At 35.6% G+C, this 126,777-nt stretch overlaps 1 protein-coding gene and 1 pseudogene across 4 annotated transcripts; one reads left to right on the top strand and one right to left on the bottom strand.

The window, feature by feature from the left end:
* Nucleotides 1–5,933: 5,933 nt before the first annotated feature.
* Nucleotides 5,934–124,786, top strand: CDK8 (cyclin dependent kinase 8). Of its 4 annotated transcripts, none has more exons than XM_045797072.2 (13): nucleotides 5,937–6,766; nucleotides 65,092–65,167; nucleotides 76,175–76,285; nucleotides 80,677–80,817; nucleotides 104,832–104,889; nucleotides 107,109–107,240; nucleotides 113,991–114,134; nucleotides 116,542–116,611; nucleotides 117,399–117,471; nucleotides 119,814–119,911; nucleotides 120,616–120,694; nucleotides 120,817–120,972; nucleotides 123,504–124,786. In XM_045797072.2, the coding sequence occupies exons 1-13, from the start codon at nucleotides 6,639–6,641 to the stop codon at nucleotides 123,627–123,629; spliced, it is 1,392 nt and encodes a 463-aa protein (XP_045653028.1). In that variant the 5' UTR covers nucleotides 5,937–6,638; the 3' UTR covers nucleotides 123,630–124,786. The 4 variants fall into 4 exon arrangements, with proteins under 4 accessions (XP_087721356.1, XP_045653028.1, XP_045653027.1 ...); XM_045797071.2 differs by having other exon boundaries at nucleotides 5,938–6,766; nucleotides 120,814–120,972; XM_087865229.1 differs by lacking the exon at nucleotides 5,937–6,766 and adding an exon at nucleotides 62,016–63,448 and having other exon boundaries at nucleotides 120,814–120,972.
* Nucleotides 24,165–24,595, bottom strand: LOC123791785 (large ribosomal subunit protein eL31 pseudogene; annotated as a pseudogene).
* Nucleotides 124,787–126,777: the final 1,991 nt, after the last annotated feature.

Raw genomic sequence — 126,777 nt, 5'->3', positions numbered from 1 at the left:
GTGGATCTAAATTATTAATTGTCCAAATATGGGTTTTACTTTCTGTGATCAGATGTGCATACTATAAAGTATTGTAGGGAGAGAAGTGGGGAGAAGAAGGGGATATTCTGACAGTCACTTAGAAATTAAGTTTCTACTAGAGATGTACTGTAGGGTGACTAACATAATATAATAAAAAAAAGAAATTAAGTTTCTTTTTTTAAAGATTTTATTTATTTATTTGAGAGAGAGTGAGCAAGAGAGACAGCATGAGTGGGGTGGAGGGGCAGGGGGACCGACTCCCCACTGAACAGGGAGGCTGATGCAGGGCTCGATCCCAGGACCCTGGGATCATGACCTGAGCCAAAGGCAGACACTTAACTGAGTCACCCAGATGTCTCAGAAATGAAGTTTCCAATCTAAAAACTGATTGCATTTGAAAATTTGTAAATTGTTTATTAGAACTCAGAACTCATTTCATTAAAAAAAAAAAAAGAGTATACCCAGTGGTTTAGTTTCTAACTAGCCCACAAAGCTTAACTGGTAAATAGGTTAAAATTAAATTTTTTAAAATCTGATTTGATTCCCTTATTGTCTTTGCCCTGTAAGTTTATTCATCTCTTTTCTTCAGTTCCTTCTTTTACATCTGCAACCTTGGGCCAATTACTTAATCTCTACATGACTCTATGTCCCAAACTGTAAAATGAGGATAACCGTAGGACCTACTTAATTCTGTGGATTAAGTGACTTCATGCCTTGCACATAGAAAATATTCAATAAATAATAGCTGCTATTTCTATTATCATATAATTGTCTGTCTATGGTGAGCTATCCCTCCTCCCCGCAGAAAGGCAAAAACTTAGACAAGGATTCAAGTAAAAATACTTTATTTAGGAAGTGTTCCCTGGAAAAACCAGTAAGAGAATAGGGGAGTGGAACTGGGAACGAAAGGAGCTTAAGTAAGGGATGCTATGTCGACTTTGATCTAAATTCATAGAAGACACCGGAGATAATGTAGATCACCCCAGCATTGTCCCAGTCAGAGACTATGAGAGCGAGAGTATTTATACTTGTACCTAGAGTTATTAAGTTAAGGTGGGGGTGGCTTAATTCCCAGGTACTTCAGCTTTGCATGTGAAAAGTAAAGTGAGTTCCAGTAGCCTAGGGGTAGCCCCATGATGTAGTGCCAAGTCAGTGCTCTGAAAGGATAGGGTCATCTGCTTGACTTGGCATCTGCTACAACAACAACAACAACATCATCATCATCATCATCATCATCGTCATCATCATCAATACCTCCCATCAGACACACAATGGTATATAGCATTAAAGGCATTGTGTCACATTATGGGGATAAAAAACAGTCCCTGTCCCTCTACACATTAGAATTCTTCCGAAGACACAGGATAAATACACAAAGGTATAAGAAGTATGTGCTAAATGCCAAATAAGTGTAAACAAGGTACTGGCTATGAGGATATTGGCTTTGGGTGACAAGGAAAGATGCTAGTAGTACCTGAGTTGGATCTCAAAGGTGGGTGGGGTGCAGACAAGTGAAAAAAAAAGTGGGGGGTGTTGATGAGGAAAGGAGTGGAATGATGAATGTTTTAGGGAGAATCAATAAACCTGTTCTAATGTGGTGGTTTTCAACACTGAATGACCATTAGAATCACCAGGGAGCTTTAAAAGTCCCAATGCCCAGCTGTAGCCCAGATCAATTACGTCAGAATTGCCGGGATGATTCCCCAGGTATTTCCAATGGACACCTAAGGCTGAGGACCACTGTTCTAAATTGGCTAGGAAACAGCTTATGAGAAACTGGCTAGGAGCTACATTAGAGATACAGAAGAGCTCAGATTGTGGAAATTTTGGCTATGCGGGGCTAATTATTTTAATCTCACTCTAACATTTCTATTGCAAGCTGCCTTAAAGCATTTTCCTAAGTCAGGCAAAAGTAAATACAGAGCCTGGAACATTAGATGAAGGAGTTTGAACTTCATGCTGTCAGCAATGAAAGGTCACACAGGGTCCCTGCAGATTTTTGAGCACAAGAATGATGTAAATAAAACAACATTTTAAAATTTAAACAGGATGTAGAGTTTTAGAGCAAGAAGGACAATATCTGATGGAATTTGACCTTAGCTGGTAGGGGGAAGCGCTACTAAAGGAGAAAAAGTTCCAGAGGTTCTGAGCGTGAAGTTGCATGGAAACAAATAGCCTCGGGTATCAAGTATCAGGTGGTTGGAGAGGTGACCTAACCATGTTTATGTGTGAGAAAGGGAGCTATGTGGCGCACAGGAGAGCCATGTTTGTACAGGAAACAGCCAGAAAAAACTTGGCTTTTCTGGCGAGTGGGCCTGAGTAACAGTCCAGCTAGCTAGGGAGTGAAGCATATTGGAATAAGAAGTCAGAATAATATCATAAGCCTTGAAAAACTGAACACAAAACTCATCTGTGTTCCTATAGATTACTTGCTACCCTGTTGTGTAGCAAAATATATTCTGAACTTAAAAGCAGAAAGTACTATGCTTATTCCAAGAAAAAAGGCATCCAATAGAAGAAAAAAGGGCAAGGTTGTAATATTGTTGATCAATTTAAAGAGGTAAATTTTTCTTAAGACTTATAGAACACAAGAGCAGAATTCATCGTCCACTAATATGAGACATTTTCAGTTTGGGATGCCTGTATCAGTGTCTGTAATGGGAATCTATTAGCTAAGAAAAGAAGAAATCATTTTTAACCTGTTATTTATATTATTTCTTCAGCTGTCTGTTTTACTTAGTATGTGTTTGATGGGATCTTGCTACCATATATAGATATTAAAGAAGCCAGGAATGAGGGTAATTATTTTTAATTATCCTACAAAAAATGAAGTTAAAAAATTTCAAGCTACCGTTATGCTATAAAAGGGATCCTGTTCTCATTTTCCTCCTACCCCAGCTTAAATGTCATGGTCTGTCATTTTAACTACTCTATTGCCAATAATTCTGACCTCTGTCGCCTCATCTTCTTTTCATTAAACCCAGCTGGCAAGGCTCTAACCCTGGATGAATCTAACATCTGTCTTTGCCAGGCCTCCACCTGGGCTGCTGAGTGCTGGTGATGAAAATCTCACAACAGGGCAGATGGATATTGATAGAAAAGCATGGCTGCACCTGCAAATGGACCTGCGACACTGGCTAGAAGTCCCATGATGATATCCTGCCAGCTACCTCTTTCATTCTGCCCAAAGCGTGTTTTAAACCTGTAGTCTTTTCAGACATGAAAAGAGCTCACTGCTTTCTCCTTCCACTCCTGCCTCTTCACTCACAGAGGCCAACTTTTCTTGTACCTTCTAAAGAAAACCAAAGCCATTTGAAAAGGAACTGGTTCAACCTTCACCAGATCCACAGATTCATATGTATTCATGAAAGAAAGGAAAAACATAGGCACAGTATTTTACACTTCCTATTACCTGGAAGTGGAGTATACTTGCCCCTCTTTGAATCTGGGCTGGTCTTGTATCTTGCTTTGACCTAAACTTGTTTCTCTCAAAGTCGTTCCCATCTCAGTAAGTGGCACCACCTTCCTTTTCTTCCCATCCAACTGAGCAGCAAGTCCCATACCTACTTGTCCGTCTGTCTGTCAATCTCCCTTTCAATTTTGTCTCCTGCCATCCATTGTTAACATTGCAGCCAGGATATTCTTTTTAAAGTATAGATCACATCTGGAGGCTCCCTTGCTTACAATCTTCCAATGACTTCCTATTGCCCTAAGAATAAAATCCAGGCCCCTTACTATGGTCCAAAAGGCCCTATATAATCTGGTCCCTGCCTACCTCTTTGTATTCATCTCACACAACCTCCCCCTTTACTCATGACACTCCTATCACACAAGACTCCTTTGCCAGCTTAAAGCCTTTGCACTTGCTGTACACCACCCTCCTACGTGGATTACCCTGATCTCTCACCTTAGCAGGCTTTTCTCCTCGTCATTCAGGTCTCACTTAAGCATCTCCTCTGGGCTCATTTTCCATCACATTGCTTTGTTTCATAGCCTTCATGGTACTTAGAGCTTTCTCTCTTCTATGAGCTCCCTACCCTATCTTCCTCATCCCTCTGAATGAAGGAGCTCTCATATTCTAATATGACCCTGGCCCCGTGGGCACACTTCATGGGTCCAGTAATGGGTCCCTGACCTAGCTGGATCAGAGCCCTTCCTGTGAGTTTTAGAACTGGAGTTGAGAAACAGAGTCAACTCTTGAATGATGGGTGTCTGATGCCAAATTCAGCAACTGCTAGTGGTCATCTTTCCAGTCATGTGAAAATGAGTCTATAAGAACAAATGACATTCACATGATGAAGGGGAGAAAGAGAGTTATTTTTGAAAGTGTTTTTTGGTTCTGGTTGTTTCCAAGTTTTAAATTATATTCTAGATGCATATAGAGTTAATTGAGAAATTTTGCATTAGTATTTTCTTGAAAAAATTTAAAAGGCTAGAGTGTTGAATGACCTAACTCGTTCTTTCTTGTGTATAATACTACTCAAATGGAGATGTTTAATATGTGCTTTTTGATGATGAAGATGACGAACATTCCACCTGCACAATGGAAGGTTAGATACTTTCTGCTTAAAGCACACTCTAGTATTGAGCAAGAAAACAAAAGTTATAGAGATGAGAAGTGATCAACACTGAGAAGACCCACTTGGACTTTTACATCAATACATCATGTGATATATAGCACCAAATTCTTTCGCATGCTGCAAAAATACACATTCAGAGGCAAGACAGAGGTAAGATGTTAAATGTTTTAAAATGACTGTTCCCCTCCCCCCCTTAAGGTCCATTTCAACTTTTATAGAAATCAATCCAATTCAACACATTCTAATCAAATATAATTATGCAAACTATGTTCTGGGCACTTTAAGAGCTACAGAGATGAGTAAGTCAGAGACTCAGTCATTAAGGTGTTCATTAAAGGACATTTTTTAAAGTACATAAAAGAAATGACTAAAATACAAAGCAGCTGTGATGTTTCTACATGAGTTACAAATAAAGTATAAGGGTGCCAGGGCTGGAGTAGGAGCTCCTGGTTAAAAAAAAAAAAAAAAAAAAAGAGGGGGGTCATAGTCAGTTGTAAGAACCAGGAGAAGTTCAGGGGTCTGCTTACCTCAAACCACCATGTTCTCCCAACCTGGAGTTCAGATCCCAAACTTTTACCCTAGCTTCGGAGAGGGAAGCAGGTCTTTCTCTGCCCTAGTCCAAGGCTGACTTCCTTTCCTGTCCCAGGATTACTGATAGTAAGAATACTGTTAATTAGCTTGACTAATTAAGTCAAGCTGTATACAGACATAGACACACATCACATTGTACATCTTAAAACTATAAATTTTTAAGAGGGCGGAGGGGAGAGGGAGAGAGAATCTTAAACAGGCTCCACACCCAGTGCACAGCCCAACCTGGGGCTCGATCTCATGACCCTGAGATCATGACCTGAGCTGAAATCCAGAGTCTTACTTTCACTCATGTTTGTAATATGTGTCAATATGTTGGTGTCATTATGCAGCCCTTATCAGATAGTGAACGACAAGAATACACGAAGTATAGTCTGTGAAGTGTTTACAAATACATAGACCTTTTTCGGTAATGATAATGTCCTTTAACATCTGGAGTTCGGAAGTGGCACAAAATGTGATTCTAATGCAAACTAGCCTCCCTCGCGCGTAAATATCTCTGGTTAAGTTTATGGCCTAAATCACACTCTAGCGATAGTGCAGAATAAAAAAATTTTTTTCCTCCAAGCTATTGAAACTAATCTCACCTTGGACTACTGATCCCAGCATGCAACGCTCCCGTATTACCACTATGTAGGGTGGAGTCATAGAAGGGGCGGCAACGACGGTGGCCTGTGCATTCTGGGCATTGTAGTCTGGGCGCCTGGCCGCTGTCGGGACAATCCACGTGGTGCGTCTGGCGGCCGCTTTGGGCAGTGGCTACCCTGCTTCCTTCACCGGGTCTTCGAGGTGCGGGCCCCGGCGAGGCGGGACTCGCGCCGCGGAGCAGGCTGCAGGGAGGCCCGGAGGCAACCCGGAGCCTTCGCGACGTTTTTGCGACAGCCGTGGCCGTGTTCCGCGAGTCCCCTCCCTCCCTCCTCTCTCTGAGGAGGTACCGGCTGTTGTGCGGCGCTGCCTTTCTGTTTGAGTGTATGGGAGAGAGAGTGAGTGAGTGAGTGTGAGTGTGTGTGTGTGTGAGAGAGGGTGAGGCGTGAGTGAGAGTGTAAGAGGAGGAGAGCCCGCCGCGGCCACCCCGCCGCTCCCCGCAGCGGGAGCAGAACGCGCGGCAGGAGAGAGTAGGAGAGCCGGCTCACCGGGAGCCCGCGGGGACAAGGGCAGAGACGCCGCTCCCCACCCCCAGCCCTCGTCCCTCTGCTCTCCTTCGCCCGGGGGAACCTCCCCGTCCGCCCACCCTCCCGGCCGGCCTCTGCCCCGCCGTCCCCCTGGATGTCCCCGGCGCTCTCGCGGGGCCTCCTCCTCCTCTTGCCGCATCAGTCGGGCTGGTGCTGCGGCCGCCGGGTGTAGAGCGGGCGGGTTCCCGGGGGCTGCGGCTGCCGGTGCTTCCCCGGTCCCCACCCCTATCCCCCGGCCCCCCGACCCAGCTCCCCGGCCCCGGAGGCTGTGACAATGGACTATGACTTTAAAGTGAAGCTGAGCAGCGAGCGGGAGCGGGTCGAGGACCTGTTTGAATACGAGGGCTGCAAAGTTGGCCGAGGCACTTATGGTCACGTCTACAAAGCCAAGAGGAAAGATGGGTGAGTGTTTGTGTCTGTGCCGGTGTCCGCGCTGGGCGGCACTCCCGCAGGCCGAGGCAGGTAGCCCGGAGGGAGAGTGGGACGCCGGAGTGCGGGTCTCCTACTTCCTCGACACCAGCATCTGGCCCTGCCAGCCAGGTTTGGGGAGGAAGTGGTGTACGAGGGATCCAAACCCTCATGAAATCCTGCGTGTTACTGCCTCTGTGTTCTACTTTGGTGGCTAATAGGGAAAAGGAGCTTCTACTCCATGGGCTGTATACTTTTCAAGGGTTTCGGTTATAGATTTTTAAAAAATTGTAGTAAAACGTCAGTTTAAAGGATTTTCGGGGGGGGGGGCTTGATTTATTATGGTAAGCTTCTGGGGGATTTCCTCACGCCTCTGGAGTGACATCCATCAGTCTGGAAGGGAAGCTGTGATCCTTTCCCCCACCAGTTTGTGGTTGATTTATTACCAAATTTGGATTTTATTTGGGGAAAGAAAACAGCAAGTAAATGTGATGCTGAAGAATTCTTCATAGTGATAATCTGTAACATAAATGTAGCAGTTGCTATTTAGATATCATTAACCTGTGAGTTTTACATAGAACAATGGGGGTTTGGTGCAGGGTAGGTGGTGGGGAAAAAGGCAAGGGACAAATAGGGACTATCTTGTTCAGGCCTGTTCCCCCAAAATTTAGCAGTTGGCAATGAACTGTAAATAGTCTCTTTGCTTTGAATATTTTCCCCTAGAAATAACTTAATTAAGTCTATGACTGGTAATGCTCCCAATTTAGTTTCTTAAACAGGCAAGTGAAGTGTTCGTTTTTCCTTTGTCAGTAGATGAATGTCTGTAATATTGACAAAAGAGAAGGCAATTCTTAGTTGAGGGGGAAATCTATTTTATTAACTCCTTGTTTTCCTCTTGGAAAAACATATGTTGTCTCTGTTGCCTTTGAGAGTATAGAAAATTGCTGGAAAGGTAATGTCAGATCTTATTATATAATCTTTAGATTTCAGTGTAAACAAAGTAGGTTTAGTTGAATATCACTGTTAATTTGTTAGCTGCTGTTCGAGGTTTAAAATAATTGCTTTTTTTTTTTTTTCCAAATTAGGTAGGAGGGTATGTTCAGAACTATATTAGCACTAAAAAAATGAAACTGTTCATAAAGCTGAAGTAAGTTGGGGGGAGCCATATTTATAAATACTTTAGTATTCTGGATATTGGAAAAAGAAGTGTATATTTATTCAACATTTTTCTTAGATTTAGTGAGATATCCTTTTAAAATAACTTAAAAGGGACTCTTAGAGGAAGGTAGTGATTCTAATAAATTTGGTATGTGCATTTCAGTGCTTATATGCAGCAGTTAGGCAGTACAGATATCTGCAAAAGGTGCGGATTTGAAAACTTGATACTCTGTGTGCTGCATGTATTTAAAAGTACTTCTTAGTGGAATGGTTAATCTGGTGACATTTGAGAAATCAGCGTCTGGAGATACCTCCTGTTGACTCTGTTGTTTATATTTTTCATTGAAGAATTCTAACATTTTAAAAATTATCCTTCTCGTATAATATTTTTCAAAAGCCTTAAACCATCTCCCTTTCCCCCAATATTATGTAATTTGGGGCATATTCAGAAAATCCCCAATCCCATGAGATTAGACACAGTAGTACATTTGACTAGTCTCTTATCTGCTTTATAAAATTCCAGTTACTTTAAATTATTTTTAATCTCTCTGAGAGAAGCCAGTTCTATTTTCATAAATTAACAATTTAAGCTAATAAAACACATACATTTATTAACTTTGATTTTTTATTTTATTTAAAAACTATGATATTGTTTATTGGCAAAATAACCACATTTTATATCTCATGGTTAGGTTTTAATTAGACCAAGAATAATTTTAGAAGAATTATACAATTTAAAAATGGCTAAATGTATAGTATGTGAATATTTCTTAGTCATTGGTGATAGCTAAAAAGTAGCATTGTATTTTGGAAAAAAAATAACTTTATTTATAATTCTTTGGGCTTGTTTTCCAGCAACCTTTAATGATTTTGTTTATAGGATGAACTTTAAAAAAATAAAAAGGGATCAAATGTCAAGAGAGTTTTAAAATTACTTAAGACAGTTTTTGTTTTCCAGAGGGAATATTTTGGTTTGGCTTCTTATAACCTCACTCTGGTAAAATACAGCATTGTATTTATGAGGTTCTTTTGATCTTATGTCAGTGAAATGTAATTTAATGCATTTTAGTCCTGATAAAATAAAATTTGTGGCTGTTTAATCTTTTGTAAAAAGATGATGATGAAATAATTTGTTTCTAGTATTGATTTACTTTCAAATTAAATTATACATTCTGTAACTGAAATTGCAGAGTACTCTAGGAACCCAGACAGTAACACCTTCAAAGAGAATCCTGAGATTTACAATAAAATAGGTTTTGTTTAGACATATTTGACTATTAAAATGAACATATGTAAATGTTGTATCCTTTCATTTGTCCAGCAAGCATCACAGAACATGAATACATAGTAAAAGAATTTAGACCAGAAGAGTTAGCTTCTTAAATTATTAAGTTTTAGGAAATAAAGCAGCTCAAAAGGTCATTTCTTTGACTTAAAGAATTATTAATACTGTCCTGCTAGTATCCTACACTTATGATAAACTCTGCATTTTAAGGAATGGGGGAAAGGAGGAAATACTTTATTCTAAGCATGATTATATATATGGAAAAAGGACCTTTTATAATTGTGTTAATTTCAGATTCTAATAGAGTTAAAACATAAATGCACAATAAATCTTGGAAATAATTTGCTCTCACTGTCACCATAAATGAGATAGAGATTATCCTTTGTGTCTGAACACCAAAAGGGTACTCAGTAGGAAGCAAGGAGATTCATTTTCTTTCTGAGTCAGTTGCATTTCCTCTTTGCAGAATTTAGGCAGCCAAACTCATTTTGTTTGAAAGAATGGAAAAGTGTAAGAAGACAGAAAACAATTTGTATTTTTAAATTCTAAACTCTCATTATAGGGACTGGACATTTCTAGAATTTTAAAAACCAATTTGAGACAAGAGTTTGATCTCTAAGAAAGAAAAGCAAAAGGAATTCTCTTGTACAGTGTTCATAGTTTGCTGCACTCTATGTTCAGAAGGACAAATAATATATAACTGGGATTATGTGTGTGTTTGTGTGAGAGAGAGTGAGGAATATAAAGAAAACTTTTGTTGGGGCACTTTTGTAGGCAACCTAGAGATTAGTAGGCAGTAATATTGATAATAGCTAAATTATTGAGTAAAAACTAGGTCCTTGGCAAAGCCCTTTACATTCATCATCTATTTAATCCTCACAAGTACCATATCAGGTCAGTTCTGTTTTTCAGTTTTACAGGTGAGAAAACTGTAAGAAAGGTTAAACTGTTAGAAAGGTTAAATTTGTCCATGGTTATACAACTAATTAAATGTCAGAGCTGCAATTAGGGGATTAGAAAGAGGTCTCTTACTCCAGAGCCCATGCTCTTAACCATTATACTTCATATGATTAATATATTAAGATAAATATAAACCTAGACATGGAGATTTGGTGTTTTAGTGGGTCATTCAGAAAACATGAATACCTTGTCATGGGACTAGGCTTTTCAATTAACTGGTATACTTTTTTAATACATTTCTGAACAGCCCTGGTTTTTTCAAGTGCAACAAGTGTGTATGTAGATACGTGGGTGTATCTATACATACACACATACATGTGTATGTCTACAAATATACACACACATATACATACATGTGTGGAGGGGGAGCCAAACTCTAATAAGGCTTGTTAGGATAAGAAAGTTCTTCATCTAGTGGGAAAAAACTCTTAAGTTGGGGAGACTAGAAAACTGAGTTTGAGTTCAGACTCTGTCTCTGACTATCAGTATGACCTTGGGTAAGTCACTTGCCTTTTGTAGACCTTGGTTTCTTTATTTGTAAGATTAGAGGGTTTGAAGTTGATAATTTTTAAGGTCTTTTCTAGTATTATGATTTCAGAAAATAAAAATTATGAATATAAAATGTAATACTTTTGCAAGATGAGGTAAACAACCACTAAGATGTTTTACTTTAGACAGTGATACACTTTTATGTTTCTGAGTGTCATGCTTTAATGTGGGTTCTCACCAACTGCCTAAAAGGTTAGCTTCCAAAGACTTACATTTACTTTACCTGTCTTATACTGCTATAACATTCCATCATCTTTATCTCTTCAAATGTTGGGATTTACCGGCTAGCGTCTGCTCCCACTCCTGTGAACCATTCATTTGGTGTCTAGCACAAGGGACTCTTCTGATTCAGTCTGCATAGGAGCTTTAATTCAGTTTTAATTCCTTAATTATGATCAGAACTTGGTGGAACCCTTCATTTCCCCTGAAGGAATAGTTTTTCTTCTGAATGTTGCTGAACTCTGTATCTGTGTTCAGTTTGATTTAAATATTTCTTTAGATGTCAGAAATGCAAATACAAAATGTATACCCGTTGCTGGAGATTTTGCATGCCCAATAAGGAGTATTCCTTATAACTTTTTAAGAGACAAGCAGAATATTTACTATGCACTTTGTATCTCCTTACTGTTGAATTTATCTACCTTAGATACCCAGTGCATTCAGATCCACTGGTTAGGCCACTTTGAGGTTTCATGCTTAAATTCCATTTTCTTAGTAGCAGGACTGGCAAATTAAATTCATTCATTTGGGATTTGTTCATTTGATTTTTACTTTTGCTGTTTCTTTCAGCATTTGAAGAAATCCAGTCATTCATTCATTAAACAATATTTATTGGACCCCTTTTTGTGCCAAGCACTGTCCAAGGTATTGGGAATACAAAGAAGAGTAAAGTATTCCATTATTTGAGGAGGTATCTACTGGGGAAACCAATGTAAATAAACTGTAGCAATTTAATAAGCACTATAGTAATTAATATTGGAACAAAGAGATGGAAAGTTCAAACTGTTTAGGGTTTTTAAGGAAAGCCTCTCCAAGATGGAAACATTTCGCCTGACTCTTAAAAGATGGGGAAGATCTCATCTGAAAGGGTGTTTTAAGAGGACTGGGATAAAGAGGGGTGCTTTTTTATTGTGCTCTTACAGACCCCAGCAAATTTTGTGCGTTTGAATTTTTTCTTCTCACGTGTTACCTCCCCATACCTTTTGCCTTTGAGCTCCTGCTGTATGTGTTGTATTATGTACATGCGCTACAGATGGTCCATTATATCCACTGGACATGATGAGGTTTTTGTTACTTCATAGCCAATTTCCATCACAAGAATGTTGCTGAATCAGAGTATGGGCAGCCTCTGAAATTCAGCTGTCTGACTTAAGAATTTATCTCTCATATGTACAGCTGCCATGGCAGAACTCCATTTTGATTACAGCTCTGGATAGCAGATGATTCTACCTTGGTCTCACCTCCATGAGGAGTAGGGAGCCAGAATTTTCTATGGTGCAGGATGGTGGTGGCAACAAATTGGAGGGAGAATTTCTCTTGTTGGAATCTGATGTGTGAAGAGATGGGAGGCAGAGGTGGGGAGATGGCTTCCAGCATCCTGGATTTCAGCTAGGAAAATAGAAATAATGACAGATTATGATAAATTACTTAGGCCATTTGCAAACTTACCTACTTTCCAAAAATTACTTCTCTTAGCAAATGTGTTCAGAATTATGATTTATAAACGTTTGAAATGTGACCCACATGTAAGTTGGGAACTGTATGTACTAAATCAGTGTTGATAAATAGATATTATCGCTATGGCTGGTGTCATCTCTCTTGTAGTGCCTTTTGTTGTTGAATCCAATCCTCATTGTCTCTTTATTCTTTTTTAATTCTTTTTCTGTTCTTAGCTGCTGCTAGAGAATGAAAATCCTACTGTCCTTTCTTCCTTCAGAACAATTTGTAAATCCTTTCCTTCACACCAGCTTAGGTAGGCCTTGGTCATCTCTTTGTTTCTTAGAAACTACTAAGATATTTTTTGTCTTTAGATATCTCTTGTTACTTCAAGGCAGTTCTTGATGTTGTCACTAAAAAGTGACCTTCAGCTGTTATTTTGATCTTAATACTTGAAGTCCCGTTAGTGTCATGATTCTCAAGATTCTTTAGTATGGTTATCAAAGTCACAAAACTAGTCCCTACTATAGTAAGCTGCCTTACTGATGGAGTTATATCATGTCCTTCAGATGTGTTATGGCAGAAAAAATGCCGAGAACCCCTTTTTAAAATTGAGATATATTACATACCATAACATTCACCCTTTTAAAGTGTGCAGTCCACTGCTTTTTGTATGTTCCCAAGGCTGTGCACTCATTACTCCTTTCTAATTCCAGAACATTTTTATTACTCCAAAAAGAAACCCCATTCAGTTAGCCATCATTGCACATACTCGTCTTCCCAGCTCCTGGCAACCACTAATGTACTTCCTTCCTCTATGGATTTGGCTATTCCGGACATTTCATATAAATGGAATTATATGGTGTGTGGCCTTTTTTGTTTCTTACTTAGCATAATGTCTTTAAGGTTCATCTATGTCGTGCGTGTATCAGTATTTCATTCCCTTTTATGGTTTAATAATATTGCATTGTATGGATATACCACATTTTATTTATTCATTCATCAGTTGGTGGACATTTGTGTTATTTCTGCTTTTTGTTTATTATGAATAATGCTGCTATAATATTCATGTTTGAGTTGTGTGGATATTTGTTTTCAGTTCTCTTGGGCATATACTCAGGTATGGTTAACTCTATGTTTAGCTTTTTGAGAAACCACCAAACTTTTTCAAAGCAGCTGAGAACACTTTTGAGTAGCTTTACCTTTTCTTTGGTTTGGGACCAAGATCTTGTCCTTTGTGAGACCTGACTAGCCTGTCTTATTCCCACGACATTGTTCACACTCATCCATTGCAATGATTCTGAAATACATATTAATACAGTTGTTCCTCCATCAAATCAGACTACCATTCTGACCTTTGTCTCAGGCAGCACCTTGTACTGGAAAGTTCTCCCCCTCCCCCAACTGAAGTAGGTTCTAACATTTAGGTTCAGAAATCCTAACTACTTTATCTTAACATACAACTCCAGTAATTCCCTCTTCACTCATCACTCCACACAACGTATTTAGTCCTTCATAGATGTTTTATATAACTACTTCAGTGTATATGTGGTTAATGTTTATATGTCCTTTGGGTCTTTCTGGTGAATGTTTATGGGTTAGATATTATAGATTTCCTCTAGGCAGTAATTGTGTTCCCCTCAGTTCCTGGCACATTGCCAAATGTTGACAGGTATTTAATATTTTTTTATTTTCAGTGTACATGAAATTCATATTTGAAAGTCTTCCTTTTAAATTTGCTGAAATTAAAAACTTGAGCATATTGTAGAGACTAAAAAAGCGACATCTTTTGGAAATACCCAGAGAAGCAAAGTTTGATACCAGGAACAGAATTGAAAACCAAACGCCAAAGGCAGGGCAAACTTTGTTAATCAGCTGAATCAAATATAAGTCCCAGGTATTTGAAAAATTGAACTGCTACAAAGAATAAAGGTATTTTCTGAAATATACCTTGTAAATAAATCAGTTTAAGTGGGAATCAAACCTATATTTCTAAATTTAAGGAAAATATAATTTGTCTTGGAACCAGAGTTCACATTTTTGTTTAAACTTCATGGTTATTTGATATTTGAAGTTTACTTTTGTTATGTGAATACAAAATTATTTAGGCTACTACTACTCCAGGTAACTCAGTTACTCCTCTCCCTTTACAGCTCTTTAAAATCTATAGCTTTATTGTAGCTCATGAATTGTAACAAATAATCATCCTAAGGAGAGGAATTCTATACATCATGATGCAAAGCCCAGTCTATGTGTTTCTAGACACCTCGATTTAGAGGTTGTCCAGAGAACTAAAGGGATTAAAAAAAACTAAAACTTGTCCACCAGTGGTGTTATGTTTTATATTAAACAAGTCATATTTCAGGGGAAAGCAGAGTTAAGTATTGAAAAATGATTTTTATAAGGCTCTTTTAAGGAGAGCCAACTGTGAAAATTTAAGTTCATGTAGAATAAATTTGGAGTTTTTTTCACTTTATGAAAGAATTCCTTTAAGTACATGAGCTCTACTAGTGTATCACGTGACTCAGTTTGCAAAAAATTCAGTTCACACACAATTTCCAAAAAAATGTCAAGCGTATAGTAAAGCATACTTGTAATTTGTTTTGTAATGCTGACTTAACATTGAAGATTCTTTTAAATGTAAAATCAAATCATTTAAATATTTGACATTTCATTATAGTTTCTTTTTAGCTGTAGTTGTTTGTTTTGTTTTTGGTAAAATTTTTTTTCATGTTTTTAATTTATTTCATGGCTGTTTGCTGAGTATTTGTAATATGCCAGGTTCTGTGCCAGATATGGGTGATTCAGCAGTCAGTAGGTCTAAGTCCTTAGGGAACTTACAGACTTTTAAGGGATACAGGCAAGTAAAAAGGTAATTAGAGCATAGTGGGATAGGGCTGTGGTAGGGAAAATATATAGGTTGCCATAGGGGTACCTGATTTGCTCTTGGGGGTTCAAGGATGATATTTCAGTTGTGACTTGCAAGAAAATTAGAAGTCACACAAGTGAATGGACAGTACATAAGAGTGAGTGAGGGTTGGGGAGTTACTGTGCTGGCTGCTGGTTCCGGAAATTCTTTATAAAGGAAGGGGTTCTATCTGGTTGAAAGAGAGTATGGTAGAGGTTGTATGGTGTGTAGTAAACAAATTTTAACTCGAATTATTTATTTGAAGTGATTTCAGGAACTTTTATATCCTGTTGTATGAGAGAAGGCTAAAGCTCTCTCCAGGACCCTTTGGAGCCACCACTGAGTAGCATTTATAGAGATAGGAAGGAAAGATAGTATGGTGAGGGAATTGAAAGAATTTCAGTGCCAGAGCTTAGAGAGTAGTAACACGTGAGGTGAGAAGTATAAAAAAAATTAAGTTGGAGAAGTAAGTGGGGTCTTGGAAATCATGTCATGGATTTCGTACTTTATTCTGAAGACAATGGGGACCATTTGTAGGATTTTAAGCAGATAGTAACAAGTTCAGATTAATCATTGAAAAGGATTGCTTGGCAACACATTCAGAAGAAGTACAGGGAACTGGGTTTAGGAGAATGTAATAGTAATCTAGGTGAGAGATGCTGGAGGCTTGAATTAGGAAATGCCCAAGGGAATGAGGAACAATTGATCAAACTTGTTAATTTCTTCAGTGTGAGAGAGGAAGAAGTAAGAAGAACCGAGGAGAAGGCCTAGGTTTCTGACGTGAGCAGCAGGATATTACCATTCACACAGATAGCCAAAACAGGAAGAGGAGCAGGTTTGAGTTTTGATGTATTGAATTTTGTGTACCTGTTAAACATCTAAGAAGAAATATCCATTAGGCAGATACATGAGTCTAGTCTCAAGAGAGAGATCTGCATAGAGATAAACTTGGGAGTTACCAGGTACTTGAATCTTTGAGAGATCTTGAAAATGTCTAGGGAAAGTGTAGAGTGAGAAGAGGTCCGAGGATAGAATGTAGAGAAAAAGATGTCCATCCAGGAGGCCAGTAAGTTGAGTCCTGAGAAGGAGGAGAAAACTCAGGATCAACCCCATTGTGCAACAGGATTTGTGCAGTGTATAGCTTATTGGCTGTACACAGCAACTTGGAGAAAAACCGGGACCTTGTAGGTAAGATCATAATCAGAGAGTGTTTTCAGAAGGAGTGGTAGGCGTTCCATATGCCACACAAAGGGCAAGGGAGATAATGAAGTGTTTGGGTTAAGTAATGTGTTCTAAACAAAAGAAAAATTCAGTGAAAGATTTTTGGGCCCTAGAGCTGAAATTATAACTCACTTTGTAGGTTTTATCCAAAACGTTTTGTGGTACTTTTATGGGTAGCCTTACCATTCAGGGCCAAGCAATGAAAAACTTTACTGCCATCTTTCGTTCCACATTGGCTGTATTATTGAAGCCAAACCTGTAGATACTAGCTTGCTATTTCTTTGTTTGTTTGTTCATTCCATGCTATTCAAGATTGTTCTTTTTTTTTTCTTTTTATTTATTTATTTATTTTTTAATATTTTATTTATTTATTCGACAGAGATAGAGACAGCCAGCGAGAGAGGGAACACAAGCAGGGGGAGTGGGAGAGAAAGAAGCAGGCTCATAGCAGAAGAGCCTGATGTGGGGCTCGATCCCATAACGCCAGGATCACGCCCTGAGCCGAAGGCAGACACTTAACCGCTGTGCAACCCAGCCGCCCCTGTTCTTTTTTTTTTTTAATAAAATAGTTTTTTTTCCTCTGATTTTAAAAGTGATACAGGTTCATTATAGAAAATTCATAGTCCAGAAATGTATACAGAAACTAAAAGCTGTAACTCTACTATTAGGAGATGAATTCTATTTTCTTTATCATCTTCACAGATAACACTATGAATGTTAAGTAGAGATTAATGAAATCTAGTGTGATCTTACCTTTTTTTTCATTCAAGAATATTATTCATCTTTTCCTGTCAGTAAATATAGCTCTAAATCAGTTTTAATTATTGTTGGCATTAGGTATGTATGCATGTAAATATGTACCTAGTGAGCCAGTTCTGTAGTGATGGAAAAACTTGAAGTAGTCTCCAAATTTTAGCTATTACAGTTATCACAGGACCTCCTAGAAAATATGTCTACAGTTCTCCAACTGTAGCAAGTCCTTGAAGTGGAATTTTAGGGTCAAAGGTTATATACTTAAACTACTATCTTTTTATTATAAAATAAGATTGGGATATGAAATTCATATATCCTCATAATAAAAAAATTCAGACAGTACCTAAGTAAGGATAACTGGGAAAATCTAGGTCTCCCTCTTTAGAATAATCATTGTCAGCAGCTCCTTGTATATATGCATATAGAAGCATATATCTGTATGGGTAAACTTTAAAATTTATTGTAATATTTTATTCATTTTGAGCAGACAATACATGCAAAGAAAAAATGTAAATATACTGAGGAAATGTAAACTGAAGTGTTCTCACCCCATCTTCTCCAGCCACTCAGGTCCTCTTCCCAGAGCTGTCCACTGATAGCTTTCTTGTGTATGCTTTCCAGTTTGTGGGAACAAACATCTTTTGACTTTTGTTTGTGTTATTATTTTTCATGTGCAACTCTTATTTTTATGAAGTCATATTTATCATTCATTTCTTTAATGGCTACTGGGTTATGTGTCAGAATTAATTAGAAAGGTCTGTATGTCATTATCTTTAACACAAATTGTATGATCATGTATATATAATTCTGTGCCTTGTTTTTTTCAGTTCATATATATTGGTGATCTGTACCTGCATAAACAATGCAATTCATTTCATCAGCTCCTCATCCTGTTTTATGGATGTAGTGTAATATACTGGTCCAGTTGAAGGGCATTTAGGTTCCTTCACTTTTTTGTGCTCCTTAAAAGCACTGCAGTAAATGTCCTTTACATCTATCTTTGCACACAGCATTGTCTCAGAGGGGAGCAGAACTTCCCAGGTCCCCCAAATTCCCCACAGAGATATTTGCTGATACCACTGGCGAAGAGTAAAGTTTTCATGCAGCAGGAGAAACTCCCTTAGTCTATCTACAGGGACATTTACCCCTCTTGGTTTTCAGTGGTCCTAGAAACTGGTCGTTATGCCCAAGCACAAGTTAACAACTTTGGTACATTACTGCAGGACTGGCGAAGTGCAGGTCAGTTTCTCAGGATTAAGTCCTAATAGGCCTGGGTCAAGGCTCTTCTGTGGGCTAATGTTATATCCTCTAAAAAGGTTGCACAATTACACTCACATCAAAACTCTAAAAGCAAAACTCATCTGAAAGGAAGAAGTGGGAATAGATACAGTAATGATATGTTTGAATCATGGGGGTTAAATACATTGTAAAGTTGGAATTGTTTAGATTATTCTTTTGGAACTTTTGCTTTGAATTTTCTTTCCCCACATAGTCTTATGTATTTTAGATTACTTGTTGGGATAGAAAAATTTAAGAGCCATGTGGATGTTTAAAGTTAGTCATTATTATGTTTACATCTTATTTTATGTTCATTTCATCAGATTTCTCTATTCCCACTTAATACTGCCGGTACTCTTTGTTCCTGTTACAAATAACTAATGCTCTAGATGTGTTCTACCTCCAACCGCTTAACACTGACTCTTACTTTCACTTACATCATCCCTTCTGTTTCCTGTTGCTTGGCTTTGGTCATACTTTCATTCTTTGCCCAGCACTGACCTTCACCCAATCTTTTCCCTTTCTCTCCTTTTTTGGCTTGCTTTTTATGTTTTTTTTTAAATTTAGTTTAATTTTACTTAAATTCAGTTAATTAACATATAGTGTATTATTAGTTTCAGAGGTAGAGTTCAGTGATTCATCAGTTGCATGTAACACCCAGTGCTCATTACATCACATGCCCTCCTTAATACCCATCATGTTACCCTATCCTCCCACCTCCCTCCCCTCCAGCAACCCTCAGTTTGTTTCCTATGGTTAAGAGTCTCTGTGGTTTGTCTCCCTCTCTGATTACATCTTGTTTTATTTTCCCACCCCTTTCTCTGTCCTCCTCTGTTTTTGTTTCTTAAATTCCACATGAGTGAAATCATAACATTGTCTTTCTCTGATTGACTTATTTCACTTATCAAAATACCCTCCAGTTCCATCCACATCAATGTAAATGGTAAGTATTCATCATTTCTGTTGGCTGCGTAATATTCCAGTGTGTGTGTACATCTTTTTTATCCATTCATCTGTCAGTTGACATCTGGACTCTTTCCATAGTTTGGCTATTGTGGACATTGCTGCTATAAACAATGGGGTGCAGGTGCCCCTTCAGATTACTACGTATCTTTTGGGTAAATACCTAGTAGTGCAGTTGCTGGGTTGAAGGGTAGCTCTATTTTTAATTTTTTGAGGAACCTCCATACTGTTTTCCAGAGTGGCTGTACCAACTTGCATTCCCACCAGCAGTGTAAGACGGTTCCCCTTTCTCCATATCCCCACCAACATTTGTTGTTTCCTGTCTTGTTAATTTAACCATTCTGAGTGGTGTGAGGTGGTATCTTGTTGTTTTGATTTGTATTTCCCTGATGATGAGTGGTGTTGAGCATTTTTTTATGTGTCTTTGGCCATTTGTCTTCTTTGGAGGAATGTTCTTGTCTTCTGCCCATTTCTTGACTGGGTTATTTGTTCTTTGGGTGTTGAGTTTGATAAGTTTTTTATAAATTTTGGAGAATAGCCCTTTGTTTGATAAGAAATTTGCAGGTATCTTCTCCCATTCTGTGGGTTGTCTTTGGGTTTTGTTGACTGTTTTCTTTGCTGTGCAAAAACTTTTTATCTTGATGAAGTCCCAATTTGCTTTTTCTGTTTTGTACTGATTTTGGTTTTGGTCTTGTGCTTTGTCACCTGTCTCAGGTGACCTCTGGGCTTGCCTCCATAGACTGGGAAACTGGAGCTCGTTTGCTGTCAGTGGAATTGCTTGACTTTGTGTGTTCAGCAGAGGTAATTTTTCATGGTAGATAAGCAGGCAGGTGATTGTCTATAAGATAATTTTGATGCATTTTAATTTTGAAGGGACTTTTATAAAAAGTTTTAAGTACTTTTAAAAATAATTCTTTCTTCACAGACATAATTTCCGCTGGACAGAAGTTGGGAAGGTATTTACTCTGTATAGAGAGATACAAAGTTGAAGAAATGCACAAACGTTTTATCTTATCTTTTTTAAAAAAATATTTTATTTATCTGACAGAGAGAGAGCGTGTGCACAAACGGGGAGCGGCAGAAGCAGAGGGAGAAGCAGACTCCATGCTGAGCAGGGAGCCCAATGCGGGGCTTGATCCCAGGACCCTGGGACCATGACCTGAACCGAAGGCAGATGCCTAACTGACTGAGTCATCCAGGCACCCCTATCTTCTTATCTTAAAATCTTAGTACGAATGAGTCCAGCTCTACTTGAAAATTTAAACCAGATATCCTGAAGTTGAAAGTTACTGTTATCCTATTTTAGCCAAGACTAGCTGACCTCTGCACATCCTCTTTAGGCTTGTGACATGAGCTAGACTTGGAAGTGCGTAAGGGGAAAAAAAAAGGAAATCTATTAAAGTAGCACATACTTCTCATACTTCATATGTTTCTCTTCTGGTTTTTTGTTTTTTTGGATTGGACCATTCAATTCTAAAAGGTGATTCAGCCTGATGTTCTTTAAGTACTTGAAATTTTCAATGCAATCAAAAACTATAACACTTTTAAACTTTATTATTTTGACTTTGATCATTCAGAGTCTTTGCTGTATTTCTATTGCACTTTGTGTAACTGGACTCACTGAGTGTAAGTTTGCTTGCTGGTTCTCAGATCAGAATGTGGTACAATTACATTTTGCCTTAGTGAAATTCTGTACTATAATTATCCTAGAACATTTGGAATGTAAGATAACATTTGCCTCTAGTTATTTATTTTAAAAGTGTTTAAAAGTACTTTTGATTTAGTTGCAGTGTACTAAGTAGGGAAATTAAATCCCATTTGTCTTCATGGAGAAAATATTAGTAATGTCTTCCAAGAAGTTATAAATTTATAGTTCATAAATTTTTTTTTAAGTAGTCTCCATGCCCAGCATGGAGCCCAATGTGGGGTTTGAACCCACAACCCTGACACCAAGACCTGACTGAGATCAAGAGTCAGACAAACGGACTGAACCACCCAGGCTCCTCATAAAAGTTTTTTATAGCTTTATTGAGATAAAATTCACTTACCACACAATTACCTATTTAAAGTGTACAGCTAACTGTTTTTTTAGTGTATTCAGAGGGTTGTGCAGTTATCACCGCAATCTAATTTTAGAATGTTTTTGGCCCTCCTAAAAGAAACCTTGTACCCATTAGCAGTCATTCCCCTTTCCCTTCAATCCTTAGCCCCAAGCAACCACAAATCTACTTTCTGCGCCTGGATTTGCCTACGGTGGACATTTCATTTAAATGAAATCATACAGTATGTGGTCTTTTGTGACTGGCTTCTTTCACTTAATGTTTTCAAGGTTCATCAATGATTTAGGATGTATCACATTTTGTTTAGTCATTTATCATTTGATGGATATTTGAGTTGTTACCACTTTTTGGTTATTATGAATAATGCTGCTGTGAACATTGGTGTACAGCTATTTGAGTTCCTGCCTTCAGTTTCTTAGGTATATACCTAGGCGTGGAATTGCTGGATCATAGGGTAACTCTGCTTAATTTTTGAGTAACTGCCAAACTATTTCCACAGCGACTGCACCATTTTACATTCCCACCAGCAATGAACTAGGGTTCCAATTTCTCCACATCCTTGCCAACACATATTTTTCTTTTTTTTCTTTTTTTAATATAGCCATCCTTATGGGTATTAAGTGGTATCTCATTGTGTTTTTTTTTTTCGTTGTGGTTTTGATTTGCATTTCCCTAATGACAATGATGTTGAGCATCTTGACATCTCCTTATTGACTATTTGTATATATTTTTGGGAAAACATAATAAAATTTTTGCTCGTTTTAGGATTGTGTTATCTTTTTATTATTGAGTTGTAGGGGTTCTTTTTAAATTCTGGACACTAGACCCTTATCAGATACATGATTTGCAAATATTTTTCTCACCCTGGGTTGTCTTTTTACTTTCTTGTTGGTGTTCTTTATAGCACAGAAGTTTTTAATTTTGATGCAATCCAGTGTATTTATTTTTCCTTTTGCCACTTGTGCTTTTGGTGTTGTATCTAAAAACTGCTGTCCGACCCAAGGTCACAAAGACTTACTCCTTTGTTTTTTCCTAAGAGTTTTATAATTTTAACCCTAGATTTAGGTCTGTGATAAATTCTTAATATTGTGTGAGTTGGGTCCAACTTTGTTTTTTGCTGCTTATGGGTATCCAGTTGTCCCAGCATCTTAGAATTGTCTGAGCACCTTGTTAAAAATCAGTTGGTCCTAAAGGTAGGATTTTTTCCTACATCCTCAGTTTAATTTTACTGATCTATATGTTTGTCCATAAGCCAGTATGACACTATATTGATTACTGTAGTTTTATAAGTCCGTTTCAAAATTGGGAAGTGTGAGTGCTCCAATTTTTTTGTTCTTGTTTTATTTTTATTTTTTTAAATTGTGGTAAAATACCCATCATATAAAATTTACTGCCCTAACCATTTTTAAGTATACAATTCACTGATATTAAATACATTCTTATTGTTGTTCTATCCCCCACCATCCATCTCCAGAACTGTTTTCATCTTGCAAAATAGAAACTCTGTATCTGGTCAATAGTAACTCCCCCTTCTCCCAACCCAGCCCCTGGAAACCCCCATTCTACTTTTTGAGTCTGTGATTTTACTGCTTTAAGTACCTCATGTAAGTGGAATCATACACTATTTATTTTTTGTAACTGGCTTATTTCACTTAGCAGAGTATCCTTAAAATTCATCCATATTTTAGCATAAGCCAAACTTCTTTTCTAAGGCTAACTAATATCCCCATTGAATGTATAGACCACATTTTGCTTATCCATTCCTCCACTGATGAACACTTGGGTAGCTTCCACATTTTAGCTACTGTGAATAATGCTGCTGTGAACATGGGTATACAAATATTTCCTCAAGATCGTCCTTTCAGTTCTCTTGGATGTTTAACCAGAAGTGGAATTGCTGGATTGTATGGTAATTTTATTTTTAATTTTTTCGAGGAATTGCCATACTGTTTTTCTTAGTGGCTATACTGTTTTACATTTCCATCAACAGTGCATTGGGGTCCAGTTTCTCCACATCTTTGCCAACACATATTATTTTCTGATTCTTGTTTGCTTTTACAGTAGCTATCCTAATGGGTATCAGGTTGTATCTTGTAGTTTTGATTTGCATTTCCCTGATGTTGAACATCTTTTCATGTTCTTATTGGACATTGTGTAAATTCTTTAGAGAAATGTTTATTCAGATCCTTTGCTCATTTTTGAATTGGTGGTTTATTTTTTGTTGTTGAGTTTTAGGAGTTCTCTCTATATTCTGCATATCAATTCCTTATATATGAGTTGTAAATATTTCCTGCCATTTTGCAGGCTGCCTTTTTACTCTATGGATATTGTCTTTTGATGCACAAATTATAAATTTTTTTATGAAGTCCAATAGCTATTTTGCCTATTTTCTATTTTGTTTTGTTTTGTTTTCTGTGCCTTTGGTGTTATATCCAAGAAATCATTGCTAAATCCAATGTTTTGAAGCCTTCATCCTATGTTTTCTTCTAAGAGTTTTATAGTTTTATATCTTACATTGAGGTCATGGATCTTTTTTGGGTAATTTTTGTATATGGTATTAAGTAATGGTCCAGCTTCATTCTTTTGCATGTGGATATCCACTTTTTTTTTTTTTTTTTGCGGTTTTATACCTTTATTCGACAATCAGCAATTAGTTCTCGTCCACGTTAATTGTCTGTAGATTTTTAAAAGTGGTGACAGGTACATAGGTAACCAGTGTTTAGAGCTCGTTTGGTGAATCTTCATCCTTGTTACGTTTTCTGGACAACCACACATGGATACGGTATGGAACATTCCTTATTCCTTTGGCCCAGATGGCTTTGTTGAGCCTGGTGTCGATGCGTACATCTGGAGTTCCCATCTCCTTCATGGCAAATTTCCGGATCTCTTTTGAGTGCCCGAGGGGACCACTTCTTGAAACTCACTCCATGAATACGCTTGTGAATGTTGATGGTGTATTCTCTGGTCACTACCTTGTTGATGGCAGAAGGGCCCTTCTTCGCTGGAGCCAGACTGCCGGGCCCTGGTTGGAAAGCAGATATTCACTTTTCAACCAATTGTTGAAAAGATCTTTTCCTCCGTTGAGTGGTCTTAGCACCCTTATCAAGAATCATTTGACCATATATGCAAGAGTTTATTTCTGGACACTTTATTCTTTTGGTGTATATGTTTATCTTTATGTCATTATCAGACTGTTTTGATTACTGTAGCTTTGTAGTAAGTTTTAAAATCAGGAGTATGAGTTCTCTCCAGCCTTCTTCTTCTTCAAGATTGTTTAGACTATTCTGTGGCTCATAAAGTTTGAACTATGACTGCATTTGGTCTTATCTTTTACTTTTCTAATAGATTGGAATAACTTTAGACATATCGGTGTGTGAATGGCTCTAGGTTACTAAGTTTTCTTTCTAGGTGACTGATTCACTTTTTATTCACCAAACATGCATTTTAATCATGGTGGATGAAAATCATCCTAAATGTATTATGTATGTATGCATGTATTGGCTTCTGTACTAAATGTGTTTTCAGAGTTCATCTGCCTATGTTGTTTTCCTTTACTTTTCTCCTGTCAGCTATCACTTAAAGAAAGAACTTAATGCTTTTTAAATTATGGGAGTAATGGGGTATCAGTTGAAAATACAGATAAATTCTAAGAAGAAAATAGAATTCACCTTACTTTGGCCACCCAGACTTTTTTCTAGACATGTTTTAAAATCAGATTATATTGTGCCTATTATTTTAAAACCTGCTTCATTCCCTCAACAATTGATTGTGTATATTCCATGTTACCATCTTTCAGGTTTTTTTTTTTCTGTTAAGTTTTAATGTGTGTTTATTGTATTGTGTGTTGGTTTTTTTTATTTTACATTTAATTTTTACATCCCAGTTTTTCTTTGCAATTGAAATTTTGTTGCTACATCTTTGTAGACATCCGTGGTTTTATCTGTAGGAAAAATTTCTAGAAGTGGCTTTGCTGGATCAGTTTTTAGGTTTTTGATATATAAGGCCAGATTTTCTCCAAGAAAGTTTGAGTTTATTTGTAATTTCATACATAATGAACAGGAGTAATGTTTGCCACTTTCTTGATCAGTATCTGTTTGTTTTTTTTAAAGATTTTATTTATTTATTTGAGAGAGAGAGAGAGCACAGAGCAAGAGTGAGAGAGCACAGTCAGGGCCAGGGGCAGAGGGAGGGGGAGAAGTAGGCTCCCCACTGAGCGGGGAGCCTGATGCGGGGCTCGATTCCAGGAACCTGGGATCATGACCCGGGCCGAAGGCAGATGCTCAACTGCTGAGCCACCCAGGCACCCTTGATCAGTATCTTTATTGTTTAATTTAGAAAATAATTTTCTTTTAATCTTTGCAAATTTGATAGGAAACCTATGGAATCATGGTTTTATTTATATTTGTTTCATTAATATTTAAATTTACAGCTTTTTAATTCATTATTTAGTGTCTTGTGAATTGCCCATATTTTGCCTGTTTTCCTATAATATTCTTCTTTAAAAATTTTTTTATAAAGTGTTTTGTTTAATGGGATATCAAGTCTTTTTATTCATATTGCAAATATGTCTAATTTTTTGTCTATTTTTACATTTGTAATGTGTAATAAAATTTATCATTGTCTTATTGCTTCTGACTTTTCTCCATTATATACATTTTTTCCTACATTTTCTAACACTTTTAGGGTCTTAAAAATTTTTCGCAGTTAAATTTGTATTTAATCTTAAGTTTATGTTATAACATGTTGTGTAGGGTTCTAACTGTAAATTTTCTAGTCCTTTTAATACTGTTGAATGATTCTTTCACAGTTGATTTGAAATGCCACCTTTATCATTCCCCTAGGTTTCCATGCATACTTGTGTTTCTCTGCTACTTCATTGATCTAGTCTTGTGTTACTCCTCTATTTTAAGTCATAGATTATAATAGCTGGTAAGATACCCTTTCATTACTCTTTAAAAAAATTATAGTTGTTTTTGTCCATTTATTCCAAGTAAACTTTAAAATCAACAATTCAAGAGGCTCCTGGGTGGCTCAGTTGGTTAAGCATCCAACTCCTGGTTTCGGCTCAGGTTAATCTCAGGGTCATGAGATCAAGCCACATGAGGCCTATATAGGGCTCTGTGCTCAGTGGGGAGATTCTCCTTGAGATTCTCTCCCTCGCTCTGCCCCTCCCCCTCAGGTTTGCACATGCATACACTGTCTCTCTGAATAAATAAATTTAAAATATAAAATCAACAATTCAAGTTCTAAAAAATATTTTTTGACTTGGATTTAAATTGTGTTAAGTGTGTTGATTATTTCCCATATTGAACAGTATGGTTATGTTTTTTTTATTTGTTCAGATTTTATCTTAGAATCTTGATAAGTCTTGTAGTCTTATTCATATAGATCTTACATATTGTTTATTACTAGGTATTTTGTTGATTTTAATAGTCTTATTAAAGACTGATACTTGTCTCATGCAATATTTGTGATATACTAACAATTTTTCATTAACTATTTGTTATGGAATTTTAAAAACATACCCAAAGTAAAGGTAGTTCAGTGAATCCCCATTAACCTAAGTTTATGGTGCCATAAACTTTCTGTTCATGTCTAGCTAAATGTTCTTACTGCATTTGTGACTCTTTCCTCTTACATTTTTAGTTTTATTTTTTCTAGTACTTCAACTTTAGAAAATCTGATGTTATTGCATTGGCTATTAACTTTTTAATAATGGCAATGTTGGGGGTGGGGTATTTTTGTCTTACTTTTGGTTTTAAATGGTAATGTTACTAGTTTTTCTCTGCTAGGTAAGACCTTTTATTAATTTTTATTCTCATAACATTTTTAGATATGAGATTGGTATCTTATATGCAATATACTAGCTTTATGAGCTTGAGCAATTTAATCTGTTGGTGCACTTCAGATTTCTCATCTGTAAAATGAATTCATCCCACAGAGATCTTTTGTATAATACGGTAAGATAAAGCATGTAAATGAAGTTTTCAAGCTCTTGTAAGGCCATGTAAGTTTCATGTACTTTAATATATTTATTAAACTAATCTCACTTGTTCAGTCATTCGTGATTCTCTATTTCTCCAGTGCCCAATTATGGTAATTCATGTTTGTCAAGAAGAAATTGAGATGTTTATGAGTAGATGATTTTCCTAAATGTCTGTTTGTAGATAGTAACTTATAGTGCTTCTGCTATAATGTCATGGTTGTGTTCCTGAGAAATGTTTTTTTATAAAAAATCTCTTATAAAAACAGCTGTTTCATTGAGGAGAGGGGGCTGCAGGGTTTCTGTTGACTTTCTATGATGTGTGTGTGTGTGTGTGTGTGTGTGTGTGTGTGTGTGTATTTTATAGCTGTACTCTAAAAGTACTACATCTGTTGACTAAACTTAATAGAAACAAGCCATGTCTTTACTTCTTTACCATTTAGTCCACTCACTTAGAAGGTTCTTAGATACCCCTATGGCCTTTGTTCTTGACCATGCGTTCTTTTGTTTACTTCTGGCAGTGGTAAACTAAAGAATAAAATAATGTTTGGGTAAACAGAACAATTCTATTATAGAAGAAGGCCCATACACTCAAACAATGCATCTATGCATGCCTGTTGTTTGCGTGCAACTGTTATTTTTCCCACTTACTCTATGCTGATTCCATTTTGCATTGCAATAACGATGCCTTTATGTACTGATTTTTTCCCCTAATTAATTGGTAGTGTTACAGCCACATTATGTTATAAAAAACTCATGCTATAAGAGACTTGCCTATTTGCTAGTATAGAGTAAATAAGTACTGTAAATACTCATTGATTGCAAATGGCCAGATGACCCGTTTCATATATTGAGACACACTGTTGTTGCGCTGGCGCAGTGCAGGTGTTCAAGCTTGGCTCGTAAACTGTGCCTATTGAATAGGATCTGGGTGTATAGATATGTTTGTTCTTATTATAAGCATTTGAATGGGTTCCAGAAAATTGTAGGGGAAGAGTATCTCTAGAAAACACATGTGTGGGGGTGGGAGTTGGGCAGATGAAGCAGGTATTCACTGTTATCACTTAGACCATGTATTAAAAACAAAGCAAAAAATGTAATCCTACTATTGTACAAAATCATAGTACCTTTTTACTTTTTACAAGTGTTATCACTTTGTAGGAAGACAAATTAGAACAGGTTTGGAGAAAGGCAAGTAGAATGATTGGGTGAAGGGTGTTATATAAACTAAGAAGGTTTGGATCTTTCAGCTTATTTAAAGGGATGGATTTAAAGTATAGAAAACTGTGACTCTTAAGTAAGTTGAATATGACCTCATTTCTAAATCTCAGGCTTACGAGTTCTTTTTTCTTCCTTTTCCAATCTTGAAATAGGACAATTGGATAGAAGCTCTGTAATACTTTATTTTGCTGCCAAAACCATAATGAATTTCTAGAAAAGTTTAGGTGTATTCATGAATGATAGATCTATAATTAGTTACTAAATGGAACTTGAGGTTTTGTTCTCAGTCTTCTAATGATCAAGGGGTATAAGCATACCTTCCCATATGGGTGCTACTTTAAATATGTGGAAGACTAACAAAACTTCTTTGTGACCCAAGATATGGAACCGTGACTGATAACTGAAACTAAAGAAGACGTACTTTGGCACCATAATATAAGGAGTAATTTTGTAACAGACAGAGTTGTCCAGACATGAGATAGGAGCCAGAGACTTCTTTCTTTATACACAGGGTTTCAGCATATCCTAAATGACAAGTTGATAGAATTATTATATAGGAAACTCAAGTATTGGTTGGATGTTTGGACTAGATAACTTGTATGGTCCTACCAGCTCTGAGATTTTATAATAAAATATGAGGAACCATTATCAGTTAGAGAACATCGGACCGAATGGGCTAGATCTAGAAAAAGTACAGTAAGTTTTGCCGAAACCTGGAGATGGATGGTTTGCCTTTCAAAGTTGATGAGCATCACGCATACATTTTTCTAAAAAGATTGACTGATTGATTGATTGATTAGAGAGAGAGATAGAGCACACCTGAGTGCGTAGTAGAGGGCACTCAGGTGCGCTCTAGAGGGCAGAGGGAAGAAGAAGGGACAGACTTTTAAGCAGACTCCATGCTGAGTGTGGAGCCCAACATGGGGCGCAGGCTCAGGACCCTGAGATCACAGCCTGAGCCGAAGTGAAGAGTCAGATGCTTAACTGACTGTGCCACCCAGTTGCACTACATTTTACATTTTTTAAACAATTTTTAAAAAAAATTTTAAATAATGATGTGGTCATAGAAAGAGTATAAACAGTATATACGTAATACATGGAAGAGCATGAACTGAAAGGTAATAGTGCTCCATTCCTCCAACTACCCTATTTCCTTCTCCAACTAGTGGTGAGGGAAAGGGAGGGCTGAGAATTATTCTGAGGTTTTTGGCTTGAATAATTGAGTTGGTGGGGGTGCCATTAATGGAAAGATGGAGTAACTCTTGGAAAAACAGTAAGCTGTGTGGGGCAGTCTTATTGAATTGTCTAACATTGTTTGTCTTATTTAATTATTTAGGCCTCAAATTTTGTTTGCTAGTGATGTTTTGTTTTCAAAGATGTCAACTTATTTCAAAAGGAATAGGAGCAGACTTGAAGAGGTTTTACTGGACAAATTTGGGGCAATTTGAGCATCAAAAAGAATAATATTATAATATGTCAAATAAAGAATCCATGAATCCCTATTGGTGGTAAAAAAGGAGAGGGAGAGGGAGTTCTTTACAGAAGAATGCCAATTAATAAATGTAGAAGGAATGATAGAATCAGAAAAAAGCATTTTGAGACTTCCAGTATAATAATTGATTTCAGGCAAGAATCATCTATGGATTCTAAAGTCATTTGGTGAAAGTTTGTTAGAATATAGAATATTCCTTTCACCTCCAAGTATCATCTCATGAATAATTTACTAAATGCAAAGAAGAAAATATACCTTTACATATGGAGAGATCTGGCAGTCACCAGCTTAACAAAATGATCAATCTTAGCATCACAAATAGTGAGAAAGCCCATCACTATCTGTTGTGATGCAACTAGAAGGTTAAAAAAATAATCTTTGAATTATTCTTGCCCAAAATGTTTAACTTAAATCTATAGGTGTTTATTAAACTGTCCCTTCAATTTTTCGTTAGGTTTAAAAATTTTCAAATAATTAAATTTTTTGAAAGCATGATTTTTAATGACCATTATAAATCCTGTGTGACGATTTGTTAGTTAAATGTAAATCTTTCAATGAGATTACTTAGGGTTGATTTTTATAAATGGTGGTTTAGGCCTTAAACTCTCAAATATTCATTAAATCTGTAACAAAAATAGCGCTAATAGTAATCTTGAATGACTCCATAACTGTGAACATTTCACCTATTCCTCCTTGGAGCCTTCATTGGAGGCTCTTCATTCAGAGCCTCTCAGACGACTGAATTGATACAGAAGGATATGGAATAGTGAGTTGGAGGCACTGGCAACTCTACAGGTCCCATGGTCTATGTATGATAGTAAGTAGCTCAAAGTGACTCCCCTGGGAACTTGGTGTTAGCTCTCTGTAAATTAAGTCTTTAAGGCACTGGTGGTCTATAATGATTCCTCAATGTGATTTTAGTTTTCTTTCACTGATAACTAGTGAAAGTGAGTATCCTTTCGTATGACTGATGGCTATTTAAATATCTTCTTCTGTGAGATATTGTTCAGATCTTTGTACTCCTTTTCTACTGGATTGTGTATCTTTATTGATTTGTAGGAATTCTGTGCTTTGTCGAATATACATGTATTACAGAAGGTTTCTGTCATTCTGTGACTTGCATTTTTACCTTCATAACAATGTCTTTTGATTAAAAGAAAATAATTTTAACACAGTTTAATTAATTAATTAATTTTTTGGTGAGCCACACTTTAAGAAATTGTTGCCTACCACAAGGCTGCTTTTTTTAGCATTTAGATTTATAGTTCATTCAAGGTTGATTTTTGTGTGTTAGATAGTAGGATCACGATTTATTTTACACAGTCATAATTACTGGAACTTTATAGTAAGTCTTTATAATAAGTGTAATAAATCAGATAATATAAGTCTTCCAATTTGTGTTATAAGATGATCTTGGCTATTCAAGCTCCTTTTTATTTCTTTACACATTTTAGAATTAGCTTATCAATTTCTACCAAGCATGCACACACACCACAAACCCTACTGGAGTTTTAATTGTGATTGCTTTGAATCTATACATCAGCTTGGGGGAAAATAACATTTTCATGACACTGAACCTTCCAATCCATGAACATAGTGTACCCTCCATTTATGTAGGTCTTTAATTTCTCTGTTTTTCATACATTCTTATACATCTTTTAAAAAATTTTTTAATTTAATTCAACTAAAAAATTTTTTATTGAAATATAATTGATGTACACTTATTTTTAAGTGTACAATCTATTGATTTGACAATTCTGTACCTTACTCAGTGCTTATCATGGTAAGTGTAGTCAGTGTCTGTCATCATGTTATTACAATATTATTGACTATATTCCTTATGCTGTACTTTTCAGCTCTGTGACTATTTTACCTCTTAATCCCCTTTATTTTGCCCATCCCTCCACCCACCTCCCCTGTGGCAACCACCATTTGTTCTCTGTTTCCACTTTATTTGTTCACGTCTTGTTTTTTAGATTCCACATATAAATGAAGTCATGTGGTATTTGCCTTTCTCTCTCTCTGACATAGTTCAATTAGCATAATACCCTCTACGTGTTGTTGCAAAAGAAGATCTCAGCATTTGGATGGCTGAGTAATATTCCACTATGTATACATATACAGTGCATGAGAGTTGCCTTTTCTGCACATTCTTACCAACACTTGTTATTTCTTGTCTTTTTGATACTAGCCATTGTGACTGATGTAAGATGATATGTCGCTGTGATTTCTTACACATCTTTTGTTAGGTTTATACCTAGGCATTGGACTTTTTTTTTTATCCTATTGTAAATTGTATTTTTTAATTTTATTTTCTATTTGTTGCTAGCATATAGGAATACAGTTGGTTTTTGTATGTGGACTTTGATTCCAGCAATCTTTAAATTTGCTTCCTAATTTTAATGATTTGTCAAAAGTTCTTCTAATTCTTCTTGGTTTTGTTTCTAAGATCATCCTACCATAGTCTAATCTACCAATGCTTTTGTAAAATCTATTAGATTTTCTTGAGTGCTGTATTACATTTAGATTGGAACTCACAAATAATTGATATTAAAATCATGTGTTGTAGTCTTTGATGTTAGTATATACCAGTTGTAGTACAAATATTTTATTAAACATGATTTCTCATATGTAACAAAATTAGGGAAACCAGACCCAGGATGATGCTAATTCTTACCTTGAGCTTTCTTCTAGAAATAACTTTAGCATAACCATGTATTAAGATATGTTAATTAAGGAGCGCCTAGGTGGTTTAGTTGGTTAAGCATCTGCCTTTTGGCTCAGGTCCTCGTCCTGGGATCCAGCCCCCGCATCTGGCTTCCTGCTCAGTGGGGAGTCTGCTTCTCCCTTTCCCTCTGCCCCTCCCCCAGCCGTTTCTCTCCCTCTCTCTCTCTCTCAAATAAAATCTTTTAAAAAATCAAAAAATAAAATGTGTTAATTAAAATGGCTTTAAAAATTATTATCTGATTTATGCAAATTTTACTAGTTCCCAGTTTTCAGAAATACTCCTTGTTTTTCTTTCATTTATTATGGGTTTATCAAGCATTTATAAATTGCCTGTTGTATAAGGCACTTAACTGCTCAGAGCTGAGAATTCATCAGGGTAAAAGTAGGGGTTGGGAGACAGATAAGTAGTTGTAATAGAGTGATATTAATGTGATTGTAGTATCCTCTGGATGTTAACAGAAGCAAAGAGAAGGCTCATCTGACTTGTAGTAGAGGAAGACCTTATGCTGAATATTAAAAGTATAATTGGATTGTGAATACTGAACGTATGCACTCTATATAAACCTTTTCTCCTCTCCCAGGTCCAGATGAGATTTCTTGAAGGTTACTTTAAATCCTCCCCGCGCCCCGCTTTTTTTTTTTTTTTTTTGCTTCTTTTCACTGATTAGTTAGCACTCATATGAGTTGATATCTCATTATATCAAGATATATGTATTGTAATATATTTTTATTCATTGAGCATATTGGTATTTGTTTGGGCTTTAAAAGAAAATAACAATTCTTTTTTTTTCTTTGTGGGAATTTTAAACTTTTTAATTTTAACTTTTTTTTCAAATTTTTGTTTAAATTCCAATTACCATATAGCATAATATTAGTTTCAGGTGTAGAATTTAGTGATTCATCACTTATATACAACACCCAGTGCTCATCACAAGTGCCCTCCTTAATCCCCATCCCCCTGCCCACCTCCCCTTTAGTAATCTGCAGTTTGTTCTCTATATTTAAGTCTGTTTCCTGGTTTGCCTCTCTCTCTCTCCTCTCTTGCTCTGTCTTCTTTTCTGTTTTTTTCATATCAGATGTAATATTTGTTTGTTGAAATTTTGGAAAATAAAAAAACATAGAAAGTGTTTAAATGAACACATATATAGAAGGCCAAACAGAAATTCAGACTGGAGGTGAACGTGCCAAGGTATTAGTTCTTTCTGAGTGGTAGACAAACAAATGATGTAACATTCCAAAATTTCTGCACTGAAGCTGTATTATTTCCCATTTAGGCATGAGGATATAAACTAATTAATAGACTTCCTATTTTAGAAGATTTAAGTTGTGATGTAGTCTTATCTTAAGCGTTACAAGAATATTCCTTGGACAAGATTCCATATGTTTATTTTATTTTAAGATTTTATGTGTTTATTTGACACAGAGCGAGAGAGAGAGAGAGAGAGAAAGAACAAATAGGCAGAGCATCAGGTAGAAGGAGAAGAAGCAGGCTCCCCACTGAGCAGAGAGCCAGATGCGATGCTAGGCTCCATCTCAGGGTCCTAGGATCATGACCTGAGCCAGAGGCAGACACTTAGCCGCCTGAGCCACCCAGGCACGCCTCCATATGTTTATTTTAATGCAAGTTATAAATCACTAATTTTTTGGCAGAAATATTATTAGACAAGTATACCATCATCAGTTTTTGGTTTTGTTTTGTTCTTTAATGGTATATTGATGGGTTAAGCAATAAAGGTGTTTATTTCTCTTTCATTACTGAGCTCGTCAAAAGTTGAGTGAAGGTAGAGTGGATTTTTCAGGGACCCAGGTGCCTTCTATCTTGTTGTTAATTCGTTCTCTACTCTTGGGTCTTGGAACTGTAAGTATGATTCCTGGAAACAGCAGCAGCAACATATGGGAGCTTGTTAAAAATGCAGAATCTCAGGCCCAGCCCAGACCTACTGAATCAGAATCTCCATTTTAACAAGATTCCTGGGTGATTCATGTACACATTAAGAACTGCTCTGTGGTTTATCTTTATCTGTATGCTCAAAGATGGCTTATCACCCTGTGTTTTTACTCCATCTACTGAGAAAGGGGAAGGAGAACGGAACCTGGGGGGCATGCAGATTTGTTGTAAAGGCATAAACTGGAAGCTGCCCACATTACTTTGGGCCATATCTCATTGGCCAAAAGTTTGTCATATAGTCATACCTATTAGTAGTTAACAAGGGAAGCAGAAAAATCTAGTATATTTAGTTGGATAAGAATGTGCTCAGCTATACCTGGCGAGACTCTGATACTAAAAGGAAGAAAAGAATGGATATGGTAAGAAACTAAGAGTGATACTTTGGCTGAATATGAAATTCTAGGTTGAAAATTGAAAAAGAAAGAAAAAGAAAAACCCAGAATTTTGAATATATTGTTATACTGTCTTCTAACTTCAGTGTTGTTGAAAACTCCAATGCCATTCAGACTCCTGATCCCTGTATATAACTTGTTTTATTTTTGAAAGCTTTTAAGATCTTCTTTTTAAACTTTTATTTTCTTTAACTGTCATGATTATATATACACATTTCTGGGTTTTATTTATTGTGCTAAGTATTGAGATGTGGGAAAGGGGGCTTTCAGTTAGAAAACACCTTTCTGTTGTATATAAATGTTACTATTTATTTGGTAATTTCTCTTTGCATTTTCTTTGTTATCTTTTTCTGGACTTTTATTTTTCAATTTTATCTTTCAACCTTTCTAGTTAATTTTTTATTCTGCTTTCGTATGTATTTTTATCATCTGAATATTGTTTTTATATGAACTTGTGTATGTTTTATGGATACAATAATTTATCTTGTTGTGATAATATAGATGTTTTAATGCTCTCTTCTTTGTGTATTGTCTCTGTTTCCTCTCAGTTATTTTAGTTTCTCCTTATTAGAGACTTTCCTTAAATATGGGGATTCTCAGCAACCTATTTATACTTAAGCATAAGGCACTAAAACATTAAAATATTTGCCTGTGGAAGCAGATCCTTGCTTATAAAAAAGATCAGGAAGGAATAGGCCATTTTTTATGGACCCCCTAGATTTCAGTTTCTGTACATCTTTTTTCATGGGCTTCCCCAAAAGGTGACCAGAATATCTTATTAATAAAGCAAAGGCTAGTTTATTGCTACTGTAGTAAGGGAGTCTTCTGTCTTTATGGAATTTTAGTAGTGTCTCAGAGAGGGAAAGGTTATTTATGAGGATTTTGAGGTCTAGTTTAATGCATATCTTTCACTGCAAAATCGTGGTTGGGATAAGGCAAAGATAATGGCAATAAGCAGGACTTTCAAATCAAGTCTTTGATAAACTTAGTTGAGTGATTTATTGTCCTGGGAAGGGGGTTTATTTTTATTTTCAATTTTTTTGGGTAAATGTATCTTGGGGATATTCCTGAAACAAACAAGGTTATTTGTAACTTCATCTTCCTGGGTAAGAGTTCCTGGAGTAACAAAGTCATATCAAGTCAAATAGTAAATCCATGTTAACGTAGACAGGGTGTGGTTTTAGGCAGTTTTGGTTCTCAACATCCCCCCCCTCCATTAACATCTGAAAATATGATCAGTCCAGATCTTTCTCACGGTATGAGATCTTGCGATGAAATAATAAGCTGGGGGTGGGGGTGTGAAAGGGGAAGATGGTCACTTCAGCCTTTGTAAGAATCATAGCTTCCTCCTGTTACATGGTCATTTAGGGGCCATTTGACTGGACAGTGGTTGTACAGCAGCATTTAATACTCTGGAGGTCACACTTAAGCACTGCAACACAAATAGTAAGAAAAGGATTATGTTCAGAGTCTGCAGGAGCCAGCAGTGCCAAAATTAAGCCAAGAAAATAGATCCCACTTCATCCAAAGAGCCCACAAAACCAGATGTGGGGTTATTGGCAGAATTACCAATTTCATGATTATTGTCCTTGCTCTTTGAGTCTCCTTAATAATAGTAAAGATTCGAGGGGTGCCTGGGTGGCTCAGTCTTGATTGAGTGCCCAACTCATGATTTCAGCTCAGGTCATGATCTCATGGGTCATGAGATTAAGTCCTGTGTTGGGCTCTGCATTCCTCAGGGAATCTGGTTGAGATTCTCTCCCTCTCTCTTTTTCTCTCTCAAAAATAAATAAATAATTCTTTAAAAAATAATAATAGTAAATATCCAAGAAAAGACTGAAGGGTTGTAAGCACACCACATTCCCCTTAAGCCAAACTAATATTATATCTAAAGCAGCTCTTTTCTGAACTCCTACATATCTTGTTTTACAAGCCTGTGGGACAGAGTTCTTTTGTCTTATTTGCATTATCTCATTCTTTTGCTCTGAATCTTAGTGTGTAGAAGTCTTCATTACTTAATAGGCTTCTTCTGAAGCTAGAAGTGAAGAAGCTTGATGTGAGAAGGAAGTAATTCAGGATCCCTTTGAGTAGTTAGAGAATTAGATTCTCAGATTGTTACCACACGGGGAAGCTGATGGGCCAAAATGGGCTTTGGGTGAGAGCCCTGATGGGAAGCATCAGTTTACCAAGATCACAAAAATCTCTAACTAGTTAGTAGCTTGTAACCAATAGACTTTTATGTCATAGATTTAATATTAGTCTTTAGGAAACACCTGATGATCTGTGGGAGTTGTCTAAGAGTACTGTAAATTTTGGTGTCGCTTACCAAGATTGATCCAGTATCAGGTAATGGAATATATAGTGTCAGTATCATTAGGTAGCTCTAAAGCAGAGGAACTTGGAGTTGAATTTAAGTAATGTGTCTTCACTCTGAGGTCTGTGAAATGAGAGAGCTTCCACATATATACTCTCTATTCTCTTGTCTTTTTCCAAGGTTTAGTCCTATGAAAGTTAAGTTACAGAAGCTAGCTCCCATGAAAGATCCCTGAGTAATGTTTTGGTGAAGATAGGAATCTCCTATACTATGAACGATATGATAGATGATCTGTTGTGGAACCTGCCATTTAAAAAGTTACTTAAAAGTTGAGTCCAGTTACCCTTACCCAGAACACAAATTGATTCATTAGCAAGGAACTGGCATCAAGTAAAGCTGCATGAATACAAAAAGAAACTGTATAAACCCAGTAGTTGGTGCTACAGACTGAATGTTTGTGTCCTCCCAAATTCATATGTTGAAACCTAATCCCAAATGTGTTTGCATTTGGAAGTGGGTCTTTTGGAAGATGATTAGGACACGAGGGCAAGCCCTCATGAATGGGATTAGTGTCCTCATAAAAGAGACCCCAGAGAGGCTCATGTCTTCTGCCACATGAGGACATAGCTGGAAGACAGCTGTTTATGAACCAGGAAGCAGGCCTCCAGCGGACGCTGAATCTGCCAGCATCTTAATCTTGGACTTCCCAGCTTCTCGTACTGTGAGAAATAAATTTGTGTTGCTTATAAACCACCCAGGCTATTTTTTTTAAGTTCAATTAATTAACATATAGTGTATTAGTAGTTTCAGAGGTAGAATTCAGTAATTCATGAGTTGCAGATTAACACCCAGTGCCCATTACATCACATGCCCTCCTTAATGTCCATCACCCAGTTACCCCATCCCCCACTCCCCTCCCCTCCAGCAATCCTCAGTTTTTTTTGTTTGGTTTTGTTTTGGTTTTGTTTTTGTTTTAAGAGAGAGAGTGTGTACACTGGCAGGAGTGGAGGGTTGGGGGTTTGGAGTGGTAGGGAGGGGAAGGGTCAGAGGGAGAGAGAGAGAATCTTAAGTAGGCTCCATGCCCAGAGCAGAGCTGGCTGTGGGGCTCAGTCTCATGACCCTGAGATCATAACCTGAGCGGAAATCAAGAATCAGATGCTTAACAGGCCCCCTGGATAATGGTATTTTTGTTATAGCAACTGGAATGGACTAAGATGGTCAGTTTGATTGTATGCTTTCATCAAATCATGAGTAAATATTAGCCAGGTTTTGGGTTTATAAGAGGGAGTGACTAAAAATGGAAAAACCAATTTTAAGAATAGAGTCCTTAAGGGTTAACATAGTTAAAGGTAACCTTAACAGCAAAAGAGGAAAGAAGATAGCTAAAAAAATAAAGAGCAGAATACTAGAGATTAAAGCATGACAGTTACTAGTATGGTTCTATGGATCTTGGTCTAAAGGTCTTTGGTCGAAGCCCTCTCCTTCTAAAGACCTGCTTCTAAAAGGATTGAACCCTCTGTTGAGGGATTTGTCTAGTCTAGAAGACTCCTAAGAATCCTCAGTTTGAGGTTTCTGGGTGCAACAGTCTTCTAGCGATTCAAGGCTGATTTGCCTCTTGAATTGAGAGACATGATTCCAAGGAGTTTCCTGCCGTACTAGTTGCAAACAATAGATAGTTCTTTCCCTCAGGGTCAAAGACTATTTTTCTCTCTTTTCCAAAAGACCATGTCTTCAGGTTTTAAGTTAGATAGGAGTCGTTTAGGAAGATGTTGAGGAAAGGCGGCTTGTACCTATTAATGCTAAGACTGGGTACATTGCATGACTCCCTGGCAGACAGTATTTGGCTACTTCTGCTTACAGAAATAGTGTAAAGTATCAGAGGTAACATTTCTAAATGTATGGGCAAGTCTGTAATAACTCATAATTGGAGACTGGTTGAGCCCCAGAAGGAATTGATTTCATTGTCATTAAAGCCAGTGGCAGTATCTTAGGCCGTGGAAGTTTGAGAGACTCTAAGATCTTTGCTAATACTAGTTTCAGAATTCCCTTTGTTCTTTCTACCTTCCTTGAAGATTGGACACTAAAGTTTCTCAGTAAGTGGAGGGCTTTGGAAACTTTAATAATAGCTTCAGCAAGATGGGTACCTGTCAGTAGAGAAGTTAGAATTTCTGAGGTTGGGAACACATATCAAATAAGGTTTTTGTTACTATTTGAAATGTAGATTTTCAACAAGGAAGGGCTTATGTCTATCCCAAGAATAAGCAAATGATGACCAGGACATATTCAGAACCCTTGTATGAATACCATTTGGAGGTATTCAAAGAGACGTTGAGGTTTAGACTCTCGTCCATGCTTCACTTTTACTGTTTTAACCAAGGATTATGCTGGTGAGAGGTGAGAAATAAACTGCAACGTGCTCAGCAATTTTCCTGTTGAGTGAGTTCACTAAACAGTTTGTTCTTACAAGAGTATATAATTTTATGTAAAATTTTCTCCGGGTTTCTTTTGAGGACCTTTGATGCCATAAAGAAAGCGTCCTGAGAGCACCAGAAGCTAACTTAGGCAATCACCCAGATTTCTCCCCCAGACCCTTCCTTTTCCAATTCTGGAGACAATTGCTGGCATTGTGTAATAGCCTCTTTGAGCCTCTTTAAAGATTTGAACTCTTCCTATCGTGAGGGCTAAGATCTTAGTAAGGGATACCTATCTGCCATAATGATCAGCCAGGGCATTTTCTTTAATCTTTGTGTTATCTCTTTTTTTTAATGGGCTTCTATCTTCACGATGGTTATCTTTTTAAAAAGGAAGCATTAATGCTGAAATCAAGAACCCTCGTTTCCAAAGCATTTCAAAATTATGGACTACCCTGAAAGCAGATCTTCTCTGAACTTACATGTGTTAACCCTTTTAACTCCAACTTAACCAGTTCACTAACTGGCAGACTCTGATGAATTCATTCTGAGTTCTGTCATCTGGGCGTATCTTGCCTCTAGCAAAGGAGTCACATTCTAGGGGAGAGTTGAGATCTGTTCCAGCATACTGTTTTCTTGTTTTATTCTTAAGATATGACCCATCAATCATGAAGATTAAGTCTGAATTTTTTTAAGGAGTTTCTGATAAGTCTATTTAGGGCATGGTTTGCCAATAGAGACTAGTTTCTCTTTTTAGAGAGGAGATGAGTAGCAAAGATCAGTAAACTTTTCCTGTGAAGGGTCAGATAGTAAGTGTTTGGGCTTTGTGGGCCATATAACAGTCTCTGTTGTGTATTCTTTTTTCTTGTTTTTAATAATTATTTAACAGTATAAAAATCATTCTTAGCTCATAGGCCATCCTGTGGGTGGAATTTGGCCTGTGGGCCATATTTTGCTGACCCCTTAAGTATTAAAATGAATGGAAATATGTGGGGGATAAAGTAATAGAATTTTATATGAGCTAAGCCTCCTTGCAGAGACATGTTCTGTCTTTGCAGTGAGCAACAAAGATTGTACAGTATGAAGGACCTTGAGGTTGGAAGAAGATCCTTAAATGAAGTGGACAGAAGCCTTTAACTACTGTGGCTATTTTTAGATAAACTGGATAGTCTTTTGCAGAAACTTCGGTAACCTCTTGATCCCTGATGATTCTCATGAAGTTAAGTCAGAACACCAACGGCTTGTTCAGATCTCTCACGGATGAATAGGTAGAAAAATTTATGATAATTAACTCAGTAGGAAGTGGCTGAGGTGCTCATTTTATATTGCAAAAGAGCTGTTCGTGTTTAAGTTTTCATGGAAGAGCTTTGGTTATTAAGGAGGCCTTGGTTAAATTATTTAATAATCATACCATTGTAGAAAAGTTGGAACCCATTGCCTGCAGTGGTCAGTGAGATCTAGGAATCCTTGTAATTGTGTCTTAGTTATTTGTCTTGGAAAGTTTTGAACAATTTGTAATCTGTAAAGAGTAAAAGATTATCTCCTTAGGATAAATCATGTTAGCATACTTTAATATTATAACTTCTCTTTGGAAATATTATGTCCTTTCTGAGCTGAAACAAAGCAATGTAATCAGCCTTAGGGCTTACCTCATCTTTCAAACACAACAAAAGATCATCCACATTTTAGACTAGGGTAGAAACCCAGGGAAATTTAAGATCCTTGAGGTACAGGTTGAGGACTTGTTGAAAAATTGGGGGTGCCCCAAGGAACTCCCCCAAGGGCATGACTGTCCAGATGTATTGATTTTCCCAAGACAAACAAGTATCGACTATTTTGATCTAAAGAAACAGTACAGAAAGACACAAATCTCTAAGTGTGAAATATGTGGCTTCAGGAGGTAGAGAAGATGAAATATTATTTTGGTTTGGTTCTGTATGAAAGTGAGGTAAGAGGGGAGATGAATATTCTATTTATGGCCCTGAGATCCTGATTTATTCTTTTCCATTGCATTTTTTCTTTTAAATCATGAAGATGGGAATATAAAGCGTGAAGTACAATGAGTCCTTTCCCTATAAGGTTTTCAACTGTTGTTTTTAGCCCTTCTTGTAGCTGCAGCTTTTAGAGAATATGTCCAAATGTGGGTAGGTATTTGGATGGGTCAGTTGAGCCTTGATGGGTCAGCCCCAATAAATCTGCCAAAACTTTTCTTTTTCTGCAAAAAGGCATACTTCCTAAAGATGTTGAACTTGGGTTAGATTTAAATAAATGGACACCAGTAAATCGATGTTCAAATTAGCTGTGACCTGATTATTGAATAGGAAAACATGAAGATTTCAAGGAAAGGGCCATTAGGAGAACACTAAATACGGTAATTCCTTTTGCGCAAATCTTTCCCTATTAAATTACCTGGAGTGACATCACCAAAGGAGGGGGTAAAATGTTCCGTTGTTAAAGGCCTGCCAGTAAGTTGAGGGTAGTACATGAGAATGTCTGAGGCTTATTAAAGATGCCATCACTGAAGTGGTTTGTCAGCTCCAAGGGAGAGGTTCCGTAATAGTGGTAGAGTGTAAGGTTGGTATAGCATCAGTATTAACGCAGATTTTGCAAGGTTGCCCTTTAATATTCAGAGAAATTTCTCCTTGTGAGTTTAAGGGTAAAATAGGATATTCTCCATTATATCACCTTCCTTGATCACCTACTTTATTTTTTTCCTTCACTTTCTTAGCAATGGCAGAACTATTGTTTTTCCATTGTCTTTTCTGATTATAGTATCTACAAGTGTCTTTATCAGAAGACTCACTTTATTAATTCAGAAGTTCTACACTCTTGCTATTCCTTTAATGGTTGTACTAGTTAAATGTTAAAACATGCATTTTTGACTCATCAGCATATAATAGTAATTGGTGCATTTACCCTTTCCCCAAATAATGAAAGAATATTAAAATGTTTCAAAACCATTTACTCCTCCTATCTCTGACTTAATGTGACCATGTTGTATCTTTTAATGCTGTATGTTTAATACCCTACAGGATATTATCATATACAGTAAATATTCATTTAGAATTACTACAACCATTACCATTTCTTATTCCTTCCTGCATTACTGGATTTCCTTTTTGGATCATTTTTGTTCTACCTGAAGAATACCCTTTTTACTTATGCCTCTATGATTCATAATGCTTCTTGAATCTATAATTTACTGTCATTTGTTTTAGAAAATGCTCAGCCGTTGTCTCTTTAAATTTATTTGTGTGCCCTTTCTCTTTGTTTCTCGCTTTCTCCTCTCATGATGGGATCCAGTTACATATATGTTAACCCTTCTCATCTCTATTATCTATGTCTTTTATCCTGTCCTTTATGGTTTTCATTATTTTATCATTCCAGTCTTTATTTTGAATACTTTCCTATGATATCTCTTCCAGTTCATAAATCCCTTCTGCTATACTTCCTGTACTTTTAAACCCATCCATTGTGTTGTTAAATGCAGTTATTTTTTCAGTTTTATAATTTGTTTTCTCCTCAGAAATCTGTTGTGTCCTATTCTTGGGCTTTCGAGACTCTTTCAGAATTCCCAGTCTTTTTTTTTTTTTTTTTTAATATTTTTTTTATTTATTTGAGAGAGAGAGAGAGCACACAGGAATGGGGGGGAGGGGCAGAGGCAGAGGAAGAAGCAGACACTCCACAGAGCAGGGAGCCTAACGCAGAGCTGAATCCCAGAACCCTGAGATTATGACCTGAGCCAAAGTTCAACACTTAACCCACTGAGGACCCCAGTCTTTTGTTATCTTAAGCATTGTATGCATACACAGTTAAAAACTGCAGAGACTATCTGGAGCCCTTCTGAGTCTATTTCTGTTATTTATGGTTTCTGCTAGTTGTCTCCTCATATGCCTGGTTATTTTTTTTTTTTTAATTAGGCTTAGACATTGTATTTGAAATTTTTCTTTAGAAATAACTTATACCTAGGAGATGGTATCTTCCAACAATGAGCACTTTCAGTGGTGCCTGAAGGAGCTAGCAATCTCTATATTGATCTATTTTCAGGCTTTGATATTTGAAGCTAGCTGCAGTCCTAATGAGAGTCAGTATACTTCTTGTTGATACTACTCTTAGAGTACTTCTTTTTACGATCTTAACCAAAGTGCATGGGCATTTCCTTGCATCCTTTCCGCCTTTCTCCCTGGTTTCAGTGGTCCTTGGACTGCCTATAAGTTTTATCTCCTAAGCCTGAAAGTTATCCAAAGCATCATTCAGCTCCTTAATAGCCTCATTATAGGACTAAACATATCTCTTTGACTATCATAGCTTGTTAATTATTTATTTCTTATACCATATAAGTTTATTTTATTATAGTTTTTCTTAGAGTCACATGCCAGTTATATTTCCCATTTTTTGTTTGTTTGAATAATTGGAATCCTTTTTTTTCTTGTAGACAAGTAAAAGGCAATAAAAAGAGGATCTCCCTTTACCCCTTACTGCTCCTGAGTGATCTCATTAAAATTTTAAGGTTCTATGCAAGTTTGAAAAACTTACCTTGCAAGAAAATTTCACATCAAAAGATTTTAAGTATATTTGAGGCATATAAAGACATACAACAAAAAACATAATACCTTTATCTTCTACTTAAGGAATAAAACATTACAAAATTAAAGCTCCTTGTGTACCTTTCTGTGGGAGGGAGAATAATGGTCCCTCCCAAAGATATCCATGTCTTAACCCCTGGAACCTTTGGATATGTTAAGTTACATGGCAGAAGGAAATTAAAGTTGCAGATGGAATTATAGTTTCTAATCAGCTGACCTTAAAATAGGAAGATCGTTCTGGATAATTTGGGTGGGCCCAAGGTAATCACAGTAGTACTAACAGTGGAAGAGGGAGATACAAATGTTAGAGAAAGAGATAACAGAAGCAAGGTCAGAATGATATATGAGAAGTACTTCTTCACCTGTATTTCTTGTTTTGAAGAAGGTGGAAGAGGTCTATGAGCAAAGAAATGTGGTTGCCTCTATAAACTGGAAAAGGCAGAGAAACTGATTCTTCCTTAGGACCTCCAGAAGAGAATATAGTCCTGCTGGCACCTTGATTTTAGTTCACCAAGACCCATGTTGGACTTTCAACCTACAGATGTGTACCTTAATAAATTTGTGTTGTTAAACCAAGTTTATGGCAATTTGTTAGCAGTAGCAAAAGAAACTAATACACCCTCTCTGATCAGATTTACATCTCTTACCCTAGAAGTAACCAACACACTGGTGTTATAATTTCTATGAATGCCTTCTGTGCCACATATATGTTTTTTTAATACCGTATGTATGTTAAGTAGTGCTGTGCATAAGTTTAAACTTAATATAAATGGTATTGAATGGTACTTTTCATTCTGTGGCATTGTGGTAAACATTGTTTTTGGGACACACATGTTGAAAAAAGTAGTTATACCTTATTCATTTTATTGTTGTAAATTCCATTGTAACTTGTGAAAATTATATAGGTGTTCTTATACTTATCATTTGGTTTGTTCGATACACAGGTGTTTTTTTTTTTTTTTTTTTTAGGGGAACTAGCATTTTAAAATTAGAATATTTCACATTAAAATCTATTTCTGGGGGCGCCTGGGTAGCACAGTCAGGCCTCAGCCGTTGATTTCAGCTCAGCTAATGATCTCAGGATCCTGGGATGAGCCCCGCATTAGGCTCCACACTCCATGGGAAGTCTGCTTGAGGATTTCTCTCCCTCTGTCTTTGCCCCTCCCCCTGCTTTCTTGCTCTGTCTCTCTTCTCTGTCTATCTAAAATAAAATAAATCTTTAAAAAATATTTCTGGCTTATCCTTAAAAAAGAATATTCATAAACAATTTTCTGGAGTTGTGCTATTCCAATATAATAGCCACTAGTCACATGTGGCTGTTTAAATTTAAATTAATTAAATGAAATAAAATTTAAAGTTCAGTTTCTCAGTCATACCACCTTTATTTCCAATGCTCAGTACTCATACAAGGCTGATGGCCACTACCTTGGACAGAACATAGAACATTTCCATCTCACAGAATGCTCTATTGGACAGTGCTTATCTATTGGAGTCATAAGTACCCTCTTTAGGGTACATGTGCTCTTCAGTTCACCAAAGCTCCCATATCGTATGCATATTTTTGTACGTTTCTCTGATAGAAGGTACTTGCTCAGGAAGGTTTGAATCCCAGCCAGCTGTTTGACTTTGGCCAACTACCAGACATTTTGGTGTGTCTGTTTTCTCATCTGTAAAATGGGGCTAATTAGCTGTTCTTGGCATTACATTTGTTAATATATAAGAAGAGTACCTAGTGCATTGTAAATGTTTATAAGTACTGGTTGTCCTTATTGTGTAAATTATCTGTGTGATATCTCTGGATACTTGAGTATGTTGCCCTGCCTTTAGTAGCAAGTTCAGCAACAAGGAAACTTTCTAGACACTGAATCCCCTTCCATGTACCACCCTATCTTTCACCTTTCTTCTAGGCCTCTTTTCTTTTCTTTTCTTTTCTTTTCTTTTCTTTTCTTTTCTTTTCTTTTCTTCTCTTTCTTTCTTATAGTGAGTGAGGGGTGGGGGCAGAGGGAGAGCGAGTCTCTTAAGTAGGCTCCACACCCAGTGCAGAGCCCAATGTGGTGCTCCATGTCAGGACCCTGAGATCATGGCCTGAGCCAAAATCAAGAGTCAGGCGCTTAACTGACTGAGCTTGTAGGCATATTTCTTAAGAGTTATTTGTTCATATTACCTTTAGTTCCTCACTTTCCATTTATTCTTAAATACACTTCAGTCTGGCTTCTGCCTCCACCATTCCATTTAACTTCACTTGGCTAACGTCACCATTCTGTCTGTTGCTAAATCCAGTGGACACTTACAGAGCCAGTATCACATAATGGTTAAGAATTCAGGTTCTGGGTTCTGCCTAGTTTCCTAGATATATGGCCCTGAACAAGCTACTTGCTTTCTCTAGGCCTTAATTTGTTCATCTGTAAAAAAAGGGATAAAGAAGCTTTCTCATAGGATATTGTAAAAAATGAATGAATCAATACCTTTACAGTGCTTATACTAGTCCTAGAAATGTTATAGTCTTTTAATGAATGCTTCCTATCATCATCATCATCATCATTCTATATTCTAACACGTTTCCTTTTCTGAAATATTATCTTCTTGAAATAAGAAGCTCTTGATTTATTATATTTTACTTGCTTTTATTTTGTATGTATGGCTTCTCTTTCTCATTTGGCTTTGGGAATTTCTTCTTATCTTTTCTCTAATGTAAAAGAGAGAGTTCTTCATAACTAGATCCTTCAAAGCCTGGATTTCAGGCCTTTTTTTTCTTTTTCCCTTACACTCTCTTCCTGGGTAATATCATCAACCTGCAGGCGTCAAATACCTCTGAAATACTGAGGACTGTGTGATTTGCATCTCCAGGGCAGACATCTGTTCTGAGCTCAAGACCCATTTATACACTCATCTGCTCACTTTCATTTTGATGTATGACAAGTTTCTCAAACTGAACATGTTCAAATTTGAATTGTTTCTCTGTATTCTCCTTTGCAGTTGGCAGCATTATTCACTAAATTACTTATGTCAGTAATTTGGAAATTATCTTGGATATCTTTCTCTTTCAGCATCCAGTCAGTCACTAAGACCTGTTGATCCTATGTTCAAAATATAATTCCAATCTGTCCACCTTTTACTATCCAATCAGTTGCATCCTCTCTAGCTGTTAATCTAGACCAAGCCAGTGTATCTCTTGGCTAGAAAATAGCCATAGGAGTTTTTTTTAAATTGTGGTAAAATATACATAACATAAAATTTAAGTATACTTCACTGTACACCATTTTCAATGTATCGTTTAGTAATATTAAGTACATTCACTTGTTCTACCATCACCACCATTCATCCACAGAGCTCTTTTCATCCTGCAAAACTAAAACTCTGTACCTATTAAACAGCAACTCCCCATCCCCCTCCCACCAGCCTATGGCAACCACCATTCTACTTTTCTGTCTCTATGAATTGGATTGTTCCAGGTACCTAATAGAAGTGGAAATCACAGTAAGTTGTGAGTTGTACATAGGTTTTCACCTTAATTCTTGGTTGAATACCCTGTTAAATATCCTCACTCTTTTTTCTTTACCATTTCTTTCTATTCTCCTTCTCTCTCTGTATTCTTTTCTTCCACCCCTTCTTCTCTTTGCCCTTTCTTCTATTCCACAAATATATTTTTGAAAATATGGATTTAATTCTCCACTCTAAAAGCATAGAATGACTGAATGGATAAGAAAACAAAACCCAAATGTATTTTGCTTACAAGTGACTCACTTTAGCTTCAAGGATATACATAGGCTCAAAGTGATTGGAGGGAAAAAGATATTCCATGCAAGTGGAAACCAAAAGAGAGCAGAAGTAGCTGTACTTAATGTCAAACAAAATAGACTTTAACGAAAAGCTATAACGTGAGGTAAAGAAGGCCATTGTATAATGATAAAGGGATTATGTCTTTAAGGGGTTACAACAGTTGTAAATATATATGACCCCAACATTGGAGCACCCAAATGTGTTAAGTAAATTGCTAACAGATATGATGGGAGAAATGGACAACAATATAATATAGTGGGGTACTTCAGTGTTCCACTATCAACAATGAATATCAGTCAGGCAAAAGTCAATTAGGAAACATTGGATTTGAACCAATGTTATATCTATAATATATGTAACATATATATTGTTATGCATGTATATATCTATATATAACAATGTTTTATAGATAGCATTCCATCTAACAACAGCAGAATATACATTCTTCTCAAGCCTTTGTGGATCATTCTCCAGGATAGATCATATGTTAGGTCACAGAACAAGTCTTAGCAAATTTAAGATTAAAATCATACACAGTATCTTTCCAGACCACAGTGGTATGAAACTAGAAATCAAGAGGAGGAAACCTGGAAGATTTACAATTATGTGGAAATTAACACATTCCTGAACAACCAGTGGATCAAAGATCTCAGAAGGGAAAAAAAAATGTTGAAACAAAGATGGAAACAGCATACCAAAACTTTGGGATGCAGCAAAAGCAGTTCTGTGAGGGAAGTTTATAGTGATAAATGCCTACATTAAGAAACCAGAAAGATCTGCAATAACCTCACTTTGTAACTTAAGAAACTAGAAAAAGAACAAACTAAACTCAAAGTTCACAGAAAGAAGAAAATACCAAAGATTGGTGCAGAAATAAATGAGAGACCAAAAAAGACGGTAGAAAATATCAATGAAACTAAGAGCTGTTTTTTTGAAGCCTAAACAAAAAATAGACAAACTTTTAGCTAGAGTAAAAAAAAAGATTCAAATAAATAACATCAGAAATAAAAGAGACGTTGCAACTGATATCAAAGAAATACAAAGGATCATAAGCGATTACTATGAATGATAATATGCTAACAAATTAGGTAACCTATAAGAAATGCATAAATTCCTAGAAACATACAGCCTACCTGTATTTCTTCCGAAATAGAAAGTCTGTTCATAGTAACAAAGGAGATTGAATCAGTAACCAAAAGCCTCACAACAAGGAAAAGCCCTAGTACCAGATAGTTTCCTGGTGAATTTTAAACATTTAAAAAAGGATTAACACTAGCCCTTCTCAAACTCTTAACAAAAGTTGAGGAGGAAGGAACACTCTTAAACTCATTTTGCAAGGCCAGCATTACCCTGCTATCAAGCCAGATGAGGACACTACAAGAAAATAAAACAATAGGCCAATATACTATCTGAATAGAGATGCAAAAATTCTGGACAAAATATTAGCCAACTGATTCAGCACCAAATTAAAAGGATCATATGCTATAATCAAGTAAGATTTATCCCTGGGTGAGAGGATACCCCTGTTGAAAGGATCTTTCAGTATACACAAATCAATAAATATGATACATTATGTTATGGAATGAAAGATAAAAATAGATAAAAAGAAAAAATCATATTATCATCTCAATAGATATAGAAAAAGCATTTGCCAAATACAACCTCCTTTCATGATTAAAAATTCTTGACAAAGTGGATATAAAGAGAGTATGCCTCAAAATAATAAAGGCCATATAAAACAAGACCACAGCTAACATCATACTCAGTAGTGAAAAGCAAAACACCTTTCCTCTAAGATCAAGGTACCTACTCTTAACCATTCCTATTCAACATATTGCCAGAAGTCCTAGCCAAAGCAGTTAGGCAAGAAAAGATAAAAGGCGTTCAATTCAAAAAGGAAGAAGTAAAATTGTTTCTGTTTGCAGATGATACGATCTTATATATAGAATATTCTAAAGACTCTGCCAAAAAACTAATAGAATAGGTGGATTCAATTAAGTTGCAGGCAACCAACATACAGAAATCACTTGCATTTTTAAAAATATTTATTCATTTTAGAGAGAGAGCACGAACAGGAAGGGCAGAAGGAAAGAGACTTTCAAACAGACTCCATGCCAAGTGGGGAGCCTGATGTGGGGCTTGATCTCATGACGTGAGCTAAAACCAGGAGTTGGAACTTAACCAATTGTGCCACCCACATGCCCCAAGAAATCTTTTGCATTTCTATGCACTAACAACAAAGCATCTAAAAAGAAATAAACAAAACAATCTCATTTATGTATTTCTTAAAAGATATTTATTTATTTAAGAGAAAGAGCACGAGTCAGGGGCAGAGGCAGAGGGAGAAGCAGGCTCCCCGCTGAGTAGGGAGCCCAATATGGGACTCCATCCCAGGACCCAGGAATCATGACTTCAGCTGAAGGCAGGGGCTTAACCGACTGAGCCACCCACGCATCCCAAAACAATCTCATTTATAATAGCATCAAAAACAATAAAATACTTAGGGATAGATTTAATGTGAAGATTTGTACAATGAAAACTCTAAGACTTCAATGAAAGAAATTAAAGAAGATACAAGTAAATGGGAAGATACCCCATGTTGGTTAAGTGGAAGAATTAATACTGTTAAAATATCCATACTACCCAAGCAATCTACAGATTTAATACAATCTCAAAATTCCAGTGACATTTGTCACAGAAATAGAGAAGACAATCCTGAAATGTGTATGGAACCACAAAAGAACCCAAGTAGCAATGCAGTCCTGAGAAAGAATGATGAAAATGGCATCACCCTTTCTGATTTCAGTCTACACTACAAGCTTACAGTAAAACATTATGGTACTGGTATAAAAATAGACACATAGACCAATGGAACAAAATTGAGAGGCCAGAAATAAACTCTTGCATATACTAATAGGTGACTAGTTTTTGACTAATAATACAAATACATCACCTAATATTTGGCAAGGGAGCCAAGAATGCTCCTTAGAGTGACTAAGGGGTCAAGAACAGTTAGATATCTGCTCCTGCAATTCAGGAGGGGAATGATATGGACAAAGGGTGGCAGTACGTCTGGAGAGCAGGGATTTGATAACCAACTAGGTAGGTGAAATGAAGAGGAAAAATAAAATAATTTCTTGATTGGGCAAATGGTGAACTACAGAATTTGGCAAGTTGTGAAGGTCTGAGGACCAGGGCTGAGGGTGAAAGTGGGGATGGGACAGTGGTTTGGAATCTCCAGGCATGGAAGCAGATCCCTCTGGATTCTTGCATCCTTTTACTTCACCTGCTTTCTTTGGTAGTCCAGAGTTTGAAGAGAGGGGAAATATCCCTGAGAGCTTTCACAGGTGTAAATTTTGTAATCGGCCTTAGGTGTCCATCACTTTAATCTCTTATTCACCAGATATTTTTCAATTTATTTTTCCTTATCTCACATTTTATTTTGGAGATAAATCTTCTGAAATAATTTTAACTTAGACTTTCTACATGTAACTGTCCATATAGATCTGTTCTGAGAAATATAATGGGGAAATGCAAGCCAAAGAACATTTCCAAGTTTCTGTAAACCTCAGTTTAAATACTTTTGCTTTTAATTCATCTTAAAGAAATCAAACATTACAATCCAAGTTAACTCTGAAGCTGTGGCTAATATATTTTGGAAAATTGGGTTACTAGGATGAAATAGCTTATGTGTTTGTAGCTCTTTATAGGTCTATTTCATATCTAGATCACTGCTTCGACTCAAAATAGATTTATAATTATAGAGATGGCCTTCATGCAGGTATTCTCATTCTTTGATGTCACATTTATAAAGTATATGTATATGCTTTCATCCTAGGACTTTATAATAGTAGGAATGAAGACAGAAGTTATCCATAGAGTCACCAAGCTAGTTGTGCAAGTGCAGTGATGTGTAGTATGAGAAAATTTGTCATTTCAACGGTCTGTGCTATACCTGCTCTGCAGTCATAAAAATATATTCATTTTTCATTATGAGCAGATAACTGTCTTCTCACAATCGATCTTTTCTCCAGATGTCTATTCAAGAACAATTTTATAGGTGTTTAATTGCAAAAAGTGTATCAGCTGACATGTTACATGATACAGATTATTTCACAAAATGATATGAACTATGATTTTGTATTACATGTGTCATTTAGAATTATTTAGCTCTTTAAAGGTGTAAAAGATCGATTTATTAGTAGTAGCAAAGCTTATCTAACATGTAGGAGATGTGAAGAGTTTATTATAATCGAAATTTGTTTATACCTCTCATTTTGTGAACTGGTTGGAAATTGGTTTTCCCCACTACCTTTACATTTTGTGATTCATGTAGTTCTGATAATCGTAAGATATTCCCCCCCTTTTATATAGTCTATTGTGTCTTGTCTTGGCTTCACATCATTCAAAGTGTATAATTTGTTAAATCATAGCTTTTTTACACAATTTAAATATTTTTACCTCTTTGCTCTTTTTTTGGTTTTATGTAATTAAAAGATCATAGATCTGTGAATGCCTCAAGTAAAACTATAAACTTCAAGTAGTCTTTTGTTCTAAGGTCTTTGGTCCTCTTTTTGTTTATATGATAACAGCAGCTTAAATGAAAAGTTTCTGATAGCAGCTTTAAATGAAAAGTTTCTGATAGCTTATTCATGCATTGCCAGATAAGTTGTTAGGAGGGAGTTTGAATCTGTGTGTATGTGTTAATGATAAGCAAAAATAATCTGTTTATTAACTTATGTAGGTAGAGGAGTTGTGTTCATTTGCAGTGACTCATATTGCTGTGGTGAAAATGCCTAAGGGTATTTTACCTGGAAGCAATTTGTAAAAGAGTTGGTAGTCCAACTTCCTGAACAGAGCCAGTGTAGCATATGGTTGAAGATGCTTTCTGGAATCAAAGTGCCTGGTTTTGAGGTCCCAGTTTGCTGCTCTCTAGCCTTGTGACTACGGATTCTCTGTTTACTTTATGTAAAATGGGATAGCGATAATGCATCGTGATGTCATTAAACAGCACGTGCACATAAAGAACAAACTGTGTCATAAGCTGTATAAACTATGTAACTGATACTTTTTTTTTTCATTGGTCACCTATAAAATTCTTCTCATGATTATCTGAGTTAAAACAGTACTGTGGGGACACCTGGGTGGCTCAGTCGGTAAAGCCTCTACATTTGGCTCAGGTCATGATCCCAAGGTCCTGGGATCAAGTCCCGCATCCGACTCCTTGCTCAGCGGGGAGCCTGCTTCTCCCTCTGCCTCCCGCTCTCGCTGCTTGTGCTCTCTCTCTCTCTCTGACAAATTAATAAAATCTTTAAAAAAAAAAACGTATTGCATGGTGCACTGGGTGTTATACACAACTAATGAATCATCGAGGTTTACATCAAAAAAAAAATTAAAAACAAAACAAACAAACAAAAAACAAAACAGTACTGTGGGTAGTCATTAACTTAATTGTCCTAAAAATTATTTTCTTCTTCGTTTGTGTGTATATATGTATATGTATTTAGGTGTATATCTGTGTATCTCTATGTATATATGCAGATATATAAGTGTACATATGTATGTATATGTATTTATGGACACATATTTACATATGTACTTTGAAAGGTGCTTATGTATATGTACATAAATATTTCGCAGAGAAAGCATGTGGCCATGCTGTCTATACATAACTACATATGTGTAAAATTTGTATAAATAATTCCAGTGCATATGGGGCATGAACTTTAACATTGTAATTTATCTTGAATGCTTAATGTATAGTACTTGGCTATGGAAAGTGCTTGGTATGTATTACCATATTCTTCTAGGAATCCCATTCCTTCTCTGTCTACCAGGAAGTTGTATTTATTGAATATTCACTTGTGAAGAAATGGGCTTTCTGGTATTTTAGAAAGTTGGAGGCAAAGGTATATAGTTCCCAGTCCTGGGACATGACTGTGCTTCCTCCCCTCAGAAAACACTGAATTTGCTTCAAGAACTAGGAAAACACAGGGCTTATAATTCTGCTAATAGAGTAATTTTTTACAGAATGCTATGAAAGTATCAAATGTAACAGGTTAATGTTAATATTGCTGCAGGACTTAAGCTTCTCTTATCTGTTATGACCTTGCCTTGTGAGGAGAGACTCACTGGCAGCTGATGCCCTCCCCTTAACCCTTCATCCACTCTGAAATACACTGCATATTTCATTACTCTGTGTGGCCCTCTCTTTCTGGTAAGATGTTACATATTTACCTAATTACAATGAGAGTCTATCCAATTCTACCTAAGTGTAATTGGTGTTGGAGTAGTGGGTGGAAGGAAACAGGGAAGAAGAGGCAGGTTTCTTCTTGTCAGTTTTTAACTCCTGTGAAGTGCTGTGCCTGTATTTAGGACTCTGCTTAGACAAGGTGAGTTTATCACTCCCTAATTCCACTCCGGTTTATTTATGTATTGAAAATAGCAAAATTTTAGTTTGGGCACTTGTTATTCGACTTTTAGATTTTTGACAATAGCTTCCTAATTACCCTTCTTGCCTCCAGTCTTGATCCTTCCAATGTGTGCTAATGCATGATCTTTCTGTAGTTTAGTCAGATCTTAAATTTTATTGTTTAACACTATCAAATATCTATGTAATTCTGTTGAAATTTTCATAAATTTTATATGTCTTTGGTATATACCAAATTTAACTCTTCTCCCACTGTAATTTTTTCCCCAGACTTTTAGGAAATCCTATTTTCGTACTTGAGTAGGGGTGTTCCATTTAACTGGTTATTTCTTGGGTTTTGTACATAGAATTGAATTGAAAATACTACTTACTACATGACATGCTGTCATTGTCAGTCTGTGCAAGGCCCTGTATTTTTCTTTATTTTCTGTTCTCCCATCTCTGCCCCATTCTCTTTTCCCATTATAATCAGCTTCTAGTCTTATTTTTTCAGTATATATCCTTTCAGCCCCTATTCCAATCTAAATATCTTTATAACATACTTGTATCCCTGAAAATATTACTTGTGTATGGTTATGTTTTTATGTAAAAAACTCTGGTATAAATCTCATTCTTTTAAAAAAATTTGTTTCTACTTAACTATACATAGACCCAGTTCATTGCTTTATACCATGTATTCTCAATATATGCGTATACCATGTGTTACTTATCTGTCCCCAGTGATGCACACATAGTACACCTCTATTTGCTTCCACGACTGTGTCATTTTTTGCAGCTATATCAAACCTTTCCTGTGGTACATAATCAGGAGAGGAATTGCTGGTGTAGGAAATATACATACTTAATATCACTATTCCAGATTGCTTTCTAAAATGTTTGTGCTAGTTTATTCTAGTTTAGTAATAATAGTACATGAGGGATACCCTTTATATTTTCAACAGTTTAAATGAGAATCATTAAATAATGTTAAATATTAGTCTTTAAAGATACTGGAAACAAAAATAGAATGCAAGAGCGAGAGGGTAGATGCCTATTAATTTAAGTAGAAAAAATTTTGTGGCCAGATTTTTCTTTATAAATTCAGGTTTAATACTTTGTTGCTAATGATAGAATAAAGACTCTGCATGTGAGAAAGCTGTAATGTAATGACTTCAGGTCCCATCCAGTTTATTTGTTCAACAATGAGCATTCATAACATTCTTTTCAATTAAGAGTATTGTTGATAGGGTAGAATGTAGATTAAGGGAGATAAAGACATTTTTAGGGTGTCTTAATAACATCAATCTTGAATACTTATTGATAGTAATACTTGGAGTATAATATATGAGCATTTAAGAAATGTTCGGGGGGCGCCTGGGTGGCACAGCGGTTAAGCGTCGGCCTTCGGCTCAGGGCGTGATCTCGGCGTTATGGGATCGAGCCCCACATCAGGCTCTTCCGCTATGAGCCTGCTTCTTCCTCTCCCACTCCCCCTGCTTGTGTTCCCTCTCTTGCTGGCTGTCTCTATCTCTGTTGAATAAATAAATAAAATCTTAAAAAAAAAAAAAAAAAGAAATGTTCGGGTATATTCACATGCCCGATGTAATACTACTTTTAAGAAAAAAATATTTGGGGTCAAAAGGAAATATATTAGTGGATACGTGAAATAGCAGGAAAGACCAACCATTTGGGAGAAAAATACTCTGCATTAATTTCTGGTTTTAGTGTTGCTTATTTCTCCGACCATGAATATTAAGGAGAAGAAAAATGATTATACGTGACTAATGTCAAGATATGGTTCTTGAAGTCAAAATGCAATGACTATAATAACTTTACTCATTGTAGAGTTGTGTTCAGAAAAATGACACTGTGGGAAGATGATTTAAGAGAGATTGATAAGTAGTAATCTGTTTCTAAGCAAAAAGCCAAGTCCCAAGTGTGGTTTTGGTTACAGAAGGAAACTTTCCTAGGTTTGACATCACAGGGGCTGCCTGTCCTGTTTACTATTTTGAGTTTACTATTTCAGGAGTTGCTTAGTAGTTGAGTATGATTGCCCAGGAACTAGAGTGAGCTGAATTTCACCCAAAAGAAGGTGGCTACAATCTCAGTAATTAGTTTGTTTGTGTATTTTAGTGAAATCATGGGCAAATGTAGCCAGGAATTGTATTCATACAAGGAGTGACTAGGGATACAAAGAGCGATATTATGGGTATTGTTATTAGTCTATTAACAATTCAGAAATTTAAGTCAGCAAAAAAGGAAAGAGGTTGGGTGGGTGGCAGGGGATGGGGGAGTGGTTGGAGATGAGAGCATGCAGATTTAGCTGACAGTCTTTGGTTCTGGCCATTTATATCTTGTTCCATGGGTCCTGCGTGGAAGCTGTCTCATTCTCGAGGATCATCTTCTGGAGGATTCTTAGGGATCCTCAATTTGAGGTCTCTGGCTAGGACTGTCTTCTAGTAATTTGAGGATGTGTTATGTCACTGTAATTGAGAGCTGTGCATCCAAGGAGTTTTACTGCTGTTTTAGTTGTCAATGGAATATGCCAAGGTCATTTCCATGGGGGTTCAAGTGCAGTCTTTCCCTAACAATGCTGCAAAAATAGCCAGTCACCTAATCTGAGAGCATGTAGAGCTGATTACATATCTAACAAGGGAAGATAAGATTGAACAGCTCTGGAAAATTATTATGTTAACCAGAATTATTAGAATGGGAAAGGATGGCTCCTGTATTGACATATATATATAATACACAAATTGTATAAATACAATTTATAAGGATTCAGTCAATGATTACCCACGGAATTAGAATGTTATTGTGAACAGTGAGGACTTTAACCAATCTGCAGGGCTCCTTGATTTCTACCACCAAGTGTGCTATGCTTTTTCCTGATTGACAAGGATATTAAAACCTAGAAACAAAAATCAAATTGAAACAGTTATTGTACCAGTTTTTCTGGAGGAAGATGAGTCTGCCTCTTCTCGACTTAAAGTATATAAATCATTAATAATATATAGTTACATGAATATATTTTATTTGCATTTAATCTGTAAAGACTGAACTTCTCTTTTGATTTGTCAAATAAATCAATTTGGAGAGAACAGAGTTTTCAAAATAGGAAATCCAAGGATATTTTAAGTTTAAAAGACATCAGTTTTATTATTTTGATTTTGGGACCTAAGTCACAAAAGACAAAATCAAGAAGAATTTTAAATGTCATAATATATGAACTTTAGTCATGGTATCCAAACGTAAAAAGTAGTTCTAAGCAATATTTGAAAATACTATAGCTATAGGAATAATAATTATTGGGACCTTTAATCTTTTTAAATAAGTAGATTTGGGGCGCCTGGGTGGCTCAGTCCTTAAGCGTCTGCCTTCGGCTCAGGGCTGCATAAATTGAGCCCTGCATCGGGCTCCCTGGTCCTCTGGGAGCCTGCTTCTTCCTCTCCCACTCCCCCTGCTTGTGTTCCCTCTCTCACTGGCTGTCTCTCTGTCAAATAAACAAATAAAAATTTAAATAAATAAATAAATAAATAAATAAATAAATAAATAAATAAATAAAGTAGATTTTATTAAAAATGATTTAAAATACGACTGAGGCCCAGTGATATATATTTAAGAGCATTCTTTCCCAAAATGGAAATGTTAAGATCATTAAAAATACCTAAGGTATCACACTAAAGCAGGTTAGGTGGTTGAGTTCACATCTCTATAGCATTCGGCCAGGCCAGCTTGTGGTCTTGCACAATCACTAAGATTCCATGCTGTAGTCTAGCATCCTCCCAGACCTTTTCCCTGCAGTAATCATGAAACTGCAGCACACAATGTCAATTGCTTATGATCTGCTTCCAAATTATTGCATAATAAAGATAATTACATCTTCAATTTAACACATTAGACTTTATGTAATTCATAGTTTTTACTACATAACTAAACACAGGGATTGGTTTAGCTGTTTCTTTTTTTTTCCCCCAAAGCATGACTTTTTCCATGAAGGAAGCAGTGCACTGATTCATATTCTGCCTCAAGCTCCTTGATGTGGCCAACTACTCCATAATGTTTTCCTGTCATTGCTGCTGACAGTGTAATTCTCTAGAACAGAGTCTTAAACTCCAAACTGCATCTATTGATACTTATAATCAATACTTCGTGATTTTATGTAGCGCAGTTAGACTAGAACTTCTGGCTTCCAAAACTGCTATTGAGAAGTCCACAGGTATCCTGTTCCTGGTCCTTTTTTAAAATTTAGTTTTACTGAGCTATAATTCACATACAGTATTGTGTGAGTTTAAGGTGTACAACTTGTTGACTGATAAATTTATATATTGCAATACGATTACCACTATAATGTAGCTAACACTTCTATCATGTCACATAATTATCATTTCTTTTTTTGGTGGGAAAAATTAAGATCTAGTCTCTAAGTAACTTTGAAGTTTATAATACAGTGTTGTTGTCTATAATCACTATGTTGTTCATTGGGTCTCCAGGAAGTTTTTATCTACTGGTTCCAAGTTTGTACCCTTAAACAATGTCTCCCCTGTGTGCCCAGCCCCTGGTAACCACCATTCTACTTTCTGTTTTTATGAGTTCTGGGATTCCACATATAAGTGGTTTCGTATAGTATTTGTGTTTCTCTGACTTAGCTTAATGTCCTCAGGTTCATCCATGTTGTCGCAAATGGCAGGATTTCCTTCTTTTTCATGGCTGAATAATATTGATCCTTTCTAAGTAACCCATTTCCTATCTCCACTGGCAGCATGTAAAATCTGCTTATCCACTTTTCTGAAATGTCTAAATATTGTGTCTTGATGTGGGTCTGTGGGAACTCATTGGACCCTTTCAGTTTAATGAATCCTGTCATTCGGTTTAGAAAGTTTCCTTGAATTACTTTATAAATTTTATTTTTCTCTTTTCTCTGTTCTTTCTTTCTAGAACTCCAAGTTATTTGTATATTGGATTTCACGGACTGGTTGTCTAATTTTTCTGTTTTTCTTTCACGTTTCTCTTACTTTATTTTATTGTTCTATTTTCTAGAATATCTCTTGAACTTTATCTTCCATCCAACGGATTCTACTTCCAGAGGTATCTTGTTCTATCGGTTCTCTGCTTTTGGAGGATTTTGCGTGTATATCCAATTGGTTCTCAGCTTTCGTCACTGTCAGCTTCTGAGTTAGTTTTCTTAGATCCTCTGAATCAGTTAGTGTTTGTCCACTTACTTTCTAGTTTCCAAAGTTTTATACTACCCTCTCTCCATTTTTCATCTGTATGAGTTTTTATCTTTAAAATATTTCTTTACCATAGTTTTAGTAGGGTTTTAGGAGGGAAGTGAAATTTCATATGTGTTGTCAGTACTCTGTTTTACGAAAACACTGCTCATTTTTTTAACTACTCCTTTACAGCCATTTTATATTATTGACTTAATCCTCCTGTCTGTTAAAAGCAAGTGTTCATCATGGTTCCATCCTCCTCTTTTTGGTCTTCTCATATAACACACTTTCCCTCAGCTCTATTATTTTTTAATGTAATATTTTCTTCTCATATTTGTATTTTTTTTACTCTCCCTGAAGTGAAGCACATCATATAAACTCTATACCCGTCTTTGGAGACACCTGACATAGAAGACCGCCTCCCATCTTACCTCTTCCTGTTCCTAAAATCACATCCATACTCAGAGCTGTCAGCATGTTTCATGATGTTAAACTGCTACTGCTACTCTCTGCTGTTCTCTGAGCATGTCACACCTTTCCTGTGCTTCTGTATTTTTGTACATGCTGTTTCTACTTTCTGGGATGTCTGCTGTAACTACTGATTTCTCTCCCCAGTCCCTCCCTCCTTTCCTGACAAAATTCTGAAGTCTTAAGAATCTCTGCTTAGGTAGTCTCTTTCTGCTTTCTTTCATCTTGCTTCAGTCCTTCAAGCTATAGTTGATTATCCCCTCTATTTATAGCACTTAGAACACTATATTGCAATTATTTTATTTATACAGTCTGACTACTTCAACTGGATCATGACTGAAACTAGGGAACAAATCCTTTTCCTTCCAATGTGCCTTTTTTCTATGACTGTGTAGATGGATATATAAATAAATGTGCTCTGTAAACCACAAAGCACTACTATATTATGATGGTGATTATATTCAGTGATTTTCAAGAGGAGGTTACCTTTTTAATAATCAAACATCTTCAGTTTTTTTATTCTCCCATTTCACCTTTATTTCTCATCATTTACTTTAATAAAATATAAGACATATAATTACTTGGGATAGGGGAGAGGACTGTCTGCAGATTAGAATTTTTCAGTTCATTGAGAAAACATTTACATATAGCAACTTGGCCATTTATAAATAAGGGAAATTCAGGATCATTGTTAAGGAGGTGAATGAATAAGCCTTTGATTTAATTTGTTTTCTTCCCCACCACTCTCTTTCTCTTTAGAGTGCTCAGATCTAAGATGCTATCCTCAAATAGTACATATAACCATTTCTTACCTCTCCTGGGTTAGCCATCTGGGTAAATCAGTACCATACATGTGAAAGTGTCTAATAGATTTATTCTGACCCTGACTTCATTTTATTTATTTATTTTAAATATTTATTTATTTATTTTGAGAGAGAGAGGGGCAGAGGGAGAAGGAGAGAGAGAGAGAATCTCAGGCAGACTCTGCTGAGTGCAGAGCCCCCTACGCAGGGCTCCTTCTCATGACCCTGAGATCAGGATCGGAGCTGAGACCAAGAGTCAGTCGCTCAACTGACTGAGCCACCCAGGTGCCCCTCGACTTCGTTTTATTTTTGTGTCACCCTCTTTAACTTCTTTCTTTTAAGTCTTTCAGAAATTATTCAGACTTAGTGAACATTAAGTATAGATACATTTAATGTATTTTTAAAATAATGAGTACCCATGGTACTTTACTGGAAAATATAAAGCTGAATGTTGTAAAACAAGTCTTTTTTCTGAAAAATAATGTTAAAATTGGGATTTTTTTTCCACAGCTAAGGACTTGGTGTAAATATGTTGTAAAAAGCAAAGATAAAGCTATAAAATTTTAATAATAATGTAAGATAATAAAATATTAAATGAACTTAAATGAATTGATTTTATAAGGAGTTATTTATTTATTTATTTATTTATTAAAAGATTTTATTTATTTATTTGACAGAGACAGCCAGCGAGAGAGGGAACACAAGCAGGGGGAGTGGGAGAGGAAGAAGCAGGCTCCAAGCAGAGGAGCCTGATGTGGGGCTCGATCCCAGAACGCCGGGATCATGCCCTGAGCCGAAGGCAGACACCTAAAGACTGCGCTACCCAGGCACCCCGGAGTCACTCGTTTATTCAACCAAACCTTCTTTCACTCTATTCAGATCTTGAATTCTACCACTGTTGCCCTTACTTTTAGTATATGACCTAATTTCCAACATCTGGAAAATATGAAAGCCATCATGATGAGAACTCTCCCTAAAAGTATTTCTCCTTCTAGCCGTATCTAATTTTTCCCCAGCATTTCAGCCTTTGCTCTCTAAAGTTTCACCTCTCTGTCTTATATCAGCAGCTCCTTTACTCTGGGTTCTTCCTGTCAGTACTTAACCTATTCAAGTCTTTTCCATCGTAAAAAAAAGTAAAAATTCTTTAACCTTGTATATTACTCCAGCTACCAACGTACTTTTTCCCCTTCAAATACCTCACTTATTTTCTTAGTTTGCTTATGCCCCATTCATTCCTCAGCCTTCTGCAGTACACACTCTGCCACTACATCACTCCAACTATTTTTGCCTAGTCTACTCTCTGGTGACTTCATCTTTGCTCAATTCAGTGGACACTTCTCCGTCCTCACCTTACTAGCCTTCTTTACAGCTTGTGATACTATTTACTATTCTGCCCTTTCTCAAAATCTTTTTTTTTTTTTTTGACAGTCCTTCTCTTTGATGTCACTTTGCTCTCATGGCTTTAATTACTGTGTACATGCTGATTATAGTAAATCGGTGTCTTCAGCTTTCTCTTGAGCTTTAGACGTGTTTATTCAACTTGTCATCTTCACTTAGGTGGCTCATACGTATTGCAAACTCAACCTACAGAAAACAACTATCATCTTCTTGTTCCCTCAGATCTCTTCCTCCTGCTGTTTTTTATTTCAGTCAGTAATATTGCTGTTGACCTCTTGCCAGGGCAGAAATCATTTTCTTTGACTCCTCCTCCTGCCCAATATTCAGTAACCAAGTGCTATTTGTTCTGCCTTACATCACTTCAGTCTGTCTACCCTGTATGGCAACCACCATCCTGTGGCCACCACCATTATCCCTCACCTGAGTAATTTTAACACTGTTTACTTTTTAACTGGCTTCTCTGCCTCCTGTTCTTATTTATTCCCCCTAAGCATTCAAAAGGCAGCCAAAGATTTTTTTTTTCAAATAAAATAGACTTGATATTTTCCTTTTTTTTTTTTTTTAAGATTTTATTTATTTATTTGAGAGTGAGGGAGAGAGCACAAGCACGGGGAGAGGGAGACGCAGACTCCCCACTGAACAGGGAGGCCAACATGGGGCTCCATCCCAGGACCCTGGGATCATGACCTGACCTGAAGGCAGATGCTTAACCAACTGAGCCACCCAGGCATCCCTAACTGGTATTTTCTTATTAAAGAAATCTTTAATGGAGTGTTTCCTGTTATTCTTGGAGTAAAAAGGCATTTATGTTCTGGTTCCTACTTAATGTCATCAGCCTCATCCGCCATTGTTTACGGTATCTGTTCTCCCTCAAATGGTTTTCTCTTGCTTCATTTGTCTTCACATTGTGTTTTCCCCTTAACTCATACAACACGCGCACGCACATACACACACACACACACACACACACACACCAGCAGTTCTTGAAGTCTGATCTGGGAACTGCTAGTTACCCCCACAATCCTTTTAGAGGGTCCATAAAGGCAACACTATTTTCATAGTAGTACTATGATATTACAGTTGACCCTTGAATAACATGGGGGTTGAGAGTGGGCGTGGATAGCCCACCACTATCACCACAGTCTAAAATTCACATATAACTTTTACTTCCCCAAGAACTTAACTACTAATAGCCGTATAGATAAACAGTAGATTAATATTTATTTTGTAGTTACATGTGTTATATACTATATTCTTACAATAAAGTAAGCTTGAAAAAAGAAAGTGTTGTTAAGGAAAATCACAAAATACACTTATAGTACTGTATTGTATTTATTGAAAAAAAATGTGCATATAAGTGGACCATGCATTTCAAACCCATGTTCTTCAAGGGTCATCGGTATTTCCTTTTCTCATTGTCTCATGAGTGTACAGTGGGTTTTTTCCAAAGATGTCATAATGTGATGATGTCATTGTTCTGGTGTCTAATAGATACATGCTTTTGCATTCTATGTTTTTAAAAGTTCCCATTTAAAAAATCCAATAGGGTAAGTAGTGATAGATACAACAAACAAAAACTCTTGAGAGTCTTCCGTAATATCCAAGAGAGTAAAGGGGTCTTGAGTCAAAAAAGTCTGAGAATTGCTGTTTAGGCCTCTTTGAAGGGTGTTTCTTTTGAGAAGTTTTTGCTTAGGTCCTCTACCAGAGTAACCAGTGAGTAACTTCTGCGGTTTGCACTTGCCCTATCATAGCACTTACCATGCTGTACCATGGTGTGTTAGTTATTTATCTGTCTAGGCCAATAGATGCAAATTTCCATAGAAGAAGGAACTCTGCTGTATCCCCAGTACTGAGCACAGTTTTGAATACATAGTAAGTGCTCAATAAACATGTTGAGTGACTCTCTTCAAAGGTATTGGGGAATATGAGGACTATAACTTGTTTGAAATTATCACCATTTTGTACTTTAGTGATACATTCATTTCTTAATTTTTTTTGGCCCTATTCTTTTTTGACCCATCAATATCTGAAAGGGTTTTAAAAGGCAAGTTGTGTATGTGTGTGTGTGATGAGTGTACAGTACACACACACGTGCATATATAGAAAGGAAATGTATATATATTAGAGCAGGAAGAACGTATTTCTGAATCTTTGTCTTTCCAAACCATGGAGCCTTGGACAAGTCTTTTTACTACTTTGAATCTAACTTTCCTCATCAATAATGAGATCGAACTAGATTATCTAAAACCTTTTTCCTATGTGATACTATGTGATTACATGTGAAAGGTGTCAAAAATGTATTAAGTATGTGACTTATATATTTTATTAAAAGTGTACATAAATTTAGTTTTACCCAAATATTAAAATAACTTTGTTTTTACAGGAAAGATGATAAAGACTATGCTTTAAAACAAATAGAAGGAACTGGGATCTCTATGTCGGCATGTAGAGAAATAGCAGTAAGTGAAGTTCTTTTTATAATCATTATTTTCAATTGACTTATGAGTGTCAACTATGTACGTCTCTGAATTGCATTTGTCACACATACACATTAATTTAAAGTTGGTAAATATTTTTCATATTGACGATCTGTAGAAAAATACATTTGTTTCCTAAAAGAAGTAAAGGTGGCATGTAGTTCTAGCAAAAAATATCTGTATAAGTTCATTTATTTGGGAGTAAGTCAATCTTAGTTGTTTATATAAATATATATTTTTCCAATAAATGTCACTAAATATTAAGGGACCAGTTATTATTATTTCATTGGGTGCAATAAAAGTAAATTTGTATGAATCTATGTGTTAGTTCATTAAAATTAATTCTATTTTAATAAGATGAGATTGATGTCATTACTTATGTGAACTTAAAATGAGATTGTGTTATTTGATTTTCATTTTATCTGTCTGTTCATTTGAAAATGTGTAAATCTGTGCTGTTTTCTTTCAGAAGCATAGCTTTCCATATGGTATTAGAATCTTATTTTGATTCCAAAGGAAAATATTCATGTTAATGCATTACTAAATAATTATTCACACATTTAAACTGAGTATTACTTCCAGAGATTTTATTTCATTTCATACTATTGTAACACTATGGATCCAAATTTGTCTTTTCTGGCTATAATCAAAATATTCTAGAGTATATATTATAAACTTTGCTTTGTTGCATTTAGCCCTTGTATCTATCTACAGATAATAGGCTGTTGTGACCTGGGTATATTAATTTAAATAATTTTACCCATTTAACAGATTCTATACCACTGGTTTCAGTTAACAGCCATTTGTTGTGTGTAATGTTGATGGGAACTAGAGTAGGTAAAAGTAAAGAAACAGAACTAGTGAGGGTCCCTGGCCTTAAATATTTACACACCGATAAGGAAAGACACTCATAAATCTTATATTAATCGAGTACCAAGCACAATGATAGAAGTGTTTGGAGAAAGAGAAAATTATCTACATCTAACTGAGAGAATCAAGGAAGGTTGCAGGTTTTGGAAGACATGTAAGAATTACCTCCATGACGGAAGAGTAGAGGTGAGGTGGAGGGCGTTCTTTCTTAACCAAAGGTATGCCGTGTTGGAAGTTATATTTCAAGTAATTGATAGATTTTTAATGTTCTTGAATCTAGAGAAAGGATATCTGTACCTTAACTGTCAGTTCTTCAACATCTACAGTTCTACATATTCTAGTTAGTTTTGAATTAAAATCCATTAAACTGTGGTTAGTGATGTTAGATGTCATGATAGAGATTACCTTTGGAGGGTTCAGAGAGTGACAGAAAGGGAGACACGGAAACTTTCAGGATTCTAGTAATGTTCTGTTTCTTGATCTTGCTCTGGGTCTGGTTATATAGGTTTACTATGTGAGAACTCACTGAGCTGTGCACTTACAGTTTATGTGTTTTTCTCTGTTGATTAAACTTCAACAAATGTTTTAAAAACAAACAACTCCATTTTAGGAGCAGACATTCTTCATGTATATATTGATAACTGTAAATGCAGTTAAGTATAGAAAGAAATACAAAAACTTATTTTTAATGTATTTGATTATGGTTCTTCAACCTAAAGTAAGCAGAAATTTTTATTTTTGATGAAATTTACTAATTTTTCCTTTTTATGACTTGATTTCTGTATCTGGCTGAAGGAATCTTTTGTACTAATTGTGAAGAAATTTTCCTGTGTTTTCTTCTAAAAGCTGTATAGTTTTGGTTTTATGTTTTTGTTTATGTTATTCTTAATTCATTTTTGTTTGTATAGGTGTGATGTAAGGTTTGAGCTTCTTTCCTGCCTCACCCCATATGAATGTGCAGTTGTTGTAACATCATTTTTTAAACAAGATTCTTCCCCACTGTATTTGGTACCTTTGTAAACACTTAAGTGACTGTGTGAGTATGGACTATTTCTGGGCTCTATTCTGTTCCATCTGTTTGTCCATACTTATGCCAATATCAGGTCACTAGCTTTATAGCAAGATTTGAAGTAAGATTGTATATGGCCACCAGCCTATTCTTCTGTTTCAGGATTATAATATTTTAGGTCCTTTGCATTATCATATACATTTTTGGATCAGCTAGTCAATTTTTGTTTCTAAAATATGCCTGTTGGGATTGTGGTTTGGATCAATTCAGGGAATATTGACACATCCTAACCATGAATCTGAAAAGATATACTTTCTGTTTTTTAAGGTTTTCTTTCATTTTCTCAACAGTGTTTTGTAGTTTTTAGTTGTAGAGGTTTTACACACCTTCCATTAAATTCATTTCTGAGGACTTCATGTTTTCTGGCACTATTGTAAATGGGATTATTTTTTAAATTTTAATTTAAAATTTTATTTCCCTTTTGTTTGCTTCTATACTTAGAAATAGAACTTTAAAAAGAAAAAATAGAACTTTAAAAATATTGTGCGTTTTATATATATCATATATGTAAATTCACTGATAGGTTTTGATGATATATGCAGATTTTTTGCATAAATAATTATGTCATTTGCAATTATGTTTTACTTCTTTCCATCTTTTTATTTTTATTTCTTTTCTTATTCCGCTGGCTTGGGCCTTTCATATAATGTCGAAGAGTAATGAGGATGGACATCTTTGACTTGTTCCCAATCTTGGGGAAAGTGTTTTCAGTGTTTCACCGTTAGGTAAAATGCTAGCTTTAGGTGTTTTTGGTTTTTTTTTAATAGATGCCATCAGTCAGACTAAGGAAGTTCCTTCTATTTTTTTCATAAGTGGTATCGAATTTTATCAGATGCTTTTTTCTACATGTACTGAAATGACCTTATAGTTCTCTTTTATTCTATCACATTGGTAGGCTACATTGATTTCTAATGTTTATCCAATTTTGCATTCTTGAAATAATCCCTGCTTGGTTACATATTGCTAGATTTGATTTACTAATGTGTTGTTAAGGAGTTTTAAGTGTATGAGTTTGAAGGATGTTGGTCTATAATTTTATCTTTCCTGTAATGTCTTTGTCTTTGGTATCAAGACTGTGCAGCCTTTCTTCATCCCCCATATTCTTCTGACAGTTTCTGTAAGATTGATAGTTTTTCTTCCTTAAATGTTTGTTAGAATTCACCAACCAATATTATTTACTTAGGAGATAAAGAGCTCTTCAGATTTTATTTTTCATCTTGTGTTTGATATATTGTATTTTTTATGTAATTTGTCTATTTTTTTTTTAAGATTTTATTTATTTATTTGACAGAGAGAGAGGGCGCACGGACACAAGCAGGGAGAGTTGGCAAGCAGAGAGAGAGGGAGAAGCAGGCTCCCTGCTGAGCAGAGATCCCAATGCGGGGCTGGATTCCAGGACCCTGGGATCATGACCTAAGGCAGACGCTTAACCGACTAAGCCACCTAGGCACCCCTGTAATTTGTCTATATCTAATTTGTCTATTTTGTTTAGGTTGTTGAATTTATTAGCACAAAGTTGTTCATAATATTCCATTATCTTTTCTGTGTAGTTTCTGTGGTGATGTCCTGTTTCGTTGTGGGTTGGTAATTTGTGTTTTCTGTCTATATCATTGATCTTTGCTCTTACTGTGTTTTTCCTTCCACTTTTGGCTTACATTTCTCTTTTATCTTCTTAGGTTGGAACCTTAGGTCATTGATTTTAAATTTTGATTTTAAGTTATTCTTTTTAAAAAGCAATTGAAACTATAAATTTTCCTCCAAGCTGTATTCTATTTGCATTCCATAAGTTTTGTTGCATTATATTTTCATTATAATTTAGTACAGAATATTTTCAGTTTTCTTTGTGATTTTTTTTCTTTTATTCATGGATTATTTAGAAATGTATTGTTTAATTTTTAGGGGTGCCTGGGTGGCTTAGTCAGTTAAGCGTCTGACTTGATTTGGGCTCACATCATGATCTCAGGGTTGTGAGATCGAGCCCTGCGTCAGGCTCTATTCTCAGCCTAGAGTCTGCTTGTTCTTTTTCCTCTGCTCCTCTCCTCGCAACTCACTGTCTCTCATACTCTCTCTCTCAAATAAATTAATTAAATCTTAAATATATGTGTGTGTGTGTATGTGAATATATACATATATATGTATATGTGTATATATACATATATATGTATATGTGTATATTGTTTAATTTTTAAACATGTTTGGAATGCAATAGAAAACCTAGAAATGAACCCATAAATATATAGTCAGTTAATCTTTGACAAAGGACGAATGGATATATAATGGAAAAAAGACAGTCTCTTCAATAAATGATGTTAAGGAAACTGGACAGCTAAACTGGACATGCAAAAGAATGAAACTCGACCACTTTCTTTCACCATATACAAAAATAAACTCAAAATGGATTAAAGGCCTAAATGTGAGACCTGAAACCATAAAAATCTTTGAAGAGAACACAGGCAGTCATTTCTCTGACGTTGGCTATAGCATCATTTTTCTAGATCTGTCTCCTGAGGCAAAGGATATGAAAGCCAGAGTAATCTATTGGGACTACATCAAAATAAAAAGTTTTTGCACAGTGAAGGAAACAGTCAACAAAACCAAAAGGCAACCTACTTAATGGAAAAAAGATATTTGCAAATCACATATCTGATAAAGGGTTGGTATCCAAAATATATAAAGAACTTATACAACTCAACACCCCAAAAATAAATAACCCAATTAAAAAATGGGCAGAAGACATGAACAGACATTTCTCCAAAGAAGACATCCAGACAGCCAACAGACACAAAAAAGATGCCCAACATCACTCATCATCAGGGAACTGCAAATCAAAACTGCAATGAGATAACACCTCACACCTGTCAGAATGGCTAAAATCAAAAACACAAGAAACAACTGTTGGTGAGGATGTAGAGAAAAAGGAATCCTGATGCACTCTTGGTAGGAATACAAACTGGTGCAGCCACTGTGGAAAACAGTATGGAGGTTCCTCAAAAAGTTAAAAATAGAACTACCCTATTGTACAGTAATCACAATATTGGGTATTTACCCCAGAAATTCAAAGGGATACATGCACCCCTTTGTTTATTGCAGTATCATTTATGATATCCAAATTATGGAAGCAGCCCAAGTGTCCATTGATAGATGAATGAATAGAGAAGATGGGCATGTGTCTGCATGTGTGAACGTGTGCATGCATACACACACACACAAATATTCAGCCATAAAAAAAAATGGAATCTTGCCATTTGCAACAACATGGATGGAGCTAGAGAGTATAATGCTGAGTGAAGTAAGTCAGAGAAAGACAAATACCGTATGATATTACTCATGTGGAATTTAAGAAACAAAACAAGCAAGCAAAAGGGGGAAAAAAAGAGTCAAACCAAGAAACAGACTCTTTAACCATAGGGAACAAACCAATGATTACTAGAGGCGAGGTGGGTGGAGGATGGATAAAATAGGGGACGGGGATTAAAGAGTACACTTACCATGATGAGCACTGAGTAACGTATAAATTGTTGAATCACTATATTGTACACCTGAAACTAATATAACACTGCATGTTAACTATACTGGAATTATAATTAAAAAACTTAATAAAAATGTTTTTTTAAACATCTGAGTCTTTTGAGAAATTTGTTGATTGCTAATTTATTTCCATGTGGTCAGAGAAAAGAGATCCTGTATTTTAGAGCCATACTGAAAATATTTACAGGTGAAATTATATCAGATCTAGGATTTTTTTCAAAATAATCCAGGGTAAGGTGGGAGGAGTGGGTATGAATGTTGATAAAATGAGATAGGCTGAGCGTGGATAATGATACACAGGGGTCTATTTTACTATTCTCTTTTATTTATGTTTGAAAAGTTTCTATAATAAAAAGTTAAAAAGAAAAAAAATCTGTCTCTTTTGTCACATCTTATCAGTCCTCTTTCCCTTCCATTTATTATATCTTCCTCTGAGAAGTTCTGTTTCCCCACCACTCATCTCCTTTATTCTCTTACAGTCTGAGCCCAGTTTATTTTCTTTCATAGCACTTATAACAAATTATAAGGCATTTCTTTTTGTTGGTTTTCTATTTTCACTAGACTGTAACACATTTCTTCACCAGTGTGTGCTAGGCATGACACAGTCTTTGCTCAGTAAGTACTTATAAAAGGGAGGGAAGAAGGAAAGAACTCCGAGCATTTCTTCTAAAGTTAAGAGCATTGCATGTCTTCATCCTCATTGTATTTTTTTTTTTTTAAAGATTTTATTTATTTATTTGACAGAGAAAGACAGCCAGCGAGAGAGGGAACACAAGCAGGGGGAGTGGGAGAGGAAGAAGCAGGCTCATAGCAGAGGAGCCTGATGTGGGGCTCGATCCCGTAACGCCAGGATCACGCCCTGAGCCGAAGGCAGACGCTTAACCGCTGTGCCGCCACCCAGGCGCCCCATCCTCATTGTATTTTAAGTGGTTTGTTGTATTTCCAGAATTTCTTGCGAGCTAGAATCCATTTAGCTTTGTGATTTTCAAACTGTGCTTCAGTGGACTATCAGTATTCCTAGAGGCAGCCTTGTAGTTGGAATAAGGGAGCTAGGGGTGCAGAGGTAAAAAGCTCTAGACTCTACTTTAAAAGTTCACATCTACTTGAATCTAGGCACCTTAGGGTTTGTTTTTTATTTTGTTTTTATCGACTTGCAAGAATTTGATTGAAGAAAGCTTCCACAGCTTTAACAAAATAATTGAAATAATTTTGAAAAAATATCCTATATATATACTGTTGAAGTAATTTCAACTTAGCTATCATCATACCCATGACATAAATTCAGAATTTATTATTTTTGCCATGTCGTAAAATTTTAATTTAGAAATCAGTGTTGTTTTGAGAATATCAGAGGTTTTCTTTCCTATTTTCTCACTGGTCTAAGTGATGTTTATTGACAAGATACAGTTTTAAATGCTTTTAATTTATTTTTTATTTATTTGTACTTTTAAGAGTTCAGTTAAGTGTGATATTGTACAGTATAATTGGAATGAATTAAGTTTATGACGAATGACGTATTAAGACATTTATATTTTTAGTAGTGATCTTAGTACAGGAAATTATAAGATTTTATTCCCAGTAGAATTAGAAGAATTTAGGTGATTTCTGTGATGGAAACCATTGCTTAAATTTATTCAAACATTTCCTTCAATTTTTTTTTAACATAAAATCTTCAAAACAAACCAAAAAAATAAAAACACCCTTAAAAAATGTTAAATATCTACAGGCTATGGGTTCTGTATGGGGTGATGAAATGCTGAAGTGCTTTTCTTCAGCTGGGAAAACTCTGGGATGTTCCCACAGTGTCAGAGTACCAGTCTCAAAGTACTGCCTGTAGCACTTACAGCCCTGGCCAGATTACCTGTGCTTTACCTAGCTTTGCCACTTATGAGCTTTTAGGACCCAAGGCAAGTTACTTAATTTCCTTGTGTTTTCATTTCCTCATTTGTAAAATGGTGATAGTGTCTCATAGGGTTTATTGTGAGGAACTTGGCATACTTCTTTGGACCTGTTAAACTCTAGGTAAATGTTAGCTACTCTCAATACATAATCAGTTACCACTACTGCAGCCACAGCATTAGGATTGTGTGCTTAGTTGCATTTGTCTCCCACTGGAGGACTTCAGCAAGTCTTAGCACATTTTATATGCCAGGACCTAGCACATCTACCACAGTGGCTGGCATGTAGGAGGCATTTGGTTAATGTTAGTCCTGCTAAATGTAGCCCAGCTCCCTGGTTTTTTGGAAGTACTTCAGTAGAAATATTGACTTAGACATAATTCCCCACTGAGACTCAGTTCCATCTCTTACACCCATAGTGACCCATCTCCTGATAAATCTCCCTTAAACACCCAACATAGAGTATTTTACTTACTCAGTAATAGTAGTTATTTACTGTATTAGTTTTCCAAGGCTGCCATAACAAAATACTATGAACTGGGTGGCTTAAACAACAGAAACTTATTTCTCAACGGTGGAGCCTGTAAGTCCAAGATCAGAGAGTCTGCAGAATTGGTTTCCTCTGCGGTTTCTCCTGGGTTTGTGGTTTCTCCTCTTCAGTGGTCATCTGTCTGTGCAAGCTACCCTGGTGTCTCTCTATGTGTCCTAACCTTCTCCTCTTATAAGGTCACCATTCAGATTGGATTAGGGCTACCCTAATGACCTTATTTTAACTCAGTTGCCTCTGTAAAGACTTTATCTTCAAATACAGACACATTCTGAGGTACTGGGGGTTAGGGCTTCAACATATGATCTGGGGAGAACACATTTCAGTCCATAACACTTACTATTACTTAATTACTTACCATGATAATGATAGCTCTTACTGTTGATAATACTTTATGAAAAAGGTTGCTTTGGCCGATGTCGTAGAGGTTGCTGCCTATGTTCTCCTCTAGAATTTTGATGGATTCCTGTCTCACATCAAGGTCGTTCATCCATTTGGAGTTTATTTTTGTGTATGGTGTGAGAGAGTGGTCAAGTTTCATTCTTTTGCATGTAGCTGTCCAATTTTCCCAGCACCATTTATTGAAGAGACTGTCTTTTTTCCACCAGATGTTTTTTCCTGCTTTATCAAATATTAGTTGCCCAAAGAGCCGAGGGTCCATTTCTGGGTTCTCTATTCTGTTCCATTGGTCTATGTGTCTGTTTTTGTGCCAGTACCATGCTGTCTTTGTGAAATAATACTTTAAATCATTACCGTGGAAGATTTGTTGTCTGACTAATCAGCTGGATGTTTTAAAAATAGAAGTGGTTTAGTTTTTTTAAGAAGTGGATTTTTCAAAGAAGTGGATTGGTTTTATGAAGAAAGCAGTGATCTTAGTCCACAGATGAGAAGCCAAAGGTGTGTTGTATGATGCCTTTTAATTTGTATATTTTGTTTATTCACAAATTCATTATTCAACAAAAACTTAATGAGTGCCTACCAGGTGCCCAGGCAGGGTGCTAGAAGGTAAGCAGTGCTATCGTGAGCAAGACACGTGCTTGCCATTGGCCAGTTCACAATCTAGTATATACTTAAAATATCTGTGCCTCTGGAATATAAGGAGAAATAGTCCCCAAGAGTATTAGGTCTTAGAAAGTGTTGGTATTTGGGGTGCCTGGGTAGCTCAGTCCATAAAGCGTCTGCCTTCGGCTCAGGTCATGATCCCAGAGTCCTGGGATCAAACCCCGGGTCAGGCTCCCTGCTCAGCAGAGAGGACACTCTGTGTCAAATAAATAAATAAATAAAATCTTTAAAAAATAGAAAGTGTTGGTATTAGACCTGAGCGCTGACTTTGTATTTTAAAAGTCAGTTAATTAATTTTAAAAGCATTAAAATCCTTATTTGAACCACTACCTCGGACTGTGATCATGAGCAAATTATTTAATCCCCTCAAACCACTATTTCCTCATTTATAAAATAGAAGTAATATAAATATTTCATAGGGTAATTCATGACTAAGTGAGATAATGCATGTCATAATGCTTAGCACCATACTTGGTACTTATGAAGAACTTAATAAAATGGTTGCTGCTGTTTTTTATGTTTTGTTTTATTTCGTTTTATTTTGTTTTGAGTATAGGAGCTAAACCTCATCTTGGAGGTGAAATTGAGGAGATACTAAGAATAGCTTTATTTGTAGGTTTCTAATAATTGGAGAGAACTTTTGCCAGAGCTTTGGAGTTTGTTGTAATTTCTACCCTGCCAGTTTCCAGAAAGGATTTGAAATAGTGCCTGAGAAGTGTGTTCCAATCATGAGGTAATGGAGAAAACACTGACCCAGAACTAAGACGAACTTAGCACCAGGTTTAGCTCTGGAGCCAGCAGGATGATCCTGGGTAATCCCGAAGTCTAGACTTTCCCTATCAGATTCTTTGCCTTGTTTATTAATTAGGAAATGGTTAATCTTAGATACTGGCCTTTAGGTTTCTGAGGCTTTGTGTATAATTTCTAAAGTCTCATAAATTTGAAATTATATTCTAAAAGCAGAAATATATAACTTGAATTTAATCTTCTTCTTGAATAAAGTAATTTTCACTTTCCAGAGAATAATCAGTAATATAAATAACTTAATAGATAGTCCATTCATAGTCTTTCCTTGGCTGAATTCATTTCAGAGTCCCTAATATATTGTTACCATTGCATTTATATTAATTCCTGTTTTGGTAGCAGTGTTCTTATAAAAGGTACTGAAGTCATAAGTTCTAAGACCTTGACTTTCTCACATGGCTGTCATATATTTGGAAAACATTTGGAAGGCACTATGTAAGTCAGTTTTAACTGATAAATACATAATACCAGGCTTCATGAGAAATTTTTTCTTGTTACTGTTACTGCTGTTATTCCTTTTTTTTTTTTTTTTTTTTTTTTGCTTGGCAGAGTAGGGATACTTTTTAACTGATGGATTATTAGGGCCACTTTGATTAATAAATGAGGATAAAATAAGGAGATAAAAGATTTTAAATAGGAGAATGTCCTTCTAGGATATGAGAAAGGTTAAACCCATAAAAATGTTTTCTACTTAGATGCCTCTGTCTGTATAAGTTCTTTATTATTTTATTAAAAGTCTACAAAATTTTAATCAACTGTGTAATTTAAATGCCTGAAAAAAATAGATACTATATCTCACAGAATTGCAGATCTTAATTCTTATCTGATATTTGATATTGACAAGTGATGTATTTTCTACTGTTGGAATTAGTTTTTTAAAAGCTATTGAATTGTACACTTAAAATTGTTAAAATGGTGACTTTAATGTTGTATATTTTATCACAATAAAAAACTAAAACAAAAGTAAAGACCAACTAAACAATAACAATAAAATAGATTTACTCAGTTATATCTTTTCAGTATCTTTTCCCCAGAGTTCTTCCGCATTCATTACTGAAGCACTTATTTGGACACTTTCAGAAATAGTGTGGGTACTTAATAGATTTTTAGGATTGATTACCATTGGTTTTGTATTTCTGTGAATTACAAATGTATGATTTATTTAACATTGTCATGGCAAAGATTTTTAATTGATCTTCCTTGTTTTGCAGTTACTTCGAGAGCTTAAGCATCCAAATGTCATCTCTCTTCAAAAGGTATTTCTGTCTCATGCTGATAGGAAAGTATGGCTTCTGTTTGACTACGCTGAACATGACCTCTGGGTAAGGTGAATTGCTGGTAGACAAGCCGAGCCATTGGTTTCAGTCAGGGATTAAGAGTGACTAAAAACAATTTTAGTTTATCTTACTATGAGATTTACATTTTTAAAATAAAAGTAACCTCATAGAATGTGGTTGATGAATTACCAAGACAAGGGTATTTTGCTTTGTATTACTACATTTTGATCTCATCAGTTTGAACTTTGTAACGTGCTATAGAAAACAGTAGAATCTAAAGAGTATAAACAGTTATTCACTATTGTTTCCTAGCTGTAGAGTTTTGATAAAATTTTAAAGAGTAACTGTAATAGCTCTTTCGTTATAGAATTTAAAAGCAGCATGTTTCCTTTTACTCTTTAAAGGAATATAAAATGAGAAAGCAGTATCCTTATGTAGGAAGATAAATATGTTGTATTTGGAAGACTAGACTGAGATTTAATGGTTGTATCTGTTACTTGTTATACGACATTAAACAAGTCTCTTAATGGCTCTGAAGTTGTAGTCCCCCCAATCCCATCTGTAAAATATGGTACTTTTCCTGCTTTTTTACAGGATTTTTCTGAAGAACAATTTTGTATTTGAAAAGCTTTATAAACAAAGTGTACTATACAAATGTAGCATACTATTAATCATTTATTGGATATTATTCATACTTAATACTCCATATTCTAATGTATTTCTTATTTCCATCAGCAGAAGTTCAATATTGTACTTACTTAAATTGGGCATGTTCTTGTATAGGAAGAATTCTTTGTGGAAGAGAGCTTCCAATTAAACCCTTGAAGATTCTCAAAGTCAAGTAATTACAGTCTATTAGATTAGTTTTATTAGGTTAGCTAATATAATGACAAAAATGATGTTATATTGATAAAAATTATTATAAACTGAGAATTTAAATTTATCTTGGCTAAATAGCTGAATTACATATAGCCAACTCAGTATTTTGCATTTACTTGGTGGATTGTTTTTAAAATTGGTATTTACATAAGTCTTGGGTAACTATAAAATTTACTCTTTTATTAAACATAACAGTTATGTTCTTTGAAAGTCTAAACTGCCATCTTGGGGCTAAGTATTTATGATATATATTAAGAAAATTTGGCAGGATAGCCAAAATAATTTTCAAATATACTTACAAAACTTATATCCTGATCAGTTTTATGTAAAGAACATGTTAACATAGACTACAGTTTAGAAAATAAAACAAGTAAACAAAAACCCAGTATTACATTGAGTTAATTAAGTAGCAAGTACCTCACTTCTGTGAACTATACTTTTTCTGGTAAATAAGTAGTTTAATAAGATCTTTAAGCATTTCATTGTGTTTTGTATACTGTTTTATATTTATATTTATACATTGGTTGTACATTGAGATAAATAAAAAACATATGTACAGCTCTTCCTTAACTTACATGGGGTTACATCCTAATAAACCCATCACAAATTGAAAATCTCATTAAGTCAGAAATATATTTAATTCACCTGACCTATCAAACATCACAGCATATCCTAGCCTACCTTAAGTGTGCTGAGAACACTTATATCAATCTCCAGTTGGACAAAGCATCTAACACAAAGCCTATTTTATAATAAAGCATTGAAAATCTCATATAAATTATTGAGTACTGTACTGAAAATGAAAAACAGAATGGTTGTTTGCTCTTGCTGACTGGGTGCAGTAGCTGCCACTGCCCAGCGTCATGAGCGAGTATTGTACTGCATGTCACCAGCCTGGGAAAATATCAATTTGCAAAATTCGAAGTACGGTTTCTGCTGAGTGCCTTATCGCTTTTACTCCATCATAAAGTTAAAAAACCATAAGTTGAACCATTGTAAATTGGAACCATTGATACTGCTATGCAAAGGATTATAATCTTCTGGCTCAATTAGATGTCTTTAAAATTTACATTTTTCATTCATCTGTAGTTTGTAAATATAAATATAAAATTTTAAAATAAAACTAGTACAAACTCCAGTAAAATCGCTCAAAAGTAAGTTCGCCTTCTAAAAATAGTAAAATATTTCTAAATTCTTTTGCTAATTTCTAGAACTAGCCTCATTTACATAATTTTAACTTCAGATTTTAGAAATTGAAACTTATATGGGTTTCATGTACTTTCAGATTTATAAGAAATATTTTTGCTCTGTAGATTCCTGTTTTCCATGAGTAAATGCAGTTTAATTCAAATTGTTTTTATAAGTTATCTGGAAAGAATTGTTTTTGACCTGGAAGTAGACATCAGATTTCTGTTTTATGAAACTACCGCCCAAGGTCAATGCTGGTTGTAAATGTTTTTGTTGTTGTTGTATCTTCTGTTCTTTTAAAATAAATCTAATCAAATCAAATTGGGATTCTGTTAATAAAAATTTGTTAAATTAGTGTGGCCAATATTGAATTGAACACTCATATGCAAGCCTAACATGAAATCAAATTATATGACCCAAATTTATGAGAAATTTTCTAGGGTGGTTTATAAACATGATTTGTAGTAGTTGAACATAGGAGATAATATTGTATTCAATATAATTCCTAGCAGGCTAGTATGTGATACTTAATTTTACATGTAGGTATAGTAATTACACTTTTACAAATTATGCTACATGCAGTGTTGCCAGATGTGTATATATAGTCATCATTTATTGTCATCTTATTAATATTCATTTAAGTCAAGTAAGTACTTTTAATGTTCATTTTAATAAAAATCAATTCACTTTACTAAAACCTACTTTATCCATTTTATTTTCTTGTTTTAATTGGAATATTGAAACAAATAAGCTGGGGTAAGGCAGCAGAGGGTAACAGAAACAGTCCCAGTAAAAAGAATCATTTAAAAAAATCACTCAGGTGTTGGTGAAATTTCATGATAAGCACACCACATATGTGTAATATAGCCCTGAAATTAAAATGAAGGTAAGAGATTTCCCCAGTGTAGTTTTTTGTAGTTATAAAATATTGGTTAAAAAAAAGTATTTTGTTAAAATCTAATGAAAGTGTTAACTGAAGAAATGCATGTGGCCTCATTAATTGTACCTCTACATATTCTTCTATTCTTACTCTAGCAGATTTTAATTTTTAAAAATGATGTATTTTAATCTATTTTTTATTAAGCTCTAGAGAACCACTAGCTCTTATTAAGGTGAACAGACTATATTGTCACACTGTTTCGTAGGATAGGTGATAGAACATTCTAGATTATTGAGTTGTAGCTCTATTTTGTTTGACTGTTTTTAAATACTTTGGAAAAATTATTGAGAAGAAAATTAAAATAGTGTAATGCTGCTAATAAAGTTTAGATTAATCATACTACATGCATGCTCAGTATATAGTTTACCTTACCACTAGATAGTCTTTGCTATGTATTTTTTCTTTGGAAAGTAAAACTTCTTCACTCATTAATTACTAGTTATTCCTTATCCATGTTCTACTTTCTATATCATAAGAAAATAGGAAGTGAAAATGTTGGCCTCTAATATAAAATATGTCACTCTTAATTATGTTTATTAATTTCAAGAATATGCTTAATATTCACTCAGAAATACTGCTCAAGAGTCTGTTCATGTTCACATGAGGTGCAAGGCATATACCTATGTGTTACACACAGCAGAGTTGACTTCAGCTGACTTGTAGGTGTTCTTACAGTTTAAAAGTGCTTTAATTAAAATGAAGAAACCTGTCAAGAGAGTTTGAAACATTGAATCTTATTTCTGTTGAGGTACATTTATTTATAAAGTGATTTTTCTGTTGATAAAGTGGTACTGTGTTTTACCAGATGTCCACTATACTATTCCTAGAAAGCTTTTGATGGATAATACAAGGCTGATTTTTCCTCATCTGAATCTTTCATGTTTCTAAATATTTTTAGTGTGAACTGGTCATTTACATGTTATTTCTTCATGCTTCTATGTATTTTATTGAAATAATTTCCCTATTTCCTTTGTTTATAACCCAATGTATTATAAGTAGGTACCATATCCATGCTGTGTCAGCCAACCGAGAAGTATCTCTTGAAATTTGTTCTATTTTTTTTTCTTTTCATTTAATCACTGCAGATAAAAAAGATTCTGTTCTTGAAAATTTCCACCAGGTAAACAGGGATCAAGTATACTCGAAAGTAATTTTTAATTATATTTTCAAAATAAAATCACATTATTCTCTGCTTCTCTGTTGAAATCATTTATTTTCTGAGACACGATCATATGCTTAGCAAAGGAAACTTTAGCTCCAGTTATTAGGAAATTTCAAATTTATGTTATCCAGCAGAATGTAAGATTGTATTTTCAATATCTTTGGGAATCCCTGAGTGTCTCTTTTTCTGGCAGGAAAATATTATACATTATATTATCTTTTCCTCTTTTCTCTTTTAAGCTTCTGGTGATATTTTTCTTTCTTTCAGCATATAATCAAGTTTCACAGAGCTTCTAAAGCAAACAAGAAGCCAGTTCAGTTACCTCGGGGAATGGTGAAGTCACTATTATATCAGATCCTAGATGGGATTCACTACCTGCATGCTAACTGGGTGTTGCACAGGGATTTGGTAAGTTGATACGTAGTTAGGTCTAAGCTAGAAAGATGCCTTTGTAGTTGGGAGGATTTTCTAGTTGTCTCCAGACATTAGTGCTGCATAGACCTGTAAACCTTATAGAGGGAGTGAGAGTGCTATAGTCTCGTAACATAGTCTCATAAACAGCCTTGTGCCATTTATATGATGCATCCTACTTCTTGGAAGAAGTGAAAGAGAGCGCATGTATTTTTCTAAGCTTTTGTTTACTTTTAAGTCTGTAAATGAAGTATTGACTTGATTATTAGCTGCTAGGCAAACTCTAGAAATTGATATATTTATGAATAACTTGGAAATGAAACTTTTGGATCCTACTGCATACTAAGTTACATATTAGAAGAGGAGATGTCAATTTAATCTGCTTATTTTTTAAGCCTCACTGTATTAGTAGCATGTTTATTAATCATAATTGAGTACCTTATTCAGAAGCCTTGCCATGTTAAGGTACATTGAATTTTTAAGAATTTACAAATTTCAGAAAAACGGCTTTCTTATTTTTATTTTACATGGCAGAATAATTTATGCCTTTTTAAAACACATCTAGCATTAAGTTGTTCATTAAATTGTGCATTGTTCATTAATCTTCATGGATATAAATTTAAATTTCAAATTCCCCTTATTGCATAATTACATTGTGCTTTTGTTGTTCTTTTCTTTGTAAAGGTTGTAACTATAGTAAAGTTTGTAACAATACCTTCATTCCAAACAATTGTAAACACAATGCTGGAACTGATGATTTGGTCTCTAATCACTTGTGTTACATTGGAAAAAACCCTGTAGACTTTGAGGCACAACTGATCTGCCCCTTGCACGTATTCTTTCCAAGCTGCTGTATATTTAATACCTTCAGATCAGATGTTTTCAGATCAGATGTTCCAATGTCATAGTTTCTAGTTCTTCTATCTTCAATAAATCTCCTTTCAGTGTGTTTAATGGTATTTATTTTATCTCTAGTCTCATACCTAGAAAGCATTTAGACTGGGACCAATAACATCAGAAATTTGGTTGAAAGAACTGTTTTCCTTATGTAAACTCTATTTTTAATATTATTGGAATATTTATAGTGGATTTATAGAACAGAAGTAGGACAAATCCATTGGCTCTTTATGAAGCTGAAAATAAATTTCAACCTTTAGGGGTGGAGTCAACTTAGGGAAAAACTATTACTACTTTTGAGCTACTGACCTTTTTATGATCTCTAAAAGAATAAAATCTGGCAAAATGGCATTTTCCCCCAATTATGCTGAGATGACACTACATTTTCTTTTTATAGTAAATTATTTTTCATAATTAAAATATGTATGTTTATTAGATGAATACAAATAATACAAACCAGTATTTAAATTGTTAATGTATAATATACTTAAACCACTTACAGTAATATTAACTACAGTAGTGAAAATAATTATAAAGTTTAATTTTTTTAAATTTTTCTTTTGGGAAAGCTCTTTCTATTGCTGCAGCCTAAATGAGTTCTCTTTGACCTAGGGGTAGTGTAGGACATGTCATTTCAAAGGTCTCTGTCTGTTAGTGATGTGCCAGGACGTAGAGGCCAGTGGGAGCAGTGCACTCTAGATGCCTGTATCAGAGTGATACAATGTCTGGAGATGATTTAAAAATAATGAAACAGATGAAAAGTAGTTATTTTCTATACTCACCATATACTGGCAGTTGTGATGATATCAGTGATAAAATATTTCTGTTCACAGAGCAAACCATTCCCACTCTTCTACCCTCTTTATATGCCACTGCTGTCTGTTAGTAGTTAATTCATCCGGAATATTTTCCAAGGTGTAATATATTATTTGTGTACTGCTACCTTCTTTGATTTCCCCATTTGGAATGAGAGGTCCTGTATTGTCTGTGTGTGACTCCTTACACCTAACTCTTTTGTGTGTCGCAGGCACACAGGGGCGCACTGAACCATTGTATCATTAAAGTGGTAACCTCTGCCCCCAGTCTGGATCTTATTGGGTCAGGTGCTTGCTTCTTGAATTTGTTCTCAATATTTTAAAGAAAGATTCATTATCACAGTTGTTTTTGTTTTTGCTTTTTTTTTAAATGTGTTTATCTTCCTGCTAACTGAAAAACGGATTTTGGAGTTTTGAGGTTATGTGATGTTCAACTATAGTTACATTAGAAATTCGTATATGAATTCTAATTCATATGAATTCTAATTTCTAATGTAGAAAAGTATTTAAAGAATGTTCTTCAGAAGCTGTATAACATGACTTTTTAAACTCTTTCTCAATATTTGTTATAATTTGCAGATGAAATATTTACCCTATAAGAATAAATATAATTAATAGTTAATTTCATTCCTTGCTTCTTTTCAGTCAGGTTTAGATGAAATGTGGCAATATTGATCTTAACAGACCTATATAGATTTCTAATGTTATAAATTGAACCAATTGGTTGAGTTGCTGACTTGCAGGAGGAACATCATACTAAGATGGATAGTTGGCACAGACTCCCTAAAAACATCATTTTAATAATGCCCCAGAATGTTATTAAAGCTTTTGCTTAATAAAATTGTCTTCATTATTAATAGACATACTGGTTTGAGATGATAGAGTTACGAAGTTCTCAGTTTAATACGTGCAGTTGAACTTTAACAATTAATAATCCTATTTAATAAGTAAAGATTAATTTTGTCACTATTAATCATCACATAGTAGCAGATCAGTAACTGGGGTCTGTCATCCTTGGAAATAGAGATTTAATAATTCTTGAACTCTGGTTGGACTGAAGTTGGTAATAAATGCATGTGTGTGTGTAGATGTTTTAAGAAGAATGGGCCTGAAAGGAAACACATGGCAATATTTATTTTTATGAAATAATTTATGATTTAAGCCAAACTTTTTTAGTTTTAGGACATTAACATATGTATGTATAAGTTGGTTTGCTTTTACACTTAATCTGTTTGCTGTAAGTAGAGATAAATAAAAACAAAGGTGTATGTTTTGTTCTTCCCTTTGACTATGCTCTTTCCCTTTCTTCCTTTGTTCTCTCCTTGGGAAATGAATATAGTCTGACCAACAGGCTGTAGTCCTGGTTCTGGAATTACCATACGTATTAGGATTCTCCAGAGAAACAGTGTGTGTGTGTGTGTGTGTGTGTGCGTGCGCGCGCGCACGCACACACACACACACACATATATAGAAAGAGAGAGATTTATTTTAAGGAGTTCCCTCAGGCAAATTGTGGAGGCTTGGTAAGTCTAAAATCTGCAGGATGGGCCAAAAGGCTGGGGACTAAAGGGAAGAGTTTCAGTCAAGTCCAAAGGCAATATGCTGGCAGAATTCTCTCTTGCTCAGGGGAGATCAGTCTCTGTTCTATTCAGGTCTTCAACTGATTGAATAAGGCCCACCAGTGTTACGGAGGGTGAGCTGCTTTTCTAAAAGTCTACCGATTTAAATGTTAAGCTCATCAAAAAACACCTTCACAGAAACATTCAGAAAAATGTTTGACCAAATATGTGAGCATCATGGCCCAGCCAAGTTGGCACACAAAATAGCCATCCTATACAAATGAGTAAACAGAGGCACAAAGTTGAAACAATATGGGACTAGTTAATTCCATTTTAACCCCCCAGTTATCTGCTTATATAAAATAAGAGTGTTGGGTTAAGGAATATTAAGATTTTCTACTTGCTCATATAAAGAGGAACTAAGTGTGAAATCTTAATGAAAACTTCAAATAAAGATACTATTTAAGTGACTCAAAGTAAGAAAAGTTTTGAAGTCTATTAGCCTGATTGGGTTGAGTTTAGTGGTTTTTCTGAGCACAGATAAAAATACAGTAAGCACCAAAATCATATTTGATACTTTTTGTATGAAGCCAAAGTTTGATTTGGCAATGGTGTCTGAAATTTTTCCTCTGAACAGAATGGTGTCTGAAGTCTTTCCTCTGAAATGGTAGTCCTCTTTGATTGAGTTGAAGCACATTGGCAAGGCCATGGGAGGTTGTCACTACTAGTACCTCTACTGTGACCATTTTAGGACACCCAGCCACCGTCCAGTTCACTCTCTTGTCTGCCTGACCTCTTTTAGTAGAAATGATTATTTTTTGTAAACTTTCTAACTTTAGGATTGGTTTTCTTGTGCAGCTGTGAAATAAATTTCAAAGTCAGGTCTTTTTTTTTTTTAACAAGGAAAAATTCTGTTATTAGATTAAAATTTGAAAATCTCTGCATGCCTGTATTTGTGAATTGAAGTGAAAGCTGGTATTAATCTCTTTTTTTTTCTTCTTCTCACTCATATACCTACTTCCAGCTAACTCAGAAGTTGCCCTGCCTACTTGAATCCTTTCTTCCCTTCATCTCTAGTGTTTAAAATTCTATTCATCCTTTAAAGCTCTGCTCCTGCTATCTCAGCAATAAGGTCCCCTCCTAATCACCCTAGCTGGAAGTGAGAATGTGTACATCTCAAGTCCTATAGCAGCTACTTTGAACTACTCAAGGGCACTTAAATTAGTTTTAGTAATAAGTTCTCTATTTGATTATAAGTTCTTGAGGGCAAAGACTGGCTTAATATGTATTTATATCCCTCCCAGTGCCTAGCAAAATACACAGTCAGTGTATGCAATACTGCTTATATTTGTTAAATGAATAAACTAGCTCTTTGTAACAGAAACAATGTGGCTTCCAAGGTGATTCTCCATAGGTTATTTCTGCAACCTGATGTTTCTCCGCATCTAGAGACACTGCATACTCTGTTGCATTTCTTCTTTTTACCACCTACCCTCTTAGCCCTGCTATGGTTTACCGTAGTGGAGCAGTGCAAAAAAATATTCTTTTCGTACTATATTTTTAGTTCTTTTCAGCAGCCTCTCTCTTTCTACCTCGGCTTTTATCAGTCTGTCCAAAGACCATTCAGCTAATGATATTGATCTGTTGATTTCTTTTATCACACTCTTCTTCTGCCCAATATTTTTGTTCCACCCAGTGAAACCTGATTTACCTATTTGTTCATGTTCTTCTGATGTCATTTATTTTTCCAGTGTTTTCCTTAATCTTAACATTCGAACATCTCCTTCATAGGTCCCTTACTTTTTTCAAACACATCTTAAAAGTCCCTTCTGTGCGAATTATACTTTAATTGTAGATAAGGCAGCAATACCTACCTTCTGAACATACCAGCTGTTCTGAACTTGCAACTCTCATATTTCACTTTTATACATATTTAACTGACCAGTTCGTTATCACAGTGTAAATACTTTAATTTCTAGCTAATATTTATTTATTCACTTTTAATTTTCTAGTGCATTCAGTGTTGGCTAAATTTTATGCTTTTCTTTGAAAATATTAGTCCAACCATATCAGATAGACCATAGAAATGGCTTACACTTAAATCAGACTCTAAATATTAAAGACTTGGGCTTTCAACACATTTGCTAAGGAATGTAGGAAAGTAGAGTAGTAGTTATTAAGACCGTCCAGTTGACCACTAATTTTTGTTAAGTCTATATATATCAAGTTCTCATATGGTCATTAATGTGTCCCACATTTCTTTAAAAAACTGATATTCAAAATTTCATTTTAATTATTACCTTAATGGTTTTTCATAGTGGCAATTAATTTGGAACTACCAGGCACATAAGGTTGTATTTTCATCCTGTTGTACTGAGTGTAATACTAAGTGAGAGATACTGTAACTTTTCATCATAGGGTTTTGTTTATTTTTTTTAATTCAAGCTGAATTACAAGGCTGTATATGAAATTTGCTTTGTTGGAGTATTGCAACTATCAGCTATAATCACTCTTGCCCTAAACTAATAAAAAATAGTCTTTTTTGCTGTGGTAAAGTTTCTTAGAAAATAAATCTTTACAGAGATTTCCTTTAGGACTATGCCAATGGAGATATGCTACTGTGAGGAGTACATGATGTGAAATAGCCCAGTGGGCTACTGTATATACATATTTAAAAGAGGCTCAAGCCATTTCAAAACTTTAATCTGACTTTAAAAAAAAAAAATCTGATAGTGCTGTTGCCCTGCAGTTTATTTTAATTATCCCGAGTAACTTAGAATCACTTGGTGGGGATTCAGCTGTCGTTAGTGAAGGATGGGTTCGTTTCCTAGCAACCATCAAATAAGATCAAAATCTTTGAGTGAGCCATGCACTGAAATTCAATTTCAGAGGGCCTTTTTTATCAAGGCATCTTATCATGTATTGATGGTAGCATGATGAATTACGGGGGTATTCTTGGTCTGATTCTCTTTATTTGAGTGAAAGTTTCCCTGGTTTATCAGTTTTGCTTACCAATACTAATATTTGCTCACGGCGATATGGTTTGTTTTGAGGTGCATGTTTTATTGTCTGAATTCTATCACTGATAAGTGGAAAAACTGAGAGGCAAAGCGGTTAAATGACTTGATTCTGGTTACTTGGAGAACTGTAACACAGCTGGATCACTAAATGTAGGGATTTTTCTTCTAGGTCAGTGATTTTTAAATTGCAGGTTGTAAGCCATGAGTGAGTCAGGAAAGCACACAACACAACCAGCCTTTTTATTTTTTTAATGGAATAGACTAAAAAAAAATGAGAATATATCGTATGTATTAAGGGCAGTTATTGTTTCGCTTATATATGTTTATATATGAATACTGTCATTTGATAATAAATGATTTTCTTCCTGTGGGTTGCCTTCAGAAAGGTTTGAAAGCCACTGCCCTATACTATTTCCCAAAAGATATTTGATATGGTTAGGAAAAGAAGAAAAAACTTATTCAAATCTTTAGAAAACACTTAGTCCCAAATTATAAGTACTTTAATGTTTTACACAAACTTCTTGACAGTGATGATTATTTTGAATAGCAGCCACCTTTAGGGAATAAATTTTTCTAAGTAGGGTTTATTTGTGGGTGGGAGAATTTCAGGCAATTTTCACTTTCTTCCTTTAATAACTTTTAAATTGTCTAAATAGTTTGCAGTTAACATATATTATTGTTATAATCAGAAAAAAGTGTTTTATCTGGACTAGAAACTGAGGCAAATGTCTAGTTAGCCTGTTACTAAAGTTTGCATAGTATTCAATGTGGCTTAGAGTTTTTTTTATGTTGTTAAAGGATGATGCTATTAAAAAAAAAAGAAAAAAAAATGTGCCTACATTTTCTTTCTGCCTAAAAAGAGGGTCTAGTAATTCTTTTTTAAAGATTTTATTTATTTATTTGAGAGAAGGAGAGCGTTAGAGAGCAGGACCCAGAGATCATGACCCCCTGAAGGTAGATGCTTAACTGACTGAGCCAACTGGGCACCCCAGGGCCAATAAATTCTTTAATGGGAAGAAAACAAGCAGAAAGGACCCTGATGAGATTACTCATATTGTTGGAACAGGCAAAGCAACAAAATAATTGAACAGTTGGGAAGAAAGGAGCCTGCATTCGCAGCCTCTTTTCTGTTTTTTGCCCCTTCTCTGTGCTTTAGCTTCCATGAGTGTTGGGAACGTGTTAAGCATGTTTCTTTAAAACAGAACTTTTGGGGTGGGAGGTGTGCATGGGTGGCTCAGTTGGTTAAGGGTCTGACTCTTGATTTCTTTTTTTTTTTTTTTAAGATTTTATTTATTTATTTGACAGAGAGACAGCCAGCAAGAGGGAACACAGGTAGGGGGGGGGTGGGAGAGAAAGAAGCAAGCTCCCAGTGGAGGAGCCTGATGTGGGGCTTGATTCCAGGACTCCGGGATCATGCCTTGAGCCAAAGGCAGACGCCTAACGACTGAGCCACCCAGGCGCCCCCGACTCTTGATTTCTGCTTAGATCATGATTTCAGGGTCCTGAGATGGAGCCCTGCCTGGAGCCCGCTTGGGATTCTCCCCCTCCCTCCGCCCACTCTGTCCACCCCCGTATCCCCCACTCAACCCAAACCCTGCTCCCCCTGCTGCTGTGCACTGTCTCTCAAAAACAAAACAAAAACAAAAACCCCAGAGCTTTTGAGAAGAAAAATGCTTTGGGAAATGTCAGGTTTAATCATGCTTATTGCTTGAGACTTGCTTCATTTATTGGTAACTCCAAGGATTTACTCTAATTTTCTTGTTTAATTGTGTAGCATTAAGATTGCATCCATGAAATTTAGGCTTGAGGATAAAACATGGGTTTTACTGATGATAACTGATTAAGGCAAACTTAAATGAGGTTTGCATTCATTATAATTAATATTATGAATATTGTGCTTATTCTAAAGTGTGTTTACTTAAATGACCAATTGGGCAATTTTCCTTGAAAATTTTGATTGTTTGTAAACAGTCTGTTTGGTTTATTGACAAATGCTACATTTGCTTAATTTTGATATTAATATTGAGCATACACAATGGACTGTGTTCTATTCGTAAATAATGAAAAAGTAGCCCATTTAATTTTACTAAATGGCACAATTGCAAATATGCATGTTTATATGAGCAGGTTACAAGTTGGTAATAAAAATATTGTTATTTGGTTTGCATATTGCTTCTAGGCTACTTTTTCTTAGATTCTGAGTGAGTCTTTTCAGGCACTTATCAACACACTACTAGAATATTTTTAGTCAAATTTCTCACCAATCAAGAATGGTTATTCTAAATAATCTCATCAAGGTTGTTATGGGTTTTTTTTTTTTATTAAAGAGTATAAGACAATATTTTTGAGTGATCCTAAAAATTTAGTAGAAGTAGAGAACTATCAGAGTTTTAAGTCAACTATATCTTTTCTCTACTTTTGACATAATTGATGTGGTACATCATTATATCATTTATATATCTGCTTCCGTTTTTTTTTTGTTTTTTTTTTTTAAAGATTTTATTTATTTATGTGACAGAGAGACAGCCAGCGAGAGAGGGAACACAGCAGGGGGAGTGGGAGAGGAAGAAGCAGGCTCATAGCGGAAGAGCCTGATGTGGGACTCGATCCCGGATCGCCAGGATCACGCCCTGAGCCGAAGGCAGACGCTTTAACGACTGCGCTACCCAGGCGCCCCTGCTTCCGTTTTTATAAACAAAATTTACTATCATCTAGAACAGTGTGTTTCTGAAAACAGGACAGATTTGGGAAGGTTTTGTTTAAAGGACTTTTGAATCTTAATAAAGACAAGAATTTACCAGGTCTCTGCCTACATCTGATGTAAGTTATTACTACTGGATATAGTGTTAGTGGTGAATCCCCACTTTTTCTCTTTTGGCCTTTAGACTTCTACATTAGGAAAAGAGAAATACACTGTCTATAGTCAAAATACAAGGAAATGGTTTTTCGGAAAAAAAGTTTCAGAATTTTCTGAATTATACTCTGAAAGAACATATAAAAATTAATATTCCAGTCTAACTTTCTAATAGTAGAGTCAGGCCTTAGAGTATTAGAGTATTATGTTGTTTTACAGACTTCTGAAGATGTGCCAAAGTAATTTAATCTTTAAAGATAGAATATATTAGATAAGGTATTGACTTAGCTAAAATTGTTATGTAAACCTGTTTAAGTCACAGGCTTCCACGACCACATATATCTTTCAGTAAGTCTTTTTCAGTTTGACAACTATATGTCTTTACCAGATACGAGCAAATGAGAAGTGGTCATATAGGAGGGGAAAAGTAAATCTTCCTAAAGAAATAAACATGTGCAGTTAGCCATATTTCAAAGTCAGTTCAACATAAAAGTTCAAGATTTTGTGTAAATGCTTGTAAATGCTGTTCTAATCAACACATAGGAATTTTTTTTTAGATTTGGTAAAAATGAAAGTTTCCCTCGTATAATTAGATATTAAGTTAGCAATAGTTATTGAATTAACTATTGAAAAAATATTTCTTTATTAAAGTTTCCTGCCCTCGGTATAGCTGGGATTTTATTTTTTCTTCAGAGTATTACCTTGTTGTAATTACCAATGTTTGTTTTTATTATTTAATTTATGTATAATTTGCCTTCAGATATATATCATGCCATAGATACAATACTCTTAAGTAGGTATATAATGTGAGGATTTCTAACTCTGTGCTAAAATAGATATCTGAGGGGCGCCTGGGTGGCTGTCAGTTAAGCATCTAGACTCCTGCTTTCAGGCTCAAGTCTTGATCTCATTGGCCCTGAGATTGAGCCCCACGGCAGGCTCTGGGCTTAGCAGGGAGTCTGTTTGAAGATTCTCTCCCTCTGCCCCCTCCCCCAAATCGCACGGGTGCACTCTCTCTCTAGAATAAATAAATACTTCTAAAAAATAAAATAGATGTCTAAATTACCAAAATTAGTTTCAATTCTCTAGAATTTATGGTCTTTTCCAATTACAGATGGACTTGTAATTTAGGTCATTGCCGTTTAAGATGCCTGTTTAGTAAAATTGTAAATGATGGGGAGGTAGACTGCTAATTTTTTTTAATCATTAGTTTAAAAATGTGTTTACGTAAACACCATGTACCATTTGAAATGAAGACCATTGTTTTGTTTTCCCTAATTTCGTAGACTAATAGACCATAAAGTCGGAAGGCATCTTGGAAGTAACCATTCCCATCCCTTACACAGTGTGGTAATTCTTGGTAATATGAGCAGCAGATTAACCATCCTGTCACCATTCAACATTTCCAGCGGTGACTAGTGTTCTGTCTTACTTTGCTAGGCTTGTTCAGAATGTATAACACTCATTCTTTGGCCTCTCTCTTCTTTTGATTGATCTTCTCTTTTATTTATTTATTTATTTATTTATTTATTTATTTATTTATTTATTCTGTCTGATTAACACCAGCTGGTATAATCAAATGTTTTCTGGGCCTTCATAGTAAGGAGGAAGAGGGGAATCTTAAAAAAAAAAACCAAATAGGTGAAAGGTAGGAAGAAGTGAAGAATAACAACAGGAAAAGTTAAGAAGAAAAATAAGAAATGGTTGCATGTGGTAAGGACCAATAAGGGATCTTAGGTTATGCATCCTGAAAAATTAAGCGCCTATTATAGTGGGCCTAAGATTTGTTTGAATCTTGGTCTACCACTTAATTATATAACTTTTGGTAGGATTAACCTCTCTAAGTGTTACTTTCCTCATTTAGATGGAGCCAAACCTATTATCTTTTTGATTGAGATTCATTTAGAGTATTAGTACTGTGTACCAGTTTTATTCCAATTCATCATCAGGTTGCCCTAGGAATATAAGTATACCTTAAGGGCAGGAACTTTATCCATTTCTTTTACTGCTATATCATTAGTACCCAGAATAACACATATTGGATGTGCAATAAATATTTATTGAATGAATAAATGGATTCTTATCAACTCTACCTTCAAAACATATCTCAGTTCAAACTACAGTAAGACCATCCAGTAACTCAGATTTAAATATAGCACATTGGTCATTGGTCCTACTCATCTGACTAGTGTCATTTCCCAAAGAAGAGTAAACTGTGGTGCGTGTTATCAGGGAGAAGAAGCTGTAGGGAGAGTGAACCATGAAGGAAAGGGCAAATTTGGCAGAGATTCTGCATATTGTAGTTCAGTATCTCTAGATCAGTCCGGTAAATCAGGAGCCACAAATAGGGAGATTCTAAAATTCTTTGCTGGCAGGACATGGATTTGGATTTTCCGAGTGGACTTCTAGGACTGCTAGTTGTATAGGCTCACTTTATTTGTCTCATTAATTTCTGTTCATTTACGCCAGAATAATCTGACCTTCCAGTTTACACAGTTGAATTTTTTGGACTCCACTTATTACCTTGTGGCTTTAGTTCTTATCGTTTCTATTACTGCTATTCTAATCCAGGGCACCTGGATTACTGCAGAAACTCCCAGGCGATTTAACACTGTAGTTTTGTGGTTTACATGGTCTAATATCAACGTAACCTTCAGAATGATCCCTCTAAAAAGTAAATCACATCATATTCCACTACCTAAAATGCCTCCGTAGCTTCCCACCTGTGAGACTGGTACACAGAATCTATCCCAAACATACCATATTACATCTTTGTACTGCAGACCGGGAAGCAGAAAGCCTGCAGCATTGTTTTATATATCACTAAGAAAGAAAACATTTTGCCAATTTGTCACACAGAAGGTATAAGATAGAACCCAGTTTCAGAAATACTAAAATTTTAAAGGAAAATAAAAACCGGAATGTATGAAATGCATTTTTTTCCCTTGTTATTTGGTAATGGTAAATGGCTAGGACCTACTTACTAGTACAGTGGCAAGTAATTGAGGTGACTATTTTTTCTTTAATGAAAATTCTTAAGTTTCACCATTATATATGATGTTTGTTCTGGGGTTTTGGTGAGTACCTTTTATCAGGTTATCTAATTAAGTTGTTTGTTCCTAAATCAAAAATGGATTTTATTTAGTGCTTTTTCTGAATCTTTTGAGATGGTGATATAGCTCTTTCCTTAAATCTCTTAATGTGGAAACTTAAATTTATAAGGTTTTGTTTTGTTTTTGAAGTTGAGCCACCCTTGCATTCATGGGATCAACTACTTGGTCTTGGTTTTTTTTTTTTTTTTCAGTCACTATTGGATTCCCTTTGCTAATATTTTATTTCATCTGTATCGACAAGTGAGATTGGTCAGTAGTCATCTGTTTGTATACTGTCTTTGTTCTGTTTTGTTTTCATGATTATCAGCTTCAGAAATGATTTTAGTCTCTGAAATAATGTGTACAATGTAGAAATTATTTATTCTTGAAAGGTTGGTAAAAGTCACCTGTGAAATTCCGATTTCTGGTGCAGTGAAGTGGTGGTGGATGATTTTTTACTACAATTTAAATTTTTTTAATGGTTATTGAACTATTCTGGTGTTCTACAAAACCCTAGATTAAATAAGCATTTTAAAATAAATACAAATTACCAAAATTAACACTGGAAGTGGTAGAAAAACTAAAGAGACCAGCAACTATGGAAGAAATAAAGACATTTGTTGCAGGGCTACCTCTACAAAATATAACAATTGCAAATGGTTTCACAGTTGCTTCAGCCCTCAAGCAACAGCTAATCCTACACTGTATAAACTAGGCTAGAGCTAAAGAAAGTTTCCTTAATAACTTTGCAGGAAGAAAGCATAATACTGACACAGAGCTGGTAAAGATAATGCACATAGCCCTGGACCACTGTCACATATAAATATTTGTGCATATTTCTTAGGTAAAATGTTGGCAGAAAAGATCCAGAGTGACATTGAAAGAATACTATGCCCTAAGTAAATGAAGCTCATATTAAGAATGCAAGGATGATTTAGTATTTGAAAGCCTATTAACAGGATTCACAATATTACTAGCGCTAAGAGAATAACACTATGGTGATCTCAGTAGTTGTAAATGTAAAACTTTGGCAGAATTCACTATGCAGTATTATTTGACAAAATTTAATATTCATTTCTGATTGAAATTCTTATTAAAAATAAGAAAAGAAGAAAACTTCCAAGCATGAGAAGTATATATATCAAATCAACAGCCATTAACCTTCTGACCTCTGTCACTACTTATTTAACAATGTTGTGGTACTGAAATAACCTAGACAGCTATGATAGGGGAGGCTCCATAAAAGCAAAAGAGGCTTTATAAGATATTTGTATTAAATATAAATAATATAGATTTAGAGATATCTAGAATTGTGTCCATCAAGATGTTTGTAATGGTTTAACTCTGTGAGATGAGATTTCAGGTAAATTTCACTTTCTCTCTACTTTCCTATATTTTACTTTTCTACAAGAATATATATTTTTATTGCTTTTTTAAAAAGCTGATGCTAAGAATAAGCAGGGGTTTTTTTATTCTCTAGAAGGTATAAATGACTAAAAGCTAGAAGATGATCAAAAGCTACTAGGGGTGTCTCATAGGGCAATATAGAAAACTCATCTTGGGGGCACTGTCAGTTAAGCAAGGGCACTTTTACTTAAGAATCTCTACAGCAGTGAATCATTGTTAACAGATTATAGTGCCAGCTGCCATCATAATTCTCATTATAATATATTTAGGATCTTATATATCAAGCATCATGCTGTAAGCCTTTTATGAGCATTTGTCACAATATCTGCAGCGACACGTGGTTGTCATTTTTATTTGTATTTTATAAATGATGAAATGGAGATTAAGGTCACACAACTTAATAGCCTGTGGCACCCCTGAGTATTTTCAGTCTTATTCTTAGCCAGTTCTTCATTTTCTAAATAAATCCATCATATTCTTCAAATATTTAGGGGAAGAAGAAAGTGGAGAACAGGTCTCAAGCCTGTGTCTGTTTAAATAGGGAACAAAATTATAGTATCAGATGAAGTGTAATTTATTTCAAAAGATTGAAACACATTTTATAATGACAATGATTAATAAAAATATAGCGAAGAATTTTGTTCAATTTGACAATTGTACAAAAAGATATGGAAATATAGAATTGTATACCTTGCCATTTTTCTCTCAGATTATGACAAAATTTTTTAAATAAAGAAACAAAAATTGTGGAATAAAGCAATGTGATGTAATAGAGTTGCTTGGCATTTAGACTATCTAAAAGAATGTATTTTTTAAATAAACATTCACTCACAAAATTACACTACGAAAGTCCAATGTGTACTAGAGACTAGATTCATGGTAACTCACAAAATCACAAATTCTGCATTTCAGAACACAATAAAATAAAGCTAGAAATAAAAGCAGAATTATCTTTTCTTAATTATTAGACATCATCAATTGAAAAATATGCCATTTAAGACACAGAGTTTGAAAGTACAAAAGATACTCTTGAGTTAAATGGATGTATCCATTGCAAATTGCAAGACGCATGTCAGTGTCAAAATTTTTGAAATCATACAAGTAGGCAGAAATATATAGCTTCACATCAAGTGTTTGAAAGGCAAATAAAAAATCAGAAAAACTTTTGAAACATGTTAGAAAATGAGTAATAGTAACAGATCATATAAATTAAGAAAAACACCAAGATTAACCAAAAGTCAGACCACAAATGCTATAAGCAGTTAATTCACTCTACATACTTAACACACATACATACACAGTGTGTGTGGAAACATTTCAAAAAGTTTTACTTTTAGTGTCACTGGGAAAGTAATGCAACAATTCTTAGGAGCCGCCATTTTCTCGTATCAAATGATAGTGCTTAGTTGTGCACTGGCAGTAAATGCAGTAGTTTAAGAGGACGGCCTGTGGAACCAAACTACCTGCATTTCAACTCTAGCTCTACTCCTGACAAGTCATTGTGAAATGGTTAATATGAACTAAATCAGTTCAGCCGAGGCTTTTCTAACCTTGATCATCTCACTTATAAATTAGAATAATAATACGTACTGATGTGGAGTAATTTTGAGGAATAAATGAGCTCATCTATGTAGAGAACCTAGCACATAACTAACATGCATGTTGCTATTGCTAAACTGTTGCCTCCCTGCTTAAAACTATTGAATTTTCATTGAGATAAAATATTTTATCCGCAAATTAGGCCCTGTATTAGCTGACCCCCCCGCCTGACTTTATAGCTACATTTCCTACCAGTCTACCCCTGCTTATCATGCTCTGCCCACAAATGCCTTCTTATTTTTCCTTCTGACTACGAAGTTCATGCATAGTGTAACACATACATAAATAACCCTTTCTTCTCATCCTTCAAGTCCCAGGTTACATGTCACCTTAAACGGCCTTCCCTCACCAGTCCTCTCCAAAGTAGTGCCCCCATTTTTCCTTCCCTCACCACCTTATTCAGAATAGCACCCCCGTTCTCTCTAATGGAATTTTTTTTCTTTTATAGCATTTAGTACATTTGTAATTTTTTATGTATTTGTTTACCTTTATCTAATGCCTGGCTTCCCTATAGACCCGGACCACCAGGCCATGTCTGTTTTCTTACGCACTATCTACCTCATGCCAAGGACAATGCATGATACATGATGTGTCCTCGGTATGTTAAATGAATGAACACTAACTGCTATGACATGAATTACAACCTAGAATTTATCAAGAACTTTAAAAAATATTCATTTCTTTTGATCTAGCAACCCTACTTTTAACAAACTCTCTTAAGGATGTAAAAAATGGTGAAAGGGCCATCACAGTGTTATTGATAATAAATGACAAATTGAAAAAAAAATTACATGTCTAACAACCAGAAAATAATTGTGCAAATTATGCCATCCAGAAAAGATGAACTATTGTGTTGTCATTTAAAATTATGTTTACAGTAAGTTTTAAGTAATGTTGTTACAATGTTAAGAGAAAAAGCAGACCACAACATAGTGGCAATAAAATGCTGAGTGAAAAATACATCACTAAAAGAAAATATACCAAAATATTGTGGTTAAATCTGGGTAGTAAATTATACTTTCTTAATCATATTTCAAAAAAAATAAACTTTTCTCCAAGATCATATATTCTAGAAGGAAAACAATTTTTTTTTTAGTATCAGAGGTATTAACAAAAATTGAATGAATATACTCACATTATTGTAAGAACTTATGTAATAAACTAGAAGTTATTTACAATAAAGGGCATTACTCTTTAGTATCATGAGGGAGAAATATTTTCTTGTCTATAATAATTTTTTTGGTTACTTATTTCTTAAAACTACACTAAAATCCACATGGATCATAGTAGTAAAATATATATTTAAAAATTGAGATATTTATTGTAGTTTTAGCTGGAGATAAATTCCGAACTAAGCAAATTCCTATTTCTAAAGATACAATAGACATTCTGAAATGTAAAAACACTAGTGAAAATACTCTTGGAGAATATGAAGTGTAAAGTTTTTAGCAAGAGGAAAGTAATACATTAGAAAAATGGCAAAAATAAGTGAATATACCTTTATTATCTAGAATATAGAGAATTGCGGTGAATATTTAAGTTTAATAATCTAAGATTCCTCAATAAAACAAATCTACAGAGCAAATCAGAACATGATTATCAGTGAAAGATACTCAAAATTTTAAGTTAAGTGAATAAAAATTATAAAATCTTACACACATTGCTTTTGGTTTTACAGATTCGTTTTATCATACTTAATGGTATTGTTTTTATAAAAGAATGTTGAATTTATAAAACTGATACCTTGATTGCCTTGAAAGGGCAAAATCTGTTAATGTGTATCAAAAAACCTTAAAAATGTTTATAACCTTTACCCAACAATTTGACTTTCTAGGAATTTTTCATAGGCACATTCAGAAGTGTTTGTTACAGCATCATTTTTCTTTAAGGAACTAGGAACAACCTAAACATTTAATAGGAGGTAATTGATACAAATTACAATGAATCCACAGGATTCGTAAGGATTATATCAGAAAAGTAATTTCCAAATTTTAAAAAAATCTTCATGATATACTAGTGAGGAAAGGGTACAAGCAGTGTATTTAGTATGATGTCATTTTTTAGTTTTACAAAGAGGAAAAAACAAAAGGTAACCTGAAATGTTTATAGCGGTCATCTATTAGTTTGAGATTATAGATGCTTTGTTTTCAGTCATCTATTATCAAGCACATTGTACTTTTCTTCATTTCCCAAGTTATGTCCACTGAGCACGTATCCACCTTTGAAACTTAAAAAACAAAACAAACTTCTAGTTTTAGAACAATAAAACTATTGATATTATTTGATCTGATAATTCTCCTTTGGAGATTTCATCCCAAGGAAATTACCTGGTGTATGTGTCAGGGTGTTTTCGGGGGGTGGGTGGGGAGGCAAGTATAATTTATACAAACATTGTCAGTGAGAGCATCTTCAGGGTTGGTGCCAGAAGTGGGGGTTTGGGGAAAATACAGCCAGCTGTCTGTCTATTAATGGAGGAATACAATGTAGTTAGTAAAAGTAATGTACAAATATCCAGATTTGTCTAGAAAATAATAACTTGAGAAGACAGAACACAAAACAGTACTACTCACTCATCACTGTTATACTAACAATTATATGAATTAATATTGTTTAGTATTCGGAGTTACAGTGATTTTCAGATTTGAATATAAACTATGTATACTTTTTTTTTGTAAAATTTGGTTAACTTCTTAATAATGACACTGGAACTGTTTTGAAAACTAAAAGATTTTTGATATATCTCTGCCCCTTAAACCTCTCCCTTAAGATGTCTTTGATCTCCTTAATGTTATTCAGTTTTCTAACCTTCACGATTACTAGAAGGTAATCTAACTTGGAAAATATATTTCCGTCTACAAGAAAATATATTAATATGCACACACACATTCTTTATTAGGAATAAATAAGATATAGCTGTGCTTGTCAATTTAAAAGTTTATTTCTATTTCCATGTTTATGTTCTGTGCACCCATGTTTCATTGTTAATGAAATGAATATTGCCTCTGGTAGTCTTTGACAGTAAGAAAATGATCTTTGTGTCAGTGAAAATAAGAGATTATATTCCAGGTTGATTTTGTTGCACTTAAACTGGTATTTTATACCTCAACTGCCTTAAGTAGGCAGGTTAAGAATTTTGTAATTTAAAAAATTCAAAATTTGTAGTTCTAAAAGATACCAATTTTAAACTAATGTGGATCATGTTTATTATTTGGAATACTTTTGCTGATGATGTTCACAACTTGGTGAAGACCATTTTATGTAACCTTGTAGACACTAGATGAAAACTAGAAGTAGAGCTAGTAGTCTGGACTGGAGAAATGTAGGAGGGGCTTATTGAAAGGAATTGTCGTATATTATTAGCATGATTACTACCATGTAGTTCAGTACTTGTCCCATAAAATATCTCCATTTGCATCGACTGTGAGAACCTAATTCCTTTTCTCCCTAAAAGTGGACTTCTTAAGGTAACTGAAAGATTAGTCGGCATCACCATGTGTTTTGATACTCCAGCAAGCACTGCCTCCGTCCCTTGAGAGGGTGCAGACCCAGCTCTGCGGAGGTTTAGTGTAAGACGGTAGTGAATTCTTGAGGCACTGTCTCCTGTTGTCTGTCTTCCAGACCAGCTCTTGAGCTTTCACATTTCAGGCAGGTTGGGGATGATGACCTCAGTGACACTTTTCCTTGCCTGAATTTAACCCATCTGTTAGTTTAACCTGACCTCTCTGGGGGCAGGGACTGTTTATTTGCTGCTTTGTTTGTTGATCTCTAGGCATCAGTGCCTCTTAATTCAGTCAATACAGGGGTGAATGCATAGTACTTGAACTGTTGAACGTAGAGGATGAAGTTACGTGTTACAGGTCACATTTGTTTTCTAATCAGGAAGCAGAATTTGTTAAGAAATTATACATTTTTTTTCAGATCTATTCAAAAACCAAGAAACAATTTTCCTAGAGTAAAAGTTGGTAATTTCTCCTTTAGCTTAAAGGTGTTCATTCAGCAGCAATAGTGGGTAAAATTTAGTATTAGAGGTGAAAAATACAAACTCATAGATCGGAAGAAAAAATGAAAACTGTGTTATAAAGACATCTTCCATATCTCATTCACTGGATTTCCAAATTTCTATCTAACTCAACTCCTTGGAGGATTTCACTAAAGCAATTTTTAAATTACTGAGTATATGTCTATTTAAGACTTTGATGCCCATGTTTGAATCTCATTTGTATATATCAGAGTTAATTAATTTTTTCAGTGTGTGTTGTATACATAATGATTAACAACCAAACTGAAAGTTATTGAGTATCTAGAAAATGTGGCACTGAGTTGTGTTGTTTACAGTGTTTGTGAAAGTTAAATTCTGAATAAATTTTAGAGAACAGCACTAGCAGTGGTTTCTTATGGATTGCTATTTTTTTCATAGATCCATCAAGAATGAAATTTTCCTGTTGCCTCAAAGTCTCCATTTTGCCTTGACACCTTAGTGCACATGTGAAGGCCCTATTTTCACCCCTAGAATAAAAAGGTCTTGGCAGTTACCTAGACACATAAGCCATCATTCACTTCTGTGCCTATGTTGGTTGCCTCTGATTGAAAATGGTGGTTTCCTGATCAGCCCAATGCCTGTCTTTCTCAAGATAGTGCTCCCTATAATCCTTACCTTTTTTTGTTTTTAATTAGGATTGACCCCTTAAATGAAACCAGTTTGCCATCTGTGCTGTATGCCAAAGGCATCAGTGTGCTATTCCACAGCATGACAAATTCTAGAGAACAGAAAGCCTCTACATGAATGGTTTTCTCTGCAATACAAACATCTTGCTTTAGGAAATATCAGTGAGTTTTTTGGGGAGCATAACAACAGAAAGCAAAAAAAGCCATGAACCTGTAATATAAAACAAGGACATGTTCTTTTAATTACAAACACTTTTTTTTTTTCTGGGAGAAACAAAACAACAATAAGAGAAGGATATCATAGTTTCACACAAGTGTACTTCAAACAAGTGTCTCGTTTATTTATTTCATTGTTCAGCAGGCAATAAAAGGTGTTCTGTAATCATGTCTGTGCATAGCATAGCTATATTTGAAGATGTTGCTATGACGAAATAATACTTCTCAGTCACGTTGGACCTCTGATCTCCATAAGCAGAAATATAGTTAATGGAGTGTATGCCTCATTAAAATGTAAACTTCTATATGTTCTTTCAAAGTGATTATGTTTGATAGCATATAAAAGATCACGGACTATTTACCACAGTTATGGTTATTACTAATTGATTCATGTATTGTCACTAACTAATGGAAGTTTTGGCTCTAGAGCTAAAAATACCAAATTCTCCTACTACTAGACAAAGAAAAAAGAAAGAAAAGAAATTAGCTTTTTTGGAGAATATTGTTTCAGCATGGCATTAAGTACTAAAACAAAAATTATCAAGTCTTTGAAGCCTTCCTTAATATTGGTTAGGCAACAAGACAAATACAGGAGTATTCATGATCGTTAGGGCCTTTCTGCCTTTTTCTCTTGAGACTTCCATTAGATTGCATTCACAAAAGAAATTTAGTGTTAGATTTCTCTACTAAATCAGAATATCATAGCCTGGGGCATACAGAATACTACCACAAAAATAACGTGAGGAGGGACCCATTGTTCATAATTAGTGTTATTGAAACAACACAGCACCATTCTACTTTGTTTGTGACTATATAGCATGCCCAAACTGAATTTTAAGTTCACTTATAGAAGTAGTGTTGGTAATGGCTTTTAGCCCCAAGACCTGCTTCAGATCATACAATAGGCAGCAAGTTGCCTAGAAAAGCAATTTTTAACTATTAACTAGAGCTTTGGCCCCAAATCCTTGACAGAGAAACTGTTTATTCCCCCAACCAGTGCTAAAACCCCAGTTTGGAACTTGACAGTCTGATAAGTCTCAAATAGAATGAAGAACAAGAGAGGGAGTTTCTCCCCCTTTACCTTGTAGCAGGCTGACCAATACCACTCACCCTAAGGCTTTTCAGATATGGGCCCAGCTGCTGAATAAGAAAGCAAAAAAGGAGAGAGATGTCAATGTTGTGCTCTGCTCTTGCCAGATACAGAGATAATATTTTAGGATTGAGCGCTTAAATGCTGGAAAAGTCCATCACAGCAAACCAGTTAATCACTTTGCACCTCTGGAGAAGGGAGTGGGATTTGGGACATGGCGGAGGAGCAATGGGTGCTGAAAGGGTCTTTAACTTTTAATTATATATGACTTGTTTATAATCAGAATGTATTCATGTATTATTTATGTCATCAAGTAGGCGGCAAAGAATCAGATTTTGCCAAATAATACAGAGGAAAGGTCTTTGGGGGCAGAAATAATGGGATAGCAATGACCTAGCTTTGAAAGCTCTAGTCACAGGACACTGAAAACCGGGATGGCAGGAGCAGTGTGGGCAGTGGCAGGTGGGGCAGGACAGATTGATGAGAATGAGCTTGCAGGTGCCTTGCATCCCCTCATAAGGACATTGGATCTTATTCACAGGTGGTGAGAGACTAGTTAAAGTAGAAATAATATTTTAGTAATAATAAAGCATAACAAAAGCGTTCAAAGACGTTTTTGAAAAGGTTCATCCATACCACTGTCACTAACTCTTTTTGTGCTTCTAGTCTTTACCCATCGTACTTTTTTTCCCAACCTATTTGTAATCACGTCTGTATATCATTTTGTGTTCTGTTTTCACCCAATCTTATAAGAATTTTCAGTGATACTACTTTGGATGATTTTAAGCAAGGGAGTGATATGATCAGATTTGTCTTTTAGAAAGGTTATCCTAGCAACATTACAGAGATGGATTGGATGGGAAAAGAATCATAATGGGTTTAAAGAGTAGGGAATGTGTTCAAGAGATATTTAGGGAGTTCTGCCCCAATGGACCATAAGAAGAGAGTTCTAGCACAGACATGGAAGTTTCTTCTGGAGCCCACGTTGGTAGTTGAGAGCAAGCCTTGCTCCTCAGCCAGATAGAAATGCTGCCTGATTCCTCTTGGAAAACCCTCCTCTCCCTTCAATATTTTATGCTAGTTTCAGAGATCCGATTTCATTTTGAAGTAGGCTGAGCTCTGAGAGTCTCTGCAGAGACTAACCTGGTGGTAACTGATCAACACAGTGCATGGAAGCAGTTTTACTTGTGCTAGGCAGCACTTGCAAATAATCGTACACAGGTAATAGTATTAATGCTGTACTTCTTTAGGTGCTTTGCTGGTTATTCCAGTGGTCAGGTGTGTGTGTGTATGTGTGTGTATGTATAGTAATGATAGAGGTTCTGAAAACTTTCTTGAATTAAACTATTATTGTTATTATGATAGTATACATTAACTGAAAAACTTGCTACATAAAGTTACTTTCAAAATGATATATTAGGAAGGGAGTACTAGACTTAAGCCATGGGGTAGATTATACTGCTGCTGCCCAGTTTTGTAGATTATAGTTACAGGGCAAGTCATTTAATCTCTGGTGCCAAGTTTCTTCATCAGAGGTTACAAGTAACCTCTGAAATGTATATGCTACTGTTTCAGCACTTCTTTTCTTTTTGCTAGGGATAAAAAAAATTTTTTTTGATCTGTAGTAGTTGATAGACTAGGTTGCGTTTTTTTTAATTTTTAATAATATTTTTTTATTATGTTAGTCACCATACAGTACATCCCTAGTTTTTGACGTAAAGTTCCATGATTCATTACTTGCGTATAACACCCAGTGCACCATGCAATACGTGCCCTCCTTAATACCTATCACCAGACTAAGTTACATTTTGTCAGTAATAGAGTGGGGGCTATTACTGAATATGGTTAGGGAAGCCTATAAATTACCACTGTAAACAGCCTTCATTAAAATCCTTAATTTTAAGGTTGCTTTGATCTATATTTGAAGGACATTCTATTCTAGTTTCACTGTTATTTAGCAGTGGAATTTAAGACCAAGTAGACAGGCTAGCATGGTGAGAAAGGTTTGGGGGTTGCTCTCCCCCCCCACCCTTTCCTCTCTGTCCATCCCAGCCCCTTAACTTCCTTCTTCACCTCTTCTTCCTTCTTGCTGAGGAGGGCACAAATCTCACATGTCAATGTAGTAGATACTGCTGTAGCAGATTGTAGATGATAGTTAATCCTGTGTATTTTTAGAGACTTTAACACTGTTTGAAATTTTACTTCTGTAAAATCTTGCTTTAAGTTTTAGCTTCTCTTTTTATTTAAACATAAAAATCTCAAAACTGTTCAGGTCACAGAAAATTCCTCTTCAATAATTAATTTAGAAAAGACTTTAGTAAATGATTCTCTATGATTTATTTGTTTAAACATGGGTGCATACTTTGCCATTTCAAAAAAAAAAAAAAAAGATATCCGGTGGTTCCTTCCCTTGCTATTTAGAATTAAGTCATCTTTGAAGATACATTTTCCCTAAAAGTTGCAGGACATTTTATATAATTGAAAGAGTTGGGAGGAACCACAACAGTATAACTTTCTGTCAGATGCTCCACAGTAGTGAATACAGACTAATAAAAGGGCCAAGAAAAGCCTTATTAGCTCTACCTGGAGAAAGGCACTGTCATACTTGGGCTTCATGAGGTTTGCATATTGCTTTGCATATATATGCATAAAGTTTCTTTGGTGACGCCTGTGTTTGATTTTAATTTTTGAGTAAATGAGATTTTGTAAAAGTGGATTTATGTTATATTGGCATATTGTCTATTTAAAAGAAACCACTACTGTCTATTGAAAAAAAAACACTATTTTGTTTCCACAGAAACCTGCTAATATTTTAGTTATGGGTGAAGGTCCTGAGCGAGGAAGAGTAAAAATTGGTATGTTTTATCTTTGATAAGTCACAGTATAGCACTCTTTTAAAACTTTTGCAGGCAACAGTATCACTTATAACTTTTGCTGCAATAATATGCGTATATTCATGTAGTTCCTTCTGATCAAAGCCATTTCTAAAGAGTTTACATTAAAAGTGAAAAATGTTTCACACTCTTAAAAGGTGTCAGACAATCTTTAGAGATTGAAGTGTTCTAATTATAAAATAAGCTGTGGAAGTTTCTTAGAAACCTTTGCCTTCATTAAAAATAGGTATGAAGGTGAGTGGCTTCTATCCATGTTAGAAGCCAGCCTTATCTGTAGTCACAGGGCATACAGCATACTAGTAATTATAGCATCAGTTCTGTTCATCTGAGCCAGATGAGATCAGAACCCATGCCTCTGTTGACCTTTTAACATTAGGAATTACAAACTAGGAAAAACCACTGAGGCTGGATAGGTACAGAAACTTAAGTTTGAACGAGCCTCGTCTTATAGAAGGCCTCTGCCTGATGGGAAAAGAAAGTAGCATGCCTTCTGTACCTTGGCATGTTTTCTAATAGCTCTGTTTTCTTACATATCAGAGCAAAATTTTACCCAGTTCTGGTCTGGTACCTATAAGGATAAAACTGAATTTATTTATTCTAACTGGTTTTTTTCATTGTCATTTCTAAGTTGTGTTTTTTGCATTTATTTAGTTTGTTTTGTGTGTGGGTAAAAGAAATGTTATAACTAAATTATCTTAATTTAAAGGCAGCAGGATTGTGGGAGTATATAAAAAAGTAGAGTAATTTCTGATTGCAACATTTAATATAAATTCAAATTATCAGCTAATTTGTACCACTTAACCAACAAAGAAAAGCCTAAGATGTTCCTAACCCCTCTTCCTTATCCTCCCCTATAAATTCCCCAAATCTCACTTTCCACTTTTAATTACACGCTCAGAATACTCTTTTATCATACAAACCTCCAAATTTTTTAGTATTGCAAATATTTGATGTACGTCGAAGTACTCCTAGTCATTGACTACCTTTGAGAGCCGGGCCCTGTCAGTACTTACTCTGTAGAGTCACCAAATGCCTGTTAAGTCTTTACTTGTGTTTTTACAAGTTCAAATATAAGTTCAATGTGTGGAAAATAGAAGAGGCCCAGCCAAACAGTAGTTACAGATGTGTTTTTTACTATAAGATTTGGGGAAATTTTGTATAACAAAATAATCTAGTTTGGAATTATATGTAATGCATATGATGTTAGCAAGTTTGGGGGGATACTGTCAGCATTAACCATTCACATTTAAGAAGAAATATTAGTTCTTCTATAAACCAGTATTTAGTAATCTGAGTCAGGTGCTTTTAATTCTTTACCAAATTTCTCTGTTGTTTTTTTTAACCTCCATAATTAAGTAGGTTAGATGAGGGCCTACTTCATTAAAAATGTTTATTAGGAGAGCAAAACCAAACAAATAGACGAATCTTGAAATTTTTGATAGGTGGTATGAATAGGTGATTGTTCATTCAATGTGTATTTGATAAAAGCTATGTGTAATGACACTAGATAGATACTAAGGAGATGAAAAAAGATAGTTTTTGCCTTTAAGATTACAGTTTAGTAGGATAAACAGTCATGCCTGAATAGCTACACTACATATTAAACTGTGTCAAATGCCACAGCTCCAGTTCTGAGCTAGGAGTTTATGACATTTGTCAAATCATCTAATTTCTTCTTTTGAAAATTTTCTTTTTTCCTTTTGAAAAAGGAGGTGATTGAACTATATGACCTTTCAAAAGGTCTTTTCCAGCTTAAAAAAATTGCTATGATTTTTTAAAGTTAAGTTAGTAAAATTCAACCCAAATAAATGTGGGTAGAGAGTGGTGGTAACATACTGTATGGTCAACTTCTGATGACCGCAGTGACCAGGCTTATTGATGCAAATAATGGAAAGCCTTACTGTAACTGATCTAGTTTCTCAATGCTTGTGACCAATACAAAGAATGGACAGGCAGCTAGCTTAACAACCCTGTCCCCAGTGATGGTGTGACAGGCAGAAAGAAATCTTCCCAAGGGTGTAGGGTCGTCCTTGACCTCTGGCATCAGGGCATATCTATAACCCAGGTGAAGAATTCAGCACATTTTCCCCATCTTACTAAATAACAGTGGTAAAGTTAGAGTAATCAATTAAATTGGTAAAAATCTTTTGGCTTAACATTATTATTGTCTTTTTTTACAGCTGATATGGGCTTTGCCCGATTATTTAATTCACCTTTGAAGCCTTTAGCAGATTTGGATCCAGTAGTCGTAACATTCTGGTACCGAGCCCCAGAATTACTTCTTGGAGCGAGACATTATACCAAAGCTATTGGTGAGTAGAATTAAAATTCCATGACATTTTAAAAGTGGCTTTGTTATTGTAAAATATACATATTTCTATACATTAAGTCAAATAAAACAGAAAATTATAAAAGTAAGAATAAAAATTACCCTAAAAGTCCACTACCTAGAAACACCATTATTAGCATTAGGAATGTATTATTATAGGCATCTGTCTCTGATAGATAAATAGATATTTTAAAACTTTTTAAATATATGGGATCATACTATGTATTCTAAATAAAAATGTATTTTAGATTTTACTTGAAAAGAGAAAATAAGCACAGTAAAATTTCTAAACCATTAAACTTCAGACAAAGGTTTCCTTCACCAAAAGAAACATTTACTTCTAAAAGATCCCCTTGGAGTTAAGGGGAAAAAATTACAGAAAAAAGTAGAAGTTTAGGATACCTAATTCACTTTTCAATTTTTGATTGATTACCTCCCTACTCTGAAGAATTGGAAATTAGTACTCTTCTACTTCTTCCCCACCAACCTCTCAATTTATAAGCTATGTTAGAAATATTGTTGTCATTATTATGATTATTATTACTACTTTGTTGATGTTTACGACATTTATTTTCTATTTACAAACCGTAATTCTCACAGTTTATACTCAGATTATGTATTGTAACACATTCAGTGTCAACTACCACAGACCTTTTACCACATGTTTCCCATTACTGACATCTTTGCCTCATTTTATTTCATGGAATTTTATCATCGCGTACTTTTCTTATGTGCTTTTCTTTTCTTATTCCCTTTGTTGTATGTCTTCACTGCTTACCTAACTTGTTCTGTGTTCTCTAGAATGGCGTTGAGCCTGCTTTTGTTGTTCTTGGTTACCTCCATCCTGAAGTCTTCTATGCTGTGCTGTATTCTGGATTTTCATCCTGGCTTTTCTTTTTTTTTAATTCCTCTGAGTTGGATATATTTCCTTCTGGGCTTTATTATTTATTATAGCATATTTTCAGCTTGCTTTGGAAGGGTGTCTTGGAGGTAAATTTTTTAGTTCTTGTATTTCTGAAAAATGCCTGTGTCTTACTGTATCATGCAGTTTGGCCAGGTTTAAAATTCTAAGTATAAAATAACTTTCCCTCAGTATTTGATGATGCTCTTCCATTGTCTTGTAGCTTCAGTGTTGCTAATGAAGATTCGTGCCAGTCTTGTACTCATTCCTCGGTGGATTACGTGGGTGGTTTTCCTTTCTGAAAACAAATAGGATTTCTTATCCTTATATTTCACAGTAATGTGCTGGCCACTTGGTAGGCACATTCAGTCTGAAGTTCATATCCCACATCCCGTGTCTGTGGAAAACTCTTAAACTAGTCTTTGATTCCCTCCTCTCTGTTTTCTGTGTCTGTCTTCCCTAAGCTGAGTGTGGGCAGATTTTGGATTCCTGAATTTGATCCTTTATACCACTTTTCTTATGTTTTTCTGCCTTTGTCTTTTTCTCTAAGAACCCCTTCTTATTCTCTATTAGTTTTATGTATTATTTTATGGAGAAAAAAGCATTTCAGCTATCTGTGAGGATGGTGATAACAGTGCTTTTTAATTGTTTGTAATTTGCTGTATTCCTAGAATTATTATGTGTTTTCTTTATAGACTCTCTTTTTATTTGCATGTCTTGGTCTCTTCCTTCCATGTGGCAAGTGTTCTACCACTATTTGTTGACCCTCAATTGTCTCTTCATTAAGAATCAGCTTACAGAAAAGTGCTTGGGAACTTTGTGTACATAGATCATAGGGCTCCTTGACTGCAGATTTCAGGATGATCTAGCAGAGAACTACTGTGAATGGGGGGGGATCCCCAAGTGCTAGCACGCACAAGACTTTGTCCTGAGGCCATTCAGATTCTTTAAGGGAAGAGTCTTCCAACTTTGGGCCCTAGTTTTATATACCTGGTAGCTCCAGGGCAGCGGATGGGAGCAGGGGAAGGAGAATCAACTATTCAAAACACAGTCTTTGGGGGGGAAAAAAATACAGACTTTGTAGCTGGTCCTCTAAGGACAGAATCTTCCCAGAGTTGTACAGGACAATCTTGCTTCACACTCAGCAATAATACTGTGTCCTGGGGCCTTTTCTGAGCTGTTCCATCTGCCTTCCATCTTCCCAAAGTAAAGTGTTCTTATGTATCTCTGCCTAGATCAGGTCTTCATATGGCCAGTCCTTTTTCATTCAGATCTTAGTCAAAACACTACCTCTTCAGAGAAAACCTCAGTGATCACACAGTCTAAAGTAGTCATCCTGCCTTTCCCATCCCACTTCCATCTTACTGCCTTAATAGCATTGAATAGTATCTAAAATCCACTAAAATAGATAGACCTTGCCTAGCTGGTCATCCTAGTAAGCCAGTGCCTACATGGTACACAGTGAGAACTCAGTACTCTTTGTTGAATGAATGAATGAATGATTCTTGTCCCCAGTGATCTCCGCCTGTTCTTTTTATTACTATGGATGTATGCCTTTCTTAATTTGCTGCCATTTCAGTGTATACTCAAGAAGGGAAAAGAAGAGATACTTGTGATCATTCTCCCATATTAATCTTGAACCCAACAGGTCTTTCTTCAGAAAATCTTTATGTTCACTAATCTTCATAATTGCTTTGAGATCACATTTCATTTTATAGAAGAGTAAAGGTAGATAAAGTTAAGTCAGTTAGATATAGGACTTCTCTGTACTATCTTTGTGACTTTTCTACAAATCTAAAATTACTCAAATAATACACTTATTTTTTAAAAAGCCAATTAGAAGGAAAAGTAAAAATTATTGAAGCTAGTCCTGTTTTTGAGTACATATTATTATCTACACATACATTTGGTTATCTTTTTTATAAGTATATTCTAAGTGCCTAGAATATAAACTAATATGATGCATAGCTATTTTTTCCACCTAGGAAATGAATATTTAAAAGCAGTGTTACTTTTGATTAGACATATTAACAGACTACACAGATCAGGAAGTGATTGCCTGATCTTAGCTGTTATCAACTGAAAACTTGAGACTTTGAATTGATTTAAATTAAGTAAAAAATATAGCATCACTGTAGCTTGTGACTCTGACTTACAATTTATTATCTTTTTCTCAAGAGACCTATATTTTATTGTGAACATTGTAGTCTGTATAACCTGTTATTATTCACTAGGACAGTCTGTAGTCTGGCAGTTTTGATGCAGGGCTGTTTGTCACAAAGCTAAACTACCAGCAGTTAGGTAGATTCCCTTGTTCAAATGGCTTCATAATTTGCGAAAGAGAAGGCCTTTCTTCATATTTTTCCTTTCTTCCTCCTTCTCATCATCAAGATTTATTGGATAACTGTTAGGTAAACTTTTTAAAACTTAAGAGAAAGCAAAATATATGCAAATCGTAGTCTTAGCTTTGTCACTCAGGGTGGGGGTGTGTGTGTGTGTGTGCATGAGCGTGCACCCTTATGCAAAGCATTTAGTTCTTTAGCCTCATTTTTGAAAGTGGAAATTAGACTAAATCATCTCTGAGGTCCCCTTCAACTCCAAAAGTTCTGTGACCTCGGATAAAACAGTTGCTTCTGAGGTAGGAAGATTACAGAGGGAACTAACTGGGGTGCAGATGATTGAAACCAAGGTCCGGCCAGACCCTCTGCGGTGGTGATCCCCACCCCATGTACACCTGACTTGGCCAAGAGCAATCTTGGAAAATACTTTTATGAAGACATTGGCTCAAAAATGTTACAATATGGATATCCTTCAAATTACTTTTTTTTTTTGAGGGAGAGAAATTGTACATAAACCATTTTTACTGTAAATTTTTAAAAATAGAATAAATGAATAAAAATGAAACCTCTTCCTTGATTCCAGTCTCTCCCACACAATCCCATTCCACCTATTACTTATGTAAGTAGCCTGAGGGTCCATTAAAGTACAAATTCACCACACCACAGTGAAAGCTACTTACCAAGAACTTGCCTAGAATTTTTACTTCCCCGTCAGATAGTTGTAGTTTGAGCAGCTAATAGAAGAACTTTTGTAGTTGAATGCACAGATTACTTATTCAGTAGTTCATTTTAATGGCATCATTTGGAAGGGTGAAATCTGCTAGTGAAGTGTGGTGGGTTATGTTAAACCAAAGGCTGCTAAGAAGCAGCTAAAGAGCACAGGGGAAAATGTTCCCATCCTCTATTACAGACAGATTTTTGTGCTGCTGTCTTTTATTCTCTTATGCAAAACTGCAAGCTGAGTCATTAAACCAAAGAGAGTAAATAATAGGTTAGTAAACATTGTACTCCCAGTGACAAAGTTTAATTCAGTTTTGCGTGTTTTGGGGTTTTGTTTGATTGACTTCATGGAGAAGGCTGAAAGAGGAGATTCAGTCTTTAATTAATCATCACTAAAGCAGTCTCTTAAAGTTTTACCTAAGTATGGACTTCTAAACTCAGATGTTTGTTCTCAAATAACTGAATGCCCACTAATTATGTGGAATTCTATTAAGTGGGAAATATGCTATAAGATAGGGAGAAGGAGAATTTACTCTTTTATTGAGGTAGAAACTTGCTATTAATACATCTGTTGATTAATACATTATTTAACAAGCTCCCCCCCCCCATTTGGGTCTACATAGCATGCTAATTGCTATCTACTTTGCCTAGTTAGCTCAATAGCTACACAAAGCATCCCAGATTTTGAGAAGTAGATGAGATTTATATGTTTTTACTTTGAAAAGTCTTTCTAGAAGGAAGTAGGCAGGTAGGTGAACAGGAAAGGACTTTTCCATGAACTTGGCACATTCTGAAAATAAAAAAAAAAAGGCAAGATAGAAAGGAGAGACTTATGTACACAGATTTAGAAATTTGTCTGAAATAATAACTTGCTTAGCTAACTTAACTTCATGATTCATGTCTGGATCAAGTTTTTGAAGAAAGGAAGGATGATGAGATTGCCAAAAGGTAAGAGATGATAGAAAAGGTACAGGGAAAGAGTTTATGAGGGTCGGGTTAAGCAAGGTTAAATAAACTATTTCTATACTACTTTCTGACCTTTTATTTTAGAAGCAATGTCACTTTAAGGATAGCTGCACCGCTTACTTACCTCTCATCTTCCTTTACATGTTAGTTTTCTTTAGTATTTTTCATAGCTAACCAGAATGGGTTGTTATGGTGTCTTTTGGATGCTATGAGTATAGTTTTAAACATGCAAATTGACCCATTGGCCCTTTTGGTGATGTTTCTAAGCTTGCCTATCTTCTCTTTGATTAAGATTACCATAAGTCAAGTTATCATATGGGGTACATATATAAAAAGAATAATCACAAAATAATTTTTCTGTTTACTTTCTGATACTAAAAACAAAATAGCTTGGCTGGTATCTCTTCATACTTTTCTCTGTGGTGGTATTGGCTAACTTGGTGCTCTGATGTGGTTGAAAATGGAGACACAGACAGTGTCCATTTTAAAAATCCCTTGCTTGTAGTTAGGGTGTATAGTCTTAATAAAGAGATGATTAACTTCTTACTCTGAAATATATAAAAGGGATAATTATTCCAATTAAATATTCCAATTTTAGATTTTAGGAATTCTGAATTATTTTATAAATTAACATTTTTTCCTCATTTCAATTTTTGTGACAATTATTAACATACCTGGACAATTGGCTTTAATAAAATATGGTTTTTATTTTTCCTTCTATAGTTATTTATATTTACCACAGGTATTGGTTAGATCAGTCAAAAACCACCGATTGAGTGTCTGCTGCGTGCACACCATTGTACTTAGCGTAGAGAAGTTAACTTTGCCGGTTTAGGGCTTTGTTAAAGTAGGAACTGAATAATTTCAGTTTTAAATTCTGAAGTGGCATGTAGATCTCTCCTCTATTAATAACAGTTCTAGTCAGTAAAAGTTTAATATGAATGAAAGTTAGCTTATATCTTAAAGTGAATGAAAGGAATTTGTTGTACTAGAGAGGAATCCATTTTGCCTGGCTTTTATAAGTAATCCTAGTGAATTTATACCCTTTATACCTATCTCAAAGGTAGTATTTTGCTCCCTATTTTCTTGTGCTTATTAAATTGCAAAATCTGACACCACTGTAGCATAAAGAAATACTTTGAACAAAAACTGTTCAAGTAGAAGTGCAGTTTCATTCGAATATTTGAGGTCAGGCATTGTCTTTCTTCTGTTGGAATAACATCTTGCTAACTGGTGCTAGCATGTGAGGGTAATTATTAGACTTTGCCAATTAGCAAGTACGTAAACTAGATAAAGAAAAAATATTTTTACCTCAAAAAATTGTGCTGATTATTTTTGGCAAGTATGCCCAATTTCAAAAGCTATTTGGGTTTTCTGTTTTTGTTTTATTTTTTGTTTAATTTTGTTTGTTTGTGGTTCCTGTGCTCCATATGCAGCTTTATATGTATTTCACAGATAAGGTAATGTTTGAAGCATTTAAAAATTGCCAAAAATTTAGATAATAAACTTGATTTGAACTTGGAATGAAGCCACTGGGTGGAATGGAGGTGTAATAGGGAATGAAAAATTGGGGTGGGTCGGGTGGGAATATATATTTATAAACAATATTCCATGGTATTTTTAATGATAATTGCTTTAGGAATTAATATGACTTATTAGGAAAAGAAAAGAAAGGAAAAAAAACACTCCCCACCAAGATAAAAATGCATTTTCTTTTGGAAAGAACCACTTTATTTTCCTCCTTTCTTTTTCTTTTTTCCTTTCTTTTTTTTTTCTTTTCTTTTTTTTTTTTCCTTTTGTTTTAAAGATATTTGGGCTATAGGGTGTATATTTGCAGAACTACTAACGTCAGAACCAATATTTCACTGTCGACAAGAGGACATCAAAACTAGTAATCCTTATCACCATGACCAGCTGGACAGAATATTCAATGTAATGGGATTTCCTGCAGGTACACATTATGTTTTTGTTTTTGTTTTTAAATCACTGTTGTTTGAACTTAGATATCTTCATTGGAAAGGTGTATATCTTTAGCTGATGAAAGCTACTCATACTCAATTCTTTATATTTATGACTTGCATTAATCAAAGATCCTTAGAAATAGCAAAATTTATAGAGTTCACATATTAGCATAAAGATATTTATGGGTTTTCTGAATTTGAGGAGTATATTTTTGTTTCATTTTATTTTTCTGTTTTGTTTTGTTTAATATTTGAAATGATAAAATATTTGCACTATCTGTATTAAAAGGTGCCTTTAGTTCTTACCAGGGGAAACTATAAATAAAATTCAGTAGTATATATTTTTGTCTGGAAGCACATATAATAATGCCATTACTCCGGATTTAAATACAAATTTTGAACATTATTTATATTTAGGGCACTGTACAGAATCACATTATATTGAATAATAGAATTTTTTACCCTATAACCCTTGCCAGTAAGAACATTCTTTTAAGTGTTGTGTTAGAAGAGCAACCTTGCCTGCACCGACTGGCAGCAGGGAGAAAGTTGTTTAGGTGTCTCATCACAGGCTTAGACCCCTCAGTTTTTCTGCTATATCCGCATCCCTTGTTATGCCATAGCATGGTAGTTTATCAGTCACTAAAAACTCTGCCCAGAGCTCTAGAATAATGAAATTTTGCTTTAAAAACCTACGTAATATTAGCTGGTCAGGTATTTATTAGAAATTGTTTCTTATTAGGAATTTTTCTTAGGTCAGGGTGACTCAAGAATAATACCTGGGAGTTATAATTTCACATTCCCTTGTAGGACTATTAACACAGATACTACCTTTCTGCAGAATTGGTCAACGGGTCTTTGAAGAATGCTTCTTTGTGATGAGAATTTTATTTATTCCCTAAAATTTGAGTACCCGCCATGTACCAGGCACTGTGTTATGCATAAAATAATGTCTATATAACAGGCATGATTCTTGCCGCCTTGGAGTTTATATTGTACTACTCTAAGTAGAATGTTTAAATAATAGCTATAGTTTGAGTAGATGGAGAAGAATGGCCTTTTCTTCCCACTTCTGAATGTGTCCACCATTTCTAAGGCCCGAGAGAAAGGAACATGGCTTGCAAGGGGGTGGTAGTGGGGGGTGGCCTCTGCAGGAGATGACTCTTACTGTGTAGTTCAACAGTTAGGGGAGGCTCAGCTTATAAGAAAGTTGAAAATGTGCAAAAGAATGAGAGTCCGTGATAAGTTCTTGAAAATTAGTGACATGGTTTATGTTATATTTTAGAAAGATTAGTATGGTTGTGGTAGGTAAAAATCAATTAAAGAGAGGTGACTGAAGTTAGGGAAGCCCGCTGTTTGCTTGTATAGCAGTATTCCAGGTGTAAAGTGATTAAAAGGTTGGAGAATAAAGGACAAGTACAGAATTTTTTATATGTAATTGAGGGAAAAGTAAAAGATTATCTCAAGATGTGTAGCTTGAGAAATTGACAAAATAGAGAAATTGGAGCAAAGAAATAATTAAGGAGAAAATCCCATATAGGAGTTTAAAGTATGTATTTAGTTGACTTTACAGTGTGGTGTGTTTGGAGGCTAGGTTGCGCATATCTGCATAAGTAAGTTGAAGGCAAATGTCTAAATGCCATTTAAAAGCTAAGGCTGCACTGAAGCTACCTGTTGTAGTACTGCAGCCAGGAGCCTTGCAGGACGAGCCCATTGACAGCGATGAAGAAAACTAGCCTAGCCATCTAGCATGTATTGTTTGAGCAACGGAAACGTTTTCTACCTAATGTAAATAGCTGGGGTTGTTTTTGTTAATGTTACTGAAACTAGCCAAGCCACCAGCTGAGTTATTTGCATAGTAGTTATAGCCTGCCCTGTTCTATTCCAGACAGTTGTTGCTGCTTACATTGATTGCTGCTGTAAAGCAGTGTATTTAATAAAGTGAACATAAGGAGGGCCATGTATTAAAAAAAAAAAAATGCGTCTTACAGCTATGGAGGGCAAAGATAATCCATTTGTCATTGAAGAGACTGGTTACTGATTTAACCAAGAAATTGGGTGGAAAGGGGGAAAAAGTGGTTTTACAAACAGAAATAGAAATATTTATTAATAACTTACTCCTCTCTACTTACAGAAATTGAGGTAACCTAAAGTAAATTACATAGAAAGTAAGCACTAAAAGATAAACTTTTAGAGATCTAATGCTATACAAGGGATGAGAATTGTATTTATAGGTCAAGATAAGATGTTTACTATAGCTAGTCATTTATTTGAGGTCTGTGCTTTCATGGAGGTTCAAAGTATATAGGACATGTGATGAAAATTGAGGTAACTTTTATTAAAATTCTTGAGAATAGGAACCTAGACAACATAAAATTTTATCAATGTATTTCACAGATAAAGATTGGGAAGATATAAAAAAGATGCCTGAACATTCAACATTAATGAAAGATTTCAGAAGAAATACGTAAGTTGGAAAGAAAGTAGACCCTTTGTTGATTTTTGCTTTTCCGGAATCCTCAGTATAAGATTGAATACTCAACAGAATACTGAACATAAGCTTATTCTAATAAATAATTTTACTTATTTATTTAATAAATATTTTATCTTTTAAGATGTTTAAATGATAGAAAGAAGGTAAACAGCTAATTTTAGCAGCTGATTTGGATATGAGAAAAAAAACTCTTCCCATATTTATTACTTTCTGGAAGCGAGCATCCTGGAAAGGGCCATAGCTGAAGCAGTAAGAGACTGAAATAAGCAACCTTGCTAGCCCATCACCTGCCCACACACCTGGGTTGTGTAGTCATTTTAAGCAAGTTTTAATAGAGAAGAAGAAATATTTCATTTATTTACAAAGCAAGATCAGAGCATTGGGAGAGGACAGTTTATAGGCCTATAACAAATTTTAACAAATTTTAAAATTTATTTTAAACTTACTAGTAAGGCTGAATTAAACATTTGACCCATATGTTATTTAAAAGAATTGTTGAGATAACAATCTTATTAAAAAATGCTATTCAGTATATTTTATTTATGAAATTATCTTGTGTTTACTCAGTGATATCCATTCATAAGTGACTAGCGTGAATATTGAATGAAATATGAAATTGAGCTAATGCTATGCCGATTATGCCATTTTCAATATATATTACTTACTGGTTGTGATTAAAATAATTGTTTGGAAAAACTTCAGCCAATGTAAAATTAACCTCAAAATCTAATACAGATATTTCATAGTATTTCTCTTTCAGGTATACCAACTGCAGCCTTATCAAGTATATGGAAAAACATAAAGTTAAACCAGATAGTAAAGCATTCCACTTGGTAAGCTTTAGAGAACAATAATAAATTTTTTTCCCCTGATTAGCTAACCAGAGGTTTGTGGGGATCAGTGATGGTGTGCATTATTTGCTTTTTCTGGAAGAATATGAGAGATGCAATATTTAGTTCTGTATAATGGAAAAATAGTTTGACCTAGAATCCAAATGAATCCATGCGCTGTTGTAATTTATGACATTATATTCAACTTGCCAACTTAAATTTGTTTATAATAAAATTTCCACTTTTACATCATAACAATTAAAAATGATTTTCAGTTCTATGGGTTTTTTTGAAGTTATATAACATACAAAGGGCAAATTTCGGGGAGAGGGTTGTATTGTATTTGGCTTAAAATTTTTTTAATCCTTTATTCCCAATATTTTTAAATGGGTTCATTAAATGGGAATTTTTTGTCTTACAAGTATTATATTTTCCTTTATTATAGTAGCAGGCCACTTGCAAACATTTCTTCTATTTCTGCTTTTTCTGTCTACTGCTTCTGCTTCTATACCTTCTATTTATTTTTATATCATGTCATATGTCATATATTTCATATCTTATCAGCAACTTAGAAAGCAGGGCCTAAACTATCTTACTGCCACACAATATATTATTATCCAAATAATTATTTCTTATAACGTACTTACAACAGGACCTATCAAATAGGAAGGTAAGTTAGATCCTTTAAAATTATAGACTTATTTATTCTAACAAAATAACAATAATAGTGGTAGACCGAAAGTACAATTCAGGGGATTTGCTCTTACTTACCTCAACTGGCTGCTATTCAGTGTAGTCTAAAGTGACTCTCACAACCATCACCACTAAAATTCCAAAGATATACTTCCCTCACAGCTTAGTTGCTTGTTTTTACTGCAGTGACCTATCTTGTGTGGGCCCATCTGAAAGCTCTAATGTAACTCCATTAAAACTGTTGAGCATTTTAAATGGCAAATCCATGCTTTTCCTTTCAACTCTAAAAATAAAGTTGTGCTTCCACTGAAATATCAGATCATCAAAATTAAATTTAAATCTCACCATCCCAGCGTTTCCTCTGTATTTTTAAATATTTTATGTCCTCTGTCCTTTGATTGTGTCATCTCCCATCAAGTCTCAACACATCTGTTGGTTTTCAAATGTGGTCCTAGTCCACAGCATCAGAGTCACCTGGGAACTTGGTAGAAAGGCCACTCATCGGACTCCTTCCCAGATATCCCAGTCAGAGCTCTGGGAGTGGGGCCTAGCAGTCTGCTTTCAGAAGTGCTCCAGGGGCAATTCTGATGTAGTCTAAGTCTGGAAACCACCTCATTAGATCAAAGAGGATAAGCTGAGAGACCACTATTTAGATAAGCTCTTAAATCACCTACTAAAATCAAATGTTCTAAAATAAATAAAATAAAGTCATCAAATTTTCTAGTTCATAAAGTCTTAAGTAAACTATGTTTTAACCAAAAAATACTGAATTTTCACATTAGTGTGACATTTCTGTAGGCAGCAAAATAATTAATAATAAATAATAATGGCAGCTAACACATAGTGTTTTCTTTGTGTCAGGTACCGTTAGAATTGCTTTCCATATATTATCTCATTTAATTCTGAAAACAAACTTGTGGTGGTAGGCGCTATTTTTAATCTCCATTTGACAAATGAGGTTACAAAGAGATTGAGCAACTTGTCCAAACTTGTCCAAAGTCAATCAGCTAATAAATGTCAAGTCAAGACTTAAACCCAAGTGGTATCCTTTGAGTCTCCATTTATAACCCCTCTGTACTTTACAAGTTCTGTATCAAGCACCGTATTTATTTAAACTAGGATAGCACTGGCCAGGAGAACTTTCTCTGATGATCTGTGCTGTTCAGTAGGGAGCTCCTAGCCACATGTGGCTATTGAGCTCTAGAAATGCACCTGATACAACTGAGAAATTGATTTTTTAAGTTTAATTTGGTTTTAGTTAATTTGGTTTTAAATCTAAATAGCCACATGGGGCTAGTGTATTATTTGTGTTATAGTAATTTTCCCCTTAATAGAAAAGAAATAGACAATACAAGATTTTAGTCCTGTTCTAAATTGGACAAAGTAATTTGCATAATGTAGATATTGGTTTAGAGTAAGAAGTAAGTTTAGTTACCTCTTATAGGAGAACCAAGTAAGATCATGATTATTAGAATGACTAAATGTGAATTGCTACATTAAATGTAATAATCAAGTTTTTCTGTATTAATTTGGGGGAATAAATACCCTTCAAATTGTGGTGTTTTCATCAAAAAACATGTACGTCCCACATGTGGCCAAGGATATAACTATGAGAAGTAATGCAGTAATGTTGTTATGATTTATGGTTTCAGCTTCAGAAGTTGCTTACCATGGACCCAATAAAGCGAATTACCTCAGAACAGGCTATGCAGGATCCCTATTTCTTAGAAGATCCACTTCCTACATCAGAGTAAGTGATGAATTTATTAACTCACCATCATGGTAGAATATTTTGGAGCATGCTTGTTTGAGTTGTCAACTCCAGGTTGCCCCTCCTCTTACATGGGAACCCAGGGAAATCCCAATGACAAGCAAAAAATGAGCTCTGATGACTGAGATATCATTTCGGGCTTTTACAGTTAAGAGGCACGCCTGTTCATGTCTTGCTTTATGGAGCATTGCCTGCTTTAGTTTCAGTGGTGTGCTGGTTACTCAGTGGCTGGTTGATGAGGCATGCTGTAGCTCACTCAGACTCACTGAGATTGCCCACTGCTTGCAGTTACAGTTTTATGTTCCATTGGCAAATCCCATTCCCAAATAAGTTGTTCCCTGTGCCATCTTTTATATGTAGAGAGAAGAGTAAAAAAAAAATTGTGTTTGAATAGTGACATTTCCGCTGGAATCTATATTTGGGTTGTAATAATAAAAGAGTAAGGCTGGGATAAAAGAAAGTTGAGTCATATTCAATGATTATTGATTATTTTTATACAATGAAAAGCCCTTCCATGACCTGCTATAATGTCACTGATTAGAAGAAAAGATTCATCTTGTCACAGTTGCGTGAAAGGTGCTTATTTTACAAATACGGAAACAAAGTCCCTCTTAAAAGAATAAAATGAAGCATCTAAAATATTGATTGGCATATCAGAAATCTTTCTTTTTTCTTGTGAGCAGTGTTTTTGCCGGTTGTCAAATCCCTTACCCAAAACGAGAATTTTTAACAGAAGAAGAACCTGATGACAAAGGAGACAAAGTAAGTATTAAAGTACATTTGGCTGCTGCTTGTTTTATTCAGTGCTACTGTAACAGTTTCTTGTTTGTGTTTGGTTCTCCTTCTGAGTTGAACTTTATTTTTCTGTTTAACCAATTGAGAAGAACCAGCAGCAGCAGCAGGGCAATAACCATACTAATGGAACTGGTCACCCAGGGAATCAAGACAGCAGTCATACACAGGGACCCCCGTTGAAAAAAGTGAGAGTTGTTCCTCCTACCACTACCTCAGGTGGACTAATCATGACCTCAGACTATCAGGTATTTCCAGTTTATTTTGTACTGACTTGCCATATCAGTATTTGTATGTGGGTTTGTGACCTTTGGAAATGCAGCATAACTAAGAAAATGCTGACCTTTATGTACCTGGGGAAATACATTGACGTGAGTGTTATTGACATGGAAAAGTACTGACTGTGGTACGGTACAGGGTACCTACTGACTTTTGAACTAGACAGACCTGGAATGATCGAACTTAAATTATGTCATTTATTAACTGTGTGACCTTGGACAAATAATATAACATTTCCTGGCTTTAGTTTTTCATCCATAAAATGACACTAGCCAAGTCTTACTTGTAGTTGTTATAAGAGTAGATGTAATAAATCCTAGCACCTGACTTGTGGTAGGAGCTCAATCAATGCTGTGTATTGTTTTGAAACAACAGTATACCAAGCATGATTAAGAACACAGGCTTTCAGGGGCACCTGGGTGGCTCAGTTGGTTAAGCATTTGCATTTGGCTCAGGGTCCTGGGATCAAATTCTGCACTGGGGTTCCTGCTCAGTGGGGACTTTGCTTCTCCCTCTCCCTCTGCATCCCCCCTTCTTGTTTTTGCTCTCTCTCTCTCTCAAATAAATAAATAAAATCTTTAAAAAAAAGAAAAAGAACACAGGCTTTCAGATCCCAGCCCAGCTGCTGACTTTGGGTATCTTTGAGTAAGTAATTCAGATGTTCAGTTTTCTCTTTTGTAGAAGTGGATGATGGCAAGTGTGAGATGGTAGCAAGGATTAAATGAGAGGACATACGCTAAGACACAGCGGCTAGCCTGCTGTAGTGCTTAATAGATGTTACCACTTTTATCACTTTTATTATCATTTACCATCGTTAAAATTCTTAGTAGCAGTCATAGTACACAGTAAGCACTTCTTAAGTGTTGGTGGTGGTGCTTGTGATGACTGTAATAATAAGAGCTTTTTGGGTGCTTACTATGCCAGCTTTTATACTAAGCATGAAATCTACATTTTTTCCTTTTATCATTATGGTAACTCTATGAGGGAAGGGTTATCACTGTCATTTCAGAGATGCTCAGACAGATTAAATAACTTCCACGTGTTCGCCTACCGAGCTGGGGGCCGACTCAGGACACAGGCTTAGATCTGACAACCAGGGCTTCTCCGTTGCCTGCTTGTGGATCCCATCGTGTGACATCATCAGTTTCTTTGCAGAAAGAACGCTTGGAAAATCATATACCCCCTCCCTGCTTATTCTAATCATATTGCCAACTCACTTGGATCTCAGTGTAGGAAGGACACTGAAAACCTGACCAATTAGAGTTATTTACCTACTGAAAGAGAAAAGGAGACCTCACTAAACTCATAAGGTTCCCAGAGCCTGCTATGACCCTTCAGAAATGAGATCTTAACTCTTTGCTTTGGTTGAGAGGTCCCATCTACCAAACCTTGGAAATTCTTGTCTGCCCAGGTAGTAACTCTCTTCCAGGAAACTAAACAAGGAAATCAAGGACAGACATCTCCGGGAGTTGATATTTGTTCCAGCATCTTTTCCTCCCCATCCGGATGGGAAGAGTGCATCCCTCTCGGCTCAAGAATGTGTTTGCACACTCAAGTGATGGCATGCTTAGAATGAAGCAGAGCGGTGCTCAGAGCTTTGCTACTGAAACCAGGAAAATCGCTGTGCTTCTTGTTTTCTCGATGTTATCATTGTGGTTGGTTTTTGTAGTGACTGTAATTTCATGTGTCCACTCTTTTTAAAATGTTATTTTGCTAGGGTTGACAGAATTTAGAATTACATGATTTATTGAATGTGCTGTGAAAGAAGAAAGTAGTAAATTATGATTAATCAGTTATCATGTTTGTCTTGTGAGATAATAAGAGAGAGAGAGGTGCAGGAATGGGAATAACAATATAACAGATCAAAATCATAGGACTCTAAACTCTTTCACTGTTCTTTCCCTTTGTGCTCTTTTTAGAATTGAGAATACCATTCTTCTTACATTTCTATAATTATAAACTTACTTTTGTATACAACTTGTTGCAGAAAATAAGATTCATTAAAGGGCATAAAAATATTTAATGCCAAAGAAAATGATTCTGCGGTACCTTTTCTTGTCCTGTTCGTTTTTATTCTTTAGTCACATGTGTGCTAGAAGGCTTCTGTTGAAGAATCTAGCATGTAAATTAGCTTTGAATTTCTTAGTGTATATATCATTAAGTTCATGTATAAACATCTCAAGCAAATTAATTATTACTTATCAGGTAGTTACAGAACAGCTTAAAAGGGGGTTACTGCTACAGAAAAACAATGAACTGCACAGCATAGTAATGAGACTCAGCTTAATATTATTTACTGGCAATACTTCTGACCTTAGTTGATAGTAAAAGATTTGGGGGTTTTGTCGTTTTCATTCTAAAGCTAGTCCATGGCACAAGACTTTTAAATTCTTACTGCCTGGAAATAAATGACATTGCAAACCTAAGCCTCACTGGCTTGGGGTGGAGCCAACTCTTAGAAACACCTGACTCTCATTTCTCGCTCATTCTTCTTTTGCAGCGTTCCAATCCACATGCTGCCTATCCCAACCCTGGACCAAGCACATCACAGCCACAGAGCAGCATGGGATACTCAACTACCTCCCAGCAGCCTCCACAGTACTCACATCAGACACACCGGTACTGAGCTGCCCTGGAATGTTGTCAATGCACTGTTGCTAGCGCTGCAGGACTGACGGTGCAGCTCTCTGCGGGAACCTGGTATGGGCCATGGGAATGTACTGTACACCCACATCCTCAAACTGTCCAGTAGCCAAGTTCCACCACTTTTCACAGACCGGGGTAGTGGCTTCCAAGTTGTACCTATTTTGGAGTTAGACTTGAAAGAAAGTGCTAGCACAGTTTGTGTTGTGGTTTGCTACTTCCATAGTTTACTTGACATGGTTCAGACTGACCAATGCATTTTTTTCAGTGACAGTCTGTAGCAGTTGAAGCTGTGAAATGTGCTAGGGGCGAGCATTTGTCGTTGTATGTGGTGAATTCTTTCAGTGTAACAACATTATCTGACCAATAGTACACACACACAAAAAAAGTTTAACTGGTACTTGAAACATACAGTATATGTTAACTCAACAAAATAACCAAGACTCAAAGTGAGATTATTTTGGTACACCTTTCATTTTAGTGTCTTATCAGTGGGTTGATTCATTTTCTACATTAATCAGTGTTTTTCGACCAAGACTATTGCTTGGGTTTTTTTGAAAGTACAAAAGCCACATAGTTTTTCCAGAAAGGTTTCAAAACTCCCAAAGATTAATTTCCAACTTATAAGTTTGTTTTTATTTTCAATCTATGACTTGACTGGTATTAAAGCTGCTATTTGATAGTAATTAAATATGTTGTCATTGATATAAACCTGTTTGGTTCGGCAAACAAACTGAAATGATTGTCATAGACAGTGTTTTATTTTTCCTGTTGGTGTTGCTGATTAGTGAGCATGCTTTAAGATGAAAAAAGCATGAATGATAACTTCCTCTGAAAGGTGCGGCATCCGATTCTGATATTTTGTCCTGATTTTAAAGCTGGTTGGTGTAGTGCTATTAAAATTTTGTTCAGTTAATTTTCCTTTTTAAAACTTGTTCGCACGTTGTTTAGGGTGCCCTTACTTCAGCAAAGGAGAAGGAGTAGGAGAGCCTTAGAATTTTTGAGGAAAAAAAAAAAACCTATAACATACAATGTACTGTATCAAACTATTTTACATGAATGACACAAGTATTCTGAATTTAAAAAAAAATTGAACATTGTTAAAAACAAGGTGTTATGTAATAAATTTATTTTTCATAAATCAAAATATGGAGTCGGCTCTATTTTTATATACACAAAGGTGTTTTATTTTAAAGCATGCCATAACAAGTGGCCTCTAAATAAATCTCTTCAGTTGTTTTCCTTAATGATATCTATATAGTCTGCCTCCAGAGTGGAGTGGAGTCATGACTGAATGATTTAGATAGGAATTCTTTGCTCTGTTGCTCTTAGCACATTATATAATAGAAGATGTGGACTAGACACCTTTCTAATTGAAAGAATTATGATGAGTCTTCCATTTCTAGTATAAGGCCTAATTCTGTATTATGCTGAGAACAGTTTGTTTTAGCCCAAATAATTATTTCTCCTCCCTCCTCCAGCACAAAACACAGAAGATAAAAAAAGCTAATGTAGCTTTTTCTTTAAAATTCAGTTCATTCCTATAAAAAAAAAATTCTAAAACATTTGAAGAACTGAGGAATTCCAATCCTGATAGGCCTGACTGTAGCAGTAAAGGTCATTTAGGAGCTGGATCTGCGTTTCCATGTTCTGTCTCCCCTCCGCAGCTCCTCCACACAGCTCTTCTTACCATAGAGCTCCGTCCTCAGCACCTTCAGGAGCTCCCCCCTGGTTAGGGAGTCATGTCTTCTTGTTTCCCTCCACTCGAAGTGCCTTCTGTTTTTCCTCCCTGCCTTTGATGCTGTGGCTTCCAGCCTTCGTGGGCATGAAAATCATCTGCGGTTTGTTTTCTCTGGATCTCATCCCAGAGGTTGGTTCGGGGGGGTGGAGAGGGACATGGAATGCTCATTTTTAACAAGCTCCTCAGTTGGTTCTGATGTGGGAGTCTGAGGAATACACAGGAAGAACACCTCCAAGCCGGTCTAAAGATTGAGCAAACAATAGCAGTTCAGTCCGTGGCTTAGAGAGAGGGCTGCCCTATTGACAACCCACCTTCTTCTGCGTAAATCAAAAAGCAAAACACATTATACCAAGTTCCACTCTAAATGTTTGGTTTCTTTTTAACTCCTAGGGCTCAGCTCTCAGATTTTTAAATTTCTTTATCAACCCCCCGTTCTCGGAGTGATCCTGTCCAGTCTTGAGGAGTTCAACATGTTGATGACTATCGAATTTACATATCCACACTATTTCATATACAGTTCCAGATGCAGGTATTTAATTGCATCTGTGACGCATAGACAAATAACATACTCAGACACACACCAAACATCATCCTCTAGCGCACTCCTTGGCTTTATTTCTCTACATTGCACCCATCACATCTATTTGACTATTTTCTGTCTCTTCCCTATAGAATGGAAGTTCCATGGGCGGAGCCTTGTTCCACCTCAGCCTCTCCTCTTTGCACTTGCCCCCAGGTGATCTCACCCAAGCTCCGGACATGGGTAGGCTGATGGTTCCCACATTTCCTCTCCAGACCTACCTGCTGTATCTGGCTCATTACTATAGATGGTCTCTAGATTGAAGACATCCACAGCAGACTCCTGGCTCCACCATCCACCCCACTCCTTTTACAGACTTAACCATCTCACTGACTAGGAACCCCTCCCTCCCAGTCATCCAAGCCACACAGAAACTTTGGTACCATCCCCTCTCACACACGCTACATCCATTCCATATGCAAACCTTGGGTGCTTTTCCTTTCTATCCCCGCTCGAACTGCCCTCGCTACGTTTACTGCGCCACCCTGTGCCAAACCACAGCCACCTCTTCCCTAGACTCTTACACAAGCTTCCTCCCTGTTTCCACCCTAAACTCCCTCAGCTTCCTCCGTACGCACACAGCAGCCTGAGTGACGCTTTTAACACAGCTCATGCCCCTCCTCCGCTCTCATCCCTCCAGTGCTTCTGGCTCAGTGAAAGCCAGGCGAGTGTCTGCACATGGTGGCCTCGCATGTCTCATGACTGTCTTCTGCTACCCTTCATGTGCTTCACTCCAGAGGCACTGCTGTCCTTCACTGTTCCTCAAGCCTACCAAGTACGTCTTGTCTCACATCTCCGGCTCTTCCATCT

Source organism: Ursus americanus, chromosome 10 (assembly GCF_024610735.1).
Source record: "Ursus americanus isolate L20-20 chromosome 10, mUrsAme1.1.p, whole genome shotgun sequence".
Lineage (NCBI taxonomy): Eukaryota > Metazoa > Chordata > Mammalia > Carnivora > Ursidae > Ursus > Ursus americanus.
Note: the sequence above shows the minus strand (reverse complement) of the source record. Positions and strands in the feature narration are given on the sequence as shown.

What these genes read in the sequence shown, in the direction of transcription:
- CDK8 (XM_045797071.2), top strand. Translation starts at nt 6,639, where the DNA reads ATGGACTATGACTTTAAAGTGAAGCTGAGCAGCGAGCGGGAGCGGGTC. An exon ending in CGGCATGTAGAGAAATAGCA is followed by an intron (nt 65,168 to 76,174) that starts GTAAGTGAAGTT and finishes CTTGTTTTGCAG; the next exon opens with TTACTTCGAGAGCTTAAGCA. An exon ending in TGTAATGGGATTTCCTGCAG is followed by an intron (nt 114,135 to 116,541) that starts GTACACATTATG and finishes TGTATTTCACAG; the next exon opens with ATAAAGATTGGGAAGATATA.